The 144,179-nt window shown below is 41.6% G+C and overlaps 2 protein-coding genes and 1 long non-coding RNA gene across 10 annotated transcripts in view; 1 reads left to right on the forward strand and 2 right to left on the reverse strand.

The window, feature by feature from the left end:
• Positions 1–3,578: 3,578 nt before the first annotated feature.
• trioa (trio Rho guanine nucleotide exchange factor a) lies at positions 3,579–90,656 on the forward strand. 5 transcript variants are annotated; one of them, XM_051955030.1, is made up of 63 exons: positions 3,580–3,895; positions 27,694–27,744; positions 42,865–42,939; positions 46,324–46,438; positions 48,115–48,307; positions 50,834–50,938; positions 51,130–51,326; positions 52,394–52,643; positions 53,750–53,872; positions 54,771–54,962; positions 56,750–56,881; positions 57,964–58,194; positions 58,903–59,025; positions 59,631–59,822; positions 60,674–60,843; positions 62,871–63,045; positions 63,313–63,508; positions 64,156–64,322; positions 64,505–64,624; positions 64,752–64,943; positions 65,030–65,179; positions 65,273–65,387; positions 66,009–66,124; positions 66,619–66,741; positions 66,853–67,047; positions 67,704–67,822; positions 68,849–68,915; positions 69,003–69,112; positions 69,581–69,650; positions 69,818–69,907; positions 70,003–70,095; positions 70,178–70,289; positions 70,435–70,625; positions 71,236–71,337; positions 72,527–72,556; positions 73,932–74,074; positions 74,195–74,294; positions 74,411–74,654; positions 74,751–74,858; positions 75,279–75,472; positions 75,558–75,728; positions 78,552–78,647; positions 79,739–79,887; positions 79,991–80,057; positions 80,151–80,254; positions 80,345–80,414; positions 80,506–80,595; positions 80,690–80,782; positions 80,972–81,022; positions 81,111–81,188; positions 81,291–81,482; positions 81,666–81,846; positions 81,934–82,200; positions 82,325–82,785; positions 83,595–83,842; positions 84,795–84,933; positions 85,023–85,050; positions 85,181–85,343; positions 85,708–85,829; positions 85,932–86,010; positions 86,149–86,349; positions 86,429–86,567; positions 88,857–90,656. In XM_051955030.1, the coding sequence occupies exons 1-63, from the start codon at positions 3,826–3,828 to the stop codon at positions 89,412–89,414; spliced, it is 9,288 nt and encodes a 3,095-aa protein (XP_051810990.1). In that variant the 5' UTR covers positions 3,580–3,825; the 3' UTR covers positions 89,415–90,656. The 5 variants fall into 5 exon arrangements, with proteins under 5 accessions (XP_022061073.1, XP_051810990.1, XP_051810992.1 ...); XM_051955029.1 differs by having other exon boundaries at positions 3,581–3,895; positions 84,792–84,933; XM_051955032.1 differs by lacking the exon at positions 72,527–72,556.
• LOC127535978 (uncharacterized) lies at positions 33,655–35,614 on the reverse strand. Its single transcript, XR_007944905.1, has 2 exons — positions 35,472–35,614; positions 33,655–35,335 (listed from the first exon to the last, which is right to left on the reverse strand). It is a non-coding gene; the product is annotated as an uncharacterized LOC127535978 (long non-coding RNA).
• A 9,984-nt stretch (positions 90,657–100,640) lies between the features above and the next one.
• LOC110958714 (growth factor receptor-bound protein 10-like) overlaps positions 100,641–144,179 on the reverse strand; it is a 55,364-nt gene continuing 11,825 nt past the window's right edge. For 2 of the 4 annotated variants that reach the window (XM_022205377.2, XM_051955455.1), the window contains exons 4-17: positions 137,623–137,875; positions 134,328–134,451; positions 122,764–122,920; positions 120,234–120,349; positions 117,955–118,029; positions 117,486–117,623; positions 117,110–117,220; positions 115,407–115,505; positions 115,207–115,284; positions 113,584–113,700; positions 111,779–111,845; positions 110,107–110,194; positions 108,028–108,121; positions 100,641–106,747 (exon numbers count right to left, since the gene is read on the reverse strand). In XM_022205377.2, coding sequence (XP_022061069.1) covers positions 106,601–106,747; positions 108,028–108,121; positions 110,107–110,194; positions 111,779–111,845; positions 113,584–113,700; positions 115,207–115,284; positions 115,407–115,505; positions 117,110–117,220; positions 117,486–117,623; positions 117,955–118,029; positions 120,234–120,349; positions 122,764–122,920; positions 134,328–134,451; positions 137,623–137,875 — 1,664 coding nt within the window. In that variant the 3' untranslated portion in view covers positions 100,641–106,600. Of the gene's footprint in view, positions 106,748–108,027; positions 108,122–110,106; positions 110,195–111,778; positions 111,846–113,583; positions 113,701–115,206; positions 115,285–115,406; positions 115,506–117,109; positions 117,221–117,485; positions 117,624–117,954; positions 118,030–120,233; positions 120,350–122,763; positions 122,921–123,087; positions 123,973–124,365; positions 124,692–134,327; positions 134,452–137,622; positions 137,876–144,179 lie in introns of those variants that run through there. The other 2 variants (XM_022205378.2, XM_051955456.1) reach the window with 2 other exon arrangements.

Below are 144,179 nucleotides of genomic sequence, written 5' to 3' on the forward strand. Positions count from 1 at the left end.
AGGAACATAGGGTGACCTATAAGAGTGGAAGTAGGAGCACACAGGGAGACTGCATCTTGTGTAGATGGTGTAATCTGAAGGAGATCAGTGACGGCAAAGTAGTGATAGGTGAGAGTGTAGCCAGACAGCATAGGATGGTGGTGTGTAGCATGACCCTGGTAGTGAAGAAGATGAAGAGGGCAAAGGCAGAGCAGAGGACCAAATGGTGGAAGCTGAAAAAGGAAGAGTGTTGTATGACTTTCAGAAAAGAGTTGAGACAGGCTTTGGATGGTCAGGAGGTGCTTCCAAATGACTGACAACTACAGCAAATGTGATCAGGGAGACAGGTCAGAGAGTACTTGCTGTGTCATCTGGAAGGAAAAGAGATAAGGAGACTTGGTGGTGGAATGAGGAGGTACAGGAGTGGATCCAGAGAAAGAGGTTAGCTAAGAAGAAGTGGGACACTGAGAGGACTTAAGAGAGTAGACAGGAGTACAGGGAGATGCAGCGTAAGGTGAAAGTAGAGGTGGCAAAGGCCAAACAAGGGGCTTACGATGACTTGTATGCTAGGTTGGACAGTAAGGAGGGAGAGGCTGACCTGTATAGGTTGGCAAGGCAGAGAGACAGAGATGGGAAGGATGTGCAGCAGGTTAGGGTGATAAAGGATAAGGATGGAAGTGTGTTGACAGGTGCCAATAGTGTGATGGGAAGATGGAAAGAGTACTTTGTAGAGTTGATGAACGAGGAAAATGAGAGAGAACGAAGAGTAGAAGAGGTGAGTGTTGTGGACCAGGAAGTAGCAAAGATTAGTGAGGAGGGCATTGAAGAGGATGAAGAGTGGAAAGGCACTTGGTCCAGATGATATACCTGTGGAGGTATGGAAGTGTCCCGGAGAGGTAGCAGTAGAGTTTCTGACTGGGTTGTTCAACAGGATCTTAGATAGTGAGAAGATGCCCGAGGAATGGAGGAGAAGTGTGCTGGTGCCCATCTTTAAGAACAAGGGAGATGTGCAGAGTTGTGGCAACTACAGAGGAATAAAGCTGATGAGCCACACGATGAAGCTATGGGAAAGAGTAGTTGAAGCTAGGCTAAGGGCAGAGGTGAACATCTGTGAGCAGCAGTATGGTTTCATGCCAAGAAAGAGTACAACAGATGCAATATTTGCTTTGAGAATGTTGACAGAGAAGTACAGAGAAAGTCATAAGGAGCTGCATTGTATCTTTGTAGATCTGGAGAAAGCTTATGACAGGGTACCCAGAGAGGAACTGTGGTTTTGTATGAGGAAGTATGGAGTGGCAGAGAAGTATGTTAGAGTGGTGCAGGACATGTATGAGGACTGTAAGACAGTGGTGAAGTGTGCTGTAGGTGGGACTACATCAGGGATCAGCTCTGAGCCCCTTCTTGTTTGCTATGGTGATGGACAGGATGACAGACGAGGTTAGACCGGAGTCTCCATGGACTATGATGTTTGCAGATGACATTGTGATCTGTAGTGAGAGCAGGGAACAGGTGGAGGAGAAGCTAGAGGTGTGGAGGTTTGCCCTGGAAAGGAGAGGAATGAAGGTTAGCCGCAGCAAGACGGAGTATCTGTGTGTGAATGAGAGGGACCCAAGTGGAAGAGTGAGGTTACAGGCAGAAGAGATCAAGAAGGTGGAGGATTTTAAGTACTTAGGATCAACAGTACAGAGCAATGGAGAGTGTGGAAAAGAGGAGAAGAAACATGTACAGGCAGGCTGGAACGGCTGGAGAAAAGTGTCAGGTGTGATGTGTGATAGAAGAGTTTCAGCTAAAATGAAAGGAAAGGTTTACAAAACTGTGGTGAGACCAGCCATGCTGTTTGATCTGGAGACAGTGTCCCTGAGGAAAAGACAGGAGGCAGAGCTGGAGGTAGCAGAACTGAAGATGCTGAGGTTCTCTTTGGGAGTGACCAGGATGGATAGGATCAGGAATGAGTACATCAGAGGGACAGCACATGTTAGAGGCTTTGGAGATAAAGTCAGAGAGGCCAGACTGAGATGGTTCAGACATGTCCAGAGGAGAGAGAGTGAATATATTGGTAGAAGAATGCTGAGTTTCCCACTGCCAGGCAGGAAGGCCTAGAGGAAAACCAAAGAGGAGGTTTATGGATGTGGTTAAAGAGGACATGAAGGTAGTTGGTGTGAGAGAAGAGGATGCAGAAGACAGGGTTAGATGGAGGCAATTGATTCGCTGTGGCGACCCCTGAAGGGAAAAGAAGATCCTCTGATAGATTTGATCAATGGGAATCAGTTATGGCCAAAATGGGCTGTAGTCTTGTGTTTAGCCAGCTTCGGCAACACAAATGAGATGTACTAGATTCCTAAAAATCCACTCAGATATCAGTGACGTGCTCTGAAGGTGCAGAGACTTTTAAAATGCTGCTGAAACACAGTTGTACATTAATTTAAATTAAATACATTATCATTGGTGGGAAAGGATGCCACAAGCACATTTAAAAAAGTTACTTATCTGAACTAAAGACACAAAGGAGGACAGAAAACTGATATTTTGCCCTGTATATCTGCATTGAATCAGCAGAAGCAATATCAAAAATAAAAAATATTTACTGTACATTTTATTTGATGGCACCTTTTATGACACTCAAGATCCCCTTACATCACGCAAAATGAGTATTATATGAGAAAAGCTGGTGTATAGGAGGATAAATAATTGGAAACAATGCAGAATGCCAGAGTACCTTATTGCATTTTATTTCTTTATATTTTAAACTGTTACCTAGTGCTTGAGTTTTGTGTTTCCTTCCGATAAAGACATTTAGACAGTAACTAATGCAGAAATACGCACAAATGGATGCAAAAAATTCACTGGAATGCAAAAGAATGAAATAATGTGTAGTTCTTAGTTCCAGCATTCAGATTTGTAATCTTAATATTGAAAATCTAAAGTATTTCTTGTGTTTTCTTTTTTCTGGGTAGAACTAGGGGTACCACAACAGGGCACATAAGTGGCACTGACAATTAATATGAACCCAAATATCCTAAATATCCTAAACATCAGATTTTTTATTTTTATTTTCATAGAGTAGAAGCTTCAGTTCCAGTTCAAACCAGCAGATGGTATCAGCACTACAGTTTAGATCAGAGAGGACAGAGAAAAGAAAACCTTCACAGAGCCTCAGTCAAAACAGCTGACCTTTTATATGAGAGATTTTATTTACTTCTCTACCTCTTCACCCTAGTATGAGTAACCAAATATTAATTCAGCTGTATAGACATGCCACTGAAACAATCAGCAGAGCTTGAATCCAAGTGTGTTTTTTGTTTCCTCCTAATTCTTGGTCCTTTCCCAAATCTGTCGCATAATTAGGTTGCATTAGACCGCTCAAGTTATCTACAAACATGCAGTTTTCATAAATATCATAATTAAAGACTTTACATTCCTTGTTCTTGTCTGTGTGTTTGGTTTTCATTGTCCTACATTTCCACTGGAAGTTGCTCGCACACGTACAAACACTGGCCGCCGTCGTTCCTTGATGACCCGCCGTCTGCTCATTTCCGAAAGCTCGCGGAGATTCACCGAGCAGCGACCCAGCCCCTCCCGCCCCCCCTCATCCGCGCTCCGGCGACTCTCCCCTCGGCTCCACTCCGAGGAGGAACCCGGTGCCCCCGGCTGATCGTTTCCAATTACGTTACCCCAAGATGGAGGTCTGCAGATGGCACAGCTAGCGTCTACGAGTCACCGTAGCCGTCCGTGTGGCTTTAATGACGCTTTAGTCCGGACAGGACTGATTGTGTGCCATCTTTTTGTCGATTTTCTGGGGGATCTACTTGGGAGATACTGAGCTCCCGGTTCGGGGTTGTGGCAGCCATGAGCTCCGGGGAAGGAGCGGAGGAGACGACGAAGGACGCCAGCGACATAGAGGCGTTCTTCAAAACCGGTAAGCCCGAAAATGAGTGGGAGAGGGTCGGGCTGAGCTCCGCGGAGAGCTGCTCCCTTTGGACCAGCTATGTGAGGGACATTGTTCCCATCTGTGTTGTGAGGTTTGGGGCTCGCATAGGGACGAGTTGGGTCCGCTTTAGGCCATGAAATTAACCACTACTGTCAGAAATGAAATACATAACAAATGGCTGTGACCAGCACAGTTGTATAAATCAGCGAAACGGGTTTCTTGAATGCATTTTTCCAACTAGCTACATAAGATAGCTCACACAGACGGTGTAGCCAGGCAATGTTAGCTACTGTGCTAATTGTCCGAGTTCCATCTCCGGACACTTCTCCCAGATTTTGCAGTACCTTGTTGGCTTTCCTTATGCTTTTCTTCACTAAACCGTAATCTGTGTTTCCATTCATTGGCTCTACTTAAATTATTTTACAACACAGCCTGCTTTAAAATGAGGAATGAAAGTTTCAGTTAGGAGAATGAAACAGCAACCGCAAATGAGTGTTTTCCGTCCAAGTCCTGCCTGTCACGGTTGGATCAGAGCGACTTTTTGTTATTGGGATTTACAACAATGCTACAATGGCAGATGTGTGATTTATGTCTGTCTAAACCCAGTGGAAAGACTGTAGCTTTTATTCAAACGAGAAAAACCTGCAGGTCAGGACTGTCCGACAATGGACGGTAGCTTAACTTACTAGTCTCAACATTAGCTTCCAGTGCTAGCCTGTGAGCTAGTGAATCCCGAATCAGATTTGGTGAATCTTGTCTGCTAGCTAACAAACGTTGGCTAGTTTAGCATTGCTAGCTTGGCAGTGAGTTGACAAAGCTGGCGTGTATCTTAACAGCATATCGGTATATTAATTAGAAACACGGGCAGTGTGTGTCTGAGTAAATTCAGCGTTTTGTTAGCTCGTTGTTTGTTGTTTTCCATGCTGTCAAAAAAATAGCACAACCGTCCAAGCTATGTAAACAATACATGGCGTGGCACATATAGCTTGGGTGTGCACTGTGCAGGAAAAGCTAGTTTTGTAGAGCAGCTACCAAGGCCAAAAGGCTGCCTTTTCCTCTTATCAAAATCTGCTTTTCGTGGTTATACCCAAGATTATCAGTGACACAGATTTTTCATGTGCTACAAAACTGGTGTCTTTACACATGGTGAGATGCTACTCAGTTCACAATTGCTAACATGAGCTAAGTAGGCTAATTTATCAGCAAGGACTGCTGAAGTCCTCACACAGGCCTACAGTGGTTTCATTGGCTCACAATGGCTCATGAACTGTGAATTCCAGGGGTCCATTGAAATGGTCACACAAACATAACGTTGACTGTTATTTTATCCAGCAGACTGAAAAGGGAAAACATGATTAAGGATGACATTTGATTAATGTACAGTAGCTTTATGCAGTTTGTCCAGATGATATAAACATATTTATTGGAGTTTCATTGGAGTTTCCTAGGATACAGCTAAATGAAATGGTGATCCATCATGGGCGAAGGTCTTTCTGTTTGTGGGTCTTTTGACATGAAAAAGCTGGTGAGCCCATGGGCAGCACTTGCATTTGCCAGATAACCCTGTAGCTCTGCTCCCTGGCTCCAGGCAGTGCATCAGATCCATGCTTGATGTCATGTCTGCTCGTGTCATCATCTAAGTCCACTTGCTTTGGTAGCTTCTAAGAATTACTGCTTATCTCTTTGAAACGCTTCGTCAATTAGCTAGTTGCTGATTGTATAGTTTGCAAGTAAATTTGTCATGGTGATGTATGCATAAGTGTTTTATAATCAAATAGAAAACTTTGATATATTGGATAGATGAAAGATAGAGAATACTAATGTGTGTGTTTTCTTCATAAGCCAAATCACTGACTGCGGTGTAGGACCTTTGTGATAGAACTGAGATTTTGAAGTACAGTTAGATGGGTGTAAACAAGGATGAGAATGCAGAGTATTGACACCCAGCTTCTGGCTCCTGTGGTTTTGTGTCTAGTGAGATAATAAGCCACAGAGGAAAGTTCAGTATCCGTATTGAGCTGATCTGATGGCTTCCTCTTAAGGAGAGAGGCGAGAAGCATCCTGTAAACTCACTTGCAACCACACTTTGTTTGTTTTGTTGATGGTGCACAGCTGTGGCCTTTCTGCTTCGCTGTTAATCAGATCTGTTGCTAATTTGTTGTATGATTAGAAAATTTAGAAATGCTTCTCCTTCTTATTACCACACGCCCATCTGCTGCAGTTGTACTTTGTAGCTTAGAAAAAGCTCTTTGTTTACCAATGAAGCACTTAAATCATATATTAACTTTATTTGTTTGTTTGAGAGACAGAATGAAATGGATAATTAGCTTCTTTTGCACTTTTAGCTCTTCTAGCATTGATGGGGCTGCCACTGCTGAATTTGTAGGAGAGAAACAAACAACAACAAATCTGTGTCTGTAGATGACAACACACACAAACTTGAAAAATCATGAATGAACATTTCATGCTGCTGTCTGCAGCTGACACTGTTACATCACAAGAATATTTTAACACAAGTATCATTTAAATTTGAGGCCAGTCTGTACTTTATGTATTCTCTTCTTCGCCACTTTCAAATAGAAACCTTCACCACAACAAACCTTCACTTCACCTCAACTGTGCCTGGTGTTAGCAAACTCACTTTGTCTTATTGGCTTCCACAGTACTTTTTTAAAAACTTGAAACAGGCTGCTGTCTTATATATAGATTCCATTGGAGCGTATGTTGTTGCACACCTTGTCATCCACACTTCTGAAACTACGCTCAGCGCTGATTATATGCTTTGTGTTACCGACTGTGCTGAAGTCATAAACAGCTGGTCTTTGTGCTAAATGTGGTCCTATTTCTCTCCACTGGGGTTGTTGATCTGTGCTGACTGTTGGGTGGTGCTTTGGTGTTGTTTGACCCTTGTGAGAGTTTCTGGCATTGGCATGGTTGTGCTGATGTCAACAGGACAGTGATTAACAAGACCACCTACTGTATGAGATAATTATAACCATGGACAAATATTTACTGTAAGCAGGAGACTGGATTTGCCTAACAGTAATTAGATTTTTGCTACAAACTGCACTCATGTCCCGTGTTTTTTTCTTAGTGGAAGCAGTGTCAGCTTGTAGAAATTCTTCTTCTACTGTGTCTTCAATCAAACTACTAACGTTACTGAGCTGTGTGTCTTGTTCATATTGTATACAATCTGTAGTACCTTAGGGTGAATGAATTAGTGTGATTATTGATTTAAAAACATTTCAAAATGGACCATCTTTGCTGTGTTCTCAGTTAGTCGTCTCAGTAGTGAAACCTGGAGTGAAACCAGTAAACGCCTCAGTGTAAATAGCCTTCCACTGTCTTTGTACAATAAACTAGTTGGGAGGCTTGAGTGTCACGTTCACGCTCCCCTCCTTTTTGTTTTGCTTGTGAACTTCCTCCTCATAGATCTGGGAATCTTGTTCTGACATGCACAGGTTTGGATGTCTTGCCACAGGCTACGCTTTTTTTTTTCTCCCTTCCTCCATCCCCAGCTCCATCCTTATCTCTTTTTCCATCCTTCGGCATTCGGTGTCTTTGTCTCTCCCATGTCCTCTCTCTTTGCGTTCTTCACCACTGTCTGTCTGCCCGCCTGCCTGATGTCTGAGCGTTCATTTGCCAGTGTCTGCCTCATGGTTTCCTCCCCCCCATTCTTGTTGTTGCGTCGTGTTAGGTCTCTCTGTCCTGATGCAAAATGACAACTAATAAAAAAAAAAAAAAAAGAAAGACAACACCTCGCTCCCCTGTCTCCCAGACTGGAATTAATACCTAGGCCCCTGAGCTCTCAAACAGTGAGTTTTGTTGTGGCATGTTGTCAATCATCAAGTTGTTCCACTCCAAACATATCGTTGGCTACACTGATGACTACGAGACTGATTTAGTGTTGATTTCATACACTTATTACTTGTTCGTAGTGAAGGGTATTATTCACAGTGGAAAGTATACAGTCGTCACTCCCGCTGGCTTGTGAATGAACGTTTAGAGGCTACAACAAGCCGTTCATAAGGTTGGTCTGTATGTTTGAATGAGCATCGGTGTGTACGTGTGTTTGTGCAAGAAAACGAGTGAAACAGACAAGCAGGAGAGAGGGAGGGAGAAATCTGATCCAGAGCTTGCATTTATGAGTCAGGCCCATTCACCCAGGATGAGGACTGGGCACGTGCGCGCACACACACACACACACGCACACACACACACGCACACACACACACACAACGCACACACACACACAGCGCACACACACGCACACGCACGCTGAGACTAATGGATATTGATCCAGGAGATGGAGACTGATTGAGGTCCCTCAGTAAAGGTTTCCTCCGGGCTTAAAGCTGCCAAGTCAGACGCAGAGCAGAGGCTGCAGCCTAATGCTGTACAAAGCAGATTTCTTTTATCATCCTGTGTTTATAGGATGGAAGTAAACAGAGCGTCCGTACATCACAGATGAATACAAATGACTGAATGAAGGCTGAGCATGCTGTCTTTGTTTAGCCTCTTTTGTGATAACATATGTATTGTTCTTATTTTTTTTACTTGACAAGTTGCTCAGAATCAGTAATCATCGACAAACTGCCAACTACATGAGTATGAAACATGGCACTTGAATCCAAGCCGCCAATTACCCAAAAAATCTGCCACTTTAAAGGATCTTTCTAGCAGGTTAGTAATGCACTTTCCTAAAGACCTGTGACAGAAACATTTAAAATGACTTGATTTTTAATACCCAGTATGAGTCCTGTCCCCAAAACCCAGGATCCAGCATTCCCCACAATATAGGACTTAATAACTGTGATGGCATAAAAATGGTTTGTTTTGTGCACTTACCACTTTAAATCTTCAAACTTAAGCTCCATCACTTCCGACCTGTAAGCGTCATATCATAGTGTCTCAGATTATGAAACAAATTAACTGATTAAATCTCATTAGTACAAATCATGTAAAAATTGTCATACAGCCATGAACAAGTTTAGCTTTTTGTTGTGAAACGTTACACACTATAGTCGAATACAACCAGAGTAGAACTGCATGAATATAGTCAAAGATTGTTTTGAGCAATCCTGAATATTTATCACAATTATTCGGACATTTTGATGACAGAACTAAATTTTGCACATTTTATTTAAATAAAATGCCACTTTCACTTCCCCGTTGGCCTGCATTCCTGCCAATGTACAATTCTTTACATTTAAATGAGACAGTGCATCTCTGGGAAGTAAAAAATAAAATGAGACTATTTTTCCTACCCAAAATGAAATCAGAGCTGGTTTTGTTTCCATATTGTGCAATACACTGATGCACTGAACAGTGTCACGGTGGTGGATTTCCGAGTGGACGCTGGACAAGGATTCAGTGAGGTAATGTTAGTGACTCTGTTCTTCCTGGCCTTTATGCGTCCATTGTGCTGCAGTAGAACAAGTTCGTTGTTGTGTTTTGCAGCACAGACTCAAGTCTCATACACTCTTTGCATATGATTTGTCCTTTCCTAACATCACTTGCTCTAGATTGAAAATGCTTTCAACCAATGCGGGACTAGCTCTTCAGCTTCTGCTCCAGAGATTTGATTTTTACTTTCTGTCCACTCTCTGTTGTACATTGCACTTACACTGTGGATAGCAGCTGCAACATCAGGGTCCAAAAAACACTGCAGTCATGCTGTTGTGGCTCACTGTTCTTTTATTGAGTGCTACTTTTGATGTAGAACAGTTTTCTGTACACCAAACATGTTCTTGAAATGTCAATCATGTTCATTTAATTGCGGCAAGTCAAAGTCATGTGTTGAGATCAATATTCAATTAATTGTGCAGCCCTCCCTAAACCAGAGATAATCAAAGTATCTATGAAAGATTCACAGATCCGATGTGGCCTTTTGGTATTGATAGAGGTCCTGACTCCATTAGGCAGATCATTTATCGGCAATGATGGGACAAGCCATTAATAAATTCACATTCTTTGTTTACATCATGACTACAGTGTTTCTTCTATTGACTACATAGTTCAGTCTTAGTGGGATGATTCTTTTCAGTTCTGTAGTATTACCAATTGTAACCTTGCGTATAAGGTATCCAGGTTACTTTCATGCAACAATGTATGCAGATTTTATCGTTTGGTTAAGAGAGGCCACTAGTATCAGATTGGTACTTTGTCCCAGCAGATGCAAATATTAAAAGCTGAGGAAATGTGAGAATCTGTGTTGGGAAACAAAGTCAGGATCAGTCGGTGCCTGTGAAGAAGTCTGTGATGGTAGAAAAATCTTTATCATGCCACAGTTGATGTTATATCACCAACCCCTGTCTATACGTGGCTGCATTGTTTAGCTAAGCTCAGTGACTTTTTAAAGTGACAAATGATCAGAATTTAGCTGCAGAAGTGTTTCAGAGCACAGAAATCAGTGGATTTGAAAGGCAAATTGTAAGATGCTCAGGCTGAGTAATCAAGAGGAACTCTTCTCTGCACTCAGGCATCATGTGGTTCGCAGTACAAGGGGCTTTGTGAAACCAGTAGTCGCTGTTCTCTGTCAATAGCTTTTCACACTTACTCACGCTCACAGGAGCTCTCTCTGATTTTCTGTTCTCCCTGATCCAGTCCTTTTGTGCTGTTACGGTTGCCGCGTACTGCATTTACTCTTGCTCTACAGTGATTTGCCATTTTTACTCATGCACACATAAATACCAGGTAGCCCACACTCCTCAGAAGTAACGGTACTATTGTGTAGCAGAGAGCGAGGCGAGCATAATAAATGGAACCCAGCTGGAGGGAAAGATGATGGTTATGAGGCTTGAGCCTTTTATTTAGTGAGGCAGCTTCAATCAAAAGCAAATGGATGCCTGAGTAAAAAGCTTTTTAGTAAAGGACTGGAGATTAAGCTAAAACACAGGGATTTAAAACATACTCCTTGTACTTGAAATGTTCCCTTTATTGTGGCATTGAAAATGTAATGTTTCGGTTGGAAAGGCATTCATCCCTTAAAATGAGGCACAAATACAACACTGGGCATATGGTAACAAAACCAGCAGCTCAGGCACTTGGATAAAAACATCCTATTTATATATGTGTATAGGGATGGAAAATCCTGCAATGAATAAAACTTTTTTTGGGGACTAATAGTATTGCAAACAATATAACTGATAGCCCGCTGCTGATCTTATTCTAGCAGAATTATCATCGCGTCCTGAATAACACCTTCTTTCTGTGATACACTCATTTTGGTGACAAAATTCAGAGAATATCAGTCAAAAAAAATTGTGTAAATAATTTACATTGCTCCTCTTTTCCCATGAGTAGTTAAGTAAACACACAATCTTTCTCACTCCTGATAACAGGTGCAGGTACATTAATTTTTAAAGGGAGATTACAGCTAGCAGAACAAGCCATACCCCCTCAATCTGCTGTGAGCTCAGTTTGACTGGGAGGATAGTGCATGTATGTGTGTGTTTGTTTTCTGGTTTGAATTGTCATCTGTTAAAGACTGGCAGTATGATCAAAGTTTTTGTGGATAATTAGCGTTCCGTGTTTCCAGTCTCTTTATTCAGTGAGAGGAATGACACCGTCAACCAGGATTGGTGGATGCAGGCTGTAGCCCGTGACACATTTAATATAAAATGGGTGTATCCAGAATGGAATGAAAACAACCAGAGTAGTATTTGACAAATCGCTGTGTAAAACACCCACTATCACTCCACATGACATGACAGAAACTCTTCTTTCTTAAAGCTTAGCAGGACAGGTTTCAGTTTGCTATCCTAACACTAAACAACAGTCAAAGCAGTCACAACACAGACATATTAAAAGCTACTAATGTCAGACTAGCTGGGGAAACGGGGGGACAGTAAGTTAAGGCTTCTCAGATAATACTGATGCTTTAAGCTTTTCTGCATTGAGGATGTAGTTTCAAGAGAACACCTCCAGAAAAAATCGAGTTATTTATTTTTTTTAACCTTGTTAAAATGCTCATATGGTATTTTTTTTATGTACTGGGGGATGCATTGTGAGTGAAATCATTAGTCAACACCACGGCTGAGCATTTCCGCCGTGAAACAAAAGTGAACTGATGACGGTCTCAAAAACACAGATACGAACAGCCACAGTTTCATACATTACAAACCTAAGGAACTAATCCTGTCAGCTGACACACTGGGTAATGTATCGTTAGTCTTCTTCAGATTCAGTTTGCACTTCAAATGTATGGCTGAATAGCTCCGATGATACCTTGCCCTTGTGTAGTTTGATGTCATAGGTGAACTGGTGTGCTCCAGTTGCAGTGAGAATTGAAGTGGTGAGAGTTGGGAACATAAAAGATGTGCACATTTTAGAGGGCTGTCAAGTTTATTGCCAACAGTTTTGCTACTTGATTCATTGGTTTAAGTAATTATAGAAACGAGCAGAAATCCTCTGATTGCAGCGTCTTAAAAGTAAATATTTCCTTTCTCTTTTCTTTGCGTTAACTGCCACACAGCTGCCGTATCAGAAACGGAAGTTAATCCAGGGCAATTTGCATAAAATTATATTAAGCATCATAGAAATCTGTGTCATGGTGCCCATTGCTAGCGAAACTCCCACCATGCCCTATACGTGCCAACACAGAGCTGACTGTAGTCTGAGTAACTGCCTCTTTCAGGGCTACCGTGTAAAAATTTCAGAGGCTCAGTCTGGTTGTGTATCCAGGTACTACAGTTAATTTGAAAGTGCATGTTCAGGCATGCATGTAGAGAATACAGGTTTTCACCCTCTTTTGTCTCTATATTTCAGCCAGTATCCTACCGGAGCCTTAAAACAAGATTTCTGACCACTTCTGTAGCAATAAAGAAAAGCTTAGAAGCAGAATTTTTTTTCCAAATATATTGCAGAACTGTTCAATTATCGGTACATGCATTGGATTGATTTTATTAAATTTATTGTACTTGAAGTGTTTATTGTCTTGGAAGATGGTACCAGATTGGAACTTGTTATTGGCAAACACTAAATGATAAATAACTGATGAACGGATCAGGGGCAAAAGAACTTGACCTGGACATCCCTACTTTTAACATACTCGTGGCATGGAAACAAATTGTGGGCTGCATGTGGATGTTCCCTAAGACGTTTGCCTAGACTCTCATGTATTTGGGGGATGAATGTGAATTTGGACAAAAAACCCATCCGTTGGCACCACTGCCACATTTTGAAAAAATACAATCTATTGAGCTTTGAAAGTTTCATGCAGTTTTCATTCCTTACATTAGTTTTCAAATGTATTAATAATCTTGCCCCCGAACCCTTATCCAAATTTATTCAAAGACAGAACAGCAGTAGAGTAACAAGAAGCAAGGTGAATGGAAACTGTAGCATACAAAAATGTAAGTCAACATTTGGACAGTCAGCTTTCTCTTTTAGAGGCTCTAAACTCTGGAATTCATTACCAACCGATATCAAATTAATCACAGATTTAAAACCCTTCTCTGCAAAGGTCAAGTGCTGGCTAAAAGCAAATCAGAGCTGTAATCACTCTTAGTTTGCAATGTTTTTTTATTAACTTATTTTGAACTGGTTTGTGTAATTATTTGTTTTTATGTGAACATGTATTTTATTGTTCTTTTGTAAACTTTTCTGTTAATTTATGATGTTATATATCCTGACTTTTATATTTAAAGGCCCATCTAGGGACAAGAGTTGGAAACTAGCATTTGCTATAAACTCTCTGTGCAGCACATCAGATTCATGCTAAGTAATGGAACTATGTTAAACTGCATCGTCCCTATCAAATAAATAAATTCAATTCAATTTACGTCATGCATGGACGCATGTGGTCTCGCATACAACAGTGGCCTTACACAGCCAGTAGTTATGTTGCATGTTTTTGGTCAAATGGTGATTGTAAGTCCATTATTTACTCTCATATTAGTTCTTTTTTTAGTCTACACTAACTCTTGGCATTTAACTGCTAAACTCTCCACTGTGTTTACCAGGTTGTCACTAATTTTGTTTGTGCTAAATGTTTCTGTGGTAAACATAATGCCAAGCTGGCACAGCACATCCCGCTCCTTCAGGCATTTGCTGTTGATCAGTGTAACACGGTCTTGGAAGATTTGGTCACCTGGGTTAGGTTTATTTTGGATTCACACTGACCTATTCCAGTGTGCAAAGTCTAGGTTAGCTTCTTTCGTGGTTGAATGTGCTGTTGAATTAACGTCATGAGGTGAGCCAAGAGGTGAATTTCTCATAGTGGCAGTAATAGTTTCCTGTCTGAGCCGCACTACGTTTAGTGGTTGGAAGCAAGCACACAGAGGATAAATGGGGAAATTTTACAAGGTCTTAAAAACTGATAAACTTACAAATGCAGATGAGGAAAGAATCAGGTGCAAAATGATCTTGTGCTATGTAAATGAAGCCATATACCTATAGGTATGGATACAAGTAGAAAAATTCTGGTTGCAAATTTAACATTTTAGGCACTATTATTGTAACACATTAAGAAGGAAGAATGTTTGACCTCACAGACTGGGGTCCACAGTTGAAATGGTCGGAAAACCCGACTCAGATGCCTGACTAGACTAAACACTGTAATTTTTCAATCAGAACACAGTGAGTGAGTGAAGCCATCAAAAGTAAAATGAATGGCAGCACTGCATTTATTTGTAGCCCACAGCGCATATGATGTCAGTGTGAACTTTTAGGTGTTCCACGGTAATACAGTCCTTCAACTAGAACAAAAAGCACTAGATTCAGTTTCAGAGGGAACAGCGTTCACTTCCCCTGATTGTCATATGCTTGTAAACGAGTTCAGTCTTCCTCTGGATGCGTCATGCATTGCAACGTAAAACACGACCTCCAACAGCTTACTGATGAGCTGTACAAGTTTGACACTGTAAAAATATATATGTATATGATGTTTTGATAACCAGAAAGTCACAATGTTATTAATCACACAGTGAGCAGATTGCAGATCTGCTCAGAGATGCTATTAAATGTGTGGGAAAGCATACTGGCTAAGACATGTTTTAATAACAGATCTGCTTACTTAAACACACACATACACCTATATATACATACACACACATATATAAATGTGTTTGAGAGCAGAGCGGTGCTGTATGGCAGCAGTACAAGTGTCTGTTTGTGTGTGTGATGGTGTGATGCTGTCAGCTCTAACAGCATTAAGCATGTTGGAGGTGAGAGTTCATTGGATTACACACACACTGACCTAATCTAATCTGGTGTGTTTTCTCTGGGATTACTCTGTGTGTGTGTTTTTGTATGTGGGCGTAGAGCTGGAGTGAGAGAGGTAGGAAGGTAGACTGTGTTCTGCATCAGTGCACATAACTAAACACAAACAGAGAGATGGTCTGTAGCGTATTGTTTTGATTTTGTTAGTATTACCAATTCGCCAATATCAAAATACTACTTTTTTGATGCCCTACTTTAAGTTGTAAACTCTTTATACTCTTTATACCTGACTGATATATTGATGAGCCTGTTTTATCAGCTGGCAGTATTGCCCGATCAGATTTTTTTGCTGCATATGCACTGATATGGTAACTTTTTTTCATAAAACATCATGCTGAAAATGATGCTTGGGGGTGGATTTGGAAGGAGTTTGTCCAGCAGAGCGCAGTACATGTAGCAGAGAGTGGTGCGGAGTCGGGCAGTGTCTTCATGGTAAGTTGCCAACTAGTTTCTGAAACACATCAGGTGAAAAAATAATAGCAATGACAGCTATATTTTTTCTTTTTGGCAGAATTCTAACAGCTATACAAAGAATATTGAGCGAAGTATTTACCCAAAAATCCAGTACTGCTTAGGATCTACTTTAGACTTATCAAATATGAGCAAAAGTCATTATAATATTGAAAAATATTCTTGCTGAAATCCATATCAAATTCAAGTTAAAAAAACAACATGAGAGTTATGGTTTCATGGTTTCGTTCATGGGTCGGTGAATTCTTTGGAGTCCCTACTGGTTAATAACTAATTACTTTTAATAGCATGTACTGTCCTTTTAAACTGTGTTTTGTATGGACTAGACAAGCAAGATAGAATGTATTGATTTGTAAAATGTTGTCCCCAGTCTCTTTATTGTAGCTGTGGAGAAAGATACACACGTGGACAAAATTGTTAGTACCCCTCAGTTAAAGAAGGAAAAACCCACAATTCTCACTGAAATCACTTGAAACTCACAAAAGTAACAATAAATAAAAATTTATTGAAAATTAAATAATCAAAAACAGCCATTACTTTTGAATTGTTGATTAACATAATTATTTAAAAAAACAAACTAATGAAACAGGCCTGGACAAAAATGATGGTACCTCTATAAAAGATTGAAAACTATTTGACCAGAGTGACATGATTAACTCAGGTGTGTCATTTAATTGACATCACAGGTGTTTCCAAACTCATAATCAGTCAGTCTGCCTATTTAAAGGGAGACAAGTAGTCACCCTGCTGTTTGGTGAAAAGGTGTGTACCACACTGAACATGGACAACAGAAAGCGAAGGAGAGAATTGTCCCAGGACATCCGAAAAAAAATTATAGACAAACATCTTAAAGGTAAAGGCTATAAGACCATCTCTAAACAGCTTGAAGTTCCTGTGACAACAGTGGCTCATATTATTCAGAAGTTCAAGACCCACGGGACAGTAGCCAACCTCCCTGGACGTGGCCGCAAGAGGAAAATTGATGACAAATTGAAGAGACGGATCGTTGGAATTGTATCCAAAGAGCCCAGAGCAACCTCCAAAGAAATTAAAGGTGAACTCCAAGGCCAAGGTACATCAGTGTCAGATCGCACCATTCGTCGTTGTTTGAGCCAAAGTGGACTTCATGGGAGACGACCAAGGAGGACACCACTGCTGAAAAAAACTCATAAAAAAGCCAGACTGGAATTTGCAAAAATGCATGTTGACAAGCCACAAAGCTTCTGGGAGAATGTCCTTTGGACAGATGAGACCAAACTGGAGCTTTTTGGTAAGGCACATCAACTCTATGTTCATAGACTCAAAAACCAAGCATACGAAGAAAAGAACACTGTCCCTACGGTGAAACATGGAGGAGGCTCAGTAATGTTTTGGGGCTGCTTTGCTGCATCTGGCACAGGGTGTCTTGAAAGTGTGCAAGGTACGATGAAATCTGAAGACTATCAAGGCATTCTGGAGAGAAATGTGCTGCCTAGTGTCAGAAAGCTCGGTCTCAGTCGCAGGTCATGGGTCTTCCAACAGGACAACGATCCAAAACACACAGCCAAAAACACCCAAGAATGGCTGAGAGAAAAGCGTTGGACTATTCTAAAGTGGCCTTCTATGAGCCCAGATCTGAATCCCATTGAACATATATGGAAGGAGCTGAAACATGCCATTTGGAGAAGACACCCATCAAACCTGAGACAACTGGAGCTGTTTGCTCATGAGGAGTGGGCCAAAATACCTGTTGACAGCTGCAGAACGCTCATTGACAAATACAGAAATGGTTTAATTGCAGTGATTGCCTCAAAAGGTTGTGCAACAAAATATTAAGTTATGGGTACCATCATTTTTGTCCAGCCCTATTTCATTAGTTTGTTTTTTTTAAATAATTATGTTAATCAACAATTCAAAAGTGATGGCTGATTTTGATTATTTAATTTTCAATAAATTTTTATTTATTGTTACTTTTGTGAGTTTCAAGTGATTTCAGTGAGAATTGTGGGTTTTTCCTTCTTTAACTGAGGGGTACCAACAATTTTGTCCACGTGTGTATATGAGCGGTATCAACCTTGTCATCTAACTCTGGTTAATAAACTGACTGGTGATATTTCCTAAAATGTTGGAACAATCATTTCAAATCTACACTAAAATAAAATGTGGCAAAACTTTGAGTCAAATCAGAAAGTCTATCGAGCCTACCAATACGCATAGTACCATTCATAGCTACCGACTTTCTGCTTTGGCATTTCTAGTTATATCTTCCCCGCGTATTGAGATTCTGTCCCAGGCAGCAAACCAGTGTACCATGTGCAGCTTTCATGCTTAAGCAGTGGCTTGATTTAGAAGAAGCAGTAGATGCTTTAGCATTCGCACAAAAAATACATGGAGGAAAGAAAGCTTTTATTGCTTTAGGTGCATGTTTTATCGTGCTTTTTTGTGTCCAAGCTGTGTTTTCAGTCTGTCACCATGGCAACAACAGCTACCATGTCGGTCTATCTGACCCGTGTCATTTCTTTCCCAACAGGCCTATGTAAACCAGGTCTGCAAAGGCCTGTTTTTATCAGTGAGCCTTTACTGCTCACACAAACAGACACAGAGGTCGCCGCCCAGATACGGACTAGATAAGACCAAAGGCCAGCTGATAGGAGCTAATAATATATCTGAATAAAGAGGATCAAACTTAGGGAGGATCAGGATGCAATGAAAACGAAGCAGCACATGTGGTTCAAATGTAAACAAAGAAGATTGCTCATGTAGTAACATAGCTGTCAATCAGAATGCTTGTGAATCAGATCGGATAATACAAGTTATTTACAGTTGTATTTGAAGTAGGCAAGGAGAAGTTACTGAGTGGCAGTTGATCCCAGCAAGCGCTATTTTTGCCCTGTTGCATTCAAATTACTCAAAAGTGTAATATAATAATGTCAAATATAGTCTATTAGCCCATTAGCCAGGGAATTGAACTATTACTGTGTTTGTCAGATGTATGAATGAAAGAGTTATTTAAATTCCCTCTTAGGAACAACTGAAACACACATACAGTGTACACACACATATATGCATACACACACACACACACACACATGCACCCAGATATGCAAACCTCTCGCCTCTCTGTGTGTTTATAAAAAGGAGCTTGTCCCACTTTTCCCTCTCATCTGCCGTGCTCTCGTTCTGTAATTTCTCCGGCGTGATAGCTAATTGGTGTGAGCTCGGGGAAAATTTGCCGGCTTGCCGCTGTCTTCTTAAAACAAACTGGAACAAGAGAGGGAAAAGAGTCGAGGGGACAAAGAGAAAAATGGAGAGAAGATGGAGAAGAAGGATAAGACAGGAGGTACGTTGGAGGGGAGGGGAAGGGTGCAGGTTGCCGTGAAATCCCATTTGCAGATAGCTATTTTCTTTACGCATTCTTGTAAGAGGAGCATAAACAATAAGCCTTGGAGTGAGTGAATGATTATATTGTCCTGTTCGAGCGAATAAGTGAGTCTATTCAGTGCAGGTGAAAGAGGAAGGAGAGAAAGAGCTGTGAGATTCAAAGACGGAGAAAGAGAGGCAGCGAGAGAGAGCCAGCCCTTGGAAATATAATGAAGAGAAGAAGAAGTGTATATTTGAGTGCCAACCTGTGTTAAAACTGCTAAATGAAAGAGGTCACTGAAAGAACTGAATTACCTTGCAATTGATTAGGATCAGTGTGAAAGATTTGCCAAAATTGTCTGTGCTCCTATTTTTGAGAGCTGGAAGAGACAGAGTGAACCAAACTAGGACAAGTCCTGAAAGACCATTGTACTCCTTTTTCTTTGGGTCTCCCGTGCATTCTAAACTGCTGTCTCACTGTTGCCCTCCCTATCTCGCTCACTTTCTCTTTCTGTCCCCGTCTCTTCCTCTGACTACTACGCTTTACCCCCTTTCTCTCTCTTGCTAAGGGCCAGTAACCAAGAGAAATTGATCCACTGTAAACATCACAGTCAGTGGCCTTTTGTGTCTTCAAGTAAAGGCTGTGGAACGCTGAGGTCCTTGAGTTAGTCCCAGAGGTCTCCAGGTAGAATGAGGAACAGTTTAAAGCAGTGGCCTTTAGTCCTGATCTTTAGGGCAGAGCTGGGCTTTTCATCTTAGCTATCCAACAGGGACTGTTACACACCAGGGATCCCAGGTGAGGACAGATGATATAGATGGCTAGAAAAATGGCATGTTAGTGGATCATTACTGAAGAGCACAGATCTAATGAAATATTTCAAAGAATATACACAAACATCTGAGTAAATCATAGATTTAGGCTTGATTAAAGATTCAGTCTGATGTGTATTTCTGGTAAGTCGTGCACAGGCAGTGATGTATTTAATGTTCTAGCTATGTTTGGAATGAAGAGGAACTGTCTGTTTAGTTCACACTAGTTGATCCCTTCATACTTATAGGTAGAATCACCAAACAATAAGCAGGTTTAAGGAATAAAATGATTAATTACGAGTTAGACATATGAGCCTGAAGTGGCTTAAGTAATAGTGATGTTTGACTCCACTGGTATAAATCAAGTTGTTGCTTTTTACCTCGTTAACATGTCTGTGTGGTGTTTTTCATATGTTAAAAGACATCTTTAAGCTGACGTGTACTGATGACCCTCTCAGAAAGACAGATTCATAGTTGGATTACATAGGTAGTAACAGTAAGGAACCAATCCTGTCAATGTGCAGGGGGTTCTCCATGAATGTTCTTCAGCAGTGTTCTTACCTACGTATTGACTTACTGCATATGTTCTCCAGTCAAACTTCAGCTGACTCAAGAATACTCTAATAACTGCATGTCCATTTTATCTGCAGCTGTCCGTGTGTGCATTTGCAGTAAAATATAGTTATAATCAAATCTAAATCCATTTTAATTAAGGAACAGAAAAACCATTTTGAAATATGTAACTTTAATACACCGAGATGACTCTAAAAAGCTTAATTCAATGACTGGAGAAGGACTTTATAATTTGAATCAAGGTGAATGATGTTTGTAGCTAAATAAGGGTTAAACTGTGATTATCTGTGTTTTAACTGTGCCTTCACATGTGTGTAAATGTGCACATGTCCTGGGTTTCGCTGGGTAGTTGGCCATCTGCATTTTTAATGTTTCCTGTCTGCAGTATGCAAGTAAGCACATATACAGAGTGGGCCGCATGTCAGGTTTTGAAGTCGCAGCAGGCTCTAAACAAATACTTTGCAATATAATAACAGAATATTCTGGAGGATGGATAACAATGTAGTGACTTCTTAGAATTATGCTTTGGCTTTGTTGCGCCAAATTGCAAGTCCTTGATGAAGAAATTCTGGTATCTGGAAGCCGTAGTGTAGACCTGATCTATCCGATTGTGGTTGTACTTTTTAATCCTCTAAGCACACAGAAACTACACAGGCAAGTATTAGGCATAACAATACGGCTTTTTCTCTCCAAATAACCATTCCGGTAGCTCAATTGAAGATTTCAGTTTATACAACGTATAATCCAATACTAGTGCTCTCTGTTCCCCGAATGTCTTGTGGGATGTATAATGAGTAATGTATTGTGCCAAGCAGCAAAAATCCTCTCAGATGGATGATCCCTTAGGTAATGTGTTGTTGGAAGTGCTGTCCATGGCCCTTGACATTTAAATGTTTGCTACTCCCCTACAGCTATATCTACAGCCACCCTCTCCGAGACAGCTTTGACAGCAGGGTGTTGCTCATTGTTTTTGTGCCTCACACCTCACTTCTGTGAGAGTGAGCCAGACAATAGGTATTTTTAAATGAAAGGGGGTCTTTCCTATTTGTGCGTGAGTCAAACGATGAGTGTGCTTGCCGAGAACTGGAAGGCAGGGGCCCACAGAAAGGGTGGTCTTGTGTTAATGCGGGCTCAGAGTCAGAAACGGTGTGTGTCGGGACAAGAGAGAGCTGTATGTGGAAGGCAGCTCAGTTTAGGATACAGCATAGCCAGTGTTGAGCAGAAGCTGAAGTCTAGGTGAGTTCACTGTGTCTAGCTGTTGGACGGAGCAGAGTCTGGATGTTTTATGCGATTGGGCCCGTTTACAATTTTTGCTTTGTCACTTCCTCAACGGTCGTTTGATGCGTGTGTGATCTGTTTAGCTTTATCCAAACAGCTTGGCCGACGTTTCAGCGGTGGGCTTATCCTACTATGGTCTGTTAACAAAGTTGGCTCAGTGTGTGTGTGTGGCTGGATTAACCCACTGCTCCAACGGCCACATTGCAGAGGAAAAGCCTGCTCTCATGACTGCATGCGTGTCTGTATCTCTTTATGCACACATACGTCGGGCTTTATCTCCTTTTAGTCTACGCATGTTTGACTTCTGGCTCAACTACAAGTCTCATTGTTTAGATTGTGATAAGTTGTGGGCAACCACTACTGTAGTCTGGTATTACATTGTTGCACACTGTGGCTTAAGTGGACATCTTTGGCATTGCAAATATGTGAAGTATGTGGGCGTTTGGTCTTTGTCTTGCCTTCCTTTTTTCTCGTCTTTTCCCCTTCATCCCGTTTATTCTCTGTGAAGTTTTCCCAGGTACATGGCTTTAGAGAAAATTCCCTTGGGATCTTTGTGTTTCTCTCAACCGCTCAGCTCTGCTTTCCCATGCTGTCTGTGTGCGTGTGTGTGTGTTGGAGCTTTTTGTTATGTTCATGAGGCCTGTGGCGTTGGCTCTGTCTGTCGGCAAGTTTGCTCTTGTGTAGTTTTGTGTGTACTCTGCTGCTATATGTTCATTAATGGAAACTGCCACCAGCAAAGTGTTGTTAAATCATACCGTACTTACCCTAGCAGCCAGAAGGGAACCAGTTATGTGGGGAACTATTCTCTCTTTCAGAATGAATTAGCCAATAAAGGGAATAAATATGACACAGGCATATTAGTCCTTGCAGAGAATCTCTTTCTTTTCCACCTTGTTTATGCTTGGTGTCCCTTTAGCGAATAAGTACATCCTGCCATGGGGGTTTGATCTATTCAGCTGGCTCCTCTGTTTCAGTCTTACTGTCATATTTATGTCATGTGCAAAGTAGTGAGGTTATGATACCAGACATTAGCCATCAATACTACTGAATTTGCAGAATTCTCAGTACCAAATATGATATCAAATGAAATAAACAAATGCATTTCAAAGTAAGCTTTTTAATGTAATAAAAACTGCAGCACACGTAGCGTAACAGCACACATAAATGCCTGCACAATATTATTTGTTGACAAAGCTGAACAGTAATTACAGTGGCCTTTTAATGTGATAAGCTGTTCCCAACTCATATCATGAGAAAAGACCTGCAACAACTGAACTCCAGGCTCCATGTAGGTTATGAAGCTATATTCATATTATGTTCATATTATATATAAGACCGATCGACACAGAAGAATATGGCTTGCTATAAGATTTATTCTGATCCACACTGCAATTTGAAAGGTTGTGTGATTCCACCATAATGTTTTTAATTAACCACTATAAAATATAAGAAAAATATGAAGTAGTTGCTATGAACCATTGTTTCATTAGCTGAAACAAGCCAACATTAGCATTTCTGAGTCCTGTTTGCCATATGTTGTGAAATACCGTCACAATTCACAAACGGCAACAGTAACATTTCATGATGTCGGCTTTTTAATTCCATGTTGTATGAAGTTAAAACATCTGAAACTCTGTTGAAATTCTGTGCACAGATCTGGATATTGATCTCGGAGGTTCTTAGTTAAGTTTGTGGTGTTTTCTCTGTTTGATTAAATGTTTGCATTCTGGCTTTTGATCATCTGTAGCTTGTCCCTGATCAACAGACCTGTTACTGTATGCACAACCTGCCATTCCACATGTTCTTGTTATTGTGCAGAGTTTACGGAACCTACTGCATCTAGGATATCTTTGTAGAAAAACAACCGCTGTCTTGTCTTCTAAATTTTGACGTCAACTTGGTACATAAGTATCGGCTGTCTTTATGTCCCTAGTATGAATCATTCATATCAACATCCTCGTCACAATTGTAACAAGCTAACAAGGATTTCAAAATATTTGACTTAATAACATTTAGCAATGTTAAGCTAAACAAATGTAAAAAACAAAAAACAACTAATGTCTCATCAGCATGAGCCTGTTCTTAGCCAACTTTAGTCCCGGGTAAAAGATCACAGTCACGTCTTTGGTTTTAATTGAGCCAGTCGGCAACATGAAAGAGGTACCAGGCAGCACAGATGGGTCTAGCAAAACAACGCGGAGTCAGTCAGGCAAATAGAAGTTGAACCAAGCTCAACTTTTGCTGCAACTTCACAACACTTAGTAAAATGTTACATTGTCCAGTCACACACAGGCTAGTGTGCAGTCTTGATTGTTTAATATATAATGTTAATCTCGTGAATGCTGTGATAAAAGACAGTTGTAAACTCCTCTCTCTGAGGATTTTAACCCTTTACGCTTCAGTGCGTCGTAGGTGTACCACCGGCGGTACACCTACTAATTTGCATAGGAATTTCAATAATGTCCGACGACTGCAAACCCGATTATACAAACACTATACGCCGATGGAAAGCTTAGATTCTCATGAATCCGCCGGTATAAACCACTTTCAGATGTGATTACCACAGCGGGTGAGAAAAACACATTTGTCCGACAAAAACAAATATTCATCCATCCGTTCTCTATACACGGCTTCAACGCACACAGCGCGACTCACATTTCCGGGTTCATTATTACACACAGAAAAAACGATTCCACAAAAAACGGCCATAATCCAACCTTTTACATCCAGACAACACAAGCCAGTAAACTATTTTGTCCAAAACATGTCCTGAAGTCGGTATAAAATCCACGAATCGGTCGTTTTCAAGGAAATGCACCTCGCGATGTGCGTCCAATATTCCCTGTATTTTTCATAATTTTTTTCATTTAAAAATAGAATATTAGCGATTTTTTTGTACTGAAAACGGCTGGAATTGACTGAAGCTTAAAGGGTTAAACTTTTGTGCAGTGTTTGATGTCTTATGAGACTTTTATTGCATTATTCTGCAACCGGACTTCCTGGTTTGCTCCAAATAAAGCACTGCAAACCTGTCTGTTCAGGTCTGTTTTCAGTCAGAATTTAATATCTAAATGTCTGTTGTTCAAGGCAGTTATTCGAAATAGATGAATATTGTGGTATTTTAGCTGTTACACAACCGTACAGACATCTTTACTAAGAGTCTCTCTATTTTCAGTCCAGTATGACACGAACATAACAGGAGGTGGATGATTGTCCTCTGTGTAGTTGTTTTTTTGATGCAGTTTTGAAGGAAAACCGAACTGCCGATATCTTCTGCTTTAATTAAAACTCTTGTGGCCATGCTTTAAACTGTTACCTAATTGTGACTACAACTATTACTGCCAAAATATCTGTGTTCAGTAGTAAAGGTCGGACTGTAATACCAGTGCAGAAATTCACAACTCAGATGTTTGAGTGCAATCCAGACACGTAGGGTTTCCTAGTGAGAAAAAGAAATGTAGTAGCACAATTGATTTGCGTGTTTTTCTAAAGGAATACCTGGTAGTTTCTAAAACTGAGCCTCTGTATTAACGTGTGCAACTTGAGATTTTACTTTCACTTCGTTTTCCATGACTGTGTTTACATTTTGCTCTTGCTTCGATGCTGCGCTTTTGCTGAATCTGGAATGCAGAAGAAAGAAATACAGAAATTTGTGTGCATGTACTGTAGCCTGCCAAGGTATTACATCAAAATCCAACTGTGTGTCCTAGTACATGTTGGATAGTTGATGATACAGACCATATATGCAGCACAACGATTAGCTTCTCTCTGCCTCAGTGCAGTGCTACGCAAGATTGAGCAGGAAGGAGTAATCCTGAGTCAGAACAGAGGGAGCATGTGTCACTGAGTCAGCCAGTCGAGCGTCCAGCCTGTTTGCATGTTGACAACACATGACACTGACCGTGTCTTTCCCTCAGTCACAGCAGCAACCTCTTTCACACACAAGCTATAGGCCAGATCAATGGGCCGATTGTTGTATTGGCTGAGAAACCAGTCTGCCTCAGTCATGAGTTTTAGGGTGATGAGAAGATGACTCCTGCATGCACTGGTCCAGTTTAAACGGATAATTTGTTCTGTTCAGGAACATGGAAATGATCCAAAATTGCCGGTACCTTGGTTTTAATGATTAGGGACGAGCAGTGGCATCTTTCTCACAGTGTATGTGCTCACATTTCTGAAAATGAAGACTTCTGTGACTAAGTCCTTGTGGCTGCTTTGTTTTTTCGCTTTACTGAACAAGCTAATGTTGTTCATCAGCCTGACTAATGAAAAACCCTTATTGTGAAAGCCTCAGCTCTGTTTGCGCTGGACAAACATCACCCTCTTTCCCCAGTTGTTGCTGTTAAGCAATGCAGAAAATGTCTATATCCAGCATGGTTGTACATTCGATCATCAACTGCTAGGCTATCCGGTCATTTTTTGCCACGCTAGGATGGATGGCATATTATCCTGATAGGCAGCTGTTCGTTGTGGTTTGGAGTGAAATTCCTGAACATTTATCGGATGGACTGACATGAAATCTGGTACAGACATTCATGACCCCCTCATGATGTGGTATCTTCAATGATCCTCTGACTTTTCATGTAACGTTGTCATCGGGACAAAATTTAAATTAGTCGCTTTCTTTTGTTAATGACCAGCAATGACAGTCTAACCAGCCTTAGCTCTACTTCGTGTTTAACTAATGTCAGTAACCAAGCTAACTCTAACTAGACTTTACCTAAAATTGCAAGCAGGGTGAACCTTACATGTTGGAAATAATATGGTCGTATTCTGAGAAAAAGGAATTCAAATCTTGATTACCTAAAGAACACCTGCAGACACAGTGGACACAAAACTGTTGTTATTTTACTGCTTTCTAGCCTGCTTAAAATGTGTGCAACAAATTTGGCCTGCTTGCTTAACACAGCTTTAAACATCCTGATCAGAGATAGTGGTCATCACAATGGTTGTTCCCAACCTTCTTTATTAACCAAGTTTTCTTCATCAGGCTCCGTGCAACAGGGCTTGACTCTTCTCTCAAACAAAACAAACCTATCATGTGCTGCCTACTTTAGTAAGGAGGAACAGGTTGTTTTACTGGAGAGCTATAAAGCATATAAAATTTTATCAAGGTTAAAAAGCAACGTGGATCCTGCAAATGATGCAGTAGAGGATAATGTTTACTGTTGCACTCTCAATGCAGCTGCTTATTTCTAACGTGACAGCTGCATATTAGAGCCAGTAAACTTTATACATTTAAACATGAAAGTGCAATTAGGTCTGACTCTGTTCCATGATGAACGATATGTGGAGATCACTGTATTTTTTTGGGCAGATCATAGTGATCTTCAGATTGACTGAATATTCTCTGTGATAAATACCATTAGAGTGATTAATTTTCTAAGTCCAGTTCTATCAGCTGCAGTCCAGCAGACTTGACAGCAAATCAGGACCAAACATAACATATTTATGCATTTTCTACATAAATTTCCGTGATAACACAACAGTTTGCCCACTGTAACTGTTCAGTGGGTTCACTGCCATACAGCTCAAGATATAACATGTTCCCTCAGCTGAGAATCTTTATGGTTCATAAGGAGTGTAGTCAGGGAAATACATGGTGAAGGGGAGACACTTCTTAAAAATGATTTACATTCCAAACTCCCAACAATACCAAGCCCAGAGCTGCTGTGGTGATCTAGCAGGTTAAAAAGGAGCCACCTTTTCAGAACTCGACGTGGACTCTTGCAGACTTAAGGGAACTTTGACCCTCTCATGTAACACTGGCTTTAGCATGCTGACATTAGCATTGACACTGGCACAGCATTTGACTCTTTCTCTTGTTTACTTCCAGCTCATGATATGTTGACCCTGTTATTTTTGAGACTTTTATATCCGTATATACAGTGTTTTTTATGGGGATCAATAAATATTACATCATTGTAAGACAACATAGCATATAAAAAAGTTGTGCTTTAATTACTTTTTCATTTCATCCATCCGTCCTTATGATGTCATCGATATTTTGACTCGGAATACGAAGCAAAATTAGTTGTTTCTTTTTTGGTAAAGTAAGTATTTATCTTTTTTTTGTGTTTGTGTGCCTACAGATGGATCCCTCCCTAAAGAGCCAAAAGGAGATGTGTCGAGCCAGATAGCAGGTAAAACAAACATTGCACATACACAAGCCCAAACACACTCTTTGGCAGCGCTTTTTCCGTCCTCGCTATGCCTGTTTTTGTTTCTGTATGTGGTGACGGTAGAAGAGGGCTGTGCGTTTTATTGATATTGGACATAAGAGTGTCATACGCACACGTTAATCTTCTCACATCTCCTAGATTCCCCTTCCCCCCACATCTCTATCCCTCCATCTCCTCCCTCCTTTACCGCCATTACATACAATAGCCCCCAGAATGTGATTGGCATCTACATGACATCTAACGCCCGTCTCCGTAGCGACTGCTCCGTGATGAGCTGGGATGGACGCTTATACTGTCTCTTCCAATATGGTTTATTCATCCAATTTGCTATCCTCTCATCCTTAAATGTACTTTCTTTTGTTTTCTTTCCTGTCAGTTAGACTTATTCGTCCGGTTTTATTATCATAATCTCACTCAAGCCTACAAATATGGGATTTGATGGTTGGTTCCTTCATATGAGCTTTGATATCTGCCTGGCATTGTTGCCTGCCTCTGATGTGACATTTTTAGGAAACATATGACCAGTTTGATATTTAAGATTATGACTCCCCTGTGATTTAGTGGAAAGTTTTAACATTTCACAGGCTGAAGTTTCTTGTCTGATAAGGAGGGCTGTGCAAATGATTGACTTTAGTCTGCGAGTGTCAACAGTATCGGCCTTGAAAAGTCAAAAAACCCTCTAAACCTAGATATAAAGGAGGGCAGTGATTTGGCAGGTTGCTCCAAAGCCCCAGGGCCTTGATGGAGATGCTTCAGTGCCCGCAGGAAAAGTCGATGAAAGCAACATGAATGCAATTATATGTAGACAGTATTTGGCTTTGGTGCTACTGTTTGGCCTGTCTGCATGAAGCTGTCAGGGAAGTGTTTTTCTTAAGCTTCCCGGAGCTTGCCAGTTATCACTTCCTGGTTTAGAGGGGAGGGAAAGGGGGTGTGTGAGATTAAAGTCTGTCCATCTGTTGGCCTCGACTGGTCTGACTGGGCGGCTGAAGAGTGGGTAGCAAGGGGAGGGTGTGGGGTGCCGTTACGTAATAATGTTAATGCGTTTGGACCTTGACAGATGTGCTGCAGAGTGCTTTGCGTCACTGTCTCTCTTTCAACCTTTCCATCGCCATGTCTGTCTGGAAGTACCAAATGCAGACCTATTCTAATGTTGGAGAGCTGATTTTGTGTAAATCTTCAGTAATCAATGGCATCCTGCAGACTAAAAGCATCACCTCTAGATGGCGTATTCGAGCGGATTGGAATAGCTGAAGCAGAAAAAGGGTTGCAGCAGGCAGAGCTGCAAGTGGCTGTTGACAGTGAACTGCAGCAGGAGTCAGCTGCTGAAAACATGACTACACTGTTGAACAAATCACTATCTGTTGCGCGGAATCTCAGGCAGCGACAGGAGGGAAGTGTGGAAGTAAAATATGCGTTTTTCTCCTCTCTATTGCGGTAGTGTGAGCTTTTTATGGGTGAAACTTGGGGTTCCAAACGGTGCGCTTTCTCTGTCCTGTCACGGTTTGTCAGAATGGGATCAGGTGGCATTAAAAGATCCGGACGAATGAACTCTTGGCACCAATAACAAGCCGTCTTTTCTTTCTCTCTCTCTGTCTTTCTTTTCTCTGTGCTTCCCCCCTCCCCCCTCCCCCCTCCTCTCCTCCCCTGCTGTGTTTGGGTCGCTGGGGTAACCCTGGCCTGTTTCTCGCTCGGTTAGCCTACCCTGCTATTAGAGGTCTGGACGGATGGAGAGAACAGAAAGAGGCGGAGGTAAAGGAAAGATGGTTCGCTCGCTCTTTCTATCTTCCAGGCCAAAACTCAGATTTGGGGACAAAAAGAGGAAAATGGGGAAGGGCACGGAGAGTCTGAGTGGCTTGGAAACAAGCTCCCAGACTGATCTGTTCAATCGCTTATGCTGTCAACTTGGTGTTTTTAGATAATGATATACCATTTTCATCGACAGCGCCTGATTTTCAGTGCAGCATGAAATAAATGCTAAACATCTCTCATGAAAACTGCATCTTTAAGTCCATCGTCTCTCTCGGATCTATACAGACAACTCGCCTGAGAAATCATTCTAGCAATGTTTGAAGGTTGTTACTCAACAGCCTTAGGAGTGTTAGGCTGTAAAAAATGCAATCAGACTTACAGCTATCTGCCTTAAAGAGCTGGTAGTGGAGAGTAAGCGAGTTCTTGTGTCATAATGAAGAGCAGGCTTTTGTAATTGTTTTTCCCAAAACTTACAATGAATGGTTAATATTTTTTGTAGCGGCTAAACACACGGGTGCATGTCACTTAATCACTAGTTGGCCACTTGTTTGTGTATGTACAGTGACATAGGCAGTGCCAGCTGTGACCACAGTAGGTTCATTGTTATCGTGGCACAGCTGTGTCTGATCACGGAGGCCAATCAGATCAGCTCCTCTTGCTACTTCGGTGCCCAGTCAGTCAACCTGTACAGTAGCTAATCAGAAATTCTTTACTAGGACACAAAGGTGGGGCAAGAGCTCCCTGTAAGACGTAAAGTAGACTAATGGCAGTGCAGACAATGGAGGTGAATAACACAGCATTGCTGGCTGCAAATGAAAACACCAAAATGGCATAGTAGAAATAACAGAAGAAGAGGACAGAGAGTTTATGGTGTGAAACAAAGAGGGCAGACAAAAGGTTGAGGTAGATGAGAACAGTGGCAAGATAGAACAATAAATAAGGGAATGTAATGAGAATGAAACTAATGAACAATGCAGTTTTCTTTTTGTTACAAAATCGACTGCCAGATTGGAAAATGACACACTCCTCTCCCAGACTTAGCAGAACTGAAACCACAGACACATTAGCAAACAGGAGGAGCGAAGAGACAAAGGCTACTGTTTCCCCCCTTCTGTGTCATCCTTTCTAATTGTTCTTTAAACAGTAAGCTACTATATGTATATATCTTATATATATATATATATATATATATATATATATATATATACACATAGTACAAAAACAGTAGTCTGTCACGATGTTGATCATTGGGGATGAAAGTTCATTGTTTTCAAATCAGAATTGCGATTCCTAACAATGCATTTAGCCAATCGCAAAGGCTGTAATTTATGATCTGTTATGTAGTGTGTCCGACGCGTAGTTTAAACTGTTGTCATTGATTTTACAAACTCATGCCGCCCTCTTTGTGTGACAGTCGCGCTTTATGGTGTCCCATCTGGTAATGCTCCATCACATTGTTTTAAGTCTATTACACAGTAAATATTGAGCTGAAGATTGACTCACAACTAGATATTTTTAGTCATTCATCACAAATGGCCATTGTACACTGAATATGTGTTGTGCAAGGCTTGAGAGGCGTGGCACTAACCAGTCTCTTAACAGGTTTTATACAACATGAATCTGTTTGGGAGATCTTGCCTATGGCTACATTACGGACTGAACAAATATTGGCCTGCATGAATATCAGATCGGATATTTAGCATTTTTCTAATCGATTATATGTATTTTTTTATTTTTTTAGCCGCAATGTCCCACCATCGGCACTTTCTGATTGGTTTCAAATTACGAGTAATATCCTCTTAACAGTGAAGGAAAAATGGTGCATAGTTCTTTTTAAATTAAATGTAAGTAAAACATAAACACCAAAGACATTTCTCTAAAGTTATGTATTTCAGTTTGTGTTGTACATTTTGAAACAATGATTTTTATTTTAGCTACAAACACTTATCAGTTCTAAACATCAGTTATCAATCTCTTTTATTGCTAATAATCAGTATCGGTGTCATCCACCCCTGGAATGTATTTAAATCTGACTACATATTTCAGTGTTTTTCTCAGTGGTGTTGGCTTTGTAGGGCAGGAAATACCTCCCCCATGGGAAATGTAAAACATGTACTTGAATGATATCAATTTAAAATAGAAAAATGAAATGAATTCCTTTCAGAAGTTGGAAATGGTGTAGTACTGATGAGCAAAGCAAGCATGTGGTCAAACACAACTACTGTCCAGTAATTGTTTTTCCTAACCAGGATTCACAGAGTCTGTGATCATGATGTCGGTCAGGGGTCCATGTCATGGGCACACTATTCCTGTCCACTCCCTCAGCCTCAAGGAATTCCTGCCATTCCCACACATCCCTCAGCAAGGAATTTCTGGCATGCTGTGAATGTGGGAAGTCCGCAGCTATGCAGAGATGCACACACATGTGCACGGTTCTGGTTTCCCTCGACCCGTAACAGCTGGCTTAGAACTGATACGTCCCAGTCAGCTGCCGGGACGCCGTCATGAGATCGAGGCCGTATGTTGCTGTTCTTTAATCAAATGGAGAAGATGCTGCGAGTGTGGTGGTTTGTTGGCAACTTTCCCCCTCATTCCCTGAGCTGACTGTACCAGCCGTCCCATCTGTCCATGTCCGGGCAGCTGTTGCATTCTCTGTCGTTCTGACACAGAAACACACACTCCGTCCCCTCCCTGAGGTATTTGTCACAATCTCTATGGGCCAGTTTTGTAGTGGTGTTGTTGAGTAAACTGCTTTGTTGTATCAGTGAGTCTAATGCCCACTTGACCTCTCAGAGGCCCCTACAAGTCTCGAGTCTCTGAGGTGTGTGCAGAGTGTTGACATATTGTGACGCACACACATATGACCCAGTAACAGCCATGACCTGGCATGATGAGCTGACTGTGTCGTGGTAGTTTCACCAAAGGATGATGGACATTTCTGGCATTTCCCTCTCATCCCTTTCTCACCCATGGGTGTAGCCATATCAGTGATAACTGTGTTTCACACACAGGGCTAGTGTCCTGGAAAGTGTTGGGACTCAGTGTCGCTAGGAAAAGTTCATCAATGTCTATTTGAGTTGGATGGGACAGATAAGCTTTAACATTTACCTCAGCTGTTGGAGAGGAAACTCTTCTTTGGAAATTTGTGCTTGGCAATGGACATCGATTTCTCTGAATTCCTGAATTCAAACATCATCTACAAGGTAATGATAACCTCCTTAGTGGTAGCTAATGGTCTGTTGATTAAAAATAAAACACTGATTGCGTAACTCCCATTGTGTTTCCCACAGTCTGTCATTGTGTTCTGGGAAGTAAACTCTGGCTGCTCTTTGTGTCCGTTTAATTAGTGTGCCCAGCAACTTCATGTATCATGAACCTTGAGAATGAAGATAGTTATTTGGTGGACTGCATTATACCAGCAAGCATGTCTTTTATTTAATTCCAACATCTTAACAAAATGACCAAAAGATTTGTCCCACTATCATACTGTATGCCTCCATTAGGAATTTGTTTTTTTTGGAAAGTATACAATTTTAGAGGACCGTGTGGTTAAAGCCCAAATGTTAAGCTTGATTATTTCAATTAGTAGTAAGATCATAATTATTTTTACAGATACAATATCTTGATTGCACTTTCAGATTTAAATAAGTAGAGCACTACTTTCTCTTCCATGTTGTGCTACATTCCTGCTAATCTGCATTTAAACAGGATTCAAATTCCTTTTCACCTGGATTTAGTATATGTAGTAGAGGCAAAATATAAATAAGATTCTACTCAAAACACTTTACTTGCTGAACTGTCTGCCTGTCGATAAACAGTTTACAGATATCCCCAAATGCCTCATGTGTTGGCTCTGGTAAAAGCTAGCTGTGCAGCTGTGCACAGAGAAGCCTCTAGTATCCCCTCATTTACTCACTGCAGTAGCTTAGATCGATGTGTGACTTAAAATTACATTAGAAAGAATGAAATAAGACCTAAATCAGATTTACCCAAGCTGCATACAAGGGATTTTGTCTGTATTGGCTGTTTTATATGAGCAAAGCATTTTAAACATCAATATAGCAGTCAGTCATGTTCATTTCAATAAAATCGTAATTAATATTTCTTTAATTGTGCAGCCTCACTGTTTTATTCACTTGTTTGTTCCAAATGACAGCAGATTCAGGCTTGTTATACAGTTCTTTTTGCAACGCCATAAATAAAACTGTTTTATCAGGAACAGACGACGTTCATGCAGGTATTTAGAATTTTTTCATTTTCCGTGTAACCCCAAAAAAAGCAGTTCTACAGAATCACTGCTAAATCATGTAGTAATCTTTAGATCTCATATATGTCATGGTCAGAGCATCATTTTTTTCAGCAGAAATGTGCCTGTACTGGCCGAAATAATCCGTCTTTACAGTTATCCTGACCGATTTATTTGAATGCAGTTTATTATTGATTTTATCACAATAGAAACCACGATCAGGTTTCTCTCTCTGACATGATCAGATCTGTATGCCAAAGTACACCTACGCCTGCTGCATTTTATGGCCTCGTCAAGTTTAGAGTTCAGCAAAACCACGAAATCTGTAAATGAGTTATTTTATCATCATCATGGAGAGAACAGTGCCCAGTGTTTCGAAATAACAAATATCTAATTTTTCTAAAGGCGGCAGACCTTTAGGAAGCAACGACGTGCACCATAAAACTGCTGCATATCTCTTGATAATAACAAGTTAATGACAAGTCTTGCGCTGACGAGTTAATGAAGTTGTGACCTTCAGATAATGGACCCAAATTATGAGCAATCACGACTGCTCGGGGATTTCAGTGTATTCATACCAAGCACCGAAACTTTGCTAACAGCATATGCTCCATACTTACACGCAATGTACTTTTCAGTATTTATGATGTATTGTCGAGTAAATTGCTGCGTACTGATACAGTTAATGCATATGGATGTGTTAGCTGCCCGGTATTGCCACAATTTAACGCTGTTGGCAACAACGCAGGGAAGGAAAGACTGATGTGTGTTTGATGTTACATCTAAGTCCACCCTGCACTGTAAGGGTTTTCCCATCAATCCCAGGTCTCCCTCCTCATGCTAAGCAGCTTCTCAGGGTTCATAAATGCAGTGCCGGCATATTATAATTTTTGCCCCTCCTACACATTGAGGATTACCTCCAGGAACCTGCCTTTCCAAAAGACAGGCAGATTAGCAGCTCACCTAATGCCTCATGAGGTACACACCGATGCCTTGAATCTGCACTGCATGCTCGTGCTCAGTGAGACAGTCTCTGCTGGTAGCACAGTTTCTGCTTGGAAATGTTTGCTCCTGCTTTTCCATATGGACGTGTAGACAACACCAGAATGGGTGGTTTTGGTTGTCTGCAGGATTGGAATATCTCCCCTCAGGAATCTCAGGATTAGCCTCGGCTGCTGCGACTCTGCCCGCAGTGGACTGGGATCCCTTCAGCACATCGGCCCGTCAGTCTGTCATTAGCTGATGGTGGCAGTGGACTGCGTTTCTCCATCTGCAAACCGAGCCAAATCCACAGCAATTTATGGATTTTTTTCACAATTTATGGAAGGATTTTCAAGCATGGCTTGCTGGGCAACCAATCACAAGTGGCAGTTTGCCCATACTGGCTCCGCCCTCATCCAGCTGACAGGTACAATGCTGCCTGTCTGGTGGTGGGTGGATGAGTGGGTGGTGATTACAGATCTGCCATGAGGTCACATCCCTCCTTTCCTTTTTCTGCTCCTCCTCCTCGCCTGCCGTTCACCCTGATGGAGTTGACTTTCTGTTTTCTTCATAGTGCTATAAATGAAAAGGAACTAAAGCTTAGAATAGTGGAGAAACAGGTTGAAGGAAAAGAGGACTGTAAAAAAAAAAAAAGAAGAGAGGGATGAAATGAGAGTGTGTGACAGTGACTGACTGGTTGATCTATCATTACCGTCTGTCTTTTCCTCCCCCTTGTGTCTGGTTGTCCACCTGTCGTTTCCCACGCGCTCCCCCTCTGCCTTCCTCTCCCTCGTCTTGCTGACTTTCCCTCCCTCGCTCTCTAAGCCTGCTGTCCCCCTCATTCCGTCTTCCATTTCTCAGCCCAGTCATGACACAATCATGTGTCTCATTAACTCACAGTTTTGCCTGGTTCCTCATTTCTTAGTTGTGTTGGCTCATCATTTATCCAGAAGCGCCTCCTTCTCCGGTGTATGTTTCTGTGTGTGGGTGTGACCTGGCCACTCTATATTTAGCTGCTGTGCCACTTTCTCCAGTCCCAGAGCACTGCAGAGTACGGGGAAGTGATGGGTCCGTGTTGTTAAACTTAGCTTTTGTGTTTGGTGGAAGAGAACCTGTGCACAAAAACACTTCAGTGCAGGTAAACGCTTCTAAAGGACATTTGTTGTCAGTGATTCAGATGATGAACAGTGTAGAAATGTAATCATGCATCAACATTTATTCCCAAATGATGAAATGACTGACGCATTATTATCAGTACACAACTTCCCTGCACTTTTCTCGAGCTTGTTTCGAGGAAATCAGTTAAAGTCAAAGGGAATAAACAGTAGTCAGTGGAATGCTTTGAACATGACTGATTGATATCTAACCTTTTAGATAATGATAGGATTGTGACATACAGATAAATAAGCGCAGCTATACGCCTCTGTCAGAGTCAGCATGAACATATGCATGAAACCAGGCTGACTCTGGAAATGAAAAGGTTGGCGTTTAGATGAAGGGAAAGTGTGTGTGTCTGTATTGAGGTGTGTTTACAGAGGATGGTGTGTGACTTTATCCAGTGACCGTTAAATGTGACTGTACAGTAGCAAATTCACACGGCTACAAAGCACTCACTGTGCGCTCTCCGTCTACAGTCTCTCACAAACACGCAGAGGTTTTCTGCTTGTCATCTTGTCAACATTAGGTTTTTCATTGACCTTTGATTATCCTCCTGCTCAGTGGCAGCCAGCCAATCAGACAGGAGGTTTGCGGGCAACATCAAAGATTGTCTTTGCTTTAGAAGATGAATCACTCCACAGTGAAAACATGCTGACTTATCTGTTTGCGTGCATATGCTGCCATTCACCTCGATATACGCGCTCCTTTAGCATTTAGCTTCACACAGCAATGCCAAAGACATCACTGTTGTAAATAATTGGCAAAGATAAATATCATGGTAGTAATAAAGTATGAGGTAATGTTCAGGAAGCTGCGTGTATATAACTGCTGTAAAAGTAGCTTTCACATAATGTAACAGTCAATAAATTCATAAACTAACTGCATAAAAAGCTTAAGGTACCTGTAACAATTGCTTAAAGTTATTGTTTATTGAACTTTTACCCTGGCACAGCTGCCTTCTTTTGTCCACAGGTGAAGGTTATTCAGTGTACTGTTACAGAGGAGGAAAAAAAACAGAAAATACTCATATTTAAGAAGCTACAATCAAAGAATTTTCCTTTTTTTTCTTATTAAAAATCCGTAAACTGAATATTCGATTATCATAATAGTTGGAGATTCATTTATTAGTCAATAACTTATCAATCATTTGCTGTGGCTCTACCCACAGACATCATTTTGTTTCCACATGAGTGTGCATTATTCTGTCAGAAATCCAGCACACTCTTAGCGCTCTGTTGAACATGATTTGAAAGACAAATGATTAGACGTCACTGATAAGTTTATCAACAGCAGATATCTCTTGGACTGATCTGTTAAGTCACCAGTCAAGTAAAAGTGCTGAATACTAACCATGTTTCTGTAACATATTTTTTATGTGCACTTTAAAATATCTCATTTGATCCCATTACAAAAGTAAACCAGACAGAAGTTAAAAAAACAACTTCACAGAAGATTTACCTTGGCTTGAGTTAGTTTTTGACTTTTTCAAAAAGGAGTTGAAGTGTAATGAAAACATCTTTTCCAAATAGTTTCTTATGCAGCAGGCATTTAACTTGCATTACTGATCAGCTGTTTCTACTTCTGGACAACCTGAAATATGGCAAGTACCGGCTGACATGAAGGACTAATTATACCTTACCCAACTGAAAATAATTCCTGAGACCTCATCATTTTTCTGTTGTAGATGGCCAAGGCCACTGGCTTTGTTTGTTTCTTCTTCTTTGAGGTTCGTTAGCAGCTGGCAAACAAATTATTTTGCTTCTGATTTGCGACCTTTACTTATTCTACTTTTAAACCTAATCAGTTTCTGCATGATTTTTTTTTCTCCTCTCATATTTTACTGCTCTTTTTTTGCTGCTGTATAATCTCCCAACACCAGGAAAAAAGATCACTCTGCATACTGTAGTTATTTTACTTCTCACATTTTTATTTTATTTCCACACTTGAATAATATCTGCTCTGTGTAAACACGGCCTGCAGTTCAGCCCGAAGTTTTGTGATTTTGTTCCTGTGACTGTTGGTCACAGCTGTAATGGTTTTCCTGGTTGTGCTGAGGGTCCCTGAATGTTTCATGTTTTTACAGAATCTGGTTAGACCTAACAGTTTCTTTTTGGCAAATTTCAAGTCATGTAGAATGCACTATTTTAAAGATATATCACAATTTTAAGCTTACATTTTGCAAGGAAATAACGTGTTACAGATGAATAGTTCAAAGACTGTGGGAATGTAGAAAATCTATTGTCCAGTATTCACATTTAAAAAAAATTCATAGTAATTTAATTTTAAGATATGCCTTTCAAACATGCTGGTGGGTTTTTGCATTCAGACTGTTGATGAAAACCAGCCTAATTAGCTTTTCATTCATTCTTTTTGAATGTTTCAAATGTTCTTCAAATTCTCTTGCATAGAGATGTAGCTATTCACTGGTTTAAACCTCACAAATGTAGTGATTTGCTAAATATCTAATTTTTTATCACTTAAATTTAGTGATGCTTGAATTCAGTAGCTGCTTGGACAAAACAAACTATTTAAATTTAGATTTTAAAAAAATGTCTAATGCTAAAAAAAATTAGCTTGGAAAATCCAAACTGAATCTCCATGTAATCTCCTATCTCCATGTTAGGAGATACAGGAGAGTCAGTTTGGCATTGTGTGAACTGAATCGCGTTTCCCTCCCGGTACAGTTTGGTACGACCAATCATAGCACGGGAGGCGGGAGTTAATGCTGCGTCATCTTCAGCGCCTGGATTACCCATAAAGATGATGCCGGAGGAGGAGGAAGGGGGCCACCACCGTAAAACAAGAAGGAGAGAGAGAGAGAGGAGGGGGGCCAAAGCGAATCTTTTTGTGGTCTCTTGGCGTTTTGGATGGCGTTAGTCGTTGCCTCTTTTCACTTGACGTTTCCGACGATGAGGAGGCACTGGATGGCTCGTTACTTTCGGCTTCTTGCCATTGTTTGTACAGAGGAAAATCCCGTTCCAAACGTGTGAGTAAATTTAAGCAACTTTTACACATACGCACCGACTTGGTTTGGCTCCGATTTAAAGTTATTCCTAACACCGCTAATCGTTCGGAAGGAGTCTTTTGTTGCGTAGCCTTTTCAAAAATAAGTGTTGTACTTGAGAGTACCCCATGTATTCGCTGATTTTTGTGACAAAAACGGCAGTAATCATTCACCGCGACGCTTTCTCGGCTGCATGCCATTGTTGTTTGGACTACATAGACTTAAAGGGCGATTTGTTTGTGCGTCACATCCATGTTACGCTGATTGGTTCTTTCTCGTTCAAGCTGCATTTGTTAGCCCCTCCTTTTTGAAATCGTCTCGTATCATCGCAATGCCAGACTGCCTTTATTTGTATTTATATTAATACATAAATAAAGTCAGTCTGGATTTTCCAGGCAAAAAAGAAATCTTATCACAGCTTCCCATATCCTACACTAACATCACCTTTAGCTTTGAGAATTGGTGCTGGTCATTTTTTAGGTTTTTACATTGTGTAACTTGACAAATGTTTCTCCAAGGAAACAATCAGTTTACTAATCAATAATGAAACTAGATGCAGTCATATTTGACACCCCTGCTTTCTCCATAGAGGCTGAAATCTGGCCCGTGTGTGGTTCCCTGAAATAGAGGCAGAGCTAGAGCTCTGCGTCTGCACCAGCCTCCTCTCATGCATCATCTATAAAGAACTACAAGCTCACTCTCTACAGGAACACAGTGGGAAATGTAGTTGATCATGTTAATTTGTTTTTTGTGGCACCCTGAGGGAGGGCAGGAGACAAATGAGAGGAGGAAAGGAGAGTAAAAATAGAGACAAGTCCTGATTCTCATCCATCTCCTCCGGTGGCGGAAAAGAATTAGCATCTCGTTGGCATACAGTCGTAAATAAGATGACGTGCTGAGAGCAGAGACTGGAATACAATTCACTGCCTGACAGGAATGTGTGTGTGTGTGTGTGTGCATGATAACAATCGTAAAAGGACAACAGAGAGGTTACTTCTTCCCCGGTACACTACTTGTTATGTAATCCACACTAACAAACTGTGTGTCTGAGCAGTTCGCCACCACAACATAAGACTGCACACTGACACTGTAGAGAGATACAGGAATTACATTACATCGTCTTTTTTCTTGCTGTCTGAATAACACACTTTGGATGGTGTGTTGTCAGTTTATGTCTCAGATGAAGGTCACTTAATGAAACTTGCGAAAGAGTGCAGCAGTGGAGTTTTTGTCCAGGTTGAAGATAAAAAAAGAAGAGAAAGTCAGTGGGGCACAAAATGTCAAAGACGGAGCGAGAGAAAAAGAGACACATGGGTAATATAACTAGTCTGGGTCATCAGTCACATAAACCAGACCTCTGCTCTGTCTGGAGGACAAAATCTGGACCCATTCTGTCCACTTGTGTGTGTGTTTCGAAGCCGAGATGCGACTTTATCACTTTAGGGAATGGTTTGAACAGGTTTGCACTTATTGGATGTCTCCTGACAGCTGTTCATTCACTCTGACAGAATATTAGCAACACAGCAGGAGAATCTTTGACACCATCACACCCATGAGATCCAGTGTGACATTTATAGAGTGACACTTTATAGTCCAGGCTATTGCTTTGGGGTTTTTTGTGTTAATTCTCTGTCTTTATTCCAGACAAAGCAGTATGTAAAACACATCAGTCCCTATGCACTATGCCAGAGTTTTTTTCCCAAGATAGAGTAGCAGTATTAGAGAGCCAGTGATGAGGAAAAGTTGCTGCTTTTAGACGGCAACTGTCGTGTGATTCATCTGTGAACACAAGTGAGTACTATTCATTTATAGGAAAATGTCACAGATTACTAGTTTAAGAGAAGAAAAACGTAGTAGAAGTGGGTAAAGTAGCTATATTTATATTCATGTTTCTCAGCTGACAGCTTGTTGGCCTTCACTAATAGTGCCATTTAGAAAATCTACTTACTGCGGTTTCCACAGAAAGCAGAGGGAAATTTCGAAAGCTGAGATGTTTCACATTCTAAATTGAGAGCATACATTCAGTGGGAGATGCCCAGGATTTATGCAAGTTAAATCGGGGTAATAATTCTAGTCGTACTAGCAACCTGGCTTCATGGATGCTTCATGGACTTTGTGCAGACGTTCATAGTCCCCGGAAGAACAAGTTTCGTTACTACAGTGTAGAGCTGCAATTACTAATTGATTAGTTGTGGGAAAAATATTTTCCAGCAATTTTGGTCAGTGATTAATCAGTCTGAATATTTTTTAAGAAGAAAAGTCAGAATTCTCTGCTTACGAGCGTCTTAAATGTGAATATTTTCCGATTACTTTTATGAAACTGAATGCCTTTGGGTGGTGGACGAAATAGAACAATTGAGGACGTCATAATCAGCAGAATAACGGATAATACATGTATTGACTCATTGTTATTTTTTGAATATTTATTTAATGGATTGCTATGAAATTTGGCGCGAACAGTTATGGCACCTTCAAGATAAATTGGAGTCATTTTGATGATGCACTGACTTTTCATTTATTATGCCATTATGTTAAAGTTTCGGTGGTTGAGTGCTGGTTTATGATCAAATAGCTTTAAAATTAATTTACATTCCAACATGCTATACACCAGTGTGTTTGTTTTTCTAATATTGTAGGGGAGTGCATCTGTATCAAAAATAAAAGTAATTTTTGAAAAGCTGGGAAAAGCCATTGAGGACCTTTTCCGTGTGGTGTAACACTTACAAAGGCATCCGAAACATTTTTTGCTTTGGGTGGCTTTGCACTTACAAACTTATGACAAACAAGTCAGTCGTGTTGCCACTCCTGACTTTGGGTCAACATCGTGCTTTCTGTAGCTGAAATGTTTCCACACAACTGTCACTGTGCCTTTTTCCAACCAATTCTTCATTTTTGCTCTTTTTCTCCTGTTCCTCCTTAATTTAGCACCACATGTCAATAAACTGTCTTTTTTAATAAAGCTAAAAACACTCAGTGATCCAACAATCCTTAAATCAGAGTTAATTTTGTTTTATTAGAATAACTTCTTATGTGCATTAGTCATAGAAAATGAGAGCAGTTCAAGTTTTTTTTATTTGTAACAAGCAGCAAAAAAAAAAAAAAGTTGTAGCGTCGTGTGTTTGGGTGCTTTTGTCGTGCTTCACATTACCCTCCTTGTGATGTGACTGTTGCACACATTGTGATGTCAGTGCTAATGTGATATTGTGCAGCCCTGCTAGAAACTACAATGGCAAATATTGGACTTGCTATTCACCAGCATGTTACCGCTGTCGGTACAATCCTAAGATGCTCTTCGTCTCACTACGCTCTGAGCTGCTGGCATTACTGCAGGCTCATGGTCTTGTTAACGTTCACTCTTGATTAATCCTCATAAATTCTTTTCTTTTTGTCTGCTCAGCACTTACTGGTAGATGTGCAGATTCACATCCACTCACTATGTGGAAACCCTCCTAACTTGTGCAGCATTTTACGGTGTTTTGTTTTAACTCTCGCTGAAATGAAGTGGCCTGTGGCGTTTAATGTTTCTTTACCCCATTTCACCTCTGTTACAGCAAGAGCTGTAAGAGCTCTCTGTTTCCCCTGAATTTCCCCCGTGTCTGGCCTCACTTTCTCACCATTGCTGTTTCTCCAACCGCCGTCTCTCAGCTTCCTCTTGGACTATGTGTTTTGTTTGTGCACGAAAGAGCAAGAGAGTGAATCCTAATGACTGTTTCCTCATGATGCAAGCAATCCAAAATGGGGCTCAATCCCCTGTGTTTTAAAGCTGCAGATCTCCAGATTACAAGTGGACAAAATCTGCTCTGTCCCACATAATCTGCCCTCAAGGAAAAAAAAAAAAAAAACAAGGCCTTGGCTCATGGACTAGGAAAGAGCAAGGAGAAAAGAGACATGCTTCTCTTATTCCTCCATTCAAATCTCATTGTGTTCTTCTCTTTCTGCTCAGGTTTTAGGAGAAATGAGGAGATGAGAGCGATGGAGGTGCTTCCCATCCTCAAAGAGAAGGTTGCCTTTCTGTCAGGTAAGTGTGTGTGTGTGTGTGTGTGTGTGTGTGTGTGTGTGTGTGTGTGTGTGTGTGTGTGTGTGTGTGTGTGTGTGTGTGTGTGTGTGTGTGTGTGTGTGTGTGTGTGTGTGTGTGTGTGTGTGTGTGTGTCTCTAGTCTCTCACATCTGCCAACCCCAACTGTCAGGTCAAGGCAAATAAAGCTGATGGAACATGAAGTCCTTAGTTTGTGTGTGCGCGCATGCAGTAACCAGGTATTAAGTTGTACACTTTCTACAGCAGCTTTTTTTCCCCCTCTTAAGCGCTTCAGCCCTCCCTCACACACCGACAGTGTGGACACAATAACAAGCTGTGCGCTCTCCCTGTAAAAACTCGTGGGGTCGAGCTGAGGCCCAGACACTTAGCCCCTTGACCCATCTTTGAAAACATGCATGCGCACACAGACTACACACAATACACGTACACACACACATTTCCATTGTGTAACCGGTATCAGCAGGACTGCAGAATAGAAAGCTCCAGCTGCCTGTGTCTTTGCCCCCACAGAGGGAAACTCAGCCATGTCTGACACACACACATGCTGACACTCACTCACACACACACACACGCACACACACTTGCGTCGTGCCAGAGAAAACTCACAGGAGGCCGAGCTAGAGATATGGACTGCCAAGAACATCCAGCAGGATTATTTGTACAACACACGAAAACATTATTCATCTTGTGCGTGTGAGAGATTGTGTGTCGTATTGTCGTGTATCTATGTGCCATTGGAGGGACACTCATGAAGCAGATCTCCTCAGAATCAAGTGGAATGCCAAAGTGAAATGTATGTTAGCAAGTGTGTGTGGTTTGCAGGCTCCTCTTTGGTCCAATGTGTGTCGCAGCGAAGGTCACCGGTAGAAACACAATGATGAGGACAATGACTCAGACAAACAGCGAAACTGAGAGAGGGAGAGACAGGGCAGCGTTGCCATGGAGATGACTTACTGCCAGCTACCGCATCCCATAGTAGTCGCTGGCGGAGTAATTGGCTTTGAAATGAAGGAGGGAGGGGAGGTAGAGGAGGGGCCACTGGTGAAAAGGAGGGTAAATGAGCTAAGCCTATTATCCGGAATCTGGCCCCTTAATAAATCGGCCATGTTCGCCCTCTCTCATGTTTGCCTGTTGCCAGGTGAGCGTTTGATTTTCTCCTCTGAGCAGCCGGGTCGAGCCTACAGGCGCACAGCAACCCGACTGAACTCACTAATTTGTGGGCTGAGCACAGTCAGCCTGTGTTTACGAGTTCCCACGTGAGGCAAGCATCTTTTCGCTTGTGCAAGCGGCCAGAAAGTAGGAGCAAAATATTATTTCACGTCTGTATATTCATAATTCAATCACATGAGTATGTACTATAAATGATAAATGTCACAGAACTACTATTTAAAATGACAAAATAATACTAAAAATGTTGGATTCAGGCGTGAAGGCAGACATACTGTAAACATGCACACGGCCAAATGTAGTAATTGCTCTCTGCACGTGATCTGATGCACAGAGTGTGTCCTCTACTATGTTATGAGGTTTAGTATGTCCAAATACTTAATATGTCCAAATGCATTCAGTGAAAAAATCCTGGCTGTCCCACTGCGTCTGGCTGCATGTTACAGTCTAAGTCAGTTTGCTTTTCTGGCCATTCTGACCCACAATCCTCTGTTAGCGGAGGATTTATCACGTACATCACAGTGTCTGCGCACAGACAGATGATGGCTCATTTCACACCACAGACTGCAACGGATATATGAGTAAGACGGTCAAAGGTGCAATATTCTGACTAAATAGTATGTCCCACTTGTTTACATACTGAATGCAGCAGTATGTACTTTGTAGAGGCAGCTGTAGTGCATACTGAAAGGAAAAAGGTAAGGTATGTAGTCTGAAACGCAGCCGTAGTTTTTGCATAGCATACAGAAATCACGCATTTACCGTGCATACTCAGTTTGATTTATATCAATGATTTTCAGTCACAGTGGCAGCGCATTTCTCTGGATGCCAAATTCAGCCTAGTGCTCAGTCCAGACTGAATATCTCAGCAGCGTTAGATGGAATGTCCGTACATTTTCTGCGGATCTTTTTGCTCCCTAAAGGATAAATCGTACAGGCTTTGATGATCCTCTGGCCTTTCATCTAGTGCCTCCAGCAGGGCAAAGGTTTCACTTGTCCTGTAAAATATTTCAGCATCTATCTGAAGTATTCGCACAAAGCTTTCTGCAGACCTTCACGGTCCCTGAACGATATATCCTGCCGGCTTTGGAGACCCACAGACTTTCCCTCTAATAAAATGGTTTCATACTTAGACTTGTGAGTGAAATGTCTCAAATAGTGTTGGATTGATTACTTTGAAATTTGATTGATGGAATTGTAATTTAACTTTTCATCCAGCACCACAAACAGGTCAAAAGCTTCAGGTTATCTGAAAAACTAACATCACTATCATCCTCCTCACCTGTGCTTCTTGTTTAGTACGAGCATTCAGACATGCAAATGATGATACCTCCAGCACTGCCGTTGGTCAGTTAGATGCACTTAGTTTTTAACAGCTCAGTTGCTAAGGTGGACACAACTCACAGGAACTTGAGTCGACTCGATGTGTGTTTTTGTATGTTAAATAAATTGGAAGAGGGCTCTGACTAAATGTCTCTATCCAAAAATACCTAACCTTTCAAAACTGTTCTGTGCTACGGTTTATTAGTGTGTACCTCGCGCTCCCATTCGTTTTGGGTTTCCAGCAGAGCTAATGATAATTCATATCAAGTGCAAATCTTTTACCAAGGGTGTTTTGATTCAGCAGGCTCTCATATTTGCCGAGCCCGTCACTCATTTATTACAGCTAACTTGTTGCTGCGATGCTTTATATAATTCAGTCAGATTTTTGCAGATTTAGTGGCACAAATATAAACCCGCAGGTAATTTTGAATAGCTTCTCCTCATTCACTGCTTAGGAGAACATTGGCAGTTTTGTGCATCCATCCATTATCTATGTGCTGATTTATCCTCATTAGGGTCATGGAGAGGCTAGAGTCTATCCCAGCTGATTTAGGGTGAAGGCAGGGTACACTCTGGCAGGTCACAAGTCGATCACAGTGCTGCATATAGAGACAAACAATCACGCTCGCATTCACACCTACAGACAAGTTAGAATCATAAATTAACCTCAGCATATTTTTGGACCGTGAGAGGAAGCAGTACCTGGAGAAAACCCACGCATGCACAGGGAGAACATGCAAACTCCATGCCTAAAGATCCCGGGAAATCCCTGAGGCCAACCGGGGATCTTCTCGCTGCAAGGCGAAAGTGCTAACCACCACATCTGAAATATGCACGTGTTCTAACTCTATTTATTTCTGTGCATGTTTCTCCTCAGGTGGCAGAGACAGACGTGGCGGTCCAGTGTTAACTTTTCCATCACGCAGCAACCACGACAGAATACGAACGGACGACCTGAGGAGACTGATCGCCTACCTCGCCGGCATCCCCAGGTGACACATTCTTTGCATTTGTTCTGTGGTGTGTGTTTGTGTGTGTGTGTGTATGTTGCCTTTCTGTTTTTGAGAAACAAGCCGTGCCTGAACACCAGTGGATGAGGCTCCATAAGCAAACACGTGAGGGGGCTGAGAGGAGCATGTGATGAGCGAGATAGAAACGGAGAGAGTAATAATTCAAGAGCAGTTTGCTTGCTGCAGCTTCTCGGCTGCCAGAAATCAGTAATAGAGACATGGAGAGATGCTGAGACAGAGAGGGAAAGCCTGAGCTAAGAGGGGGACGGATAACAGAAAACCAATGAAGGAAGGGAAAGAGGTATCAACAGACAGAAAGCGGAATAGAGAGGGGGAGGGGAGGGCGGATTAAAACTGACAGCGATGGAGAGCGCATGTGTGAGGAGGTGTGTGAGCGAGCGAGGGAGCGAGTGAGCAAGTGTGTGTGTGTGTGTGTATGAAAGCAAAACAAAGTGTCGCAGTAGCTGAGGCAGTGCAGCAGCAGCAGCAGCAGTAGTTACTGTGGGCGAGCAGCTCCTCACCTCCCAGGTAAAGCATCTCTCTGTTCACCGCTCTCCTTCTAACCTGACACGCTTCTCCTCCCTCCACATGTCGTAAACCGTCCATCATCTCTGTCTGCTCTCATCTCCGTTTGAGTGGCCGCATCATGTGTGCGTGTGGTTTAAAATGTGCCGTAAATGATCCCCGTTTGACTTTTTTTTTTTTTTTTTTTTACAGCCTCGGGGTATTCAGAAGCTTACCGTCACCATGTCACGTTTTGCATATGTTTAGCATCTCTCTTTACTGTGTGGTTTTTGGTGACCAAAGATGTTCTATTTTGGGAAAGGCAACATCTGCACACTGACCGTCTACTGACAGGCTGTTGCAGAAAGGGAGAGAGGAGAGGTTTGGAAAAGGATGGAGGTATTTAGTGATGGACAGAACGTTGTTAAAATAGTGTGTGGAATGACAGTCGAGAAAAGGAACATGCTGTGTCTTGCACAACATCACTAGAAGGAATAGATGCAGTCCAAGTTTGGGAATTAAATAAGTAGTTGCAAGAGATGCCAAATAAGCAGCAGAACAGTGTGCTCCTTAATGACGAGGAAAAATTGTGTTTCTTGTTGCATTTGGGATAAATGTCGCCGATTTGTAGATTCAGGTGTGCGGGTATAGTTTGTTTGTGTGTGTGTGTGTGTGGGGTTATGTGATAATGGTGTCGGCCTGAACAGAGCACCACAGGGTAAAGAGGTTGCTGATGCACAAATGTGCTGATTAGTATTTTTATATTTATGCATCCATTCGTGAGTCATTCGTCGCAGGTTTCTGTGTGAGTGTGTGTGTGTGTCGTTGTGCGTGGGTGGGTGGGTGTGTGGGATGTGCGTTTGCTGCGTAGGCTTCTCACAGTATAGAAAATGCGTCATCTCACTGTTTGTTTTGATTCTCTTCGCTTTTCTCCCTTTTTCTCCTCTCCTTTTGCCATCTTCCTCTTCTTTGCTTTTTCTCTCTCTTTCCCCTCCATCATCCCTCGCTCATCCTTTCCCACGCCTGTCATCTGTCACCTCTCTCTCTGGATTATACTCTCTCCAATCTCGCTGCCTCTCGGCCCCTCCCTCCCTCGCATCTCTCCTCTTTTAATTCCTCCCACTCTCGCTGACCTCCATCTCTATCCGTCCCAGCGAGGAGGTGTGTAAACATGGCTTCACGGTCATCGTTGATATGCGTGGCTCCAAGTGGGACAGCATCAAGCCTCTGCTGAAGATCCTGCAGGAGTCGTTCCCGTCCTGCATCCACGTCGCCCTCATCATCAAACCAGACAACTTCTGGCAGAAGCAGAGGACCAACTTCGGCAGCTCGAAGTTTGAATTCGAGGTGAGGTCATGCAAACCTTTGGCTTCTCTACTTTACAGTGATGCATTTAAGGCAGTTAGACATGAACGTTAAAACAAACAGTTGCAAGATTGATTTTTAACCTGTTGAATGGTAGAAGCAACAGTTGTATAGCAGTATTCTTTGAAATGGCAGCTTTGGTTTTTGTCGTCAAAAAGTCCGTTTATTGACACGCATGATAGCAGTGCATGTGAATTAAAAGATAACAAGTTGTGTTGAACTTAAAACCCAGCAGGAAATATTGGAACTGTTGCATTTAAGATGAGAGGATGCGTAGTTAAATCTTCACATTAGTCAAAATTTTTATTATGTCACTGCATGCTGCTCAGTTAATGATGAACCCAGCATAGTGCAATTTTAACACACAGTACTGACTTTTTAAAACACCCAGATTTCAGTGTCTCAGTTTTGCATCCAGCATGTTTAAGTAACATGTTCCAAAAGTAGAAGAAAGAAAAAAAAAAAAATACCACCATTTTCCCGCAATTTGCTGTCAGCTGAGCTGCGATAACAGCCGTGGTCCCCCCCCCCCCCCCCCCCCGGGAGCTGCTCATTGTCAGCACATTTCGTTATTTTTCTCTCTTCTCTGCTTTGGTTGCGTACATCACCAGCCAGCTGTCTCCAAGAGGAAAAATTTCATCACATTTCAGCCAGAAATGGCACAGAGCGGATCACGAGGATGAATATTTGTGATGCTGTCGGCAAAGCGCATTTTCACAGCAAATTTAAATGATATATTCACAAGAACATTCTTATTTTATCGGGTGATACCAAAATGTGCGCTCGTGTTCTACAGATCCTTGTATCCAGTCTAAATATAAACGCTGCTTTCGTCTGATTTGAAGCCTGCTTGATAAATGCCCTCTAACAAGGACTAGTCATATTTGATCTGCCATTAAACAACCTTGCTCACTGTGATAATGATCAGCTTGCCATTCATATTACATAGTGTCATGACATGTACTGTAATATAGGTGGAGACTCTGTTTTTTTTTTCTCTCTGTACAGTATGTGGTTGACTTGTCTCTGATGCTGCTTGTGGAATACTTCCCCCATTATTTTCTGACTGTAGCTGTGTGAGTGAGCGCTGTGGTGTGGAAATTGCTCTGATTGCTCACATGCTCGTATACGCACAGGTTCATTGTGGTGTGATGACACCATATTGATTATTTGATAGGAAGAATAGCCACCGGGCAGGCTGCAGTTCTCCACGAGCTGCCCTGCCATGTCACACAGGCACTGGTTCGATTCACTGCATGTGTATTTGTGTACGTGTATTTGTACAGTGCCTCTCTGCCTAAGTCACTAGCTGACCTCACATTGTGTGCTTTATTTAAATTGTATTGTTCAAGTAAATTTGCTACAGGATTGTTCCTAGGACTACATTTACAGCAATTGTGTGTCTGATATATCGACTGTAGCTGTAGCAGGTGTGTGTGTTTGCTTTGGTGTACGTATCAAGGATTTTCTCCGCGCTCAGGGGAATGAAACCCCGAGGTAGGACATGTCTCCCTCCGTTCCTCTCTCCTCCCTTCACGTTCAGTTCAGGTGCAAAGAAAGGAAGCAGTGAGTCAGAGAGGCGACTGCAACCCCGTTTTTGATTGTTGAGACATCGTGCGGTTCATTCAGTGGGAGAAAAACGCTTCTCGAACAGCCCCGATCGAGCCTCTGTCACCACTCAAAGCAGTACGAATCAATTAACTTGAACCACAATGGCTAACATGGCAGCACCAGGATTTTCCCCTGGCAAAGGCCGCTGTGCGTTTTCACCCAAGGACAGCAGTGCATCTCTGCATTGTGTGGCTTACACAAAGCCCATCTAGCCTACCGTTCTGTCTCCATCCATCTCTGGCCATGTGTGTGGGGGTGTTGTGCGGAGGTGGCTTAGCAGAAACACAGAGGCACTGAAACCAAACAGGAAGACATTTCCTCACTGTATCTCTGAAAATGATATTGTAATAGGCAATTGTTGTGTGGAGAAGATTTGAATTCTGCTAAACTCTGAAGTGAGAGACGACAAGAGATGATGAAGAGAAGCGGTGCCAGACTGATTTAAGTGTTCAATTCTGAGATTAGAAGTCACAGCGACAGTGTGTCGTGTGTGCAGGAGCGTTTTACTCAGTGGATTCCGTGTTTTTCGTAGATTTTTATGGTATCGTGAAGCTGAATTAGCAGGATGAAGAGGATAAAATGCGCTTAAGTCTTGTTGTGGATGTATTAAGTTATTAATTACAGGGCTTTCCACTAAAAGCCAAAAATCTCTGCAACTCCGCTCTGATTTCTTTTTTTAAACTGTGTTGCTCGTTTCTGGGAAACTGGGGTTGGCAATGCGTTTTCTAAGTGTCAAAATTTTCAGCAGCGCTTGAAGGTAGCAGAGACACACAGTGGGAGGAGAAGCGAGAAAAGAAGCATTTACCTCAAAGGACTGACAGCAACCTACATCCACCTAAACCAACTCCCAGCCTTCTCTCTCACATTTCTTTCTTTCCTCCACCTTTCCTTCATTAGACCACCATGGTGTCACTAGAGGGTCTGACGAAAGTGGTGGACCCCTCCCAGCTGACGGCGGACTTTGACGGCAGCCTGGATTACAACCATGAAGAGTGGATAGAGGTGAGAGTGTGCCACCCATCCTGTCAGTCAGGGCTGTCTGCCTGATCTTTAAATCTGCCTTGAGATCCCTGAAATCCTCAGTGATGTTTAAATGCAGCACAGCAACAGGAGTGCTATTATATGCAGGATTCTTCTTTCAGACTGTAGTTCACTGTGTGTTACTCACGTGTTTCGTTCTTGTTTTATTCCAGGTGCGCGTGGCGTTTGAGGAGTTTTCTGGTCACGCCACCCAGATGTTGACTCGACTAGAGGAGATGCAGGAAACTGTGTCGAGGAAAGATTTTCCTCAAGACCTGGAAGGAGCCAGGCGGATGATAGAAGAGCACGCCACGCTGAAGAAGAAAGTCATAAAAGCGCCGATAGAAGAGCTGGACACTGAAGGACAGAGGTAAATATAAACCTGCACTTTGTCCACACTGTTGCAAAAACTGCATGTGCATATGTCTCATTTTTGCTAGTTTGTAGGCTTGTGTTTACATAGAGGATATACCTATGATCCCCTGATTGGACGTGGTTGTTTATTTGAGAAGCAGATATGCAAATTTAACAATATAAAATCATATTGACTTGCATCTAAACACACAATCTGTACATAACAAAAATAAAATCAGGTCACCACTCGCATCACTTGGGTCATTGTTCTGCTTGTTAGACTTTGCCCTGCTGAAGTCTAAACATGATCATAATCATCATTTTTGCAAGAATTTCGGATCCAATCCCTGCACATCATTATCGATGGAATTTATTACTATCTTATATCTTATCCCGAGCTCAGTGTACATGAGTTTCACTTCTCCAGCAATCAGAGGAGAAATCTGATCTGGGATCTTGTTGTGACCTGATGTACGGCCCAACAAATTTGGTAATGTGTTGCGTAATCTAAAAGATGTTTTATATTTCCGAGTTAGAATTGTGATGATTCCGATTCTATTTACACTGGGGTCTGAAGCCGCAGATGGTGTTGCCAAGCAACGCTAAACATTTTTAGCAAGTGAGACTAACATAAGCTTCAGATAATAAAACTGATCTCAACTCAGCTTCTCACTGAAGATTGGACAAACCCTGTTGACCACATCTTCCCAATAGTTGTCTCATCCAGTTTTGTTTCACTTTCTGCTTTTGTTTTTTCTAACTACAAACTGTTTTTACACCACAGTCTCCGTTTTTGAAAAAAATCTTCTTCCCCATAAGATCACGTGAGGTGGTGCTCTGCTCCCAGACTTCTCCCTACGCCATATTAATCCTAACAATCTCCTGTATTTTCTTCTTACATATATAATACAGCACCATTTCAAAAACCAGTGGGATTTTTGAAACTCCCAGCATTATGTCTGTGAGTTAGGTGTCTGTCTTTCCACGTCAAGTGGAATTTTTGCATGTAACAGAAATGCAAAGCAATAGCAAATATGATTACAGTAATGCTGACATTAACACACACATTAAATGCATTTCCAGGTTGCTCCAGCGCATTCAGAGCAGCGAGTCCTTCTCCAACCGCAACGGCAGCACCGGTGGCAGCGGTGGCAGCAGCAGTAGCAGCAGCGGGGTGTGCAACGCCGACACCCAGGGCCTGGTGCCGCGGATCACCCAGCTGCTGGACAAGCTGCACTCCACCCGACAGCACCTCCATCAGGCCTGGCACGTCCGCAAGCTCCAGCTGGATCAGTGCTTCCAGCTCCGCCTGTTCGAACAGGACGCAGAGAAGGTTGGTGGATGGTGGGAGCTGGTGTGACGTTCAGTGTGAACACTGATGTAATGGTAATCTATAAGCACAGCTGGTGATCACTGTAGGGCAGACAACCTGCCAATATTAGCATAAACTTAATTACACCCACAGAGAAGCATTGATTTATGCTGTTTGTGGAGTCCTCATGAACTGATATTTTATTTCGCTCTTAAAGGGAGAGCCAGCCATTCTAATCCAATACACTTTTTATCAAAATCTGTCAATGTCTCCTGATAGTCTCAGCTTTATTTGTGCTAAAAATAATCTGGTGTTCATACACAGCTCTGGATCTGTAGATGGGAAACAAAGTGATCTGATCCCCACCACACTATTCCAGCATGTCCTGTGCATGTTTGAGCTTGTACATTTTAATGCTCAGGGGGAGAGAGATGGTATACCTGGCACATGCTTTACTATCTAATCAAGCTGAGTGGCTATGTATATATAGATATAAGGATTTATTCTCCAGAATCAGAGTTTTCACCTTTAAAAGGAGCCTTAAATTTTATTTTACAAATAAAATGAGAGGTAAGAAGGAAAACACTTCATCCTCCACCGGATCTATAGAGGTAAGAGGCAGGGAGATGGAGGATGGCTCTTGCAGGTACACGGCCACCAACTCTGGCTGCCACCCAGACAGCTCAGGCGATGACAGCTGCGGCACAAAATAGAAGGAGACAGGGAGAGAAATTCAGAGATCCATGTTTGAGTGAGTGGAATAAAATAGCAGGTTGCAGCAACAGAGAGAGCTGCAGTCTTGGATACACTGCAGTAGTAGGAGCTTGTTGCTAGGACACCATAGGCCACGAGTTGTTCTCTAGGAGAGCCTGAGAGGATACTCTTAATAGAGGCAGTCCATTTCTCTGTATTCTGGCCTGGAAAGATGACAACTATGTGAACACTGCGGCAGCACACTAAGGTTTACACACACTTAAGTCCCAGCTGTTTGTTCTCACCTTTTCTTGCCGTGATGTGTAAAAGTTACTGATGAAGCTGTATCTTGTGTGTGTGATTGAATTCTTTTCTCCGTGTGTGTGTGTGTGTGTGTGTGTGTGTGTGTTCTTTCCGACATCCTCCTGCCTCAGATGTTTGACTGGATCATGCACAACAAGGGTTTGTTCCTGGCAGGCTACACGGAGATTGGCAACAACCACCCCCACGCCATAGAGCTGCAAACCCAACACAACCACTTTGCGATGAACTGCATGGTAAGACACACGCTAACATGTGTACATGTTGATTCTCAGCAGGAGGTAATGCTCTTCCACCCACTTGGACTCCACTCTTTGCCCTGCGCTGTATAATCATGCAGTTATTGCACTCAGCATCAACCTCTAGTATTGTGTTTGAATGTTTGTTTGGAGCAGGCTGTACTTCTGTGCACTTGCACTTTTCCTGCGTGTTAGCAGCAACACTACCAGGTATTAAGTAATCCTATTCTCTATCCACAGTCGGCCTTACGTAACCATTATGAAACTGTTGAGACGAGGAATCAATGTAGCTGCTAGAGTTTCTGCGCGTGGATTAGAAACAATGCCAACAGCCCTGATAGTCTTCACTCTCTCCTTTTTTACTTAAGCCTTTTTTTTCCTCAAGCCTCTCTCCTTCTCTGTCTAATTTTTAGTTTTACGAATTCTTCTTTTTGAATTAATTCTTACACAATTTTTCCACAATGTTCATCTCTTGCCTGAGTGTTAAAACTAAAAAAAAAATCACCAGATATAATCAATTAAAAAAAAAATACCGTGAGAAAAAAGGTTATTTTAAATTGAACCACTTTAGCCTAGCCTGCAGGTGCATATGGAGGTGATGAGAACACGTCTGCAGGGATGTGACACGAAGAGCAACGAAGGGCGAAAGGCTCCATTATTATGGGATATGATGGGCTGTTTATGAGCCAGGGAAGGAGCACCGTTAGTTTGCTTATGTAACTGAACTTTTGAGTTGTTATGTGCTTTCATGGCATCTAATGCATTTATATTACACGATTAAAAACTTTCTCATTGCTGCTGATGAAGTATCTATTGCCAGTACATATTTCTATTATTGTACTGCCAAGGCGTTGTTCACCCACCTCATCCTTCTTTGCTTTGTCTCACCATACAGAATGTGTACGTGAACATTAACCGGATCATGTCTGTGGGCAACCGGCTGCTGGAGTCGGGTCACTACGCCTCCCAGCAGATCAAGCAGATCTCAGGCCAGTTGGAGCAGGAATGGAAAGCCTTTGCTGCTGCACTGGATGAACGTAGCACGCTGTTGGAGATGTCAGCCAGCTTCCACCAGAAATGTGACCAGGTAAGTTGGGCAAATATGAGTTGCCCACTGAAATATTAGTTAAAATAACTAGTTAAAATGGCAAGATATGCAGTTCACCTTCACAGAAGACAAAATACATACAGGTAGTCTGACTCACTGATTGCAACCTTCAGGTATAAACCTGCTATAGGCCATGCAGCGCAGGATTCTCCTCTGTTTCTATCTGCATACTGCTGTTTTTTATTATCTGTTGCACTACAGGAAAAAACAACAGCCTCTAAACAGCATCCTAAATGCTAAAAATGGCATATTTTGACAAACTAGATCCTGCAGTTAGGCAAGTCCGCTTTTGTTCTTTGGTGAATCAGCCACTTTAATGACAGTGCTCATCTCCCAATAAATTACACCTGTACAGTTACACCTGTCACCCCTTTTTTCTCACTATAGTGAATGATCATAGGGGCAGCCAGACTTTTAACCATTACTGACACAGTTCTTTGGAGAGCAGAGGAGAGAATTAGAAATTGAAAATGGGAAACTGAAAGTTCCTTGTGAGAATGACTTTGACAATAAATTGAAAGTTAACAGTGTTGCCGATGAATTGACGGTCAGTTTAGCCCTGCACAGATATACAGTCTCCAAGTTGTAGTCCTCAGGATAAAGTTTTGTCTCTTGTTTATCCTTAGTTATAAGATACATGATATGCAAGAGACATGCCTTTTATTTCTGGTTTTACAAATTTTTTAGGGAGAAAAGGATGCATCATTTTTTGTTACAGCTCTGAAAAATCATTTATCCTGTTGTTTCGTTCTAATGAAACTCAAAGCCCAACAAAAGCTCCCATTTTCAGGTATCAAGCCAAGCTCGCTAACCAGCTGCTGGCTCTGTCTTCATATTTACTGTACAAATATGACACCAATATTGATTTTCTCATGGAACTCAAGAAAACATATAATCAGTCAGGTTTAGTGGGAGCTGGATTCAGAATACATCTCAAGTTGACGTGTTGGTGGAGACAGCTGAGGTGTTAACGTTTGCTTTCCTAATAGATGCATACGAACACATATGCACACACTTCCTAGGTTGTAAAATACCCATTTGGCTTCATTAAATCTATAAATCTTAACATATGCGCATCATTATCATATATTTACATAAACATATGCAGGATATAAGTGGAGTATTTGTTGTCTGCTGTTATTTCTGCCTGTGCTCATTAGTCGGCCCGCTGTGAACTGATTCATGGCCTTAAAAGGCACACAAGTAGAATAGGGAACATGGGTGGTACGACTTTTCCGACCTGGAATATTGCCGTCATCAGACCGGCCTTTCATGTTTGTGAGCTGAAATAGAAGCAGCCGTTTTTTTCCCCCAGAGGTTTCAACCCAACCTTTTTTCCTTCACACATGCAGCTTGTTTTAAATCTTTGTTCTGCTCATTCATGTTATTCTAATTATCATTGGAGAGATGCTTAATTAGATGGAGATTACTTCAACTTTCTGATGTTTCTTTGAGGCCAGTCTTACTGATTGTTTTATGTGTTTTCCGCCCCTCCCCCTGTAGGGGTACAGAAAGTTCTAGAAAGTCACGACAGGCCAGAGTGCAGCTCATTCAGCTGTGGATAGTTCTGCTGAAAACCTCTGACGTGTGCGCATAAGCAGAAGCAATGCCATTTCTGCATGTTTAAGCCTCGTAACATTCCACATTTCTTGTTCACTCTGGTATGTCTGACTGAAACGTGACTCCTGGCAAGAGCACAAGGATGTATAAAGCCCCACTGTATCGCTTATGTGAAACCGTTAATGGTTCTCCTTCTTCCCCTGCAGTATATGAGTAACGTGGACTCGTGGTGTAAGGCGTGCGGTGAGGTCGATTTGCCCTCTGAGCTGCAAGACCTTGAAGATGCCATCCACCATCACCAAGGCCTGTACGAACACATCACTGCTGCCTACTCTGAGGTAACTTTAGACGTAACGCTTCTCCAGAAATATGCATAAAAAGCTGCAAATAGGCGGCATAATTGATAACGTCAGCACTGAAAATGCAGCAACTTCAATATTTTGTCCTATTTTAAAGGGCTTCAGTTCATTGTAACTGATGTTTATCCTGGTATTGACTGGAACGTCTGAAAAACTCAACACATGCATACGTTAAAGACAACAGATGAACATAGAATTAGAAGCTCCTACCAAAGTTAGGACACAGTAAGGAGAAATTGAAATACTTTAGCTGTACTGTGCTTGTCAAATATTCCATGGGTTCACATTGCACTTTTTTAGATACACATACTTTTTAAGAGGGTTTGCCGTACTGAATTATTAAGATTTTTCTCTTTTCTTTTAACTTATCTCCTAATCAATAAAATATTCGATGGATTAGTCGATACCAAAACAGTCATTAGGGAGTGCCCTGAAAGGATTTTCCTAACTTGAGTCTGCTAGATTCACATTGCAACTGGAAGAAAACCTACTATGGTTTAATTTGCAGGATTGTTGTAGTTATGCACATTTAAATTCACTTCTAGGAGTCTCTATTAAGCTCATTGTGTTACGAGAACATAAATCACTACAGTAGCTGTGTTAACTTTTATATTTTAGTGCAGAATAAACTTAAAATGCGTTTCATTTTTCCTATAAAATGCACCCTCACATTGTTAGAATTCAATCAGGTGGCAATAAAAGTCAAATTAAGAGCTTCTTTTTCCCCCAGCCAGCTTCTCCACAGTACAACTGTCTACTGCAAATTTAATTTTTAAATAAATTAACACTTTTTACTACTGTGCTTTGAGCTGCTATGCAGTGGAAGAAAAATCCTGTCCTTATATCTTTCACTAAACCCCCTTTTGCTAATCATTTTTCTTTAAGTCTGACATCAACAGTGTTTGCTTTTCCAGCCAGCAGGCACACAGCTTGCTGGCTGCTGATGCTTGTATTTCTGTTTTAAGCCAAATACAAATCATATTTTGCAAGCAAACACCTTACCTATGTATGTCTGTTGTAGTTGTAAAACATTGTAAAGTACCACGACGGCTTTTTTTCAGGTGAGCCAAGACGGCAAAGCTCTGCTGGACAAGCTGCAGCGACCTCTGACCCCGGGCAGCGCTGATTCACTGACCGCATCAGCAAACTACTCCAAGGCGGTGCACCACGTCCTGGACATCATCCACGAGGTGCTGCATCACCAGAGACAGCTGGAAAACATCTGGCAGCACCGTAAAGTGCGGCTGCACCAACGTTTGCAGCTCTGCGTCTTTCAACAGGACGTCCAACAGGTACATATGAAGTACACATTCACAGTGTGCCTGTTTTAGGTGATACGGGAGCACACGTTTGTTGAAATGCAGTAAATCCAGAACCAAACTTTACTGCCAGGTTTTCTCAATATTACACGAGAGGGTTAGACAGTAATTTGAAAATAGCAGGATAGCCTGCAGAGTAGAAGGATTCTATGCTTAATAGAGGGTTTGATTCCAGCCACAGTCATATTTCCTATGAAGATGTCCTTGAGCAAGTAGCTGGAACTTTGCATGTTCACTCATCACATGAACACTGAGGAAATGCCTGAAATGTAAATGTTCCCTCAGAACAAAGGTTTGAAGAAGAGTACAAAGAGCGTGTCTTAATCAAATGGTCCGATATGATAATACAGTCGCTCAGTGTCCAAAAATCATGGGCTTTCCTGAGTGAGTTGACATGGCAACTGTTGCTATGGCAACTGAATTGGGTCGAATGTCCATGCAGATGCTGCTCGTCCATTAGCGCCGTGAAGGACAAAGTGCAGGGAGGGGAGTGTGTGAAGACGGGCTCAGCGCAGCGCCTCGTACAATACTAATCATCATTTCTGTCATTCCTCTGCTCTCACACACAGTTTTGATCATCGTCAACGCTTGTGGCACAACAGCCACCTCAGAGCGCCCCCTTGTGGTTGCTCGTTTCCCAGGGTCTGTCTCACTTTGTGGCTATGTGCTGTTTCTGCACAGGTTTTGGACTGGATAGAAAACCATGGCGAGGCCTTCCTCAGCAAACACACAGGTGTGGGAAAGTCCCTCCACCGAGCCCGAGCTCTGCAGAAACGACATGAGGACTTTGAGGAAGTGGCACAGGTAGCCATGTTTTACTGTGGTCAAATAACAGAGACTGAACGGTGGGATTTGATTTGATTTATGAATCTGAGCTACAAGAGAACAGCTAAAACATCTGCAATGTTTTCCATGTTATTAATTAATCTATGAAATAAGCCAATAATATATTTACTCCTACAATACTTTACTATATTATTTATTATGTGCATTTATGTGTTGCTGTATTGTTGCTCCAACCCTACCTCTTAACTATCAAATCTGAATTCTTCCTCCAGTGCTGAATACTCCTTCACCACTTATGAGCTTTAACCAGAGAATATTAATACCAGCCTTTTGACTTCCCACCTTAATATAGCCTTTTGTTTCTGTTTGTTGTTTCTGCATCTTCTTCTTTATCTCGCCCTCTCCCACTCTCTGTCTCTATTTCCTTTCAGTAGTTATCTCTGTGCAGCTCTGCTATCACTGACTCCATCGGTCTATACGTCCTCTGCATATCCTGTTTTTCATTCTGTCCCTGCCTCTACGCTCTCCTCTCTCTGCTCGCCTTCAGAATATGTTTTGCTCGCTTTACATTGCCCTCTTGAGCTAATCCTCCTCTCCCTGATTCTTCTTGTCCCTCGGTGTAGAATACGTACACCAATGCAGACAAGCTGCTGGAGGCGGCCGAGCAGCTGGCCCAGACGGGAGAGTGCGACCCAGAGGAGATCTACCAGGCCGCCCACCAGCTCGAAGACCGAATCCAAGACTTTGTTCGCCGCGTGGAGCAGCGCAAAGTCCTGCTGGACATGTCTGTCGCCTTCCACACGCACGTCAAAGAGGTGGGCAGGGAGGATGACGTAATGCTGAAGTGGATGGTGGGCTGTGTGTGGATGAGAGCTTTCACAGTGCTCTCTGAGCAAGAGGGAAATAATTAACAGATGAAATGGAGTACGTCTGTGTTTTGTATTTAGTTAAATTAGTCAGAGAAAGATGAACATTGTTCAAACTGAGGATGTTTCTCAGCAGGCAGTATTTTTTACACCAGTGTTCAAAAATTCTACAGTAACGTTGATGTCTTCAACTTCTCCTGGCTACTTTTCAAGCTTAAGAAAGTGTAGCTGGTGACAGGAGATTTTAGGGGAGAGCTGCAGCAGAGGAACTGTATTTTTTTGTTGTTGTTTGTTTTTCTTTGCCTTTTCCAGATTTCTTGCCTACTGCAGCTTTAACCCTTTGTGCACAACATGAGTCAGAAGTGGCCCATATTCAAAGGGAAATGGGTATCTCTTGACCCATGTTGTGCATCAGAGCCTTAAGGGAATAGTTGGGAGTAGAATTAGTATGAGGATCTTGTTGAAGTAAGGGTAAAAATTTATGTTAAGTTTGTATTATGTGCTATCTAAATGTTGATAAGAAGGCTTTGTAATTGTATTAACAACAGCAAATTTGTGTTACTTTGTATGCTATTGGATGGAGAAAGTATATGTTTATATATATATATACCAAGGCCAAAGTGAGAACCTAAATGGTGCAGTCCAGTGTGAGCGTTAAACCAGAAAGCATTTATGATGGGTTGTAATAATAATGGAGTGAGACTTCACACGAGCCACACGGCATTAGGACTCTGTGACGTAACTCAGCTGAATAAAGTTGCAGAAAACCTGACACCTCTCCTCCACGTCTCCTCCTGTAGCTGTGGACGTGGCTGGAGGAGCTCCAGAAGGAGCTTCTGGACGACGTTTATGCCGAGTCGGTGGAGGCCGTCCAGGATCTGATCAAGCGCTTTGGCCAACAGCAGCAGACCACGCTGCAGGTCACCGTCAATGTCATCAAGGAGGGAGAGGACCTCATCCAGCAGCTCAGGTAGAGATTCACATGCTTGACTATACCTGGACCCAAAGCTGAGCATGAGAGATGAGCTCAGTGATTCCTTTGTAGTGTTGAATGTGTTGTGACACAACTAAATACTTTAAACCTTTAATGAAACTCTCTCCAGAACTCTTTGACTCATCAAAGCCAATAAAATGATAGACCTGCAAAAAGAAACACGACGAGAAATGTCAATCCCCCTCTGAAAGGGATCTGAAAGTAGACGACATTTCGCTTCTGATGTGAAGCTAAAAGCGGTCTAATGCAGACTGCCAAACTAGCATCAGTAAATCCAGGTAACTACAGTATAAAGTATAATAAACAGATCTCAGCAGCCAATTCTTTAAATCACTTAAGCTACTCATGTGAGATAATAATGCACATAGTCTGCCCAAAACATGATACGGTAACTGTTTGAGAAACATAGAGACAATAAAATGTGTGAAGAAATCATTTTTATCTCGACTTACATAATGTCTTGCTGTCAGCAGAACTTTGGCACGGTAGTTTATTCAGGAATTAAAATTTGTATAGATGTGTAAACAGTGAAAAGAGCTAAATATATGCAATAAAAGAACCTGTGTGTCATTTTGACGACATTAATGAGGTGCATGAAAACCAAAAAAGAAAGCAGAGAGAATGGGAGGGTGTTGGAGAAGTGGACGCAGTTCACCCTCATTCTGCTGCTTTATTTTTATGCAGAGGATGTTCCAGTCCCTCTTCTTCTCCACCCCCTTTTTTTCTCTGTTTTATTTTTTTCTTCATCTTGATTGCGCTCTCCCTGGTGTATTGGCTCCGCTGTGAATTCTTACATAAGACTGCTTCTATAAACGCACGTCTAATTGTGTGACAATCTCCCCCGGGAGGCAACTGTAACTCCACACACCTTCTGCTGGTGTGTGCAAGATACTGAACTGTATGTGTGCACACGTGCGCTCATGAATGTGCATTTGAGCGTAGGGATCCATCTGTCACACCGATTAACCGACTTGAAGCCAGTCAGAGCCCACCTAACCTCTCCTGTCTTTGCTTACTCATATTTAGCCTCTCGTAAAGTCTCTGGTGTCGGCGTGTTCACCCATCATGTACGTGTGCATCCGTTAGATAAATGAATCGGCGTCTGTTTTGATGTCCCACTCATTTTTCACTGTTGACACCCTGCTCTCCATGTCATATGTACAATATGTGCATGTTAGATGTATTCAGGCCTTTGTTTGAAGATTTAAATGTCACCTTTTCTGATATCTATCAATAAGACTGTTTATGGAAGCATTTCTGTTACGTCTTTAGACATTTAGAATTAGTCTGGTTTGAATAATATTGTGGTCTCTGATTGGATTGCATAAAAATTGTTAAAAATATTTTGCCTCTTGAATATGTAATTATTGATCCTGTAGGTGATATTTTTTTTATTCTGCACACGTTTTTGTTTTGTTTATATTATAGTCCTACTTTAAAGAATGTGTAAGGGTCAAGTATGAACATTAATTCATTCATTTAATCCATGCAAGACAGCAGATAGTTAAGAAACATGTGGAGCTGCATGTATGTTCTCAGTCAGGGTTAAATGGCAAAAGACTTTTTTGTCCTCCAAGATGGAGGTTGTTGTTAAAGCACAAAACCTAAAGACACATTTAAACAAAATAACAAAAACAACATCTCAAATTATTTACAGCAGACACCAGTCAAGCCAAAACTATTGAATAATGAACCAGGTTAAAACTCATTTTAGAGAATTTAAAAGATCGCCAGTCTTGAATGTAGTCTTGAAATGTATATTTTTAAGGTGGTGTTCTGTGTGTGTTCTATACTGTATTTTCTTTCACAGTTCACACACTTAAATAGCAAGTATCACCATTTTTAAATCTTGTGGTTTGCCACTGCAGGCTGATGCTATGCAGCAGTTTTTAGAGCAGCTATGTCTGCTCGGCATCATGCCCGGCAGTGTCCTATAGCTGTTTGTTTTTTTTTAAGTGCACAGCACTTCTTCTCATACCTAATTGCTTAATTGTGTGTTCCAGGGACTCTGCCATCTCCAGCAACAAGACACCCCACAACAGCTCCATAAACCACATCGAGAGTGTCCTGCAGCAGCTGGATGAAGCTCAGGCGCAGATGGAGGAGCTGTTCCAGGAGAGGAAGATCAAACTGGAGCTCTTCCTGCAGCTGCGCATCTTTGAGCGAGACGCCATTGACGTGAGTCTGTGTGGAAGGAGAGATGTTTGTCTGTGTTTGTGGTATGCACAGTGTGTCTAAGTGTGTGAAAGTTTAATGTGAAAATCTTAATGTCATAAAGTGAATTTAGAAGAAAAAAATGAATTTAGACTATGTGAAATCAGCAGATATCCTCCACGTCCTTTCAAACACATCTCCTTGCAGCATAAACCTTCATGCAACATCCTCAGTGACTTCTCAGTAATACTTCTATAGGCAATCTCTAAAAAGAACTTTGTCCTTCTTCAGATCATCTCTGACCTGGAGTCATGGAATGAGGAGCTGACAGGTCAGATGAATGATTTTGACACAGAGGACCTGACGCTGGCTGAGCAGAGGCTGCAGCACCACGCTGACAAGGCCCTGACCATGAACAACCTCACCTTCGATGTCATCCACCAGGGACAGGAGCTGCTGCAGTACGTCAACGAAGTCCAGGCCTCTGGTGAGTCCTCTCCTCAGGCTCCATTTATACTAACGGCCCAACCACAGTATTTCTTGGCATCTTTGATCAACTTGACAGAATTGAAAAAAGACAAGCTGCACCAGCTCTTTTCCCCCAGAGTTTCATGACATTGTTTTCTGGCTTTAAGTGCTGCAGAGCATCAGTGAATTGATGTTTGACAATCGCCTGGTTGCCACATCAGACGCCAGTCATGATCCAGCTGAGGGTTAAAACAGGATAGTTTATGTTCACTGTTGCTGCTCAGATTTCTGTGTTGCTGCATTAGTTTAATATTGATACTGTGTAGGTGTCGCGGGTCAGATTCAGTCAGCGTTTGTGATGAGAGGCACCCACTCACTAACCATAATAACTCACCTGTGATCTCACATGCTAATAGGTGCTCTGTGAAATAGCACAAGGAATGGTTACATCACGACACGTGTACTGAACACACAGCAATTGGAGTTAAATGTGCTTTTCCAAAATTAATACAAATGTGACTGATTATTAAGGCTGTCACAGATAAAAGTATTTGAGGTTAACTGCAGCTCATGGCAGTTACAGAACGTTAGAAAGAACTGCAGCTAGCAGAGATTCAATCTGCGGTGTTTGTCCAGAGGTAATACAGCTGTGCGTCCTCGTTCCAGGTGTGGAGCTGCTGTGTGATCGGGACGTTGACATGGCCACACGGGTTCAGGACCTGCTGGAGTTCCTCCATGAAAAGCAACAAGAGCTCGACTTAGCAGCTGAGCAGCACCGCAGGCACCTGGAGCAGTGTGTCCAGCTGAGACACCTGCAGGCTGAAGTCAAGCAGGTAGGACTCAGTCCCATCACATACCTGCAACAAGGCGCCATCTGCAGGTGGAGACTTTGTGACTGCAGTAGAGCAGGATATCTTGTCTTAAGTTCTCAACAACAACAACAACAACAAAAAACACGCTGAAATAAAGTCTGAGGTTGTTGACATATGTTTGCGGCTTTCTTGTTGTTTTTCAGGTTCTGGGTTGGATTCGTAATGGCGAGTCGATGCTGAACGCTGGTCTAATTACAGCCAGCTCCCTACAGGAAGCCGAGCAGCTGCAGAGAGAGCACGAACAGTTTCAGCATGCCATTGAGGTGACAGTGTTTCATTATTCCATCATCCTATTTTGTTTTCTGTCCAAAGTCTCCTGTAAAATTTGACTTTAATTGCTCTTTTGATAATTTTACTCCCCTTCTTTCTCCACCTCCTCCATCCCTGCAGAAAACCCACCAGAGTGCCCTGCAGGTTCAGCAGAAGGCGGAGGCTCTGCTTCAGGCCAACCACTACGACATGGACCTGATCAGAGACTGTGCAGAGAGCGTGGCCTCCCACTGGCAGCAGCTCATGCTAAAGATGGAGGACCGATTAAAGCTGGTCAACGCCTCTGTGGCCTTCTACAAGACCTCTGAACAGGTACGACACTCGGACCAGTTTGACTGTTTCTGTGATACTCAACAATGCAACTCAGTGTGACTGAGTGAGTGTGTTTCTCTGTACAGGTGTGTAGTGTGTTGGAGAGCCTGGAGCAGGAGTATAAGAGGGAGGAGGACTGGTGTGGAGGAGCAGACAAACTGGGACCCAACTGTGAAACGGATCACGTCACCCCCATGATCAGTAAACACCTGGAGCAGAAGGAAGCATTTCTCAAGGTAACACACACACTAAAAAAATCTGATTACAAACTAACAAAATGTTCGATGCCACGTCTGATCTCACTGTGTGTGTGTTAATGTATCAACCAGGCTTGCACTCTGGCCCGAAGAAACGCTGACGTCTTCCTCAAGTACATGCACAGGAACAGTGTCAACATGCCTGGGATGCTGAGCCACGTGAAGGCACCAGAACAGCAGGTTAAAAGTGAGTATCAGGAAATACTTTGAACATTGTCTAAGCTGTATCATGTTGCGAGGGAGAGTATAAGAAAACTAGTTGCCAAGTAATCAAGAAGTTCAAACACTCAGAAAACTAGTTGGAATAAATAGCTCAAAGCAGTTTAATGGTTGCAACACCCAGTTTTTGACTCTTTTAGTGATAGTACTACAATCGCAAAGCTGACCAAATTAACCTAAACTCAGATGTTTCCACTGCATGGAGAAATTACTGTAATGATATATATGGTATGTGTGTTTTAGTTTAATTCCTACAAAATGATATAAACCACTCAAAAGTAACATCAGCACAACAATCCAAACTCTGAGACCTTGCCTTTAAAACTAAAAAATCACACCTAGTTTAAATTTTACTGCCATCTCCATCAAAGTAGTTTCCTTACACAGTGACACACCGCTCCTGCAACACTCCCTGGAATATTCCCTGGAAGTCCCGATATGTAAATGTGTTATTACGCTGATGGAGAAACTACAAAAACGCTCTTTAACAAATCAGGATTTTTGAATGCAGGAACAGGAGGCAGTACTGATTAAATCTGTTGAATGTCTAAGAACTGAAAGCCTGTTTGTTTGTGTTTCTGTTGTGTAGACATCCTCAATGAGCTATTACAGAGAGAGAACCGTGTTCTCCACTTCTGGACCATGAGGAAGCGACGGCTGGATCAGTGTCAGCAGTATGTGGTGTTTGAACGCAGCGCCAAGCAGGTACGTGAAATATAAAGGCACAGTTCAGATTAGAGGGACGAACGCATTTTATTGAGAAGACGGGAGAAATGTGTGTAGCTGTAGCAATGCAGCAACACACATCAACTCAATATTTGCACTACCGTTCCCAGACAATTTCATTTTTTCCATGAAAATTCACATTTTTATTCATGCGCTAACGTAATTGCACAAGCATTCAATTAGCCTTTCAACACCATTAGCTAACACAATGTAGCATTGGAACACAGAGTGATGGTTGCTGGAAATGTTCTTCCTTACCCCCATGGAGATATTCCATTAAAAATCATCCGTTTCCAGCTAGAATAATCATTTACCACATTAACAATTCCTACACTGTATTTCTGATTAATTTAATGTTATCGTCATTGAAAAAAAAAAATTTTTCTTTCAAAAATAAAGACATCTTTAGGTGACCCAAAACTTTTAAACAATAGTGTACCTGTGATCTGACAATATTTTCTGTGTGTTTAAAGGCTCTCGAGTGGATTCATGACACCGGAGAGTTTTACCTGTCCACACATACATCCACCGGCTCGAGTATCCATCACACACAGGAACTGCTGAAGGAGCACGAGGACTTCCACATCACAGCCAAGGTTGACCTCTGAACACACACACACACACACACACACACACACACACACACACAAAAAAACACACATTAGTGTCTGCATGAAAGCCAGACTCACCCTATTCCTCTTCTTTAGCAAACCAAGGAGCGTGTGAAGCTGCTGATCCAGCTGGCTGATGGCTTCTGCGAGAAAGGACACAGTCACGCCGGGGAGATCAAAAAATGGGTGACCGCTGTGGACAAGCGCTACCGAGACTTCTCCCTGCGCATGGACAAGTACCGCTGCAGTCTGGAGAAAGCCCTGGGCATCTCCTCGGACTCGAACAAGGCAGTGAGTGGTCATGTGTTTCTGAAGCGACTCACGGAAGAAGAAACTCAGCTAATCCACCTTCTCACTGGCTGTGTTTTTATTTTTTGTGTTAGAAATCGTTGATGGAAACAGCTAAAGCTTCAGTTTTGCAAAGACATTTTTATGGTTATGAGTTGTTGTTTTTTTTAAAGTTAATGCACATAATTGAAGATGGAAACACCATTTTCCAGTGAGTTCTGACATACCAGACATTGAACTCACATGACTGTTTCTGCTTCGTATGCTGTCTTCATCTTTAGACAGCATGAAACATACAAGCTGATAATAAAGAATAACTACAACTTTCCTCAAGACATTTTTCTCTTGCAGATGGCCAAAATTTTTTTGTTTCTTTTTCTTTGAGGTTATTAAGCGATTTGCAAACAACAAATTACCGGCTTCTTTCCAGCTTCTGCTACTCTGTTTGCTGCAGCCATGAGTAACGTAGTGTCTACCACCACCTTCTGACCACATGACAAAGCCTAGTTTGTTTGAAAGCACTTCATAAAAACAATCTATTTGGGTGACCTTTTGAAATTGTAATTCAGTTTTGCTTTACAATTATATGCAAACATGTCCAGATTCTTGATCTGTCTCCTTAAACCTCTAATCTTTTGCGTTGCTTCTTTGTGTGTCAGAGTAAGGATCTCCAGCTGGACATCATCCCAGCCACAGCTCCAGGGTCAGAGGTCAAGCTGAGGGATGCTGCTGCCCATGAGCTGAATGAGGAGAAACGAAAGTCGGCACGCAGAAAGGAGTACGTCACCACTTCCTGTTTGCATCACCTTTCATATAAAAACAGAGTATTGGCTCAAAACGTTTCATGCATGAAGGACAACATCTTTACAGAACATCTCAGCTGTTAAAGAATTGCTAGTTCTCAGTGCACCAATTAGCCGAGTGGTTTGTGAATGCCGTCAGCAGTGAGTCTCTGGCTCCATTCCCAACCGAACCCTCGCTGTATGTCATTTGCTCTCTTTTCCTACTTTTCCTGTCTCTCTCTCTCTACTCTCTCACTGCATAAGGAAAAAAAAAACTTTAATAAAAAAATTGGTAGTTCAGAGCAATTTAGCAAATTACAAAACTGCTCTAGGTTGTGCCAAATTAAACTGTTTAACATTTAGCAGCTAAAAGCTCCACTTTTGAACAGTCTGTGCTTTGCCTACAAACCAAGAAAATAGTAGCCAGTCAGCATTTTCTTTTTTTTTTTCCTCCTGCTGGAAAAAAACGTTTTATTGCCCCAAAGCACAAGTAAGTAAATGATTGGCTCAGTGCCTAAAATACGCAGCAGAGAAGTGTAGTATTTACTAAGATGGTCTGCTAAAAGAAGGTCGCCCTCCAACGTCCTTTTCAACACTGAAGCCCTACTTTTCTCAGTAGCTGTAAGTGGTTCTGAATAGGACAGGTCATTGCAAATGTACATACATAATGGTTTTGTGTGATTTAAACTTCGTCATCTCCGTATCAGCTTCTTCGTTGGTGCCGCAGACACAACAGTCAGGCTTCACCAGAGAACAAATGACTCTACATGCAGAACAGAGGAAAAGCAGACTGCGTCATTTTATACGAGCAGCACAAATCATGAGCATGATTTCAGTCATTCATGGCCACTTTATGGCCAAGTTTTATGGCCCATAACTCTTTCATTATTCATCAGTGTAAATGGATGACGCCGACAGGCTGAAAGGGAGCTGCTGGCGTGCTGATTTATCATTGTGTGAAGGAGGACAGTGTGACAATTGCTAATTTGTGCATGTGTATGTGTGTTTTTGCGTGCGTCCAGATTCATCATGGCAGAGCTGATTCAGACCGAAAAAGCCTACGTACGAGACCTGAGGGAGTGCATGGATGTAAGTTCAGCTCGACAGCCCTTCACTGTTAACCCGATCCAGAATTTTTGGCTGGCTCTGTTTTAAAATCCCCTTTTGTCCGTGCAGACATACCTGTGGGAGATGACCAGCGGAGTGGAGGAGATTCCTCCAGGAATCATCAATAAGGAGCACATCATCTTTGGAAACATGCAGGACCTCTATGAATTCCACCATAAGTAAGAAACTCCTCTCTATTTATGTAGACTTTGATTTTAAGTGAGGCTTGAATGTGAGTATCATGGGGTCGGATTAAAAGTGGAAAAAAATCACTACAGACTTGGATAAGTGACAGGTACATCAATTTTGTCTTGGTAAAAGAATGGACTTAATAGTCTCGATAACACTGTAGGAATTTAAATTGATGTACTTTGTTTTTAACCTTGACAATTCTGATGTTAAGATTTATTGTTATATTGAGTAATTTTGTATCTTGTTGGTGCTGTTTTTTAATGGCTGACACGCGGCCTTTGAGTAGGCGCCAGATGATCATCAGCCAAACTAATCCTAATCCTCTGGTTGGCATAGTTCTTGTGTGTATATATGGAAGTTTTGCAGTGTTGCTACCTGATGAAGATACTTAAAATAACAGCTGTAGACTTTTTTTGCTGTTTGTCAAATTTTAATCTCTTGCCTTGTTTTGTCAGCATCTTTCTCAAAGAGTTGGAAAAATATGAGCAGCTACCGGAGGATGTTGGGCATTGTTTTGTCACATGGGTATGTATGATGTGTGTCCTTGGACCTCATTAACAATATCATGTACTGCATCTCTGAAGATTTAGGTTCATAAATCTTTACAGTTTACAGAGTTACCCTCTGGCTTTAAGACAGAAGGTTTATAAACCTTTTGCTGTCATTACTGAACTGTTTCTCTTCTTTTTAAGGCTGACAAGTTCCAGATGTATGTGAACTACTGTAAGAACAAACCTGACTCCACCCAGCTCATTTTAGAACACGCTGGGAACTACTTTGATGTGAGTTACACTGTCAGTCATTAAAGTGAAGCTGGTTAGTCCATGTCTGTTGCCTACAGTTACATCACTGTGCTTTTCTGTGTGTTTAATGACAGGAAATTCAACAGCGGCACCGACTGGCCAACTCCATCTCGTCCTATTTGATCAAGCCAGTGCAGAGAATCACCAAGTATCAGCTGCTGCTGAAGGTGAAACATAATACCAAATATTAGTGCAGCATTCACTGTCTCCATGGTTCCTGTTATCATGCTTCTTTGTGTGTCTGTTTAGGAACTGCTGACGTGCTGTGAAGAAGGTAAAGGAGAGATCAAGGACGGCCTGGAGGTGATGCTCAGTGTTCCCAAGAAGGCCAACGATGCCATGCACCTCTCAATGCTGGAAGGTGATCCACGCACACGACTTTTTATTTTGTTGTGATTTTGGAGCAACCTCACCTTTTGTTGAATTACATCAAAATGTTCATGCATGTAATCAGGCAGTGGGTTTTTGAAACTAATTCCATGGTGATACCTCGTCCTTTCCTCCAGGTTTCGATGAAAATATCGAGTCACAAGGCGAGCTGATTCTTCAGGAGTCATTCCAGGTCTGGGATCCAAAGACTCTGATCCGGAAAGGTCGAGAACGCCACCTCTTCCTCTTTGAGATGTCCCTCGTCTTCAGCAAGGAGGTCAAGGACTCCAATGGCAGGAGCAAATACATCTACAAGAGCAAACTCCTTGTAAGTAGATTATTGCATGAAATGTGCACTTACCTTTAGTGAACCTCAGCAACAATGTATTTGAAGATGCAATCATCCATCCATCCATCATCTATACACAACTTAATCCTCATGAGGGTCATGGTGGGGCTGGAGTCTGTCCCAGGTGACTTAGGGTGAAGGCAGAGGACACCCTCTATCACAGGGTTACATACAGAGACAAACAATCACACTTACATTTACACCTACAGACAATTTAGAATCTTCGGATACCAAAATTAATATCCAGATACCGCCGTAGCGAACGGAAATTCGGGATATTCAGGTCCAGCCCTAGGACACACACTGGGGATCTTCTCGCTGCAAGGCAAAAGTGCCAACCACCAAATCACTGTGCAGCCCTAAGAGTCAATCAGAATTGGCATTTTTAATATTTCTTGATGCTTCACATCTTTGTATATCCGATTGCAGATACTTAAATCAACACTTGGGACAGTCTCTCAAGAGATGACAGTTAGTTGTTGAATGGGCCATTATACCACAGTGAATATCTGAACCTTTTTAAAGACTACCTGACTCACCTGTGACACTTATGATGACATATTCTCATATTAGTATTCTTTCTTCCCAGACGTCGGAGTTGGGGGTGACAGAGCACGTTGAGGGAGACCCCTGTAAGTTTGCTTTATGGGTGGGTCGCACCCCAACCTCTGACAACAAGATTGTGCTCAAGGTAAAACACACTTTTGCTTTTCTACTTCTACAATCTCGTTTAAGGGTTGGACCGATATTGGTTTTCAAACACAGCATCCGGCGACTAAATGTCTAGCAGTGAATATTCAATAATTTCCAAAAAAAATGTACTTAAGGATTTTATAATCCAACAAACTTCCATGTCCATGTTGCTAAAACTGTTACATCAATAAAGAGAAGAAGCTAATGATGTCCAAATGTATCTGAAAACATCATCATCAGTCCAACCCAGTTTTCTTTTCTGTCTTCATATTCAAACCTCTCCTACTTTTCTTCTATTCACACCTTTCCTTTGCTCTCTGGTGTCTTGTTTGATTGCATGAGCAGCTTCAACGTGGCTGTGAAGCTTCCTTTAGTCACTCTTCCTGTCTCCTTCATTTCTTCCTTCTTCTCCTCGGTCTTCTGTCTGTCTCTCTCTGCCAGCCTCCGTCCTGTGGTTAGATTCTGCTTTGTTCCATCTGTTAACAAACACAGGCACATCTGTATATCTGGGGCTGTGTTTTCTGTGGATGTTTGTATCTCTGATTCTCTATGTGGGCTGACATGCTTCCACCAACGCTGGTGACACTGATTCAGCTCCTGAGTGCCCACAATCCCCCATGCTGGCTCTGTGCCACTTTATGAAGATGACGAGTAGCCATATTTCTCTACCAGGAAAAATAGGATTGTTTTTTTTTTTTTAAAGATTTGACAGCCTCTGTAGAAATAGAATATATCAATTTATTTCAAAGCCCATTTTCGAGCTCCCTTTTCAGATATATTGTGTGTGTGTTTTTTTGTTGAATTCTGCCAGAGATGGATTAAAATTTGTGTCAGCCGTTGGAACAGCATGAAGCCAAAACCTTCACACATTCAGTACTGAGCGTTACAACTCTATAATACATGTTGAATGTCAAACTAACCACTGAAAAGCAGTCATGTGATATGTACATTGTAAATTACGTGTCTGTCATTGCTAACTACACATATACACACACACACACACATTTAGATAACATCCATTGCAATCTGCTACACATTTAATTGACTTTCATTACACTGTTGAGGCAAATTATCAGTGTTGTGCATTTCTATCATGTCAAACCATTTTGTCAGCATTTAAAAATTGTCCTGTACATCTTCTAAAACCAAACCAGTGAAATTCTCTATTTTATATTTTAAATTCAAAGCTAAGTCAGGGATCCAAACATGGAGCGATGGTGAGTACAAACTATCCCACAACACAGCCCTCAACCATTTCCCACAAGTCTGAAACGGAAAGTCTGAGCACTTCTCATCACTCCTCCTCAAGAACAAAAGCTTAAGAACACTCTAAATGGGAATCATTCAGACGTGTGATTCATAGCAGAAACTGTCTGTAACCCAGTGTCAAATCTGTGGGGTTAAAAGGTTGTAAAATATTCAATGGCAAAGGCAGTTGTTCCCAAACAGCAGTATATGTAACCCAGGGTAAGCCTGCTTCAGTCAATGTTGATTATTATGTGTACAGACGTCAACTTATTTGGGAGGAAAAAAAGTAATAATACCATTTTATGAGATCTTAATATTCAGGTTAGCTAAAGGTAATGAATGATTAGTTTCAATAGTTACCTTAAATTAGGAGATAAAGTAATAAATATGCTAACATTTAGGCTAGCTTATGGATAAATGTTTCAACCACTTACTGTTGAAGTGAACCTTACATTACATTCAGCATGAGTAAGTCTCACTAATCTGATCTGACACAATGAAGTTTTGTATTTATGGACATTTCAGATAGTAATAGATGTGAAATTGTAGGGTAAAGTGAATAGAAACAGGTGGCCCTTAGTGATGTATTTGAGCCAATACTGGTGCTGAAATGCAGAGAAACTCTTTCCCTAATTGCTTTTTACAACTCCAACTGCCAGTCAGATTTGTACAATGTTGAAAGTGGTCCAGAAATAACAGGTCCAATACAGTAAGATTGATGCTGCGACTTTAATGGAAGAGTGAGCAGGATGCTTATTCAGACATGAAGTCGTAACGATCTGCACTGTCAGATTAGTTAAAAGGAATGCGTGTCGGAAAAGGACTTAAAAGTAAAGTTAATTTATAAAGAGCTGAAATAGCTAAAAAATAGTGGATAAATGGTTAGAACATTTAAAACAAGAATAATAAGCTGATAGTTGTAAACAGCCTAAAGGCTGAAATAGACAAAAGTAGTACAAACACAAACTTTGCCAAAATCTAGACATTGTCAGTCCTCTTCCATGAAAATGCAATCTGTAATATTGTAGCTTAATATGTTAGGAGACATTCACTTTAACATGCACCTCAGAAAAACACACATTGAAGATAGTCAGTGGTTTTTCATTTGGAAGGGCTCAGACAGTACATTTGACATATAAGGTTGGGGAACCACTGCTTTGGGGGCTTTACAGCCTGTGCATAATACAATTTGAAGGGAAAATGCCTGAAAGTCTTAATAAGCGATGAGGGTGAATTCAGACTTGTGTGAAACAGAGTGAAACAAGAATTCCAAAAGAACATCACTATATGGCAACTCCTAAGTTTTGTCTTCTTGAATTCCCTCCTTTATTGGCCACCAAACAGGCGTCCAGCATCGAAAACAAGCAAGACTGGATCAAGCACATCAGGGAGGTGATCCAGGAGCGCACCATTCACCTGAGAGGAGCACTCAAGGAGCCCATACATATTCCCAAAGCAACTACCGCCAAGCACCACAAGGGACGAAGGTAGATGTTACGACTGTAACTCAAGAGGGAACCAACAGAAACATATTGATGCAGAACACACGTTTTAACAGAATTAGAATCTACATACGTACAGTTATTGATCCTATGTGCTTCTGTTAGGGATGGAGAGGACCTGGACAGTCAGGGTGAAGGCAGCAGCCAGCCAGACACCATCTCTCTGGCCTCCCGCACCTCTCAGAACACACTGGACAGCGACAAGGTGAGAACACCCACACACTCCCTCAGAAATGATGCCCTGCCTGCATCACTGCATCTTCTATCTGGGACAAATGTCAGGTGGAAACCAGGTCTCAGTCGTGGTCTTGTCCTCCTCAGCTCTCTGGTGGCTGCGAGCTGACTGTGGTCATACACGACTTCATGGCCAGCAACAGCAACGAGCTGACGGTGCGGCGTGGCCAGACGGTGGAGGTTCTGGAGCGTTGTCACGACAAACCCGACTGGTGCCTGGTCAGGACCACAGACCGCTCTCCTGCCCAGGAGGGTCTGGTGCCCTGCTCCATGCTCTGCATCGCCCATTCCAGGTCCTCCATGGAGATGGAGGGCATCTTCAACCACAAAGGTACAGAGTGTGGTGTATTTGTGCCACATTTGAGGAGCAACTTACTTTGTGCAAGTCTGCATCACAAATTTTAAAACGTCACCCTGTCTTTCACAGACACTCTGTCAGTGTGCAGCAACGACTCCATCATGCCAGGATCATCCGCTACGCTGCAGCCTGGTCACGGCCTCGGCTCCCACACCTCACCAGGGCCTAAAAGACCAGGTAGGGGCATCTTTGGAAATCCTGTTAAAATTCTCACAACTCCATCAGTTAAAAAATGTGGAAGGAGATCAGAAGAGTGTGTGAGAAAGTACTTTATGTCACATTAAGAAACCAAGTGATGGTAGAAGTGTACTCAGAACTGTTAATTTATTTTTAATGCCCTGTTAATTGCAGGGCATTAAAAAAGCATTAATAGTCATTAAATTGATTTGGGAAAAATTAAGGCCTTAAATGGCATTAAAAATCAATACTTTTGATTCTCAGTGGCATTAAAAATTCTTTATGCAGAAATATTTCAAGAAAAATATTTGAAAATAATAATATAAATTTATAGACTGTGATTCATCAGGTATGTGCATCTGTGTGGTTTTATCCGTTTCGGCATCAAGCTGAGTTCGATGTGTTTGGTGCATCTCCTAGGTAACACATTACGAAAGTGGCTCACCAGCCCGGTGCGTCGGCTAAGCAGCGGAAAGGCGGACGGCCATGTAAAGAAGCTTGCCCACAAACACAAGAAGAGCCGTGAGGTGAGGAAGAGCGGAGAGATGACGATGGGATCACAGAAAGACTCAGATGACAGTGCTGCTACTCCTCAGGATGAAACTTTGGAGGAGGTGGGCGGACAGAATACTGTTATTCTCTCTGTTGTCCACATTTACGGTGAGGTAACCTCTGCGTTCTCATCCTCCTGTGTTGCAGAGGGTTCGTAATGAGGGCCTGTCGAGCGGTACCTTGTCCAAGTCCAGTTCTTCGGGCATGCAGAGCTGTGGAGAGGAGGAGGGCGAGGAGGGTGCTGACTCAGTACCTCTGCCTCCACCTATGGCCATCCAGCAACACAGCCTGCTGCAGCCAGACTCACAGGATGACAAGGTGAGGAGAGTTGGAGCGCTAGAGCAGGGGCAGAAGAGAGGTCAGACAGAAGGGGGGGTAGATTGGCAAAGATGGTCAACAGGAGAAGCAGGACACAAACTGTATTCACCTTTGATTCTTAACATTTTCTGGTACTTTTTTTAAAATCTCAATACAGTTAAATTGCCAGATTTTTATAGTTTTCTGAACATTTGGCAGCTTTTCCTCTGAGATGAACAGTATTTCATCTAACACTGTATTCTTCCCAAGAATTTGCTTCTAAGAAATTTTTGAAGCTCCATCCATGATCTCCTGTATTCTGTCTGATTATGCTGGATCATTTCAATTAATATTAAGCGTAGTCATTGTTGATCAGCCCTATCGCAAGTCATCCCAGAGGAATTAAAACAAACCTCTGTTTAGAGAGTTTTTTTACTCCTAGTCTTTTAAATGTATGCACTCTTGACATGTATAGTTGCTCCCGTCTAAAATAGATGTGTACTAAAGAAAAAGGTTACACGTGTGTACTTTTTCTTTTGCATGTTTTTCATAGAAAGTCACATTATTAGAAAATAGACCTGCTTAATGGAACACACTAGTCACGTGAAACGTGCAAAAAGTCAACAGAATTGAGGCTTTCCAGCTGTTATATCTAATATTTAGGTCAAATCACACAAATATAGAACCACATTTGGTCCATTACTTAGAACTGAAGTTATTTTTTATATATCTGAGCAGGGCAACAACTGTCCTATCCAGCAATTACACGGGTTCTTTTTCTTCACATTGCTGTTACAGTTTTTGGTTTTCCAGGTTGCACCTTCGCTCATTTCAGCCCCTTTTTTTTCCCCAAAAAGGACATTTCCTGACAGTTTAAGTGCCTCTTTAGTTTCAGTTATGCATAACATATTATCTTGGCATGTTACATCATGTTCTCTCTCTTCTGAAGCAGAAAACAGTGAAAAGTTTCAGGCAACCCAGGTTAATAAAGAGACTAAAGCGGAGACTCCTCTGACACTAATTTCTGTTTCTCTTTTGTTTTGTTTCCTGGTTGTACCGTTTGCTGTTTGCCATGCTGTAGCATTACCTTGATTTATGTCCTGTCTTTGCTTTGTCTCAGTTTCCATACCTTTCCATCTGAAATGTCCCGCTCTTCCCCATCTGTCTTTTCCCTCGCTCAGTTCTTCAATTCTTTCTTTTTACCCCCCTACTCTTGAACTTTCTACAGCCTGTTCTTTGGTTTCTACAACAATTTCTAGACTGAAAGAACATGAAACTAGCGGCTTTTTTAGGCTTTCTTCTTTTTAAAATACACCTTTCTCTGTCCCCTACAAGTCACTCTTTTGTATTTTTATGATTTCTTAAACATTCCTAAATTTCTTTAGTGCAGATTTTTTCCTTCCTTTTTTTTCCAGTTGTACTTGTTTTGACTTCTGCCCTGTTACTTCAACACACCGCTGGAACTGAGAATCTCCTGGCAGATGAGCGAGGGCATTAGGGCGAAATGTAGATAGAGAGGGCGCATGTAGCTCTTAACTGTAAATGGAGGGTAAAGTGGACTTTTTTTCCTCAGTGTTAGTGCAGATAAGAGGGCTTTAATACCTTATTTGCGCCAGCTTCTGCACATTTTGAGAAAATTTTGAGCTTTGTAATGCCTTGAGCTTGTTAGATTACCACAGGACTGCAGCTTTTTTCTGCATGTTTATCACACATAGGTTGGAATGAGAGTGGCGGCCAAGTGAGGTTTAAAAGAAACAAATAATAATACACATAAAACAAGGAAAGAGGTAAGGATTCCCTGTAAGCTCCTAAATATGACCCCACATTGAGGTGAAAATGATGAAGACCCCGTGTTCCCATCATCCCTCTCACCACTTCCTTCGTCACCTGCCCCTGCCCGCTCGTCCTCATCTCCTTTTACCCTCTGTGCGTTAACCTCATTACCCATGCGAGTAATTGGCATCTCTAAATGCTGGCGAGGCCAGAAGGGCACACAGCCTCACCCAGAAAACCTAATTGGGGAAAGTCTTGAAGCACAGCACAGCAAGGGTGAGAGTCTCCTGAATATATATACATGCATACATATACCTCTGTCATTCTCGCTGTTAGCATCCTTTCTTTACTCCAAAGGCCGCTCATCATCATCATCATCATCTCTGAGAAAGCAACAGAAACATACTCCATTGAAATCACCTTTTTCAGTCTTCTCCTCATCACTATTTTAAAACATTTCAGTTTTTCCACATCTCTATTTCATTCGCTCAACATTCAGCCCCATGTTTTTACCTTTTCAGTGACATTTTTAAAAATAATTTCATATACTTATTTTAAACTGTTTTTAAAAACCTTGAGCTATTAACCCTGCAGTACTGGGGTTTCACTAATAAATGAATCTCTACAGATTACAACATTGAACATTTAACAGACATTTTCACAAAGTCATTGCTTGCACCAGTAACTAGAAAAAAACATTCACTTGTAGTAAAACTAACAAAGACATGAGACTATCAAAAGCTAGTCTTGTAATTCGTCTTAGTCAAAACTCCAGCATGACCTTTACCCATAAAATATTCAGCTTTTTCTTTGCCATCCATTATTGGACGATTACAACCAAATTTAGGTTTGCACAGAAAACAGATGGGCGTATTTCTGAAGATTCTAATTGAAGTTTACAGAGCTTGTATGCGTTTTGATTACTTTAAACACAGCTATTGTTTCTGTAGGAGAGTTGTCTTAACATCAGCCAGAGAACAGAGTTAGCAGAGAAGACTGTTTAAAAGCATTGACTATCATCGTCTCATGCTTGTTTATTCTACCTCCTCTCATCTCTCCATTTTTGCCCAGACATCTTCTCGTCTGTCAGTCCGTCCATCCAGTTCAGAGACGCCCAGTGCCGCTGAGTTGGTCAGCGCCATCGAGGAGCTCGTCAAAAGCAAGATGGTAGGATACAAACACTCCAACTTAGTGCCAATTCATACTGTCTGCATTTACGCAAGCGTTTTAGAAACATATTTTACCTGTAGCATGAACACCGATCAGCCACAACATTAAACACCGGGGAATCAAACTTGTTCCACTGCATCCTGTTGATGCTTGATCAGAATGGGGACTTGGTAGTTTGGAGGTCTTGGGTGACCGTCACAGTCCTCAAGGTGTTTCTGATAGTTTGATGTGTTTGCGATGTGGTTGGGGTGCATTTTCCTGCAGGGGTAGCAGGCCAGTGACATTTGGGATTTCCATTTTGCATGAGGGAGTGTGCTTGTTCTGGGACGATGTTTATGTTGGTGTCTAAGTCTTATCAACACGGATGCCAAAATCCAAGGTTTTCCAGCAGAACACCACATAGGACGAATATGATCAAGGTTATTCACTTCACCATTGAGTGGTTTTAATGTTGTGGCTGATCGTGTATATTATAGTACAAATGCAACTGTGAGTGTCCCTGAAACCTTGAAATGACCTTAATTTTGATACATTGAATGCAACACAAAGCTGTATATGATGGTGGGTTCATGTCAGTTAAAGTTCTGTCAGTAAATGTAAACTGCAAAAAGAGGCCCCCGCACACTGTCCAACTTGCAATATATCCTTTATTGTGACGTTTCGGTGCTAGACCTTCATCAGACAAGCATTTTTTAGTTCATGAGAAGCCATCTTAAATAGGGAGTGGCTGTTCCTCCACAGCCAATCCCATTCACACTTGCAAACAAATATCATTAGCTATTTCATACAAAAAACACAGAACAATTAATTACAAACAAGCATACAAGTCTGTTCTGGCTAAGCCTCTTTTTGCAACTTTATGGTCTTTTTTCCTCTACGCACCTGTTTTTGATAGATGTGCGAAGTGTTTACCTTGTATAGTAAATGTAAACTAACTTTGCAGCACTACATCACACATGAAAAATACATTTTATAAAAACATTTTTTGGTCACATTTTTTTGACATTTGTTGTCCTGCCACTACTCTCCTGAAACAGAGAAGCTGTTGACAAACATGACTTGAGCTGTTTTTTGATGCCCTGCTGCAGGCTCTGGAGGACAGACCCAGTTCTCTGTCTGTAGAACAGGGAGACAGCAGCTCTCCCTCCTTCAACCCGTCTGACAACTCCCTCCTGTCCTCCTCCTCCCCCATCGAGGAGATGGACGAACGCAGGACCAGCATTCTTAAGAGAAGACAGTATGTCTGCTACCATCACACACATACAAACTACACACGTTTTATGTCTGTAAGGTAGTTCTAATTTTAAATCTGCCATCTGTGCTTTTCTTCTTTGTTCTAGTTACATTCTGCTGGAGTGGGTGGAGACAGAGCGAAATTATGTCAGAGACCTCGGCCTGGTGGTGGAGGTGAGTTAGTGCTTCATCTACGTTTCTGTGCTGAACTCTGTAGACGCCTTGCTGTGAGTCCTTGCTCACATATCTGTGTGTCTCCATCATAAGGGCTACATGAGCAGAATGAAGGAGGAGGGTGTCCCTGATGACATGAAGGGAAAAGACAAAATCGTGTTTGGCAACATCCATCAAATCTTCGACTGGCACAAAGAGTATGAGGCACACACACACACATACAGAGAGTTCTAAGAATCAGCGGTGCAGTAGCTTACTTCTTCCTCTGTCGTTTTTTTCTTGCTCAGCTTCTTCCTCAGGGAGTTGGAGAAGTGTTTGGAGGACCCCGACAGACTGGGACCGCTCTTTCTCAAACAGGTTTGTCTGCAATGAATTTAACTTCTGTTTTTTTTGTACTTGCTTGTACACATTTGATGAAATTGTAATTGCATGTGCTTTTCGTAACCAGGAACGGAGACTAAACATGTACGTAGTGTACTGTCAAAACAAGCCCAAGTCGGAGCACATTGTCTCGGAGTACATCAACACCTACTTTGAGGTATGAGCCCATGATTGTGAAGATTATACCCTATGAGATGAATTGGTTGCTATAAACTGCCGCTATCAGCCTCTAAATCTGTTTGATGTTGTAGGACCTGAAGCAGCGGCTGGGACACAGGCTGCAGATCACAGACCTGCTCATCAGACCAGTCTCAAGGATCATGAAGTACCATTTGCTGCTAAAGGTTAGTCTGGTATAATACAGCAGAGGGCGCCAGAGCTCCAGCTGCTGCTCATTTGCCACTTTTCACGTCCTCATATTTGACACCTGCCATCTATAAATGTACATCTCTGCTCCACATGATCTACCATGATGTTAAAAATGTAAACTGTTCAGTTTGTACTTTCTTACATGTCTTGTTTTTGTGTTTTAGGAATTCCTGAAACATTCTAAAAAGGCTGGGCTTGAGTCTATGGATTTGGAGGTATGATAAGAGATCTTAAAGCTCCTCTTTAATCAAAGGAAACATCTTCAGGAGCCCCATCAAACCTTTTCCTCTCTGCCTCTTACAGAAAGCAGTGGAGGTTTTGTGCATTGTGGCAAAGAGGTGTAACGACATGATGAATGTTGGCCGGCTTCAGGGATTTGATGTAAGAAAGTTGTGATTGAAGATACTGCCCCAACAAATACAGTTCGCTCATCAAAGCACATATTAACGACTCATCTCCTGACATGCCCATCTCCCTCTCCAGGGGAAAATTGTGGCTCAGGGCCGCCTTTTGCTGCAGGACACATTCATGGTGTCCGATCCAGAGGGCAGCCTGCTGGGCCGGATGAAGGACAGGAGAGTCTTCCTGTTTGAGCAGCTTGTCATCTTCAGTGAGCCACTGGACAAGAAGAAAGGTATCTCCCTGCCAGGCTTCCTCTACAAGAACAGCATCAAGGTATGATATGAAGGTTAAACAGTGTACACTAATTATTTTTCCACCTGAAGTACACTATGAGTGAAAGCCAGTGGAAGTTAAGATATATGATTAAGCCACCAAACCATCAGTTAAAGGGCAAACTGCTTTTCCTTTGTGATGAACTTCAGCGTGTGAACTTGTTTATTTTTTTTTGCATTCCAGGTGAGCTGTTTGGGTCTGGAGGACAATGTGGAAGGTGATCCCTGTAAGTTCATCCTCACCTCTCGGTCGACCAACGGCACCGTGGAATCCTTCGTTCTTCATTCGTCACACCCAGGGGTGCGTGAGGTCTGGACCCTTCAGATCAGCCAGATACTCGAGAGCCAACGCAACTTCCTCAATGGTAGGCTAATAATGATGCACGCAGAAGGTTATATAGATGAACTGTTTTGTACATAGCCACCTTTGTCCCTTTTGCACCTTATCACAGCTCTGACCTCACCAATAGAGTATCAGAGGAACCATGTAGAGGCGAGCAGTGGGCCGTGTGTGCCCAGCATGGGAGCTCCAAGTGGAGGCAGCAGTGGTTCCAGTGTGGCCCCTGGAGTAGGAGGTGGAAGCTCTCAGGGTAGCTCCATCCCTGCAGGACCTCAGGGTGGCTCTCGTCGGCCCTCAAGGATCCCACAACCTTCCCGTCTGCCCCAACCCCTACGCCACCATGCTGGGGCCGACCCCGACGGCCCCAACAAGATGTCAGGTATGGAACCCAAATCTGTATTTGTGAAATCTGTTTTGTATGCCACAATGAAAGGTGTGAGTTTTACTCGATTGTGATCCAGGTTCGTCCCCTCGTCCTGTCCCTCCTCCCCTGCTCCCTCTAGGGGGTAGCCCACAGGGCAAGCGCCCTGTCCACATCCCAGAGGACCAAGCACAGACCCCCACTCCTGCCAGCGCTGTAGCCCCTATTCCCCGTGCCACGGTTGGGCCTCTGCCCTCCACACCCAGTTCCAAACCACGGCCAGGAGCTGTGTCCCCCATGAGCTCCCCCATGTCCACTCCCGCTTTTGGCAAGGACACCCTCCCTCCTCCCCCTCCCAGCCCAGGCCAAAAGTCTGGATCTGGATTCTGGAGCTCCATGCCGGGCTCTCCAGCCAGCCGGCCTGGCTCATTCACCTTCCCAGGGGAAGCAGGAGAGTCTCCGGTTCGTCAGAGCTCAAACCAGATCCAAACTGGCTCTGGGAGCCAAACCCACAGACACTCCACGCACAGCAAGGAGGCCGACCGCATGAGTACGTGCTCATCGGCCAGTGAGCAGTCCATCCAGTCCACCCAGAGCAACGGGGTAAGACTACTACCTACTGCCCAGAGCTGATCCGACTAACACCGAGGCAGAGGGAAGCCTGGTCTATCCTGTCTGCCTGTTGTCTCCTGTCCTGCTGCAGCCAGAGCTACTAATCTGTCCTTTACTATGCATCTCTGACAACTTTCACTGCTCTTCAACATCATCCTTTATAGCTTTAGACAAATTCTGAAGACAATCTCTAGCAAAGGTGTCTACTGGCTCAGAACCTCTCTAGTGGAACTTTTTCACCTCTTCAGTGGTTGCTTTTTAAGGCTCTCTCTAGATTTCTGAACTCTAACAAAGCTTATACTAACACCTGACTTCCTCTTGGCCGTCCTTCACCACCTGCTGTCTTCATGGTGTGTTTGATGAAATGCACTTTTCTTGCCACTAACCTCTGACGTTTGTGGTTCACCTACAAACGTACTGAACAGAGATTTCCTCATTCAACCTAACGTTCCTCCTCTCGTCTTTGCCTGGAGCTGCAGAGCAAAGACGAGTGAAGTGGATATCTTCATGTTATTCCTGCCTTTCTTCATCCAGTTGCCTTTTTCCAAGAAGCAAATGATGAACCAGTGCTGCGTCTTTCTTGCACATGAATCTAATCTTTTTACAAAGCCCGTTTCCAATGGTTAGCCTAGTTTACTTTATTGTTTACTTTTCTCATCAAAAGCAGTTTGGTTGTAATTCTCTTGAGATTTCATCCCAAAGTTTAAACGGTTAATTTTAAAAATCATTTGCATTTAACTTCCTTGAATCATGTGAGTTTGCACTGACGGTTTTCCTCATGCCTCCTCCTCTTGGTGCAGAGTGAAAGTAGCAGCAGCAGTAGCGTATCCACCATGTTGGTGACCCAGGACTACATGGCTGTGAAGGAGGATGAGATCAGCGTCATTCAGGGTGAGGTCGTCCAGATTTTGGCCAGCAACCAGCAAAACATGTTCCTGGTGTTCAGGGCTGCCACCGAGCAGGGCCCCGCCGCCGAGGGCTGGATCCCCGGATTCGTGCTGGGACACACCTCGACCATTGTCCCCGACTGCCCCGAGGGATCCATCAAGTAAGACGTGGACAAAGATTAAGTGTTCTTTTGCAGTTCATGTGGTTTTTAGAAAAGAGGTGCAGCTGTCTTATACTGCAGGCTACTGAGCTGTAGGGAACTACACAGATTCTTTGAGAGGCAGGAGGTCAGGGTTATTATAACAGTGAAGTCCTGTACATTAATGCATGTTAAATAATAATTTAGTGATAAAGTAAACTGTATTGTAGTCACAGGGGCCATCTATGCCAGTCCAGCAGTGAGCCGGCTGTGATCTATTGACCTATTAAATCAAGACCCACATACCAGGAAATTCTGTACGTCCAAATACGATACCACTGGGGCAAGAGCTTTCATTCTGTAGCGCAAATAGAAGTCTATCAAGGTAAACAATCACTTAATATTAGAGAATATAGAATATCAAACATGTTGCTGCAATCACTGTTCCTATAAATGTTAGTAAAGTTCCTGTAGTCAGCTGTAACGGACTAGTCATTTTGGGGGTTTACTTCGACTACTTAACTGTAAAGATGACTAAGTCCGGTTCATCCTTGTGAAGTCTTTTGTAGCAGCATTTGATAAATTATGGTCACACAAGACGATATGTGAATCGGGAAAATCTGCCAAAGCTGGGAGGTGAAGTAGGAATAATGTTACACTCATCGTTGATTTAGACAAATGCATAAGTAGATGAGGAAACATCCAGCTCACATGACTGCTGGTGCAGACAGATGGCAGTAGCCTATTTCCCAGTGTGAGTGAAGTTAGTTAAGGAATCATTAATTGTTTAAATTTCTCAGTGAATCCTCTGAAATTGGAATTTCAGAACCAGTTCCAGAGACACAACCACAGTGTCACGGCTAAAAGTTTGTCTTTAATTTGTAATTTTTCTGCTGTCTCTGTAATTGAGACGCTAATCTGCATGTTTAACAAGACACAGACCTTACAGGTGGTATTTGTGTTGTTCCAGTAGGAAGTCTTCATCCTGGCACACGTCTCTGCGCATCCGGAAGAAGTCTGAGAAAAAGGAGAAGGAGGCAAAGAAAGAGACCAAGCTGGAAAATGGTTACAGGAAGTCCAGAGATGGCCTGGCCAATAAAGTTTCTGTAAAGGTGCATTTCAGTTCACTTCAAGAAACTATAGCGATGCTTTGAAGTCCCGTCACTTTTAACAGCTGACTTTTGTTTGTCTTTCTTTGCAGCTTCTAAATCCAAACTACATCTATGATGGTAAGTTTTATATTTGTCTTTATTTGTAGACTAAAGCAAATCAATATTGTGAATGAGCAATAATTAATTCAGTTACATCTGAATAATAAAGCGTTTATTCCAACACATTCTCACCTGTCTGTCCTTTCAGTTCCTCCAGAGTTCCTCGTACCTCTGAGTGATGTAACGTGTGACAACGGAGAGAGCGTCACCCTCAGGTGTAAGGTTTGTGGCCGACCCCGGGCTACCGTCACCTGGAAGGGACCCAACCAGAGCAACCTCAGCAACAACGGACACTTCAGCATCGCCTACAGGTAAGAAAACAGTCTGGATGTCATCGTCTGATCTTTCACTCCAAGTTCAAAGTTTGAAATATAATAAATAAAGCATTTTGCCTCTGACATTCAAAATAAACACATTGGAATTGTTGGAATTAGTTTAGCTGACAGTCCAATAAGCACATTAATGCTTCACTATAACGACCTACAGCTCCATCAAACCATTGCTCTGTTTGATGATTTAGAAAGAGTTTTACATCTGCTCTGTTTCCAATCTGACACTGAGAAGTAGCAAAAACTTTGCAAGCCTCCAGGAGATTTAATTCAGCTTGTGGTGGCATCAGTGAGTAAGTTTAATGTTCAAAGCAGACGTAGACTAACTTGTGTGTTTTTGTTTCAGCGATACGGGTGAAGCAACGCTGCGGATAATCGGCGTGGCCTCTGAGGATGATGGCGTTTACACTTGTGTTGCAACCAACGAGTTGGGCAGTGTAACGTCATCAGCTAGCCTCAGGGTGTTGGGTAAGATAACAGAGATCAAAATGTACAGGATCACTGCCTCCATTGGTGTTATCTGACAGGTGTGTTTGACAGAATGTCGACTTGTGTTATTATTTGTCTCAGCTGTGTCTGCTGATGGGGTCAGAGTGAGCTGGAAGGACAACTTTGAGTCTCACTACGCTGAAGTGGTTGAACTGGGAAGGTAACAGACTCGCCTAAATATCTCCACAGTTAAAGCACAAAACATGTCGGTGAATTAAAACAATTTCAGATCATCACTCTGACAATAATCCACAACATCTGTGCAAAGCGTACTGACTGACCCGTTTCTTTTCATCAGGGGTCGTTTCTCTGTTGTCAAGCGTTGCGACCACCAGGGCACCAAACGTACGGTGGCGGTCAAACAGGTAAACAAGAAGCTGATGAGGAGAGACCGGGTGACTCAGGAACTCAATCTGCTCCAGAGACTCCAACACCCACACATAGTCAGCCTGATAGACACGTACGAAACCCCCAGCAGCTACGCCCTAGTCCTGGAGATGTACGTACACAACCAAAAACAGACACAAGCAATTTAGACGGCTGAAGCTTCCATTTCTAATTTTTGCTTTGTGTTTCAGGGCTGACCAAGGCCGTCTGCTTGACTACATAGTGAGCTGGGGGAATCTGACGGAGGAGAAAGTGGCCTGCTACCTGCGCAACGTTTTAGAAGCTTTACACTACTTGCACAACTGCAGAATAGTTCATTTGGACGTAAAAGTAAGACCTTAATGTTTTCCCGTTACTACTAGACTCGATGTGAGGGTCGATGATTCAGTCTTCTGCAGAAGACAGTGAAGCTGCAAAAACAGTAGAAATAGCTGGAAATGATCATTCTCTTCTTTGGTCTGAAACTGAGTGTAGTGGCTATTCCTGAGCCTATATAGCCACTGTGGTGAGGTTTTTTTTTTTTTTCAAAATAAGGCACTATTTAGTGTAACATAAATTTCTTATAAACTTAGAAACAAAAAGGCTTAGGATGCTAAAGATAAACTTAGGATGAATGGGCTGCAGGCCTTGGATGTGTGTTGCGGTCAAAAGACTGTCTCTCTCTCCGGTAGGCCAAACCTTCCTGGCAGTCTCCCTCGCTTCAGCCACTAGATGGGGTTAAGTCAAGAAAAACAGAAATCAATGAAATGGGAAAACAGTTATCCTGCCTCCTACGCATCTGGCCTCTACATGTTTTAGCCTTAGCATTAACATTTACAAACTTTAGTATTATAGGAGCCCATATCTACCATTGTACTACAAAAAAACTAAAGTTGCTTTTCCTCTACAAGCAGGCAGAGCTCTAAAATTGTTTTGAGTTTGACTGACCTGACCAGTCCCTTAGAATCAGGCCTTGTCTCCAGGATTCTTCCCAGAAGCCATGAAGATCGTGGTGAGGTCGCTTTTATCCCCATCATTCAGCCACTAGATGGGGTTAACTCAAGAAAACAGAAATTAATAAAGACAGAAAACAGTTGTCCTTGCTCCTCCACTGAGCTTCATCGCCTTTACACAGTAAAAGGGCGTCTTTGAGGACTGTTCTTGACAAGACACCTTTAGAACTTACCTGGTTTCTGGAGGTAGTCCAGGGTTAATACCACGTACCAGTAGTTGTTGTCATACATTTAACCTGCACGCAGAATGCATTCCATGTATTTGTAGTGGATCTGCATTTATGTCTTCTGCGTCAAAGAAACACCAATCTGCTGTTCTGTAACTTAATTTCGGGAAGACATCAACTCCAAAGTTAAAGCAGCTCTAAGACAAATAAAACCTTACTATCTGAACTTGTACAAGCAAAAATGATGTTCAAGGCCAGGCTGCCAGTCTACAGAACAAAATAGAATATCTTGAAATAGCAATCTTTTAACTGGGTACTACATTTCTATTCACTACCATGATGAGGCACTACACCAACAACTGGATCGTTATCAGTGAAGCCACTTCAAGGAGAATGCGATTTGTTTATCGAGTCAAAATGGCTACATCCGTTCAGAAGGAGGCACAGCTGATGCCCCTGTAGTGTCGTGGTCTCAAAAAGCTAGAGGGTAGATTGACATCCATGCAGAGCTTCTAGCTGACTCTCATATATCTGTGAGGATCTGCTAAAGTGATGTTCAGTTCATCATCAGAGGGTGTAAATGTGGCAGCTACACTACAAAAGTACCGACTGCATTAATAAAGCAACCATGAACATGCAGTGGAACACACAGACTGATCTATCGCACATCCATGTAGTATATACTGAAAGTAGGCTGGAGAGTAGTTTAATTAGAAGAATTACGCATCCATGAGCTCTACAGCTGTCCTTGATCACACGGGAGTATAAAGCTTATTTTATGCCGCGTCCGGGAGGTCCGTGCGGACAAATTACGTCATTTTAGCAGCCACGCCCCTCACACGGCCCTTCTCAAGCAGAAAATTTCCTACGCCTCCAAAATTTTTTAACTACGTGGACGGAGACGTGGACAACTGGCAGAAGAACAGATTCTCCTAGCAGCAAAAGTTCAGAAATCCAGGCATTTCTAGGATTCATCACACAGAGATCACCATGGTAACCGAGTTATGAACAATTCATGACGTGAATTTTGAACATACTGTTGAATTGCAGCTATTCAGTAAAATGCCATGTTTTAGGTGGTGTAAACGATGGCAAACTTCTTCTACTCCAGTTTAGTACCAGGGTAGACTAGGTAGACGTGCGTTTGCGATACACTGCCCCCTGCAGTTTGGGAGCAGACAGTGCATGGAGTATAAAGTCACATGTGGTCTCTCAAGCGGATTTCCAAGCGTCTCATTTCCACGCAGCTCATTCATGCAGAAAGCATAACCCAGCCTTAATGAGGCCCTTAGTAATCAACTGTGAAGCAGTATTGTGGTTTCAGGTCATGTAGTTCATCTCCAATCTGACAGGATTTACCCACTATGTAAGGAAACCCCAGTTGTTTTAAATGCGTTAATACAAATCTAGTACACAAGTCTCACGCTGACTCTATTCTCTTTTCTTTGTTCTTGTTCTAGCCTGAGAACCTGCTGGTTGCCCACATCACCAGCGGCCAGCCAACGGTCAAACTCATAGACTTCGGGGATGCCGTCCAGCTCAACAGCGCCCACTATGTTCACCCTCTGCTGGGCAGCCCTGAGTTTGCCTCTCCAGAGTTGGTCCTTGGAGAGCCCGTGTCACTGACCTCTGACCTGTGGAGTCTGGGCGTGGTGACCTACGTGCTGCTGAGCGGCGCCTCCCCCTTCCTCGACGAGAGCGCAGAGGAGACCTGCCTGAACATCTGCAGGCTGGACTTCAGCTTCCCCAGGGATTACTTCCAGGGCGTCAGCCAGGCGGCCCGAGACTTTGTTTGCCTGCTCCTAAGGACTGACCCAGGAAGGAGGCCTCCGGCTGGGCTCTGCCTCCAGGAGCCGTGGCTGCAGGCCGGTCTTGGTGATGGTCGGGCCAGAGCAGAAGGTTGCCTGGATACCTCCCGCCTCATTTCCTTCATAGACAGAAGGAAACATCAGACTGACGCCCGGCCCATCGGAGGAGTCAGGAGCTTCATTCAAAGTCGCCTTCAGCCTCGAGTTTAACTCCCAAACACCTCCCAGCCCCTACTGCCTCACCAATGTGATCATAGCAGACAGACGCAGGAAAAACTGGACACTCCTCGGTTTGTTGTCCAGTGCTGAGGCTGTAGGGGCTGCAGGTTCCGCTGGAACCAGTGTCTTTATGGTCTAGATGTAAAAAGAAGGAGAAACAATGAATGCTGATCTTATCCTCTTTCACAAAATATCAATTTAGTAAAATTCTGTAGTCCTTTTAGTAGTTCAGACCTGCTGAGGTCTTAAGCCAATCAGAGCCCGAGAGAACAGAGTTCTCCCCAATCACGTAAATTAATGGATGCCCTTGTCTACTGCTGCTTGCTGGTTTCAACTCAAAACAGATTTTGTAATTAAGTGAACAAAAAATTCTAAAAAAAAAAAATGAACACATTATGAAGTAAGTTATTTTCTTTTGAAAGAGTTGGAGCTGATTAGAAGAGCCGGTTGATCGAGCCTTGACGCCACTGCACAGACACAGAGCTTTCAGGAGAAAGCTGGTGATAGCGCTGAGAGCAAACCGCCCTCCCTCATGTTGCTAAGGAGGAGCCCAGACGTTGTGTGTTTTTGCTCTTTTACACTAAAGCTGTAACTCAGATACTTTTGAGAAGCAGCCCTTTCTTATAGAAACAATGTATAGAAAGGAAAAGTACAGTCTACGTTTCCGAGAAAATAATAATTGTAGAAAATGCTCATCAGTTGAAAGTTGCTGTGCTACTTTGAACTCTGTAGACACGTGGAGACAGTAACTGAGCTACTTGACTTTGAGACATTTATACACGAGCTTTTTGATGGCTGCGCTTACATAACGTACCTAATCTAAGATACCATGATGACCATGTCGTGAGTAATAATGCTGCACTGTCCGACCTGAGAAGGAACAATAGACATCCATCGTTAGCTTTTCCTAGAACAAAACTTGTGTTGCGCAGATATGACATGTTTAAGCCTTACCTTGTATATAGACTTCTGGCCTCTTTCCCCTCACGTTCACGGCGGACTCCTGCTTTTGGACGGCAGGACTGTTGGAGCCTCGGTGGCAGCGGTGACTGCCAATCAGATGAGCTTGAATGTGGAGGCGGAGGAGGACGACTTACTGTAAATGCACTCATTGTATGTTATGTTTGATTATCATGTGCAATGTTGCGGCTTTAACATTTTATGCAACTATTTATGAAGACATCTGTTGTATCTGTAATAAATCTAGAGAAAAGCATGTACTTGGTACTGCAAGCACTGCTGGTAGTTTGTGTTTATTTCGTCGAGCGTCATGACTGCCAGGCCGGGCCGCGTTAGAGGTCACAATCTACAATCGTTATGGTTTGATCAAAAACTAATTTAACACTTTTTGTACTGTATGCCTCTGTAGTATTGGTACACCAAAGTTGCTCTAGCTTTATAGTACTTAATAATAAAACAAAAAATGTTTTATTGCGATTATGCTTCACTTGAGTTAGGTAATCTGTGACCATGACTGTTTACACAATGTCGGAGGAACACCATTAGATCCTGTTCACCTTTAGGCAATTAAAAGGAAGAGAGAAATTTAACTCCTGTAGTTCACAGAATGGATCAAGAACACAATACGAGATTTTATTTACAAAATGATCTTCTATGTACAGATACTTGTTGCCAAAATATTTCTATTCCTCTGTTAAAAAACTACCCTTAAACAGTAACAATCCGTTGGTTCCTGGAACGAAAAACACAATACATGAATTCAGTTTGGGGTTAAGCATCAGCCCTCTGTTACCTTTTTATTTATTTTAAAAGGTGCGCACAGGCCATTAAAAACAAGGAAACTTGGACTGGATACCTCAGTTTAGGTTTGGTTTTTTTCATTTTGTCATTTTGTCTTTTTTTGTTGTGTTTATTTCCTGTTTCATTTGTTTCATAAATTACGTTTGCTACATTTTGTGTTTTTTTTTTTTTTTTTATCTTTGCATGTATATTTCTTTGTACAGATCATACATATTCCCTCCTGTAAATATTCTCATTTTGCCATCAGTTATTTGAAAATTAAACATAATGAACACATGTACCCTGTTTGACATTTTGTTTCTTTCTCTTTTTTTTGTCATTTTGTTGGATGTGTTTTATACATTTAGTTGTTTTCAGTCCGTACATGCAGAGGAGAGCTGTCCAACTGCTAGAAAAGCTGAATTTAGCGACTTCATCTTAGTTGTACTAAAGGACATGAGATAAGTTAACCCTCCTGTTGTCTTCATTTACAGGCACCAAAAAATATTGTTTCCTTGTTTGAAAAAAATCCAAAAATTCAGCAAAAAAATTCCCCAAATTTCTGAACTTGCAAAACCTTCAGGAAGAAAATTCCAATAATTCCTTAAAAGTTTGTTTTTTTTTTAATCCCCAAATGTGGCAAGAAAATTCTTGTAAATATTTTCAAAAAATGAATAAAAATCTTTCAAAAAAAATCCTAAAAAATATCTAAAATGATTACATATATATCAGCAAAACTTCTAATATTTTCTTTAAGAACATTCACAAAAAAATCAACTAAAATCCACTGAAATTTGCTAGATTTTGGTTGATTTTTTATTTTGTGAATGTTTTCAAACATTTTTAACATTTCTTTTTTTTCCACCAAAAAATGTTCAAAGATTTCCCAAAAATGTTGAAAATGTGGACATTAGAAGTTTCATTGTGAAAATATTTTTTTCCCCCACATTTTCAAGCTTTAAAACGGATCAATTTTGACCTACAGGACGACACGAGGGTTAGCATGTTGCCTTTAGAACAGAGGTGTCACACTTGTTTTAATTCAGCCCAATTTGATCAGAAGTGGACCAGACCAGTAAAATAAGAGCACAATAACCTATAAATAACCACAACTTAAACTTTTTCCTTTTCTTTTAGTGCAAAATAGTACATTCTGAAAACCTTCCCATTTACTGAACAGCCTGAAATTTCTGAAGAAAAATATGTGCAGTTTCAACCACATTGTGCCTCAGTTTATCATCGACACATTACAACCTACAGATCACAAAATAGCTACAAAACATTCAATCATAAAGGTTAAGTGCTGCAGTATGTTGTCCACATCTGGAATGAAGATCTGGTTGTAAATGCACGCAGAGTCTAAGAATCAGGCTAATCTATGGGGAAGTTTTCTGTGGTGCAGATGAAGAATCTGGGTCGCCAATGAAAGCACAATGTGAGGGATGACCTGATTTTTGACAGTTTGGTCAAGATTTGTGCAAAACTTCTGTCCCTGAAACAAGAAATGCTCTTTGAACCCTCATGTCATCCTGCGGGTCAAAATTGACCCGTTTTAAAGTTTGAAAATGTGGAAAAATATGTATTTTCACAGTGAAACTTCCCATGTCCACATTTTCCACATTTTTGGGAAAATCTTTTGACCATTTTTTGGTGGAAAAAAAAAAGAAATGTTAAAATTTTTTCTTAAAAACATTCACAAAATGTTTTTTTGTGAATGTTCTTAAGAAAATAGAAATCACGTCAGATATTTTTAGGACTGTATGGAAGATTTTTACTCATTTTTTGAAAATATTTCCAAGAATTTTCTTGTAAAATTTGGGGGATTTTTTTGAAATAAAACTTTTAAGGGAAACTTTTAAGGAATTATTGGAATTTTCTTCCTGAAAATTCTTTTTTTTCCCCTTCCTTTTTAAAAAAAATCATCTTAACAGACTAACTCTACTCATCATAATAAAAACATCAGTGATATTCTATGGGTATGTAGCCGTCACTTTTTTGTAATTCAACTTTAAGTAGTTTTATGCTGCACAGGTCAGCTATGCTTTTTCAGATTTTTTTTTTTTTAATTTTTTATTTAGCTTTGTTTTATGGCATAGCACTTCACTATATCACATCAATCTTCATTCACAATCCCTATTTCCTCCAGGGCTGTAGAAGATCTAAGTCTAACTTTCAGGTCTGATTGAGTCACTGGACCCAGCTTTAGCTACAGCTCTGTAGGAACAAACGATTTGTGCAAAATGTCTTCTTTAGCACATTTCAGACTTTGCATAGTGGAACAGTATGGCCAGTGTTAGAGGACTAATATTTTTCCTTCGTTGATGATGGAGAGGGTGCTCTAAAATCACCTCACATTCTCAGCTGTATTAAAATCAGGTAACTGACTGCCGCAATACACCAATATTTTCATTAGATCATTAGTAAACCTTCCCTCTGGTGCATCTCCACTCCACATGCTCTCCATTTTTTTCACATTTTTCCACTCAGGTGTGCTGCTTGGTACATTTTCTTTAGTAGAAATCCTAATCAGAAACAGCAGTTGAATTAATTATTTGTAAATTCCAAAGACAATATACCATTAGTAGGTTTTCTGAACTCTCCCATATAAATGTCTGTATGTCCTCACAAATCCACATTATTAAGGGGCCTATCCATCCATCCATCCATCCATCCATCCATCCATCCATCCATCCATCCATCCATCCATCCATCCATCCATCCATCTCCCTAGTGTTGGCCTGGCTTTACTATCTGACTGACAAGTGTGACCGTTGCCTCTGGCAGACAGTCAAGTAGCCTAACTCTGCTTGACTGATTGACACTTGTTTCTTTACAGTCCTCTCTTGTTTAGGCTCCAGTTAAACATATGGTTTCCACTGCCCTCCAGTGGCTGTTTGCTCGTAGCATGAGACAAACGATGTTTGTGTTGTTTCCTGTCAGCAGCTGAAGTGTGTTGTGTTCCTGTAATGTGGTTCATAAAACTGTGGTTGGTTGACGTTAATGTAACTTTCTGGAAACTTAAATGTGATTAAATCAGTAACATTAATGTTCTAGTTGTCAGTAATCAGCTCTAAATTAACACTAAAACAGACTCTGATAGTTTTAAGTCACATCGGTTTCATTGATTTGTTGAAAATGGTTTCATTTGTTGTTGTGATGTTGCTGCTTATTCAATAAAGCCAGATCCGTATTGAGGACACGTTCAGTTCTAGTATCAGAAGTACAAGAAGGAAAATGGAAGTTTAGTTCTGCTACGTCAAAGATGTCAGGAATAAAATAACTAAATGAGTCTTGATGCGTCCAACTTTATTTTACAATAATGAAACAATGAAATAATCACAGATAATAAAAATATAAAGAGCAGAGAAAAAACCTCTGTACCCGACCACACTTAGTACAGTCCCGTTCCCCCTTCTATAAATCTGCTTGGAATCTTCCACTTCCTGTTTGTCAAAGTGGCCTTCTACCTGGACAGGTTTTGTTGGAGCTAATGCAACAAACATTTTGGGTAACTGCACTTTAATATGGATGGATGACACTGAATTAGAGTCTGTTTTAATGAGACTGAGTTCAGATGTGTAGCTCTGTCATTAAATAGGAAATTATTTCCCAGAATTCACAGAGAAAAGTCTGAAATGTTTGCTAGGTTAGCATCCCACATGTTCTTTGGCTCAGCTAAAGCTAACTCTCTGCAACTTCTGGATCTCTTGAGTTGCTTGTTGTTTAAATATCTTGCTAGAGGTGCTGAAGCTCAAAGTCTGAGATGTTTTTTCAAAATAAGGACATTCTCAAGTCTTATCTGAACTGTCCTCTTTAGTTTGAACTTTCCCTAAACTTAGGAGTTAATGACAAAGCAGCACATCCAGACTCAGTCTCATTTATGTAGAGGTTAAACTTCAGTGTCATTCATTGATGTTAAAGTGCAGTTTTTCAAATGTTTGTTGCACGTGTTCCCGAACAAACCAGTCCAGGTGGAAGACGATGTGAAGAGAAGCTTCAGAGGATGAATATCACACATTTACATTGGAATTAAATGTCCTTTATTTAGACATTGTCATGCAAAAGTTGGATTTCCCTTTAATGATGTTCAAATCTTTGTTGAGTGTTTTGTTGATGTTGGTTTCTAAATGTTTTCTGACACTCGGCCCCAAAGAATAAAACCTTCTACGGCTCACAAGCTGCAACAGTTCACACATTATCATCTATCTTTCTGACCAAACTAAGATAAAAAGTGAAAAACTGCCTGATTCCTGCATTATGAATGTAAATGTTTTTGGTTTTTATGACAGTAAACTGAATATATTTGGGTTTGACATTTTATAAACCAAAACAAGAAATGAATTACTGGAGAAAACAATCAACAGATTAATGGACAAAGAAAATGTTTTTTTCCAACATATATGGCTGAATTCCTCCAACATTACAAGATACATACAGTTTTAATTCAATTTTATTTATAAAATGCCAATTACAGGTCAAATTGTCTCAAGATGCTTTATTTTTATATTTTTTTGTCGTATTTAACACATGACAAAGTAAGAAATTTAAACCTCTTAACTAATCCAATTTATTATTTGGTTTTTAAGAGACTAATTGACAATTAAAATAACTTTCTCCACTAAAACTAATAAACATGAGGTCAAATAGAAGGAACAGTTTTAAATACTGCAGTCCCACGACGACAAGAATAGTTTGTCAACAAAATCTAAATCTGCTGGTGGATTCCATTAAAGTCCTAATAAATGATAATAAAGTGTGATACTGAAGGTTTATGGTTTAAGGTTTATCTGGATGGAGGTTGATAAAAGTTGACCTCCCTTCATTTCTCTGGAGGCGACTCCATGGATTTTAGGGATGCTGGTTTAAGACCTGCTCTTCTAGTCGTCTTCCTTCTAGTCGCTGTAAAAAGTCACTCCATCCTCACCGACTTCAGCACCTCTTCATGACAACTTGTTCTGCCTCCGACCTGGTGGAAACTCCAGAAACTCAGGAAACCCGTCGAGACTCGGATTTTCAAAAAACTCGTCGGGCGGGGGAAGGTGTGGTGGGCGGTGGGGGAGTAGAGGGGGGAGGCCACCACCCACCTCCCCTCCTACGCTCCGCCCTGACTCCACCCATGTGCTCACTTGGAAACGACGATGTCAAAGGGACGACGAAATCATATTTTCTTATCTGATCTGTAGCTTAGTGAGTTAAGGGTTTGCCTCTGGAGCTGCAGCTTGCTGGTTCAAGACCAGGGCCTTCTTAAATTTTTGAAAATCCTGACAAAGACAAAGAAAAAATGCCAGTGGTGCATCTTGAACCTGACACCTTTCACTTGGTTGTCTCTCTTCTTACCCCCTGAGCTACTCACTCAGATACTAATTCTTCTTTTTTTTGCGTATTTGTCATCTATTTTTTGCCGTTTTTGAGGTTTTTTTTTAACTTGAGTCTTGAGTCGACCGTTTTTCTCAGGAGGTTGGACTTCGGCCTTTGAGCTGGAGGGTTGAACCCTCAGTTCCAAGACCTTCCAAAGCCTCCAGACCTCCCGAGTCCTCAGGACCTGAGCTTTCACACAGTCTGAGGGCTGAAATTTTCTAAGTCCCACAGTAGATCACTGTTAGATTTAACTTTCAGACAGTCCAAGGACTGATATCTTCTAAGTTCCTGAGTAGTTCACTGTTAGTTTGAACCTTCAGACAGTCTGAGGGCTGAAGTTTTAAAAGTTTCTCAGCACTTCTCTCTTAGTTTGAACTTTCTGGTTAACAGAAGCCTTAAAACTTGTGACCATGAGTCTTGATTTCACATTTAGACCATCCATCTGAGTTCTTCTCAGACCTTCACCTGTGGGTTCTTTAGAAATCCTGAACAAACTTTGATTCTCTGCACTGAACAGTAAAGTTTGTGGAGATCAGAAGGTAACATTAGTTTGATTGATGCCTTCAACTTCTAGATTTTATCTGGAAAGCAGTTTTCTGAAATGAGTTCTTAGCAAATCTGTCCACAATCAAACAAAGGACATAGAAAGAGAAAATGTTTGAAGAAACAACTTGATGTTTTCATTTCAGACTAGAAAACGCTTTAAGACCTTAATCTGTTTTTGCTCTTTTTGATCGTTTTATTGTCTCTTCTGTTTAATTTGATCTTCTAAAATCTAACTGGTGTCTTTTCAAATGTTTTGTCTTTCGTTTGATTCTTCTTAAATGTTTAGTTTTGCTCTTTTCTCACCTTTTATTCTTTTCTAATGTCTGATCTGATTTTGAAATGTTTTGTCTTTTTAATGTTTAATCGGCTTGTTTGAAAAATTTCGTTTTCTTTCTTTGTTTAATTTTAAGATTAAATCTTTAAGGTTTTTCTTTTAAATGTTTTACCACCTTTCAATGTTTAATTTTCTTTTGAAATGCTTCATCGTATTTTCTGTTTAATTCCTTAAAGTTTTGTTATTTATATGTAATTTCAAATTAAACATTAAAATTTTTTAATTCAATGTTTTGTCTTTTTAAAGGTTTAATAATCTAATTAAATGTTTTATATTGTTTAAATGTTTAATTTTCTTTTTAATTGTATTTTTTGAATGTTTAATTATCAAAAATATTTCATATTTAATGTTTAGTATTTTTGTTTAGAAATTTGTTTAATTTCAGAATTACATGTTTTGTATCTTGTTTAATTATCTAATTAAATATTGGTCTGTTTAATATAATTTAATTGTATTTTATGTTTAATTTCATTTTTAAAAGTTTTGTTTTAAATGCTTTTTTCCTTTATGTGCTTTTTAAGACAGTTTATTTCTTTAATCTTTTCTGTCAAGATTTTAACCCCAACCTTAAAAATGAAACAAACCCTTAAAATCACAATATGAATACTTCTGTTGTTACAATCATGAGTTAATCAGTTAACCATTTCAACTTTATTTAGTACCTTTCACACAGATGACAAAATTAAACAAGCAAAGAAAAAAAAACCTACGGTAAAAAATATGATTCAAACTCAATATATTAAAAAAAAAAAAAGATTTAACATGGTAAATAAAATATGTTGTGTTCAGGGGATGGAGGGAGTTTATTGAAGTGTTCTTGGGCTCACACGGTAAGTCATTTAAAATAGAAACTTGATATTTAGGCTAAGGAAACTGCAGAGCGACAGAAGAACCAATAATTTCTCCTGTTTCCTTCTTTAATGAATTGACTCTTCTGGTGCTTTCAGACCAAAGAGCTACAGACACTTCACAACCTGCTCAAACTCTTCATACAGGACCTCACCACACGAGTCAAGAAGGTTTCCTTCTCATTTCTACTCTGAAGCTCACCTTCTCCTGCTCAAACTGCTGACAAATGTTTCTGCTGCTCCAAAGTCTGGTCTCCAGAACTTCCTAAAAACTCTTAAAGTCTCTTCTGCTACAGGTTGCTTTGTAGAACTGTTACAGAAAACCTCACTAAACCACATGGAGGCGCCTCAAGATAGTCGTCCAAATGAAACCCTACAAAAACCAAACTAGCACAACCCAAACGCTAAAGTCTCCTGCAGCCAACCAGAGAACCTCTTTAAACAGAGAATGAAGACAGGAACTCTTACCTTCTGGACAACCAACGTTGGTTCACAAACAAGAACACAGAATGTGTCTGACCAAAAACTTCTAAAGACTCACTACAGCCAAGATAAAGACACAACTCAGCTGCACCAAACCCACTAATCACTGCACACATTAGCACCATGTGCTAACTGTGGCTAAAGAACCACATTTACCAAGACAACTACCCAGTACAAAGCCCTAAAACACACCAAGAAACGCATTAAAGAGGATTTTACTGCTGGAAGCTGCAAGCCAACACCTAAAGAACAAACTAAAGCAACGGAGCCAAACCCGGTTCAGTGAAGAGAAGCAGAGGAAATGTTTGACTGCAGCCACATAAGGCAGGAAGACACTGAGCTGCTCAGGTGTTCCTGATAACACCAAGCAGCCACCTGGACAGCCAATAGGAACACAGCTTACTGGAAGTCCAGAGGGCTGGCTTAGTGAAGTAAATTTAGTTTAAAGTTGAAGCAGAAAGTTAACAAAGAAAGTTGAAAACCACCTTCTGATACTGAAACTTCTGAGTTTTCACACAAAGAATGCCTGAACATGTCAAATTGGTTTCATAGTAGAACCCTCACTGTAAAAACGTCATAGTATGGTATAACCGGCTGCCTAGGGTCACCGAGGAACAACACAAAACTAGGACAAACGCTGGTTTCCAGGGGGTTAGGAGGCTATTTATTTGAAAGAGTAAGTTTACAGTAACACAACCTGTGAGCAGAAAAATCACAAAGTCTGTCTTTAGTTCAGCTGAAAATATTAGTTTTTGTCTTTTTTATTGACCAAACTTTTCAAGAAGTAGATGAAGAATAATTAAAGCTCTCATGTAGAAGTCAAATTTATTTTGGATCCTTCTGGAGAGTTTAATCTTAAGAGTTTGTAAAGCTGTTGAATTTGTAGAGTCATATGGATTGTTTTGACATTTAATAACCGAGTCCTGAAATAAAATTACAGTTGTGGATTTCTGTCATTAGTCTGGACTAAATAAATAACAGCAGCATAAATCTCAAACGTCATAATGAGGAGTCTGGATTGAGGTTTCTCACTTGATAATGATCAACACATGAAATTTAGGGTTTTTTTAAATGAATATTCTACCTTAAATCTCTGAATGTTGACCTAAAAATTTGGTTTCAGGAAGTATTCCACCTACAACGCTGTCACACATCAACCTTAAAGGAACATTCCACCAAAAATCCCCCAGACATGCACCTAAAATGTTGGTTTAACTGAGTATTTCATCCAAAATCCTCAAAGAGACCTGAGGGGCTGGTTAAAAGGAATATTCCACCTAAAACCTCAACTAGGGCAGTATGTGTAGCAGTGACGGCAGAAAGAGGTCCTCTCTGGGTTGAAGAACCACGTCCAAATGGCAGCTCCCTTTCTGCTCTTACCTTACTCACTAAACTCAAGTGCCATGGAGGACTCCAGTAGTTGACGTTTCCTGCTGTAACCTTCTCTTTTTCAGCTTTCTTCCATGTCCAATCACTCCCAACCCGGTTTTTGTTGACGTTTTTGACACTTTTTCTGAGCTTTGACCAATCCGAGAACATGAAGTACATCATTGGCATCGGCAGCATAACCAATGGAGGGAAAACCACCCTCACCAACCGCCTGATTAAGAACCTGCCCAACTGCTGTGTGGTCCATCAGGATGACTTCTTCAAGCCCCAAGATCAGATTGAAGTTGGTGAAGATGGCTTTAAGCAGTATGATGTCATCACTGCTCTGGACATGGACGCCATGATGAGTCAGATCTATGCGCGGCTGGAGAAACCGGTGAAGTCTCTCTCTCTCTCTCTACATATATATATATATATATATATATATATATATATATACTGAATGTATACAGCAAGATAGTCACGCTAATTTCTGAGATTGTGAGAAGAGGACAATAACAGAACAGCAGTTCCACCATCTTTGGTTTATAGCAATGTTGTCTTTTATTCTAATTTCCAATAAACAGAGAATATATCAGTCCCTTATTTGTACAAAAATACCTGAACAGGATACAATGTAGATCCAGGAGCCGCACAGACAGAATGAAGCAAAGCACAGTGTGTGAAAAAAAAACATGATTACGGTTCATTTGCTCTTTTTCTTTCCCTGAAATGTTCATGTGACTTCAGCTTATGATGACTTCAACCCAAACAATAAAACACAACCAACACTACGTTAGTTTCACTTGCACTTACACTGTAAGTCATCAAACTAGATGGGACTTGTACGTGATGTTGACCTGACAACACTAGGTTTAGTTCCAGTATGGTTACATTTCCAGTCAGCTGTGACTGGAAATGAACGCTGTGAGTGGACGGATGGCAACTAAGGACTTGTTACGGTTTATAAAGAGGCACCTGCTGCAAGACTTAATTAAGAAAGAGAATAAAAACAAACTTTGTTATGCACCTTAAAATCAGAGTAAATGGACATAATGAAATGCACAATCCTCTTGAGCTACAGCGTATAATTGCACTACTTGTGACGAAAAGGTGTACAAAAGCTGCTAAGAATATCCCCACGGGTTAAGTGTTAGTGTTTGTGCTCTTGATGCAAAAAAAAGAAAGAAAACAAAACACTGTTGTGTGTGTGCATGTAAGATTAACATCCAAACATTTACTGGAGTGTTTCTAGAAACGGAAAAGTAAATGAGTGGAAACAGAGAGGGGATATTCAAAAGATGTGGTTTGAAACCAGAATGGCATCAGATTAGATGCTGACAGAGTTGAGGACTCTGACAGACTGTCAGCTTATACACACAACTGATGTTCAGAAATTTGACACATGTCAAAAATCCAGTTTGATCTTTTAAAATAAAAAAAGGTTTAATTTAATACTGTATATACTGTGGTATATTCTTTTTTATATATATATAAAAGGTCATTTTGTGGCAAACCAAAGAAAATACACAATAATGTCAACATACACACAATCAAAAAAAAATGAAAAAGAGGACAAAATAAATCATTCTTCATTTTACATGGAGTTATGAGCAAAAGCATAACACCCCATACATAGTGATCTGTGACCTAGGTACAGTGTTAGATCTACATCTTCCTCGTAGCTTCACATACTTAGAAAACAAATGGTACTTTATACTGGTATATTCATAGAATTGGACTCGTGTAAAGGATTGCATTGGAGCACAGTGATTAAAAATGGAGGGAGGAGGAGAGGACGGTGACTCGTCCCCGCTGATACGTAGCGGCCGTGGCTTGGCGTCCCGCTCTGACAGACAGGAAAGAACCCCGGCTGAGGACTGGGAACGCTGGGATGCCTCCAGCCAAACTCCTGTTTCGACTTTACCCAACAGACAAGCAAACCTTCCTCTTACTGTCTCTAAAAAGGCAAAGTATGATAACCAGCAGAGTTAGCAATCCTGAAGAGTGAATATAACAGTCTGGCCGTCCACACACACACACATAAACACACACATATTCACCACAGGGTCATAGCTTACAGGCTGGACACAGGTGGGAGAGGGGGGCGGGGGGTTCAAGCATTATCCAATCCCTGGAGAGAGTCTGCCCTGACCGACTGGGAAGGCCCGATTGGTGGAGCGCAGAGCTGGTGAGTCGGTTAAAGCCACGTGATCGGTTTACCGGTGGCGGCAGTGGCCTGTGTGTCAATGACAGCACTTAGACAGAGTTTAGTTGGCCTGGCGGGGAGTCCGGTGTCCCCGTGGTAACCCTGCTCACTCACAATCTGGCACAGGATGTAGAAGGTTAAGCTGAGGACAGGAGGCCTCTTTATTCTTGCTCTGTAGTATGGTCATTTGGGGAAAAAAAAAATCACCTCCATTAAAGCTTCTTTGAGCAGAATTTATCTGGGGATGCGTTTCTAATAGCAATCTTATTTCTGTGTAAAAACAAAAACTGAGCCCAACCTGGTGAAAGTTGCTGTCGTCTATGTGCTGCTTGTGTCCCACTCGGTCTTAGTGTGTACGCTACAGTGTCTTTTGTTACCACTGGGGGCCGCCAGAGTTTGGTGTTTTCTCCTACACACAATAAAACGGTAAAAACACACCACTTTAGCATCAGTCTGCTTCGTTGGTGGAGCGACTTCTCCGAGCATAACCTGCTCTGTCTTCTTTTCAATTCACTTCCCAGAACGCTTTCAGAGACGCATTATCGAGTTGTTTGTGGACGCAGAATATTCAGCATGCAAGTCATACTATTCAGGGGTGCAACTATTGATTATTTTCAGCATCGACTAGTTTAAAACATTTTGGTTAACTGATGAATAATTTGGTCTATACAATTACAGTTTTATAGAGCCAAAAATATCTTAAAATTGCTTTTTTTCATCCAACCAACAGTCCAAAAACCAGACATTCGGCTTGCTAAAAGATAAAAAGTAGCACATCCTCCCATTTGAGAACTCGTTAATCAACTTCTAAACAAATTTCAACACTGGATTTCTGAAAATGCAACATATAAGCAGTTTTGTTCTCCTCTACCTCTGTTTTGATTGATTTCTTGCTGCATGACTGTTCAGTTCAGTTTTTATAAAAGAAGCCCTTAATGCTTAACTGTGAGGGACTGACACCACTGATGCTAAAAAACTCCCAGGCTGCTGATGGAAATATCTGGACATGACGTCACACTTCAGCCCGATGTGAGATTATATCACCAGTACCTGTTTTCTAATTCAAGTGAACTTTTACTTTTAAGAAAGAGATTGACATTATTTGGAAAACACTTATTTGCTCTCTTGCTGAGAATTAGATGAGAAGACTGACACCGCTGTGATGTCTTTATGTCTGGTTATTGATGATGCAATAAAGTTCTGGATTAAAGACATCTTGGTCTAAATCATATGGACTACGTCCATGGAAATGTCCGGCAGATGACTAAATTTACGCCACATGGACCCCTGCAGACACTACAAAATCAGTTTTATACTGTTTGTCTGTGGATTCCTCCATGGACTATGACATAAATCTTATGCTGCAGGCAAACCTTAGCGGTGGCGTCTACGAGAGCAGTAGCATGTGTAGGGCTTTGGCGATGCACTGCAAAAACTCAAAATCTTACCAAGTCTATTTGTCTTATCTTTAGCGAAAATGTCTCATCCCACTTAATTTAAGATACATTCTCTTAACAAGTGACATTTCAGCAAGATGGAGGGACTTGTTTTAAGACAATGCATCTTAAATATTTTGTTAAGTCAAACAATCTTGAAATGCTCTTGTTTTGAGTTGAATTTTACAGGAAAACTCAAAATAAGTTTAACCCTCGTGTCGTCCTGTGGGTCAAAATTGATCCGTTTTAAAGTTTGAAAATGTGGAGAAAAAAAAATGTCCACATTTTCAACATTTTGGGAAATCTTTGAACATTTTTTGGTGGAAAAAAAATGTTAAAAATGTTTCTTAAGAACATTCACAAAAAAATCACATTCCCAAAAACATTTTTTGTGAATGTTCTTAAGAAAATATTAGAAGCGGCAAGAAAATTCTTGTAAATATTTTTTAAAAATTAGTAAAAATCTTCAAAAAAAATCCTAAATATCTAAAGTGATTACATATATATCAGTAAAACTTCTAATATTTTCTTAGGAACATTCACATAAAAATCCATTTTTTGTGAATGTTCTTAAGAAACATGTTAAACATTTTTTTCCACCAAAAAAATGTTCAGAGATTTCCCAAAAATGTTGAAAATGTGGACGTCAGAAGTTTCACTCCACATTTTCAAACTTTAAAATGAATCAATTTGGCCCGGAAGACAACACGAGGATTAAACCTATTTTCAGTTTTCCTGTAAAATTCAACTCAAAACAAGATAATTTTAAGATTGCTTGACTTAAAAAGAAACTCAAGATGCATTTTCTTAAAACTAGTCCCTCCATCTTGCTGAAATGTCACTTGTTAAGAGAATTTATGTTAAATCAAGTGGGATGAGGCATTTTCACTAAAAATAAGACAAATAGACTTGGTAAGATTTTGAGTTTTTGCTGCGCAACACAACTATGTGCCCGTAATATCCGTTCAGCTAAGGCTTTAAACTGGCCTTAGAGAAACTGGCTGGCAGATCTTGTTACCTTCAGGCAGAGAAGGGCTAACTAGTTTAGCTCACAGTAGCTTCGTTTTTAGCTAACCGCTCTGAAAGGAGCATCTATTTTCTCGACAAGAGAGCAAATCTCACACCATTCCTCCACATAATTCTTCATATAATCATTCTTAATGGTATTTCATCCTCTTAAAATCCCAAACTTGTTGCTGTATGTGCATTTTAACATCGTTTCAATTTCATACACAAGGCTCATCTTTTTTCACTTAAGGCGAGTGAAGCTCATTCAACTGTGTGTTGATGCACAGTCAACTGACGTCACGTTTCAAGTCTTTTGTTCAAATTCATTATTTTAAAAAAAAGTCATGAGAGTGCTTTTGTTGCTTTGTATGAGGGAACAGTGGTCAGAATCCGAACGTGACAGCTCCAACCCATCGATAACAAATCAGGATGATTAACACGTGCAAGCAGTGAGCTCAGAACAGACTTAGGAAAAGAAAATGACATTCAAAGACAAATTCACTGACAGATATAACCCTTTCAATTTCAACAACAAAATGACTGAAATGGTAGAAGCTTGGGGGTGGACACACTTTTCAGGAGTCTATTTAACAGTCTTCCTCCTCTTCCTCGCAGTCTTGAGATGCGGCAGCTGGTTCAAGAGCACATTTGTTATTCATGGTAGCGCGGTCTTGTTGGTACGAGACGCACGGAGGTCCAACATGTTCCTAAACCTTTCTGAAAGGCACTGCATAATCAGCTGTGACTCTTTGCTCCCACGCCACTGTAAATCCAATCGGAGCTGGTGGAAATTCACATGCATGCTTTTCAGAAGGGGAGTGGAGGAGGAAGAGGAGGCAGCTTCATTTAGCTAGAGAGCTGTCGTCTGTCCGCCCAGGAGTGCAAAACTAGTTCTGCATTGAATCAACAGTAATAAAACAGCATTAAAATGACATCAAGTAATCAACTCTACAAGACAGGCCTGTGACAGCCTTCCTGATGAACATTCCTCTGTCCTTTCAGCAAACCCTCGCCACTGCTCTGCTCGTCTTGCCTTTAGCTTCGATCTTTTCTCTCCCGACTTTTCTCTGAGCTTGTGTGGAGGCGGGATCGGGGGGAGGGTGGCACCAGAGGGGGTCGTGGGTGGCAGCAGAGACGCCATTTCAAGCCCCGCGAAGGTGTTGTCTGGGGAGGGAGGGAAAGAGGAGGGGGCAGGGTGTCAGCTTATCCAGACTGGACTGCACAGGTTGAGAAAACTCCTGGATCGGGTTTGATAAAGAGCCAGAGAGGTTCCCGTCCATCCCTGATGATCAATGAGGAAGTCAGAGGGGTGGCGCTCCCTGCTCGCCTCGGTAGCGAGGGAGCGAGGGTGGGGCGGGCACCACAGCTTATCAGGCCTGGAGGATGGGGGAGGTCGGTGGAGGGGGTGAGGGGTGAGGGGCTCTGAGGGAGGGATCCATCCAAGAGACCCGCAGCGCTCCTGCTGGAAAGACGTTACTGTAGCTGTTGTGTGTGTTTTCACAGAGCTTGATCTTTCTCCGGGGTCAGAACGGCAACAACAAAACAACAAGAGTCTCCATGACAACATCGCAGGAGTTGGGCAACTGCTGACCACAATCTGCAACACTTGGACTCTCGCAGCGGTTCACGCATCCAAACAGCAGGAAGGCCGAGAAAAAAGGGCGCCGGGGACGTGAAACCCCCAACGCCGGCTCCTACTGAGTTGGCGGCGTCCCCCGAAACATGACGTAACTTCTCTCTATCTCCTCAACCCCGTTGTGTTGGTGAGGGAGGGGCGAAGGGGGAGGGAGGGGGATCTCAGGGTGAGAGGTGTGCAAAAAATGGGGTGGTGTCGGGTGGGTGGAGTGTCACAAGGCCACAGCGGTGCATGGGTGTTTGAGCTTGCAGGGCAGCACTCCTCTGTTGAGCTGGTAGAACTCCACCAGGTGGATCAGGTCGGTGAACTTGGTGGCGCCGTCGTCGAGGCTGAAGAACACCTGACCGTCCTCTTCACACTGCAGACCAGAGCCAGAGGGAGGAGAAGGGACAGTTAGCCGCCGTGACAACCATGATCATCATGTTGATCAGAGTACTCCTTTTCATTTCCCTTCATCCTTTACCAGGGGTGAAAGCAGTGCCGGTACTATTACCAAAACCCTCGTCTCGTGCTAACGTCATGCATTTTAAAATAGCAAAGTTAAAATGCAAACAAATAAAAACATATTAATATTTTACTGTAGGCCAATAGAATAGGTAGGAATTAATAACACTTGAAAATACGGTAAACTTTTTGCTTTAATTGAAACACTGATAAACATCCAGAATGCAAAGCTCTAAGAACAGACATGAGGTCACGAGCAAACACTCAGAATGAAACTAAACATCAAAACACATCGCCTAAAAGATTTTCCACAGAGGCCTAAAATAGTTATAGTATTAGTAGTAAGTTTCTGATTTTCTGTGGTAACCCTTCTTCAGTGTCCCTGTCTTTTCTTTTAATCAGAGGGTATTTTCCTCTGCATTATTGCTTTGACAAAAAACAAAATCTTGACTGTTTTGTAGTGCTTCTCTCCGTTTTTATTTTAAATATGTATCTGTCTATAATAACCTTTGTAAATCCTGTTGCGAGTTTTTCAGCCAATCACAAGAACTTGTGGAATTTCAGGTGGAATTTATTGCACGTCCCGTCCCGGCGCAAGCAGCGCTTGTTGGCGTCTATTGACTAGTTGTGGAAAATGTCCCAGTGCAATAAATCAAGCGCACCTATTTGCTATTAGCTGCTACTGGCCAGAGCGATCGCTGTGTTACGGAAAGTAGACACGCATGTGCACTCACGTACTGCTGATTGAACGGTCGACAGCAGGCAGCTGGGCGGCGTACCCATAGATACTGGTGGAAGAGCGGCATACCACCACCGGATCTTTTGCCGTACCGGCTTACTTTCACCCCTGTCCTTTACAAGGATAATGCAAATATGTCCAGTTTTCCAAAATGTCTCAAGTGGGAGTTTTTTTTTGTTATTGTAGTCCTTTGAGAAGATCTACAGACATCAGTTAACTGTGTATTCTCAGAACTTTCACTGACACTTCAGTCTTAAATCTATCTATCTATCCATCTATCTATTTATCTATCGAGGTTTAAGTCAATGTGATACAACATGAATCCCAATGAGAGTCACTGTTTCTGTTGTACGAACTGATCTGACAGAACAGTTCTAACTAGTTGGACTAAAGCAGTGATATTCCTCAGTGCCTATGTGTCTGTGACATATCCACTGCTGTGTGAAGCGACTAACCGGTAGGATCTGGAAGTGCTTGATCTTCTGGTGGTGGCACAAGGTGAGCACAAATGCCTTGGGATTACTCTGACTGTCCCGTAACAGGAATAACCTGACACAAAGAAAACGTGAGAAAGGATTAGTTCATATTATGGAATGTATGAAGTACACACGTGGACAAAATTGTTGGTACCCCTCAGTTAAAGAAGGAAAAACCCACAATTCTCACTGAAATCACTTGAAACTCACAAAAGTAACAATGAATAAAAATTTATTGAAAATTAAATAATCAAAAACAGCCATTACTTTGAATTGTTGATTAACATAATTATTTAAAAAAACAAACTAATGAAACGGGCCTGGACAAAAATGATGGTACCTCTATAAAAGATTGAAAACTATTTGACCAGAGTGACATGATTAACTCAGGTGTGTCATTTAATTGACATCACAGGTGTTTCCAAACTCATAATCAGTCAGTCTGCCTATTTAAAGGGAGACAAGTAGTCACCCTGCTGTTTGGTGAAAAGGTGTGTACCACACTGAACATGGACAACAGAAAGCGAAGGAGAGAATTGTCCCAGGACATCCGAAAAAAAATGATAGACAAACATCTTAAAGGTAAAGGCTATAAGACCATCTCTAAACAGCTTGAAGTTCCTGTGACAACAGTGGCTCATATTATTCAGAAGTTCAAGACCCACGGGACAGTAGCCAACCTCCCTGGACGTGGCCGCAAGAGGAAAATTGATGACAAATTGAAGAGACGGATCGTTGGAATTGTATCCAAAGAGCCCAGAGCAACCTCCAAAGAAATTAAAGGTGAACTCCAAGGCCAAGGTACATCAGTGTCAGATCGCACCATTCGTCGTTGTTTGAGCCAAAGTGGACTTCATGGGAGACGACCAAGGAGGACACCACTGCTGAAAAAAACTCATAAAAAAGCCAGACTGGAATTTGCAAAAATGCATGTTGACAAGCCACAAAGCTTCTGGGAGAATGTCCTTTGGACAGATGAGACCAAACTGGAGCTTTTTGGTAAGGCACATCAACTCTATGTTCATAGACTGAAAAACCAAGCATACGAAGAAAAGAACACTGTCCCTACGGTGAAACATGGAGGAGGCTCAGTAATGTTTTGGGGCTGCTTTGCTGCATCTGGCACAGGGTGTCTTGAAAGTGTGCAAGGTACGATGAAATCTGAAGACTATCAAGGCATTCTGGAGAGAAATGTGCTGCCTAGTGTCAGAAAGCTTGGTCTCAGTCGCAGGTCATGGGTCTTCCAACAGGACAACGATCCAAAACACACAGCCAAAAACACCCAAGAATGGCTGAGAGAAAAGCGTTGGACTATTCTAAAGTGGCCTTCTATGAGCCCAGATCTGAATCCCATTGAACATATGTGGAAGGAGCTGAAACATGCCATTTGGAGAAGACACCCATCAAACCTGAGACAACTGGAGCTGTTTGCTCATGAGGAGTGGGCCAAAATACCTGTTGACAGCTGCAGAACGCTCATTGACAAATACAGAAATCGTTTAATTGCAGTGATTGCCTCAAAAGGTTGTGCAACAAAATATTAAGTTATGGGTACCATCATTTTTGTCCAGCCCTATTTCATTAGTTTGTTTTTTTAAATAATTATGTTAATCAACAATTCAAAAGTGATGGCTGATTTTGATTATTTAATTTTCAATAAATTTTTATTTATTGTTACTTTTGTGAGTTTCAAGTGATTTCAGTGAGAATTGTGGGTTTTTCCTTCTTTAACTGAGGGGTACCAACAATTTTGTCCACGTGTGTATATGTATGAATGTCATGAATTTTATACAATTAAATGTCAAAGGCATCATGAGGAAACAGTGACAATCCTTTCTCAATTTGCTGATTAAAGGTAAAATGTGTTGCTGACAATCCAAAAAGGATTTTTCAACACTGACATTTTCCGCTCTAAGCTTTTCATGACAGCAGCTCGACACCTTTGAGGAAGTAATCTTTCCTTGCAAGCCCTTTCCCCAAAGCTTTCGACTACGTTTCACATGATAATGTCATAAAAGCACATTTCTAAAATCAGCCTCCCAGCCTCTTTCCACTCACCCGTCGACTTGCCCTTGTTGTATGATCATTTTGTGGGCTTCCTCTCTCATGATGCGACCATGAAACCACACCTGTGTCCTGTGGATCACTGAAAAAGACACATTTTTGATAGAAAATGTTATTCATGGCCACACTACATCAATGTATCTACCAGCCAGGGCTCCAGACTGTTTGTGTAAATGTGTGTGAGTTAGATAGGGACTGATGTCATTCACACACTTTGCTTGGAACTTCTGTGCCACTGAAATAAACTACCATTGAGTCTTTCAATAGAAAACATCATTCAGACCTTTAGTATCTAGACCAGGAGTGTCAAACATGTGGCCCGCAGGCTAAAATCCGACCGCCAGTGGGTTCAATTCGGCCCAAAGGACGACTTTGTAAAAATGAAAGAGAAGACATTAACTGCAAATTGTAAATTTATAAAACTATAAATTTAAAATAAATTTCTAGACCGTGACAAGTTGCTTTGATCTTAAAGTAAAATACTAGACTGTTCATTGTTCTTTTGTCATTTTGTGTCTCATTTTTGTAATATTTTGTCTCATTTTTGTTGTTTTTTTATTGTTTTGCATTTCTTTTTGTCTCTCTTGTGTTTTTTATCTTATTTTTGTCACTTTTTCTTTTGCTTTATTCGTTTCATTTGTGTAGCATTTTGGTTGTTTGTCCATTTTTTTTGGCGCTTTTAACTTTTTTGTCGAAGTTTTTTGTCTCTTTTGTTTTGTTTTGTGTCATTTGTCTCATTTTTGCTCATTTTGTTTCTCAGTTTTGTCATTTTGTGTCTTGTTTTTGTCATATTTTGTCTTTTTTAATCTGACTTTTGTCGTTTTGATCATAAAGTAAAATACTATATCATTCAATTCCAGATACCCGTTACCAAATGTTTTGTGCCTTTATAGAAACACTGTGATCTGTAAGTTGTAATGTGTAAATGATAAACTGACGTATAATGCTGCTGAAACTACATTTAATTTTTCTTAAGAAGTTCCAGGTTGTTCATGATGTTTTGTAAAAAGATAATTCTTTAAATGTGAACATTTTCAGAATGTATTTTTTTTGTACTAAAACAAAGGAGAAAAGTGGGAGTAGCGGTGATTTATAGGTTATTATGCTGTGATTTACTGGTCCTGTTCACTGGAGATCAAACTGAGCTGAATGTGGCCCTCTGATTTTCTCTTTTTGATAGGACTGGCTCACATAGTTTTCGTGGCTGCAGTGGCTCTCGATGTGATCCAACATTTGTGGGACAAAACAAATTGTCCAGCTCAACTGCAAACTTTAAATATGAAACAGTTGTGAAGCACAACAAGATGAAAATGAAGCATAAAGTCCACAGGGACAAGAGCACCGAATGAAATGCAGCACCTCCAACTTAATCAGCTTATTCTCCTAAAGAAAGACTTTGTTGGGATCTATTTCCTTCAAAATAAAATGACAAATTGCTAATTCTGTAAATTATTCATTGCCAAAGAATGAACAGTTAAAACAGAATAAAAAATATGAATGTGTAGCACTGCATGTGGATTGAAGTGGTGCTCCTCAACTTTGTGCTGGTGTTTCTAGAATTTTCAGCAAGGAGAATAAGTGCTGTTATTGGAATAAGTTAGTCTGGAGACCTGTTTAAAAGTTTTTTTCTGTTGTTGCTGGGACAATGTCAATGTAGTGAGTGTACCTGTGCTCAGAGACGATGGATGCAGGGGGCTGGGACTGCCCAGGACATTCATACGCTGGCTCCTTTTCTATAAAAGAAGATAGTTATTATTACATATCATCATATAGAAAAAGCTTTAAGCCTTGACCCTCCCTTGGACTCATGAAGCCTCCATGACCCAGCGTAGCACGGTGAAACATCAATCTGAACCAGAATACAAGGAATGTGATTTTCTGTGGAATTAAACTGGAGCTTGATCCTTTTTAGTGCAGTAAATAAACACTGTAATCAACTGCAGTCAACCACAAACAGAAGAGTTGAACGAGTAGCTGCTTCTCGCTTCAGCCTCATCAGAGCTCTGAGCTCAGCAACACATAAGTGCAGCTGCTGCACACTTTTAATGTACTGGGAAAAGTGTGCTGGAGGGGAGCAGCAAACTGGTTCAGATTGGTAAAAGGTGTCTGCACATGCTTCCCATGAAAGTATCAGTTATATTCAGAGGTGTAAAAACTTGTCAAGATTGTTTGTTCACAAAAAGGATTCAGTATTAAATAAAATCAGAGTCCAGTAAAAAACAGAACCAAAAAGGGAAATAGGATGATAAAGCCACACTGGAAAAAATGCTCCTCTCAAAACAAGAAAAAAAACTTACTTCAAGGAACTTTTACCTTGAAATAAGTGAAAAAAATCTGCCAATAGAAAAAGTGAAAAATGGCTTGGTGAGATTTATTGAAATAATGCATGATATTTAGAATCTTGAGATCTCAAAATTAGCTGGAAAAACTTATTATAAGCTATGTTTTACCAGGATTGTCAAGCTTAAGCGTCCTAAAATAAGCCAGACATGCTAAAAAAAAATAGCAGTTTTTAATTTAAAAATAGATTTTTGCTTTCATGTAACTTCCTAATTTGAGATGTATTAACCCTCCTGTTGTCTTCATTTACAGGCAACAATAAATATTGTTTCCTTGTCTGAAAAAACATCCCCAAAACAACACCAAAAAAATTCCCCAAATTTCAGAAAATTTGCAAAACCTTCAGGAAGAAAATTCCAATAATTCCTTCAAAGTTTTATTTAAAAAAAAAATCCCCCAAATTTGGCAAGAAAATTATTGTAAAGATTTTCAAAAAATGAGTAAAAATCTTCCCAAAAAATCCTAAAAATATTTGAAGTGATTACATATATATATATATCAGTAAAACTTCCATTATTTCCTTAAGAACATTCACATAAAAAACAACCAAAATCCAACAACATTCGTTGGATTTGGGTTGATTTTTGTGTGAATGTTCTTAACATTTTTAACATTTCTTTTTTTCCACCAAAAAATGTTCAAAGATTTCCCAAAATAAGTTGAAAAGGTGGACATCAGAAGTTTCACTGTGAAATTCCCCCCCCCCCCCCCCCCCCCCACATTTTCAAACTTTAAAATGGGTCGATGTGACCCACAGAACGCGACACGAGGGTTAATCTTATTTTGAATTTTCTTGTAAAATTCAACTCAAAACAAGATAATTTCAAGATTGTTTGACTTAACATATTTAAGATGTATTGTCTTAAAACAGTCCCTCCATCTTGCTGAAATGTCACTTGTTAAGTGAATTGATCTTAAATCAAGTGAGATGAGACATTTTGACTAAAAACAAGACAAATAGACTCGGTAAGATTTTGAGTTTTTGCAGTGTAAATACTCTAGCAAACTGTATTTTGCATCAGTCGCATTAAACTGATGCTTCTATATGTCTGTGTATGAATCCAGATTTTCTTCTACTTATTGAAGATCTACTCCTACAGCTGAACTGACTTCAGGCTTCCCTCTGCTCACCCTCCAGGTCTGTCCCTCCTCCAGTGCGGCGCTCTGGGCCTCCACTGGGTTGTCGATGACGCGTCCAGTCCGTCCGGAGAAGTCCATGGCAACCAGCGAGTTCTCAGATACACTCCGCTGTGAGGAGGGCGACGGGGGACGGGGGGAGGGGGTACACAAGGAGCAGGGTAGATGGGAGGTGAGGGGGGGGGGGGAGACAAGGGTCAGAGGTCAAACGAGCCAGACACACTCACTGGAGCATGACAAATCCTGTCTGCACACAGACCCACTTTAGTCAAAAAAAAAACAAAACGCTCCTCTGAGGAAAAGCACAATCCTCTCCTAGCTTTCTGGCACTAGTGCTCAAATCATTCAGGTTTGCTTGTAATGTATCGCCGTTCGTAACTAAAAATATAAGTTCAACCGAAGAATTACTTGCTTCATTTTGTTCAGCAGCTCTCACATTTTTTCCTCCTTAATGCTTCCAACGCCAACAACTCATGTCAAATTAAAAAACTTTGCCCGAAGTCCGGTGTTTTAAATCTTGTTGCTTTCTAACGACGGATGCCCAAATTAGACACACTTTTTCCTCATGTGGAACTGCTGCTACAGAGTAAATGTCCAGATATTCAGACACTTGCTAAATGTTGATCATTTATTGTGCTTTTTTCCTGTTTTTAAAAATCCAATTTTCTCTAACACATACTGTATCTTTTGTATTCAAATTTTCTAAAATGTACAGAAATCTAAAATGAGCAGAAGATGAACTGCTCATCTCTGGTTTCAGCTTCTCCACTATTATTTTATAGTAAACTAAATATCTGCCTGGTCGGACAACTTAAGACTCCAGAAACTGAGTTGAACTATTTTTCTGTATGTCCTGGCCTTTTATTTACTAATAAATATAAAATATTTGATTACTTAATATTGAAAGCAACTTGAATTTAATTGTAAATAAAATCTCTATTACTTCAGTGTGAGCATAAATGCTAATGTTTTACAGAGAGGTTCACATACAGGAAAACTCGCTACAGAAGTCTGTAATAAGTGTAAAAAGTGCTTCAAGCACAAACTTTGTATATAATGCAGAGAATTGTGACTTAATTGAATTCAAAATCTTTCCAAAGGAGCTTATGACACCTTTTCCAACACCTCATGGTGTGAGGGGATTAGACCTGCTGTAACACAGCACTGTGTGTTCAGTGTGTGTGTAATCTTTTATACAGTGTAGGTGTGTCTGAGCACTGAGGATAACACTTTCTCTTAAAAATAACTCTAGGGTACGATGCTATGTGTTGGTTGTTCTTTTGATACACACCACTGTTGGTCTAAAAGAGCACCCTGATCTGTTTCTGGACAAAAAGCTTTTCACATCAGCTCACCTGATGAACAAAGGTCTACAGCAACAACGATCATTTGAACAGAAAATTCATTTCAGCATGGGACTAATCCTTCTGATTCAAATGGAAAAATGATCCCGCCAACGCTGCATTTTTCCTTTGTGTGACGCACACGGCAGCCACAAAGTGAACCGGTTTCCAATTTACCATCAGCTAATTAATGGATCAATCCGGATTGGTCTTGGCTGAATGGGGGCATTAGAGTGGGGCAGTAATAAGGTGATGTCAGAGAGCAGATCCTCACCACAGGCGCAGAGAAAGGCGAGAGGTTCGACTTCCTCTGCTGGGGGACGTTGTAGCTCTGATACAGAACAATCCCATACTGTGGAGACAAGCAGACAACTGTTAGGTTGGATTCCAAACAGCAGCATGCATCAGATCAGCCCTCTGTGAAACGAATACAGTCATGGATCTAACTACATCACATAAAGTTAAAGGGCTCACTTTGAACAGTCTGAAAGCGGTCATCCAGCAGGTCCTGCTCTGTTCGTCCTCGGCACACAGCATCTTCAGTTCCTTACAGTCACTCCTCACTTTACTGGGCTGTCAAGACACAGCAGGATGTTAAAATAATGAGCTGCACATCGTGGACATGAGCATGGACCTTCAAACACGTGGCACTGCAAGACTGACACTGCCAAGTCAGAGTGTGACGGCTGTTTTGTAACACAGGTTTCAAAATGACGGAAAAGTTTTGTCTCATCAGTGATTTTGTATGATCTCTGATAGCCACTACTTTTTAACTGATCTATAGGTTTCACCTCAAATAAAATTCAAAAAATTCAGACAAATTTTTAGAGATATAACATGTATTTACAAACACACTTCTCTTACTGTTTCTATTATTTCTATTTATCATGATTTATTTTCCTTAATTATGCCTGGGCATTTATGGGAATGTTTTTAAATTTCTTCTAGCTTTCCCTTGTGCTGCTGTGATAATTTTATTTTCCTCTACCGGGGAACAACAAAAGTCAAAGTACATCTGATATGATCTCATTTGCAAGCAAATAGAACATTTGCTTGTAATTAAACGACACAAAAATACATGTTAAGAATTGTATCGTGGGCAAAACATTCGGAAACATTAACATTACGACTAGACTTTCAGCTCTGGCCCGCGACTATTCTAACATTGCAGCACAGACTTTCTCCTTTTCCTTCCACCAGCAACAAGGACGTTAGACACATCGCTCCTTAATGAATTCATTCATGTCTCCATAGCAACAACTCAGCCACCCCCAGCCACCAAATAAAATCCCTTACCAAATCCTGCACTGTCACCCCCGCTGACAGCATCTGACACGCCAGTAGTCTACCGTGTGTGTGTGTGTGTGTGTGTGTGTGTGTGTGTGTGTGTGTGTGTGTTCTTGTACTTGCTACATTGTGAGGACCATTTTCTGCATTTAACTGTCAAAGTGAGGACATTTTTACAAAGTGAGGACATTTTGGCCGGTCCTCACTTTGAAACAGCCATGTTTTAGGGTGAAGACTTGTTTTTAGAGAACAGGTATGAATTGAGGTTTGGTTAGGGTTAGGGTCAGGATTAAGTTTAGGTAATCAGTTGTGATGGTTAAGGTTAGGGTAAGGCTCTAGGAAATGCATTACGCCTATGGATGTCCTCACTAAGATAGAAGTACAAACATGCGTGTGTGTGTGTGTGTGTGTGTGTGTGTGTGTGTGTGTGTGTGTGTGTGTGTGTGTAAAAGGTGAGGAGGTTAGGCGGGCTAGATTCCCCGTACCATCCCAGCTTATCCCGCTGGGCTTATCCCAGATCAGCAGGTGACCCACCACAGATAACTCCTGGAGTGGGACACAGTGCTGAGTGTGTGTTTAAACCCCCACTGGGCAGTTTTAACCCTTGTGTTCTCTGACACACACACACACACACACACATCAGATAAAATGTGTGTAGAGAAGAAGCAGGTGCTTTTCATCAAGTGGTTTGAATAAAGTTTGGATAACAGCCAGCCACACACACTTCAGATAGGACGACTATGTTCCGTAGTTTGACTCCTTATTATGAAAGTTTTAATCATTTTATAGAATTTACTAGAACAAATATCTGTTTTTTACTGGTAAAGGTAAAATAATCTCAGTCTCCACCACTGGGGTTGCTCAGGATGCAGTGTTTTCCTGTGAGTTACCTTGATACAGAACTGGTAGTCTGTGGGGGCGTTGTGAAGTTTTCTGCCCGTGATGATGGTGAAGATGTTACTATCCTCCAGATCTGACAGCAGCTGCAGGTGTCTGGGCTCCTGTTCAGCGTGGAGAGTTGGGGAAGTCAGCAGAAGTGAGGCAAAATACTACACACTGCTGTAAACTACTGCACATAAAATTGCAGACTGCATATGAATTCCCATCTAAAAACATGAGTTCAAAAAAGTCCTTTCATTTAAACTCACATAAACATCCATAGAAGAAAAACTGGGACGCTGCAACTGAACTTTAAAAACACTGAAATTCAACAGAAAAGCTCAATGAAATGCATCAACTGAAAAGCAATCAGGGCTAATTTATCACCTTGGATGTTCCTTTAGTAGAATAATAGAGACCCGAGCGCCGCAGGAACATGTAGAGCTTCTTCCAGGACTTGCGTCCAGGCTCCTTCACAGACAAATAGCCCTGGATCTCTGGACAGCTGCTCGAGTTCAGAAAGTTCTGGAAAGAAAACACATAGCAGCGTCTATTAGGAATACTGCTGCCTGGAAGCTGAATACAACACAAATGCCTGTGTTTCTGCTTCTAACATGCTGGAAACACTTCATATTGTGAAATAAAAATGAGTATGTGTGGCTATGAGTGAAATAATGAGGCTGCGTATGTGTGTGTATATTTTTAGATGACCAAATGAATGGAAAAAAAAGCACACCCATAGTGCCATAGCTGGTCCACAGCGAGGATTTAGGTGCAGGATTTGATTAAGGCTGCGGTAACACTTTATGTGTCAAAGCATTTTTGGATGTGTCCCTTCACTGAGTCACCATCTCACCTGTAAGAGCTGTGACTGAGGGATCGAGCCATCAGACTCCTGACACCAAGCCACCATCTGCTCTGGAAAAAAGTTCTGGATGGAAAAACACACAGAGACCGACAATGATTGAGAGAGAAAGGGACAAAGAAGGAGAAGCACTAGAAACCACTTAGTGCAGATGCAAGCTCACAGCTCAGAGTGGGGTAGTGTTTCTCTCTGCAGAAAACATCTCTTTCTGCGTGTGTGTGTGTGTGAGTGCTTGTGTGTGTGAGATGAGCACAGGGACTCAGAGACAAAGTGGTGGGGAGAGAGAGAGAGAGGGCACTCCAGCCGAGGAGTAGATGCAGTATGATCTCACCCGCTGATGTAATCCCCTTTAGCCAGCAGCGCTACTCTTAGCGTGATTGACAGGCCGCGGCCAGCACTCTGGTGTTTTACTGTGCTCATTACCACAGAGCTGAGGTCACCTGCTGGCTCTGACACACACCTAAATCACCACGGCAATAATGTCACCGTATACCCGGCCAGCAGAGCCCCACGCTGAGTCCACATCACCAAAAAGTGCCACGCAAGCCGGTGAATGCTAACTCGCTGGCTGTCAGAGGTAGGCCCGTGTCCTCAAAACGCTTTGCATCTTTAAGATTGTGGCAAACATAGATTGAGAGCAAAAGTGTGATGAGCCTTCGCTCTGACATCGCCAGGAGGAAGACGGAAATAGACACAGTGTCACACAAAACACAAGTATCCAGAGTGACGGCACAAAGAAAGCATTGTGTGAGGGGACAACTCCAGGCTTCTGTGAAATATCATGCAGTCAGTCGATGAGCATTAAAAGGCAAAACAAATACAACAGAATGCTTGTATATCTGACACCTATTGTACAGAGCTTGACTATATGGAGAAGTTTGAAAGTTGCACATTAAATACTTTACACCACTTTGGTCCAGACTGGAATATCTCTATTGGACAGTTCACTGTAAAATTTTAGGGGGAGGCAGTCATTGTTGGACGTCACTGAGCATTAATGGCGATGATGGATGCCGCTAATAGTTTAGCCTTCTGCTAAGTGTAGCCAAAGACTCACAGCTGCTGCTCGTTTAGTTTGATGATCGGGTTTACAATGAAGCTAGCGTGACGAGAGCTGCAATTCTGCTGTTTGTTTGTTTGTTTTTTAACCATTGTCCTGGTGCCCCTAGCAGATCGGTTTTCCTTTGTGGTATGTTAATAGACAAACACTTGCAAAACTATTTACATTCTCATCGGCCTCAGCTGTTCTCTCTGGTTACTCAATGAGAATTTTATATAAAAGCGTGTGGTCACGCCGTGTTTCCGCTCACATTTCTCTCATTGGACAATACTGTTTACACAAATGGATAAATAAATATGGTGCAATGTTTCTGTAGGTTCAAGTTTTGGCCAACAGTTTAAATTACTTCAGCTATCTTACATAGAAATCATATCTTGATCATAGTTTTGGCACGGAGAGCAGGTCTAAATACTACAATACCCATGAACTTTGGACACAGTTGGATAAGAAGCCACTCAGAGGCGCGGATCAGAACAAGCAGTAGGGAATTTTAAATGCTTTGTTGGCGTCACAGCTGCTGAATTCGGCCTTAACTAAGAGCAAAAGCAAACAGATTTAGGCTTTAGCTCTCACCCACTGCTTATGGGACGAAGTTTTAAGCCTTGTGATTTTTGCCAAAATGTAGGAAAAGAACCAGATATTTCACAGTGCAGCTGTAAATTATCTGGACTGATGACTGAAGCAGGACAGTTTCACGCTGACCCGAGCTGTCCAAGGGCTCCAGCTGTGAGTAACATGATATTTTCTGGAGGTCTGAAGCAGCTGCTCCTCCACAATTCCCATCACAAGTTTTTAATTTTGTGTTGAGTGCAAATTATTGAATGTTAGTATTTAAGATGAAACATTCTTTGTGCTAAATATTAGCATGTTCGCATTGATACTGATTATTAAACACAGCCACACAGTGCAAAAGATGTAGTCTTTCTGTCTTGTGACTATCAAACAATATTTTGAAAATGAAATTATTGGAAAATGTATTTTCAAAGCTCCTGAGTATTTGATGTCCCACCTAGAAAACACAAAAATCTGCAATTTTTTTCTAATAAAACCATCAAATGTAAAAGTATTGACTGTTTTCTACCATCAGCAGGCCCCAATCCAAAAATATCAAGGATGAAAAACCGCCTGAACTCCTGCTGTGAGTGCGTGGGGCTGCGTGCTAAAGCGAAGCAGTCAGAGAAAGGTCATTTTAGGGATGCGAGAGACTCACCAGGGGGTTCCTGAAGAATTCATATTTGGCATAGTTCTTCCTGAAGAGGAATTTACTGTCGCTGCTCATGGAGGCTTGAACCTGAACCACCAGCTCGTGGTCCTCCAGACATCTCTCTGTACGAGGACACAGAGACAGACAGTGTTAGACCCCTCAGCTGTGGTGTCTTTGGATGGTGCTCAGGGACGTCACCTGAGGCAAACCCAGATTTAAATCAGCGCACAACTTTAGGGCTTATTCACTAGTAAAAAAAAAAAAAAAGTTGTCAGATTTTTAGGGGGAAAAAAAATCAAAACTACAATTTACAGTCTAACTATAGTTCCATTGTTCATTCATGGATTAATTTAAGGGATTCTGGATGCTGGTTGGCAGCAGAACAAGCAGCTCCTTTGCATGCATTTCCTCCTCCTATGTTTAACACTGACGGCATATTTTCAAACGTCATTGTCACCAAAGGACCTTGTTTGCTGTTTAAACTGTGTCCTCTAGCAGGAAGCAACAACTTTTGACATGCAGGGATGTAAAGTCAAATTTTAAGAATCAATTCAATTCTGGTGAAACACTGGGGGAAATGTGACTCCTGCACGAATCAGAGAAATCAGTGCATGTTCTGTGGATACTGAAATTAAGTCTAATCACATTCTGATCATCTGTGTCGCTTTTGTGTGTTAAAACGATCCCCGACGGGAGTTTACAGCCACATTTGCCACGACGTCACCGACTGCACACATACAATGACACAGCAAGAAAAATCGCCTGTTACTAAGAGACGAGCAAGAGGTTAAATGAGGAGGGGCTGTGAAAAGAAGATGCACTGAGAAGCAGGGAGGGAGGAGGTGAAGGTGGAGAGGAGAAGTGGTATGAGATGGAGAAAGGAGGGGAGGAGGAGGAGGAGGTGGTGCTGGAGAGAGGGGCATTGCAGGAAGATGATGTCATGTATTTAGGCTGATTGCTGAGAGCAGCGAAGCCATAAGCAAAGTACAAGCCACAGACAAACACACAACCACACATTAAGAGCTCACATAGGCCTAACCTGCTCATTGGGCACTGCAGAGGCCCAATTACTTTCTGTGTGTGTGCATGTGCGTGCATGTGTGTGCATGTGTGTGCATGTGTGTGCATGTGTGTGCATGTGTGTGCATGTGTGTGCATGTGTGTGTGTGTAGGTGTCTTGGAGTTGTGGGCATATGATCTCACAGTGAGGCAGATTAGAAACTGATAGTGGCAGGATGTTCCAGTTCTGCGTGGACACACACACTCCACTCCAGATGAAGTTTTATTGAGGCCAAACACACACATTTGTAAATGCACACACACACACTCAGTTGCACATAGATTTTGGTGAAACTGTAGCCAATGGTTTTGCTAAAAAGAAAAAGTATTCTGGCTGCAGTTTAGGGGTGGAAATGTCTGGACACTGTTTGTGTGTCAGTGTGTGTGTGAGCGCTGGCTACAAGCAGGGGAATTTCCTGTGGAAGGTTAAGGAAGGATTGATTGGCTAGCAGGGCTAGGGGCTCGTCCGACGGAGACCCGCGATTGGTTCCTCGCGGCTCTGGTATGACGCTTTAGTCCAGGCCTCTCTCTCTCTCTCCGCCCTTCCCCCCTTTCTTTCTCTTTCTCTCTACCTTCATCTCTCCCTCTCTTTTTCCCTCCCTCCCTCTCCTCACCTCACATTCCATCTCTCCAGTGCACTTTTTTTTTTTTTTTCCAGAAACACAGATCAAGCAGGAAAAGCACAAAGCGATCCTTTGACTCTAAAAATACGACTTGGGGAGTAGGAAAGCCTCACAGAGGACAAAGACAGACCCAGAGCGAGGAAAAATAAATAAATAAATAAATAAATAAAGCTTCAAAGGGAGTCACGGCAAAAAGTGAAGACGCGAAGCACGAGTCTCATGTTTTTCTTTTTTTTTTCCCCTTTTTATCCCCTGAGCAAATTATTTGGGAGGGAACGGGCATGTGAGTCGAACATGGAAAATGCTTAATCCTACAAGCACCACACCCCCCTCTCGGGCCGTATAGGCATACAAGCACTTGTGCCATGCTCAAGTGAACATACACACTGAGGGCACACACAAGAGTATCTCCACCCATACAGGGACACACAAAAGGAGTACAGACACACGCATCAACACAAGACTGATACAAACCACAGAAATTTTCAGGGATGTACAGAAAGATAAACCCTTTTGCTATTCACTTTGGCAAAACTTTCTGAATCTTCATGACGTATTTTCATGTTATGTACTGCAGTGTGTGCCATAAAATCAAGTTTCGTATGCATTTTTACAGAAAAAAAAAACGAAAAGTGACTGCTCTTTTTTTGGGAAAATATAACTGATATTGTAACAGTTTTAATTCTGGTTGATTGAATTGAAAGTTCTTCTATATCGCCTAATACATGTAGTGTACAAGCAGAGGTGCCCAGAAGTACGTTTGATGTTCATCCTTGCAAAGGCAAAGCAAAGTAACAATATAAATGCAAAATATAGACACAACGGCGCATTAAATCTGCATGGCGCATTCTTACCGAGGCCGAGGATGGGGTGGTGCTCCACCAGCGTCCAGGCGTTGTCGTCCAGACAGTGGCTCTTGTAGACCAGCAGCTGGCACACGTCTCTGGCCGTCATGTCGGCAGGAATCTCCACCACTTTACCGGCCCCATCCTCGCTCCACACCTTCACTATCTGAAAGCACACACAGAAATGACGATGGGAATATGTACGCAGGAGTAGTGAAGGTCATGTTTTCACAGGCAGGAAAAAGTCTGAGGCAAGGTGCGTCCTAAGCCGCTTTCAGGAATTCTAAATTGCAGAGAAAACAGAGAATGCAACAGATCAGAGGCTACATTTACCTCCATAACCAGGTGCTTTGCCAAGTCCACTCTTAGAAAAGTCCTGTTCACATTATTCTGTCAGTCGGACATGAGAAGCGCTTAAAAAAAGAACGAATGATGACGTCCAGGAAAGGTCGGTCGGCCCCTGCGCTTTCAGTTCAGCCCTTTTGTCCACACCTCAACCAAACTTACTAAAACGCACATCCTCAAATAACGCATGTGAACCCACAACGAGACGCTTTCTGCCGCACGCAAGAAGATCCACATTCAGAAAAGTCCAAAAACCACATGTTCGCACTTGGATGTTGAAATAACGCAGTGGGTGCATTTGTACGTGTTGCATTTTGTCATTAAAAATGTCACCGCTGGGAGCAGCAAGCGGGTAGAGTTCAAAGCTGGAGTACCTCCCATTGTTGCGCCATTTTGAACCATTTCAGCCAAGTGCCCAAAGCGACATTTAAACCGGGTGTAATTTTCCCTTCTTCGAGTCTGTTGCTGCACAGATAACCACAGACCAGCTGCTTCACACCACTGTATGAGCAGATTCACACACACTCAGCACCGACAACTCGCTCTCGCATGCAGTGAAACGCACAAACACACAAATGTGAGCAAATGAACATCGGAAAGTGTCTGCAAAGCACGGAGACGACTCAGATTATCTTCCAAACATCTGAAAGAAACGGTGTGTTTGTGTGTAGGTTTGTCTGTGTGTCCTCACACACCCACGTACTAACATCTTCTGTCCACAGCAGGGATTCTGCTGCCCTGCACTTCAAGGAAAACCACCGGGGAACAACTGTTGAAAATTACATGAAACAAGACACAAAGCTGGTGATGGGCGAGGGGATGGAGGTGGGGGCACGGAAAATTAAGTCGGACAATGGCACCGCAAAGTGGAAATACACAAAACGCCAAAAAAAAAAAGGAAGAAAGAAAAAAAGAAGACAGCAACGGTGGCCTAGAAAAGACACAAAACATCAGAAGCACCAGCACACCGACATGAAGAAAGACACCCAGTGCAACCAGAAACAACGTCACAGCGGGTCTTTACCTCTGCACAGCCAGAAGACTGCCTCCTCTCTTCCCACATGCCCCCGAAAAAAAGTAAAAATTTATGACGCATGAGTTTTGTTTGAGAAAACTTTTAGAAGCATTGAGTCGACGGGGAAAAACGCAGAAGTCCTCATCACTGCAAACTGACAAGCACACACAAATGCACGCACACGCACACGCACACACACACACACACAAAGCTCACGACATCCAGAGAAAGAAACACATGAAGTGTCTTACCTCCACAGCCTGCAAGAGGCAACAGTCTGGAGAGCAGGATGGCATTTTCACACTGAGACGCTCTCCAGTGACACACAGGGACAGGGAGAGAGAGGGAGGGAAGGAGGGCAACGGGAGGAGGAGAGGGAGGAAAGGAAGTCAGGAAGAGAGAGAGAGAAAGAGAGAGGGAGGGAGGGAGGGATTGGCAAGGAGAATGCAAGAGAGGTAAGAGGGGGGAGGCAGTGACAGAGGAAGGACGAGGGTGAAAGAGAGACGGAGCGAACGGGAGACAGCCTGCCCCTTCTTCTCGTGCTGGGCAGCATAAAGGCTGAGCTGCGAGGAGTGGTATGAGCAGCCGAAGCTCTCCTCCCTCCCTCCCTCCCTCCCTCCCTCCCTCCCTCCTCACACTGGATTAACCCAGTGTGGGGTTTTTAAACGGTGAGCTGCTACCTGTCACGTACTCTGCACCCTTATCTTCAGGGTCCTGTTTCAATCCCCTCATCTTCTACCTCGGTCTCCAAAAAAAACCTTTAAAAAAAAGAAAGAGGAATCACTGTCAGCTCCTTGTGCTGATGGCGCCACACCAAAAGTAACAGTCGTTCCCCCTAAAGCACGCCCACAACTCCTCACACACATGCACATGAATAGAGAGAACAAGCTCAAACTACTAAGCCAATCACCGAGCATTCACACATCCCTTATTCTTATGCATCCACTGACATTTTCTTTGAGCTGCCTGACGGTTTCAATTTCTACCCCCCTCCCTCGCTCGCTGGCTCCCTCTTATCCTCCTCCTCTTCCTCTTCCTCCTCCTCAGCTGTATGTGAAATACTAGGCAAGAGTGTTAGGACTAGAGCAACATGTGTAACGCACACCGACAGCTTGGAGGTTCGCGGGGAAGGCAAGCCTTTAAAAAAAAAAAAAAAAAGGTGATTTGATCTGAAGCTGTATGGATCACGTGCCGGGTGTTTGGGCTTTGCAAGAGGGGTCAAGGGAGGGGTAGGGAGTGAGGGGGAGACGGAGGGGGGGAGGTGGTTGCTCAGCAAATCTGCCCGGCCTTGAGAGAGGTAGAGAGGCAAAGAGCGAGAGAGCAGACATAAAGGAAAAAGAGGGGAGGAGGGCAGAGAGGAATAGAGAAAGAGAAAAGAGGGAGCGCTATGGAGGAATGTCAGTAATGCAATACTGAGTCATAATCAGGCTCATGTGTAGAGCACAGGCCAACCCAGCTGCCCCCTAATACAGTGTGCATGAGAACTATGAGGTGCAAACACACACAGACAGACATACACACACTCTCTCTGTTTAAAGAGGAAGACAAAATGTAAACTATGAAGACCAGCTCCAGGAGTTTTTTCCCCCCACTTTTCCTCCATCCTCACACTGCAGAAGCATAACCTTCAGCTCTTCCTGAACACGTCTGTGTACGGACATTAGTTGTTCATGTATGTGATGAGCACATGTGGAACAAAGGGTGGCTACAGGAAGAGCCAACAAGCTCGCTGTGTGTGTCCGTTTTACATCCATTTCCTTTGTTGTGTCGCCTTCATCTTTCTGTTTTCTTGAGTTTGTGTGCTCACTGGCGTGCTTCTACCTCCAAGGAAACCATCAACTCTCTTTACCGTTTTATCTTTACAGGATGAAATTTAACTCACCTTGGCTTGTCCCCCACCTCTGTTTTCCCCTCCCCCATTTCCCTGTCTCTCTCCACCAGAGCAGGCTGTAGTGGGGGGTGGAAATGTACGGCATTATTTGTCTCCTGTGGCTGCTTATAGCAACACACACTGACAAACACATGTAAAAAAAGGGCTCAGAGTCGCAGCATATTGAAGTGGAGGGTCATGGACGGACACCTGTGTGCACAAAAACACACACACACAAGCACTGTACGTATGAGGTCAGAGGTCAAACACAATAATCTGCACCGGGGTCAGGCCCACTTGACCAAGAGGTTTATGGGCCCCTAAACCTATCAGGAGACATGCAAACACACACACAAACACACAACAAATAGACACACTCATGCACCAGGTGACACAGACACAATCAGACACACAAGTGATCTGGTTGTTTTAAGCCAGAGCCGATCCCTTCCATGGTAACACGACCCACAGTAAAAGAGTCTTGACTCAGCTTCGGACACTATCCATTATTCCTAGTCTGGAATGCTTCATTATTTCTGGGTCATTGTGGCAAAGAAATGTGAAAATATATATGTAATATACAGGGTGTCCATAAAGTCTTTTTACAATTTTAAGGATTTATTATAAAGACAGTTGATAAGATCTCTTAACCACATTTGTTTTTATTGTAATCAGTGTTTATAAAATTTTTTAATCACATTGAAATTGTGTGTTTCAGGTATCCTGTTGGTGAAAGAGGTACTGTTAAATGGAACTCTAAAAAATGGCTACTCCTCAGACCGGTGGATTGGAAGAGATGGGCTAATTCCTTAGCCACCTCGTTCACCAGATATCACTCCCTTGGACTTCTTTCTATGGGGTTATGTTAAAGATATCGTATACCGAACAAAGATACGGGCATTACTGACTTGAAGTAAAAGATTTCTGATGCCATTACCATCAGTGATGAGGCTATGCTACAGCGAACGTCGCAAGAAATCGAGTACCGTCTTGACGTGCTTCGTGCAACTAATGGTGCCCATATAAAGGTGTACTAAATGAGGTAGAAAAATGTTTACAACCACTGATTACAATAAAACAAATCTTGCTAAGATATCTTATCAACTGCCTTTGTAATAACTTCTTAAAATTGTAGAGACTTTATGGATACCCTGTATATGATGATGGTTCTTGGTTTATTAGTGTAATGTGGACTAGGGCTGTGACTAAAAATTAAAAGCGACAATTTCTTTCTTGAACAATTATTTGGTCTAACATCAAAGAAGATGGTGAACAAAATGTCTGTCACAGTTTTCCAGGGCACAAGCTGAGGTCTAACCAGCAGTACAAACCTCAAAGATATTCAATAAAGTAAAGCAGTAAATGCTAACCAGCTTGCAGACTTTCTAGTCATGAATGAATGAATAATTAGACAGGCAGGTTGTTATTTTTTTCATGAAAAATATAATGCATTACTTGCCAGTTATCTTAATATGAAGGGTGTGACCATGTCATTTACTGCAAAATTTACTCAAAAAACTAAACAAACTGATAAATCCTTACATTATAGTGCTTTCAAAACTTTAATACTGGTGTAAGAAAACCTCCAAATGATAACCAGCTGTGTGGTGGAGGCTGCCATAGGAGACTAACACACCCATCACTAATGTCAGCATCTGAATGCCGGTTGGTGGTGACTCCCACCCTGGTCAATTACAGCATCATCCTTCTTTCATGTCTGTGAGTGGTCGGGTTTCAGGCCAGACAGAGCTGATTAGCTCTGCAGACAGGCCAAACTCAATTTCACCTCACAGGAGCGCCATCACAAAGCCTCACTGAGTGGCTCTCCTCCCCACGACTCAACCCTGACACGGCAGGGTCTCCCTCCTACACACAGATACACATGCATGTGTACATAGGCTCAAAACCCCTGACTGATGTACATCTACTGTTCAGTTCCAGGAATGTCTTCATGTGTAACGATCACCCGTAGGTTTAACTAAATAAAGTCATGTGGGCGATGGTGTAATCGATCCAATAAAACAGAACACAAGTCCAATTTTGACCCACTATATATATTAAAAGTTTGTAAAAAGAAACTTGAGTGGGTTTGATGGAAGGGTTCACAGAGTGATTTATTATTCCATGCAAAGATCCATCATCCTTCATCTAATTTGAAAGGAAACGTGAACCTCTCCTTCGCCAATTCCACAGCAAAATAAATATCTGCTGCAGAACTTGGTCATGTTCACAATATCATTGATCTTCATTGGTAAAATCCCAAAAACAATGTCTGTGAGTAAATCAATAAGCAGACCTTTGTACATTTCAGTTAGTGTTGAGAAAATGACCTCCACCATGAGTTGATCTGTTGATCTGGTCTAAAATGGTCACAGTAAGGAGATGCCGCTTTGGATAGGGTGGATATGATTTGTGGTTGAATGTGCGACGCTATGGATGTGGACTTCTTATCAGAAAGAATGCCAAAGTTATTGGAAGGGAACACAAAAACAGTTTGTTTCCACTGCGACTCATTGGAGGTTCCGTTTGTGTTGATTTTGCTCGCCAACTATCACTTCTTAACTGGTTGAATTGTTATGGTTTCTATGTGAAATCTGAATCTACTGAATAGTTTGACATTTATGACCCACGTAATCCTCAGAGAACACATTCATGTGCGAGTGTGTGTGTCAGAGAAGTATATGATCCCTGAGAAATTACAAAGATGCGTCATCACAACGCTTCGGCATGAAAAACATTTATTGCCAGGCAGAAACTCAAAAGTCTTTAAAGACTTAACTCCTTCAAACTCTTGATTTGAATTTACAGTAAGGCATGATGATTTCCGTTATCCTACTGTGGCCTAGTGCTTATTTAACAAGCATCCCATCATTTCACTGCTATCATTACACACACATACATGCACCTTATCTGATTGCAGTCGGTCAGCAGACCATTGCGTGCAGAAGTACATCAGCTGACCCGAGACAAAGCGGGAGGTAGGAGTCCTAAATAGAGTGTGTGACTTAGAGCTTTAGTCTTAAATTAGTTTTCATGACATGGCTACAGTACAAATAACCATACATCAATTGAATAAAACACGTATTTATATGGAGAATTTTGCCACTAACATTGATTGTCTTACAGTATCACTAACAATCAGTGATAGCATGAAAAACAGCTTATACAGTAAAATACAATATTATGAAACTGCTACATACTAAAAGACTGCTTTCAGAATTATCTTTTAATATTTATTATGAGTTTCCAGCTTGATAGGCTGGCTGATTTGCTCTTATCTGCTAGATTACCACTGGTCAGTCAATTGCTGGTGCTACAATCAAAAGGAAAAAAAGCATCAACAGCCTTCCAGGATTAATGTGTTACTTCTGACAGTGGGAGGAACAGACTACCTGTGAAAACCACCACATTCTCACAACGTTGATCTCCACCAGACTCATGGAGACGACTAGGGCTGCGTTTCATCAATGTTTACCTGAAGTCGTCTCCAAAGTAAGTAGTCATCAGTGTGGCAGTATTTTGTCAAAGCAGATGGCCTAAAAGTTGACGGCAAACTTTGCAAACACCAGTTTGTATATCACAGCTCAACAGCCAGCAGAAGAAACAGTAGGCTGACTTGTCTGTTTTATATTCTTCAATAGTTCTGCTGCTGGGATCAGCATTTGATATAGCTTTATATTTTCACATGAATATAGGAATAACGTGCTAACGCTTCCGACTTAACATGACATACAACTTACATTAAGTATAGCTGTAGAGGCTAAGCCGATGCTTAAAGCCCCTGAGGTGCTTCACCAAGACTTAAAAAGTTGACGTGTTGACAAACTTTACCGCATCTGACAAAGAGAGCCCGAGACAAATGCTTGCATACCAATAATCTATGCTTTTATTGCTCCAAACAACTGTAGTTCAACAGCCTTCATCTAAAACAAACAATTTATCATAACCGGCTTCTCCAGCAGTCAAAAATCTTTTACCTTCCAAGTGCAACACCTTCCCGGACAAAGATTGGTTCCTATTTATAATATAGCGCGCTCATTGGCTCCTACAATAGCTCAGATTAGTGAGAATATCATCATTCTTGCAAGTATTTGCTCATGAATCCGAAAACTAAGCACTGGATAAAAAGTCTGAGGAGGACAAAGTCATCAGAATTCACTTTCTGACAACCCTCAATATCTCTTTAAATTTTGTCATGGCCCATCCAGTTATTTAGGTTTTTGAGTCTGGACCAGAGTGGTGGAACAACATTGCTAGTCAATTAAGCCACACTGCCATCCCAAGAGCTCTGCCGCTGGCATAGTTATAAAGAAAAACACCCTACTGATCAGACCGCAGATAGCGCCAAAGTATGCTTCCTCTTTGTACATAATCTGATTTAACTTTTGTAAAATTTCAAAAGCGCCAAATATTTCAGTAATCAGACCACACACTGGATAACAAACCATGAGAAATTTACTTTTTCTCATCCCCCTTTTCCCTTGCATCCTTCCACAAGGAGGTCAGAGGTCAGGGTCAGTTGAAGAGCAAAGCTGGAAGAGGTTCAGTGAAGCTCAAAGCTACTTCAACAGAGTGGAAGCTAGCCAACATGTGGGGCTTGAGCCTAAGACCTTTGCTTGAGGCCGAGAGACAGTGTCTTTAACCACTGGGGCTCCCTGATGTCGGTAATGCCGCCTCTGGCCACAAACAAAAGCAGGAGTTGCGTTACAGTCACGGTCATGGTGCCAAAGAAAACCCATTCGCCCAGTGATGACCTAACCAAACCCTTGTGAAAGCTGAGAGAACATGACTGAACTGTATGGTGTAAGACTCAACAAAGTGCGTGGGAAATGGCTATAATCAAAAACCACCATTAGGTTCAGTCAGACTACTGAAACAGCTTTGACCTTAGCAACTACCAGAGTCCATTTAAAGAGTTAATAAGGAATATCATGAGATGGGTATTCCCTCAAACCCGTTACTAAAATCTGATGGTGACACAGCGATGTTATTTGATCATGATATCCTGAGGACAAATCCATTTATGTTATCAAAGGCAATGCAGGCTATAAACCTGTTATGTCATGCATATACAGTTTTACTAGCTCATAATGTGAGCTGTGTATCCTTCTGAGAAAGGCTGAAGCTTAGTGAAGAATTTTCAGATTCCAACCCCACAGCTGGAGGGAGAGAGATCCTATGATGAAGCCATGCCAATGCAAATACAATGCAACTATGTCTGCAGACCAACGCACGGCACATCTGACAGTCCTGTCTGCATTGTTGTGTAAGCCATTCTCATTGCTCCTCAGACTACATAATTCAACTGACCTTCACATATCCATGCATACATGTACTCCGACATCTACACTAGCTCTACTAGCCATGCTGTTCACTTACATGGCATTACACAACATAGCGTGTCTGGAGCAAAAGGCCACGTCGTAGCCAGTCTGTCGCCGGTCTTGCTTAAGTGAATTGATTAGTGATGGTTTCATTCAATCAGCTGAAGGCTAACCACAGCTCATTTTAAGCATTAGAGTGTGTTTAAGTACATGATGGTTCCACAGACATCCACCTAAAGAGCCGGGTTATTACTGTGGCTGGATTAATCAGCTGCAGTCAAATGCAGGGCTGTAGAAAACTGACCGACTCGTTGGTCAACACGCTCACATCTTACCAAATTCTTATTGGTTGAACAATCATCAGTGTTATTTCCATTAGGAGAAAAGTGCTTCATCAATGGCTGTCCAGGAATAATCCATTATTTTAGCAAGGAGGAGGAACAGATGTGTAAACACCACCATATTTTCACAACTTTGTACTGGCCCAACTCAATGGAGAATGCATGGTCTAAATTATTTACTGAACGTTTACTCTGAGGTGGCTCCAGACTAACTGAAACTATTCCAAACAAGATGTCAGTGCAGCTACATGTTGTTAAAGCAGATGGCCAAAAAGTCAAGTGTAAACTATGCAAGCATGAGGTTGCATATAACAGCTCAACATCTGGCATGGCAGGTCATCCAGAAACAGCAGGCTAAATGGTGTGTGGTATACAACAACTCTTGCATTGGAATTACCAGTTAAAATAGTTTCATTTTCAGAAATCCCACGAATATGTGCTGGGCTCACTGGTCTACTCAAAGAAACTTATTTCAGTATAAAAATAACTAGGTCAAAATGATTTGTTATGCTGCAAATTCCATTTTTTATATTCAGTTTCAATTAAATTAGGTAATCCGTGCAGTTCATCTATAGTTGGCCTGCAGACTTTATTTCCCCATGACCAGTCATTTGGTTTCAAGACTAAGTACGATCCAAGATTTTCTTTGGTAAACTATAGCCCCGGTCAACACATTATCGTACAAGTCTACAGCAGTCTTAGAAGCATTGTGAGACGGTATTCAGGCGCAGTGCTGCTTTTAGCTACCGTCTGCTGTTCTCACAAAGACAAAAATGCCAATGTTCAGCACGTAATGCTAACATATTCCTTTTCTCAATGCCATCATATAGCATGTCCAATAGCATAAACAACAGTAAACGGCACAAAACACAAAGATCAGCTGATGTTGATGCAAATGTCAATAGTTTTGCAGATGTTTAGTCAAAAACCAAAGGCTTTCTGTATTCAAGCATTCTCAAAATTCATAGAAATCTATTCAAACAGTGAAGGTGTTGAGGCGAACCTTACAGTTATAGCAAAAGTCAATAAAACACATTGCTGTTGGAACCGTGAATGTCTGTGCAAAATTGCATCCCTGGAACCACACTGATAAAACTGCTACACAGCATTTCAAGCATTCATGTGTCATTGTCACATGAATTAATCAGTGTTGGCTATGATTACGGTGGAGATGTGCCCTTATATGGCATATTTCCAGTTCCCATGATCCCCATCACCTCTAGTGACACATTTATCAGTCTCATAGCCACCTCCTCTGCTTCTTCTGCCAAAATCTTTTTTCTCTTTTGCTGACAATGATAAGCACAATGGAATGTTGGAGGTGATTTTTCCACATGCCTTATTCTTCCAGCACAAGCTTTATCGCCGTTCACCTTAGAAGAATACTACCATCTTCCTGTTTTTTGCCTATAAGCAAGCTTTAAAAATGTCCTACATGCCCCAACGTGGTTCCATGCCATAAAAAAACGGAGTAAAGATGCTGCCAGGCCTCTGAACACAAAACCCAAACTGCAGGTGCAACTATCTGATTACACTGATAACAACAAAATAAAAATGTAACATGTATCGACTCATTATTTGCCTTTTTAGATACACATGGCAATGTTAGATGAACAAAACTGAGGACAAAATGAGGATGATCTGGGAGAGAGCCATGAGGCAACATTTAGTCAGCTCTCACAAACACACACAAAAGATCCTTTGTCTAAACTGCAAACTTGCTCTCTGACTCCAGACCTTGTGAGATGATGTCAATTCAATGCAAAAAATACTGCTTTGCCTTGTCACATGTCTGTGTGTGCGTGTGAACTGAATAATGCCACCTGTGTGTGTTTCTGTGTGTGCATTAATTGTTGATGTGGAGTGAGCGAGCATGTAAAATAACTTATTATTCAGGGTGGGCATCCTGGAAACATCTTTGAGAAGGATGGAACATTCCTGGGACAGGAGGCTCTACAGAGGGAAGGAAGGGCAAGACTGTGACACACACCCACACACACACACACACACGCAGTGAGGCCAAGAGCCAGGGTCGAAGCGTGTGAACCGGAAATGGGCGCCTGTCATGCCGGAGCCAGCAGACGGATTCAGAAGGTTCAGAGAGATCCGACCTGTAGACGTTCCCAGCCATATTCCCAGCTCTGCCACGGAAGTCTGCACTCTGTCTGCAGCATCCTGCTCAACTCCTTCCACAGCAAAAACACGCCTGTCACATGTCTGCATGTGTGTGTAATTGTGATTGGTAATGATGATTCTCTAACAACACGCATAGGGTCAGATAACCCGGGTGAGCTGTTGTGTAATAGAAGGAAAAGCTGTACGCAGCCAAAGTCAACACATGCTGCTCTGACCTGAACATAACAGACAAGTCAGCTGGTTTCAAAACACATACTTATATGACGTATGCACACATATCCCCTCTCTCACGACTGTGGCCAACTAAAGCACAGCAAAAATACACCAAGGAGTTCAAAATCTATCCCAAACTTCGTCTACAACAATTAAATTACTCAACTTAATAGTTAAGATGTGCTCAGAAGTCAGTAAATTTGTGTTCTGTCTATAACAGAACTGAAAGGCGGTCACTCAGCCATAAACCTTCCAATACTTGACCATGTCTGCATCTTCTACAGAGCAGTACAGATTCAGTGAGTGTGTATTAGTGCAGGTGTGCTTACGTGGTTCTCGGAGGTCTGAATGGGGCTGAGAATGGGGGATCCTGCTGGGCTGCAGAGCTCAGGGAAAGGATTGGGGATGGCGGGCAGGGAGGCTGGACGCAGATGCTGCGCTTCCCTCAGGCACCTGCAGAGGGAGACACACACATTCATGTCACCTCCTCAGCTCAACAGCAAATGATGGCACTTTGTAAATGAACATGGGTATCATTTGGGATTGAAAAGGTATAGCACACTCAATACTTTAAACTTAAAGGTTAATTTCAACTCTGACCTTTGATCAAGCAAACATTAGCAGAGCTTTGGCAAAGAAAGAGAGATATTCATTGTTAAAACTATGATTTAAACTTACTTTATTGTCATTAAACTGTTCTGGGGAATCATGCGAGTTTAGATAATGACACAATATAATAGTCTTGACATTCTGTTATAGTCAGATCTGCTGAAGACCACTGTCTGGGCTTGCGCTAGCCGATGCGCCACGGTGCCATTGGCGCATCGTTTTGCTGGATGGTGATCAAGATTCGGGTGGCTCCGACCATTTCCGAGAGAAAAAGTTTGTTTTTCTTATATTATTGCTCGGGCATTTCAAAGAAAAAGTAAGTCGAACCCTTTTTCTTGCTTTTTGACTGCGCCATCCGGCGGGGCGATGCACCAATGGCGCTGTGGCGATCAGCTAGCGCAAGCCCAGACTGTCCTTGGTATTGTTCAGTGGGTAACAACAAGGATGTGTGGTGTCATCACTACCTTACTAATTTTTTCTAGTAGCTTTGCCATCTTTATATGTTCAGATCCTATTCCTTTTGAGACATTTTCTGTTCCCTGTATGTTTTATTTAATCCTTAAACGTTACTGATCCTGTTTTGCACAACATAACACCAAACAGGTGCATTGCATCCTGGAATATACAGTCAGGTCCAGAAGTTTTTGCACAGCGATGCAATTCTCATAATTTTGCCTCTGTATGGCACCACAATGGATATGAAATGAGGAAATCAATATATGACTGAAGCACAGAAGTTCAGCTTTAATTCCAGGGATTTGACAAAAATATTACATTACCCATTTAGAAAATACTTTAAATTTATTTATTTTTTTTACATTTTTTAAACATTTTCTACATTCATAGGCTCAAAAGGAACTGACTGATCAGTATTTTCACAGCCGGGTGTGGCCAGTTTTCTCCTTATCTCACAACGAGTTAAGAAAATTAAAGGTGTGGAGTTGATTCCAAGTGTTAAATTTGTATTTGTTAGCGGTTGAATGAAAGCACTCAATACCAGCTCAAAGAGGTGTCAGTGCAAGTGAAAGAGGCCATCATTAGGCTGAAACACAAAACTGACTTCTCAGACGGACAGCAGACACTTTAGGAGCGGCCAGATCAACAACGTGGTTCATTCTTAAAAAGAAGGAATGCACTGGCGAGTTGAGCAACACCCAAAGGCCTGGAAGACCAGCAAAGACAACTGAAGCAGATGATTGCAGAATTCTTTCCTTGGTGAAGAAAAACTCCTTTTACAACATCCAGCCAAGTCAAGAACACTCTCGAGGAGGAAGTCTACAATCAAGAGACGCCTTCATGTATGTAAATACAGAGTGTTTACCTCAAGTTGCAAACCACTGGTAACACTCAAGAACACAGAGGCCAGATGAGACTTTACAAGGAAACATTTAAAAACAGGCTGGAACCGTTCTGGAACAAGATCCGTTGGACAGATGAAACCAGATGAACTAAGAATGATGGGAAGTGAAGAGTTTGGAGAAGGAAAGGAAGGGCTCATGATCCAAAGCAAACCACATAATCTGTCAAACATGGAGGCAATGTTATGTCATGGGCATGTATGGCTGCCAATGGAACTGGAGCAGTGGTGTTTATTGATGATGTGACTGTTGATAGAAGTAGCAGGGTGATTGCTGAAGTTTATAGAGCTGTACTTTCTGCTCAGATTCAGCCAAATGCTGCAAAATTGCTGAAGGACGGTGCTTCACGGTAGAGCTGGATAATGACCCAAAACGCACCGCAAAGGCAACCCAAGAGCATCTTAAGGTAAAGAAATAGAATGTCCTTAAAGGGCCTCGTCAGTCACATGACCTCAACCCAGCTGAGCTGCTTTTCACTTACCGAAGACAAAACCGAATAAAGAAAGACCCACAAACAAGCATCAACAGAAAGCTACTGCAGCAAAGGCCTCGCAAGGGGAGGAAACTCAGACATCTGGTGATGTCTGTTGGTTCAAGACTTCAGGAAGTCACTGACTGTAAAGGTTCTATCAAAAATAATCATTGAATTTATAATTATATTAGTTTATCCAATTACGTTTGAGCTTGTGAAAATAGATAGCCTATGCAAAATAAAATAAAAAGTTAAACCTGCTGAATTGAGGTTGCAAATCTAGACTTAAAACACATTTTGATTGGTTCTCCTCTGAGGTTATAGAAGAAGATTTCAGCACTGTGCAAAAATGTAGATATAATGACTATAATTAAATAAAGTAAGGATGAGTACCAGGAACATACTGCAGTTGAGGAAAAAGTCACACAACTACGTTTGGCTGTGTGTTAATGTTGGTCAAATTATCCCTGACAGCAGCTATGAAACATTAAGCTAATAAACAAAAACTGTTAGAATCCATAACATGAAGCAAGCATGTAAGATATTGCAATCACTGTTACTGTGGAGAGAGAGAGACTCGTGTCCAAAGACTCCATTCAGAAATGTTGATCTCTGTCTGATTATTATTGCTTAATTTGAAGGAAACAGTAAATTTCAAATGAAACAAGTTGCTTCAAATTGACACCATTGAAACTCGTGGTATCACTACATACGAGACATGGATGTATTAGATTGTAAAGTCCTAGAAGATTAAATAATGTCAGGGACGGTTTTGTGTTCAAAATGTCAATTGTTCTAAACTGTAGCATCAAAAACGTTTACAATGTAATTAATCACTCATCTCTAATTAATCTGATTTTCTTTACCTCCATTGTCATGATGTGTAGATTCATGAATCTGTGTGATAGTTAATCATTCTCCTGTTTGATATATATGTTAGTATAACCTTAAAAGCAGTAGGAAAAACTGGGAATAAAGCCAACTGGAATCACACTGCTTGCCTGATCCAAATAAAAAACAGTCAAAAAAAAAAGTGGAGAGCAAAAACAGAGTGTTCTTTCTTGGGCTATACCGTCTTATCTTTCATACATATTTTCATTTCTGCAAGCACAGTACTTCCAGCTGTCTTTATCTTGAATATAAGCCAGGAAGATCAACACAGAGGGCCGGGTTGTGTGCGTTTACCTGACAGCCTGGATGTGCATGGGCTGAGAGTGCCTCAGCCTTTCCCTGGAGGGGGAAGAAGGATGCAGGGGCGGGGTGTGACGACGGTGAGCCTGGTTGTGGCCCAGGTAGGCAGCCTGCACCTGGTGGGGGTGGTGGTTGTGAGGAGCGTGGCCGTTGTTTAGGAGAAGGGCTGTGTCCGCCTGTGTGGAGTAAACGCTCTCCATGGAGGAGTTCATGTCATTCACCAGCTGCTCCAGGTCCACATCGTCGTCTGTGGAAGCAGGTGGATGGTGGGATGGGAGAGAGATGGGAAAAGGAAATGAGTGGCAGTGAAAGTTGCAGGGAAACAAACATCCACAAGGGGACACCTAGTAGATATTTGCTGCCATGTACAAGCAGCTGACAGTCATTACAAATCATCGTCATAGACCCCAGTAACAGATTAAACTTAAGTGAATCAGTGCAGATTAACTGTAGCAGCCAAGTTTAACGCTGATGAAAAATGCTACAGAAGAACCAGACTGAAGGCATAGTTTGTTGTATTTGCAGTTGGTATAAAAGATTTAATATGAAGTCTGCTTTCGTGGATTTCTACATTCATACTTACAGATCTTTTGCTGTATTCCTGCATTTAAACACAGACTGAGGAAATACTGTGGAAGCTAGTTAGTCAGAAACTACTGTTGAAAGAATCCTGTGTTGCTTCATGTCCCATAAAGGTTGACCAAACTTCAGTCTGTACTTTGCTTTACTGATCACTAGCTCAGCAAATTTTGCAGCACTCCTACTGTCAACACTAAGACAGTGTCACATTATTCTCACCAGCAGCTTTTCTAGTTGTAAATTAACACTGTCACCAGTAAAAGTTTTCAAGCTTGCTTCCTCCTGTTGGGTTTTTCTTTGACTTTGATGCCATCCAGTGACTATGTATTGCACCAACTTACTGGTTTGTTGTTGGTCTGACTATCGACTAAACCAAACCGGTGTAAAAGAGCCTCTCAGATGCTCTTGCAGATCATTTGTTAATGCTTGTCTTTTTAACTTGAACTGTTACTAATTAACTGAAGTCAGTCCTGGGTATGAAAGGCCCACTGTGAGTGATCCTGAGAGCTTTGAGGACCTGCTGTTCATTTGAGCCCTTTTGTCTTATTTCAGTGTTGAATCTGTAGACTTCTTCTAGCTTCTAATTTCAGTCCTTCTTGGACAAATGAAGATGAGCTTGCAGACATGACTCAGTACTAACCACTTTCCATACTTACAGCTAAATATTCTCCTAGTCTAAACTTCTAACAAGCTAATGTCACCGTTAGTTTGTGGGGAAGAGTGTAATAGTGAAATAGGGATCTCTCTGATTAAGCTAGTTTTGTGTTAAGGGTAGAATAGGCTCCTCTAAATGTCCTCACAAGTGCAGTCTCAATGTGTGTGTGCATGTGTGTGTCCAAAGGCCTTTGGTCCTGTGTAAGTCCCACCCCAACACCACACACAGAATTCCTGACATTCCTGTAGGAAGAAATTACAGCACTCGGGAACGTTAACCAGCCTGTTCATGGCACATGGTGGCCAAATGATCAAGACAAAGTAGGACACCAAAACACAGAGAGAGAGAGAGAGAGAGAGAGAGAGAGAGAGAGAGAGAGAGAGAGACACAGACACACACAGATGTGCACGTACACACAGGCGAGGATAGGACAGCATGTTCTCTATGCAGGGCTGAGGAGCATGTGCTTGTAATTACAGCGAATTACAGAAAAAGCATTGCATTGAACTGCATGTACACAAACACACGCACACAGTGAACATACAAGCTGGGAGTGGAAAAGAAGCAGCTGCACCGAAAACAGCAGGAGTCGCTCATGTCAGGTCACAAAGAGGTGTGCATGACACTCACGCATGCACATACGAACACAAACAGAAAGATCAGTCTGGGACACAGGGTCATGTGATGCTGGGGTTCATGAGTGGGACACGGGTGAGGTGGGGTGCACGAAGGAGGGGGCACACTCTTGGAAAAGAACAAGAGAGCACATGAGACAGTTACTATGTACAGCTGCAATATACTGGAGGCCTGCGCTATCACACTGTAAACATTCGACTTGCAGTGCATTTTATTATTCGCACCTGTGTTTTTCCTGCCGTAATCTGTTAAAATGTCTTCCCTGAAATCAGCTTATTACACACGGATGGAAATATCTAGATTCATGAGAGTCAGGAAGGATAACAATCCGTTTTCTCACAGACTCGCTCTCAACGTTTGTATTTGCCCTGTGAGCAGCGTGGGTCTGGAGAGAGCAACACTGGTCCAGATGGTAATATCTCAATATCTATCAGATGGATTACCAGAACATTTCATAGTTCATGTGCATTTCATCTAAAAGCTACCTTTCCCTCTTAGACTTTACTGTAGTAGCACCATCATTAGGTTGATGTTTGTCCAATACTTTCTGACTAAATATAACACACTTCCTTTCAGCAAGTTTGAAACACATTTCTCTGCATTTTAAAACAGTAAAACTATGATGATAACGTTAATAAAGATGATAGCTGGTAGTACTTCTGTACAGGAGTCCATCAGATTCATATTTTGAGGGTTCTGTAGCTTCAGAGTCACAATGGGGGCGTCAGCAACAGTTACAAGTTCTACGTACAAAGACCTACATTTGAACTTACAGCTATCTATAGATTTCAGAGATCTGGTCTAAGACTGATATCATTTGATACACTGTACACAAACTATAACAAGTCTGAGCTGTGCTGACGACACTCTGCTCTGAATGTTGCAAATGATGAAAATAAATCTTTCTCTAAGTGCATTCTCCTCTGTATCAGTATCAAATACAGGAATGATGGTGTCAGGCTGACTCTAAAGGAGGAGACAATAATATTATGAATGAATTATAACACACAGACTAGTCTTTTTAGTAATCATATTAGAAAGAAATACATTTACATTCTACAGTGTTAAAATACACACAGACATTAATGATATTATACTTAGGAAATGATCAAACTAGCTCATATTATAAAGCCATGGTGTAATCTGAGTTCCTTTAGTTTCCTGCTCAAACCAGGCAGCTAGCTCAACAGTGTAACTCAAACTTGCCAGTTATTTTAACGGAACAGTTTGCCATCGACGCAGTGGCTTCTGTTGAAAGCCACCGACAGCACAAAAGGAGACCACATCCAATAAATCGCAACACTTTGCAAAGTCTACATCTGTAATTAGTCTAGAGTTATTAGACTGAATGGCACGTGTGAAAGTGTGTTTTACTCATTGTTTGAGTGCCTAATTTAGGGAGATTTCTCTCCTCAAAATACTTAAAGACCTTTCTTGATTGAGTGCTGTTAAGAATGGCAGTAACTGCAGTTCAAGATGGATCTGTGGGAGTTACTTGAATAATGAGCTCATCTCTGAATGTAAATGATGGAGTGAAGAATCACCGGTTCACTTACTAGAGGCAGATTTCTCAGAACACTGTAGAAATACGTCATTTGTCACTGTCAAAAAAAATAGATTATTTTATGTGTGCTTATCAGTAGATCCTCCATCCTAATTATTGTAAGATTTTCATTCTTGTTGCAACAAAAAAGTCTTACATAAAAACATAGCCTGCATTAAAGGGGCAATGACATAAACTAAACAACACTATAAACACAGCAAGAAAATGGGCTTCTATTCCAAAATATCATTTCAATTGACAATGATCCTTAATCCATCGACTATAAAAAGCCACCTTAAAATGCAGCTTTATTCAAATGACATGATGCCACAGATGACAAGGCAGAGATGAGACTGGACTGGTGGCTTATTGGATGCTGGACCATCAGTTAGGACTGAAGCCAGGCACATGAATGTCCACAGCTCAACCATTTGGTGTCTAAGGAACTGATTCAGACCCCATGGTACGACAGACCATCTGCCACATGATGATCTATTTGGTGCCCCCCCAAAAATGTCGGACACATTCCACAAGTCAGCATCGACAACCTTATTAACTCCACTCTTGATGTGTCTATTATCATATCCAAAGGAGTGAATACTTGTTTAATTCATGACATCCAGTCTGATAAATGCCGAGTGCTGGAATCATTTGGTTGGTTTCAAAAGAATGGAATAAAAAATAGATATATTCCATACTGCCTTTATGTTGTTGTTCAGTATCGCTATCCCTCCCTGTCCTCATTTGACTGACTTGGCCCAAACTACACTGCTGGCTTTAACCGAGAAACCAGAGGACATATAGAATGAAAACCCCTTTTCCCTCTCCGGTTCTAACTTCGATCTGGAATGTAGATGAATTTGCTGCAGCAGTCTGGCTAGCATCTGACAACAAAACCTACCATATGAGCCCGGCCAGTTCATTCCTGTAAGATCCCAGAATATACTGAATGAATGCTCTCTGTCCCTGGATACAACAACCTGCAATCATCGATCTCTGACGGCAGTCTGGAGGCCAGTGAGGACAGCTGGATGTTGAGGTTTTCAAGGGCAAAGTGCAACCAAGTTCATTTATATGCTGTAAAAACACAGTGGTATGATTTTGTGTAAAAAGATTCACTTTATGCAAAAATATTCTATTTATTTTCAGCAAATACAGTACAGTTTAGGTGTTTTTCTGTGTAAGGATTGCATTTTTGTTATCAGTGCATTCACATTATGGGCGGTACATGTCATCTTTAAAACCGTTAAAGTCAAACTCAAACTAACGAGCATGATGCATTAAAGCATGTGTGTAAGGTGAAATAATGATGCTGTTCTCTCTTAATCATTCTGAGCTACAAGTCACTGAACTCTAAGCCTCCAGCTATCACGAGTTACCAGCAGAAGTCTTTGCTTATCAAAAACTAATGAGGTTAAGCAGGGGAACTCTGGAAAAGAGCACATAAATTAAATAAGAGAACATTTAGACATTAAATCTAGTGCAGTGTGTTAGCACAAACATGTACATAGCGAGACATGTCACCAGATTATCAGAAAGACAGGCCTAGCATAAATGAAGGGCATGTAACCTGAGCCAGCCGTGATCTAAATATACAACACATCCATCAGTGAGGCTGATGTAGGGTTTCTGTGTCGTGCAATGCCAGAATGAAACTGTGGCTCACTGACTTTGACCCTTTTCACTGGAGTCATCTTTTTTTCCTACCAAGCATAACATCAGGGAAACTTCAGCTCGTTGTAGTGACTGACGGCTACACCAAAAGCCAAATAAGTCGCCTTGAAAACAGAAGAAATATTACAGATTTGTGCTTTTTCAATGAGACCTTTAGTCAAGCTGAACCACTTAACTCCCTTATCAATATAGCCTGCAGCTTATTTTCTATAACTCAGCTGCTCTATATTAACCCTTTAAGCTTCAGTCAATTCCAGCCGTTTTCAGTACAAAAAAAATCGCTAATATTCTATTTTTAAATTAAAAAAATGACGAAAAATACAGGGAATATTGGACGCACATCGCGAGGTGCATTTCCTTGAAAACGACCGATTCGTGGATTTTATACCGACTTCAGGACATGTTTTGGACAAAATAGTTTACTGGCTTGTGTTGTCTGGATGTAAAAGGTTGGATTATGGCAGTTTTTTGTGGAATCGTTTTTTCTGTGTGTAATAATGAACCCGGAAATGTGAGTCGCGCTGTGTGCGTTGAAGCCGTGTATAGAGAACGGATGGATGGATATTTGTTTTTGTCGGACAAATGTGTTTTTCTCACCCACTGTGGTAATCGCATCTGAAAGTGGTTTATACCGGCGGATTCATGAGAATCTAAGCTTTCCATCGGCGTATAGTGTTTGTATAATCGTGTTTGCAGCCGTCGGACATTCTTGAAATTCCTATGCAAATTAGTAGGTGTACCGCCGGCGGTACACCTACGACGCACTGAAGCGTAAAGGGTTAAATCTAACTATTCAGTAAATCCTCTTGTATACACATGAACTTGCATGATCTGAGACCTGACAGCTAGTTCTCAGTGCAACATGTTATCAGCACAGCTCAATATTTGGACAACTGCACATGAACCTAAAGTACACAGACACTGGCAACGGAGAAAGCTTCAAACTCTGTGGTAATGCCGATAACATCATCAATTTGTGGTTTAATGCAGTGCAGTCTGAGTTATTTATGATTAAGGATTGTAATTTACTTTTCCATTTCCAACCAACCAGACTCATCAGCTTGCACTACAGTTAGTGCTTTTCCATTTCTCACAATTACATTTACAAGTACCACAAAGTGGATATGAAATTGCTGCAATCAGTTTATTTTTATGTGTAGATGAAGACAGCAATATCAGTGCAAGGCGGCTTTCCACTTGAGAAAAAAACACTAAGGCTAGAATTGCATTGTGGTACACTGAGGATCCTGTTTGTGGACAAATTGGTGTCTTGATTTCTTCTATATTGCTGCAAGTATGAATTATTATTAATGATGGCAATCCATTTCAAGTTTCTTCTAGATGTCCACTTAAGAAACAGGGCTGGATGACTGTATAAATGTTTTCCAACCATTTACTGTCTTAACCAGACAGTAGGCTTGATTTTAGTTGACAAGTACAGTTAGGAGAATCATCTTCTAAAGG

The sequence above is a fragment of the Acanthochromis polyacanthus genome, chromosome 11 (genome assembly GCF_021347895.1).
Source record: "Acanthochromis polyacanthus isolate Apoly-LR-REF ecotype Palm Island chromosome 11, KAUST_Apoly_ChrSc, whole genome shotgun sequence".
NCBI lineage: Eukaryota > Metazoa > Chordata > Actinopteri > Pomacentridae > Acanthochromis > Acanthochromis polyacanthus.

Bases quoted from the DNA above. Each gene is read 5' to 3' on its own strand.
- trioa (XM_051955029.1), top strand. From the start codon at position 3,826: ATGAGCTCCGGGGAAGGAGCGGAGGAGACGACGAAGGACGCCAGCGAC. The intron at 27,745-42,864 runs GTAAAACAAACA...CTTTCTGCTCAG, and splicing joins TGTGTCGAGCCAGATAGCAG to GTTTTAGGAGAAATGAGGAG. The intron at 52,644-53,749 runs GTTGGTGGATGG...CTCCTGCCTCAG, and splicing joins TCGAACAGGACGCAGAGAAG to ATGTTTGACTGGATCATGCA.